We start from the raw sequence: 144,179 nt of genomic DNA, 5'->3' as shown, positions 1-144,179 counted from the left end.
TCATATCGGATTGGGACTCACCCTAAACCAGTTTGACCTCATCTTCATTAATAACATTTTCAAAGACCCTATTTCTAAATAGGGTCACATTCACAGGTCAAGGGGTTAGGATTTTGTTTTTTTTTTTTTTTTTGAGGGATACAATTCACCAAAGCAATTCATATACATTTATAATTTATGTTAATATGTTTGTTGATAAAATATTTGGAAAATAGGCAAAAAGAAAAATCACCTAAAATCTAATTATTCAAGTGTAAACACACATATTTTAGTGTCTAGCTTTTCAGCATGTATTTTTTAGACTATTTTCCCATTTGTGCCTCACAAATATAGTTTCTAGTCAATACTCCACATTATTGTGTAACCAGCCCTTACCATAGTATAAATATCTTTCCAAATTGATAAATGTACAAGTATATTATTTTTTAGAAATCCGCTTTATGAGGGTACCATAACTGACTTGAATCCTTCTTAATGCACAATTATAAACTTCCTACTATTATAAAAAAAGACTGTCTAAAACATCTTTAGATAAACATCTTAGTCCAATTCTTTCCCTTAGGATAAATTCCTCAAAATAGAATTGCTAGTCCAATCATATGCAGATTTTAGGACTTTTGCCAAATTGCCACCCAGAGTATAAACTCCCACCAGCAGAATATGAGTGGCTGTTTTCCTACGTCTTTGTCAACACTGAGGAATTTCATTCTTACAATTTTCGTCAGTGTGAAAACTAAAATATAATACCTCATCAATATTTTTGCATCCCTCTGATTACTAAAAAATTTAAACTTTCAAAATTATGTTATTTTTAAAAGGCATATCAAATAGAAAGTCTAAGAGTAAGGGGCAAAAGACTAAAGATATTGATAACATAGTTCTTAATGTTACTTAGTTATTTGACCCTTTCAGGGTCTGAGAAAACTTTTGGGTGGGGGACACATACTCAAAAAATGTTGACCGCAATCTCAGGGATTCATAAGTTTCCCAAAGTCTATCCCTGGGCTTACCAATGTGCACAAAGATGGCTTCCTTAAATAAGTGTCAAATAAGAACTATAAATCCATCATGCTTCCACCCCGCTTCACTGGAACACGCCCAGACAGTTTCTGTTTTTCAGAAGCAGTGCACAGAATTAGAACTAATCTTACAAGCAACTTCTCATGCCATACTATATTTAAACCATCATCATATGAGAAACCGAAGCAAACTGGAAAGCACCAGGTTTGGTAATGAATGATTTGGATAGACGACCATTTTTCTTCAAGGCACTCAACTCTGTGAGCTCAAAGGGGCTAGCCCAGGGCACCAGCAAAGGAGCACTACAGTTGAGTCATTAATCTTCAGATACCCATATAAGGCTCCAAGAGCTACTAACCCAAACAGAATTTATAAAACTTATGGGAAGGGAGAAATGAGTAAAGGCAATCTCCTTTGAGAAAATATGCTGCAAAACAGTCAGTCTCAAAGAAATACACTAGAGGCTAATTATTAACTTTTCTTACAGATTTTTCATTTGACAATAGGCTTTTTTATAAGTCTCTTCTAAACAGTACCTAAGAGAATTTGAAAATAATTCAATTTTTTAAAATGTGATTTACCACCTATTTATTGTGTAAAATGTCCTGTTTTCCTGAGACTGGAGGGGTTCTATGCCAATAAACTACTTTAATGCATCACATGTGGTTCCTTGGGAGACCACAATACTTGATAGATAGCAGGAGTAATCCACTGTGTTATTGCAGAGGCTGTACTCGGAAGGATAATCAATAGATTGGTGTCAATGTAAGGGGCGGAGTGGGAGCATCTCTCGTGGATTTCTTCTCGACTTTGAATTGAGCCTATTGGTATTCCATGTTTCCTCCCGTGATCTACAGGATGGGTTAGTTAGCACAACGTTAGGCTTTACAGATGACACAAATCTAGAGTGGCTGGCATTTTGAAGTGGAAGATTAAATGCCCCTGTGTATTGAAAGAATGTCTACAAATAAAGAGAACTGAATGTGAAAAGGATAAGTGAAGGAGAGTTTCATTGGTGAGAAGCAGCAAGAAGAACAATCAACTAAGAAACACAGAAGGAGAAAGGACCAGTCTTGAAAAGTGTAACAACCAAAAGGTATAAAGAATCTGATTTGAAGACATGATGACCTTGGACCAATAAGTGTGCTCTGATTTTAAAATAAACCATTCATTTATGAATTGTATGCTATTTATAAGCACCCACTCCAGGCCAGTCCCAGTGATGCTGAGATATGTAAATTTAGGTGCTATTACTCTATCTTTCCAATAAACCATGTTTTTATAATAGTGGAACAGGTTTTCCAAGGGACTAGAACCAGGAAGTTTCTCCTCAACTATGGAGGAAGTGTGAAAAGTTTGAAGAGTGTCAGGAGACAGGCACAGAACAAACAAGGTTAAAAGGTAAGACCTTAACTGAAAAGATAAAATAACTGGGATTTTTCTGACTAAAGAGCAATCTTATAGTGGTCTAATGGAGGTTGCCCACTATTTTTCATTTACTTAGAGTGGGACTTCCTTTAAAATGGGCTTTAATTCATATATATATGTGTGTGTGTGAAACAATGCCTGGGAAAAGTGAAAGTTAAAATAGGAAATGGGTACTAATATGGGAATCTCTTAAGTCTCTGAAAATGTAATAAATCCCTTCTGGCTAAGGGTTTCAGTACCCTCCCCCCAAGAATATGGTTCATGACCTCTCATATCCCTTCTGATTTATTCTAAGAGTTCTGATTCGGGAATGCTTTTCAGATTCTTCAGTTGGAAATTAGCCCATCACCTGGACAAGGATAAACATTCCCAGACTTGTTTGGCTCCCAGGCATTCATCTCCTTACTGCATTACAGTTTATCTCAACCACTGTCCACATGGCCCTAAAATTTTAATTGATATTTGGGGAAACCCTAAGTTGAAATATATATAACTATTACAGTTAGGATTTCATGATTATTTCCCATCACATAGGCAGTGTTCTGTTTTACAGCTGCCTCTTCTTAACCTTCAGCATTGATTTATTTCTAGTAACTCTTTTCTAATTTAAATAGTTATATGTACTTACTAAGGGTTTAGAAGATTTCAAAAACTCAGATAAGCCAAAGAAGAAAATTGCCCCAAACCCTATTGCTTGAAGAATGCAACCCTGCCTACTCCTTGGTTTTAGTCCAATGAATCATTTCAGACTTCTGACCTTTAGAACTAACATAATAAATCTGTGTCATTTTAAGCCATTCAGTATGCAGTAATTTGTTATAGCAGCAATAGGAAACTAATACAGGAGGTATCATAGTGTGGCAGAAGGAGTATAAATTTGGGGTACAGTAGAGCTGGGTTTATATTCACATAACCATGGGACTCTGGATAATTTTTTTAACTGCATTGTACCTCAGTTTCCTTGCCTATAAAATGTGAGGAAAGATGATTACATTGTGCAGTTGTTGTAATATTAAATTACAATTTTTTATATTTTTAATTTCTAAAATAGTGTGATTGGCACATAACAGACACTCAGTTAATCTTTAATTATTTCTTTATAATCTTTTCCTTTCCTTATGGCCTTTAACACATTAGTTCTTTAGTCACTGCTCTGTGAGAACTTGCCTTATCTTTGCTAGTAGACTGAAAGTTAATATATTTTTACCTTTTTATTGCAGGTTCTTAGCATACAGTGAACCAAGCTGAAGGAAGGGAGAAAAGAACAAAAGAAAGAAGGAAAGAAGGGAATTTAAACAAATTTATCAATTTTCATTTTTATATTTTCTGTTCATTCTAAAAGATGCTCCCAGCCTGGATATAAAAAGAAAAGAAATATCTCATAATATTCTTCTCAGGAGAAGAAAAATAAAAGTAAATATGTTTTGTCAGGTTGTATAATTAAATCTTAGATTTTATGAATGTTCTACATCAATCAAAGACACATTTTCTAATTGTGTATAGCTCAGGATGATCAAAACAAACAGCAAAAATAGACTACAAATTGATATAAATAATTTTCTCTCTAAGGTGTTGATTGAACAAAATGGAACCTCATTGAGATCCAATTAAGGACAACTCACTGGGAAGCCGTAAGTGACCCAATGCATCTTGTGGGTTCACTAAAATAGCTCATAGACTGGAAGAAGTTGTTTGTTGTTTTTACGTTAGCCTTTGCTCAAAGCATTGTTTTAAAAATTTATCTTCAAATCATTTTCAAAATCAGTTGCATATTGATGTAATTTCCACATCCAAGGAAGACAGGATGGAAACATGAAAATAAGGAAGGAGACTAACAGTTAATTAGCTCTGTTCTATCCAGACCGTGTTAAGTGTTTTCACATGCATCTCATTTAATTAAGGAAAATTTGAAGTTTCAATTCATGAACTCTAAAGTAATCTACCAGGTTGTGAGAGAAAGGATCAGGAGAAGGTGCTGACAAAACACTGATCTTATAATGCTGGAATATAGACTTAAGTCTCTAGGGAATTCAGTTCTTGCTGAATTAATGAAAAAGTTTGGGCTCAGTAGGGCTTGTTTTATAATTTTTATTCTGGAATGAACCATATCCAATTTCCTGAGGTGTGATGTTCCTGTTTAATCTTCAAGGAAATAATTTAAAAAACAGTAGTTCCCTCTTTTGTAAAGGAAATGGACCAGCCACTGCACATTGTGTACTTTGGAAGTGGCAAGTGGGGCTCCTCTCCCACCATCTGATTTGTCATGTGCAAAGGGACAACTTGTTCACCGTCATCACCAAGCATCCATCAGACACCTGATGCAGTGAACAGTTTTGCAAAGAGAATTCCACAGACACGGTGGAATTCCACAATTCCCCATCTTCTTAAAATCAAGCAAAATTAGCTCCTTTGACTATAGATTTTCAGAGGATTCTGCTGGTACCTGGTAAAGCTGTTTGTTGCTCTGAGAATAATGGGTCCAATCATAAATCATAAGAATAGCCTGTCAGGCTGTCAAAATTTGTAATCTGGGCCTTATTAACAATAATACTGTTGATGATGATGTTGTTACTATTATTAACCACTGTGCTTAAAGAAGAACTAATTTCTGCAATGTGAGTTTAACACAACTAAATACCAACAACACATTTCATCTCCCATTTCACCTCTCCTCTATAACTCAGGGTAAACATAGGCAAATTGAATGGAATGACCAGAAATGGCATCTTGAGAAGAAGCGTTACCAGTTATCTTCCCACAAATTTATATAAGTGTCAAGGTGCAGAATCCAATTGTATTTATTAAGTTCCAGATACTTGCTAATAGCCACTGTACCCTAGGGTACCTCACTAAGCCCTCAGAACAATTCTATTGAATAATTACTATTATTGCATATTATAGATGATGACATTCAGGTTCACGGAGGATAAGAAATACGCCTAGAGTTACACAGCTAGGTATACAGTAGTTAAGTCATGACTGGAACCCAGGTCTTCTCATTTAAGTCCGTTGCTCTTCTGTCATTGCTTAATGTTTTCTTAAACCACCCACAGGCTCCTATAAGAGAAGCAAAGCTGCTACAGCTCTCTTCACTCCCATTTCAAATCTTCTCTGCTAAGCTTTAAGCATCTGCTTTATCTGCAGATAAAATGGGCTGATTGGATAATTGAAATCCTACCTGACTTATTTAGAACTAATTTTCAAAGAATGAAAATATCACTTATCTCCAAAACATTCATTGGGGAGGTTGAAAATTTCAAAGCAGATAAACCCAATTATATAAAGGCTATAGATTTAAGTCACATCCCTGTATGGAGATGTGTGCTGATGATTCCTTTAGGTTGTTCAAGTTATTCAAAAAGAAAACAAGTCTCAAAGTAGAATAAGAAGAAACCAGGATAGAGAACCAATGGAAAAGGAAAACCCTGTATGTTCATTTCCTTAGTGTTTTACATTGGCCAGAGAAATAACTAACTGTTTACATTACGGGGAGTGGAGCTTCAAACTGTTTTAAAGACCTCATAGACTTTGGAAATCCAGGCTCCAATATTTAGTCGCTAAGAGACTTGGGTAAGTCAGGTTGTCTCTCTAAGTCTCAGTTTCCTCATCTCTAAAATGTTAATGATAATAGTAGTGACAATAGTTAATCGTAGTTAATAATAGCCAATAATAATAGTAAAACTCATAGAGTTGTTTGAGGCATGGATGAAATATCATCTGATAGAAGCTCAGCACAATGAGGGGGAAATGGCAAGCACTAAATAATTGGCTGCTTAAAAATATCATTTTATGGCTTTTCCCCCCCAGAATGTGATAGAAGATGCTAAACATCAGGTCATATCAACAGAATCAATTAATCAGTTTCAGCATTGTCCCTGATTCCTAAAAGTCATTTTTGGAGCTCTCTAACAAGTTATTCCCAGGCAAAGAAACCTGATCAACAAAATGTATGACAAATATTAAACATGCTTTCTGTTTCCAAGGAATCTGAGGGAAAAAAGGACCACCACAGATTCATGTTTTCCTAAGGGTTATTTTCAACCATTTGAATGGAAGATAGGAAATGGGAAATCTTTCTTTCCCATGGAAAAAAAGAAAAAGGAAATTCCATATAAATGGTTTATCTAGCTTCTCTAGCATAATGTGAGAAAGTTGTAACATAATATGAGATTTTTACATTCGAAGACAGAAAATTCCTTGATAAATGTAAATTTAAAAGAAAGAATTTCTTGGTTTCCATTATTGAGTCCCAATTGCCCAGTAGTAGCCACTGCAACAGATGGTATCTCATTCAGTTTTCCTAATAGTGTACCCACTGCGCCAGCATCACAGAAAATAAAGGAAGAATTCAATTACTGCAGCACCCACCTTAGCCACAAACACTTTAGTGGCTATAGGCAGGCATTTAGGAATAATGAAAAATCCTGAAGCTGGAATCAGAGCTTAGGAGATCATGATTTCCAGGTTCTAATGCAACACTTTTCCCCCCTAAAAATAACATTCTCTTTCTGCTAAGGCATGTGAAAATCCAGTTCAAATAACTTATTCACAAAGGCAGAGGGTGTGTAAACCATGTACACAGGACTCAGATGGCTTCATCACAGCCCCCCAAAACCAAACACACCTACTATTGAGCAATCTTAGTCCAATAATGGTTTTCCACATCTCTTATGGGAATCTAGAGGAAGTTTCTTTACAAAACTTATATTATTTTCTTTAAAACATGGAAATTTGGCAAGTCATATGATAGCGACTGAAACTAAGTTACCTAGCACCATTTACGCTAAATGCTCGAATTCCCTGATAAAATGAGTTTTTGGTTAAGGTGGGGAAGCTTCTATTCATGGAGCATCCCTGCTTCTTCCAAGGTGGTCAATCACCAGGCCTCCAAAAAGTGACACTTTGATGATGCTACAGATAAAAGGAACCGCATATTTTGTGGGACCCTCTATAGGAAGTACATTTGGAGTAAGATCACCTACCAAGGAAGAGAGTGAGCTTACCTGCATTTATAACACATTACATCAGCACAAAATGTATTTCATTAACCAAAATTCCCTCTGCCATTCCTTTCAATGTTCTTTAGAGCCAGACCGTCTGCTTTTTTATTTGTGGGGCTTCACTTGCTCTAAATGGTAAAGAATGCATTTTCATATGACCGGTTTGGGAATCAATCATATTCATGAAGTCTTTATTGATCTGTACTAGATCCACTTGGCCAAAAAGAAAATCTATGCTTCTGTAAAATTAATAAACAATAGAAAACAAATCAATCATAAAATTCCCATCTATCTTGATTATCCCCCCAACGAACGCATATACATCATAATCCCATAGAAAGAAGGAAAGAAGGAAGGTAGGAAGGAAGGTAGGAAGGAAGGAAGGAAGGTGAGAGGGAGGGAGGAGGGAGGGAGGGACGGAGGGAGGAAGGAGGGAAGGAAGGACGGAAGAGTTAAAATGGTAGGCAAAAATGTGTATTAAAATCTCAGCTCAATCAAAAAGCTATATATACTGTGGTCACTCAAAATATACTTAATGAATGAATGTGTAAGTGAATGAAAAGTTTCCAATTCTAATCAATTAATATTAGTAGTAGTGGTAGTAGTAATAGCAGTTATAGTAATGATAATAATAATAACCAACACATTGTTGTGGCTGCATTACTAGATAGGGACTATTCCATGCACTTTGCCTCTGTCAACTCATTTGATCCTCAGAGTAACCACATGAGGTAGGGTACTATTTACAAACATGGAAACTGAGACACAGAGAAGCTAAGTACCTTGCCAAAGGCCACAAGGCTAGTAAGTGACAGAGCTAAGATTTGAACCCAAGTGTCTGCTCCAGGATTCATGCACTCACCACTATGTTTTCAGAAAACCCACTTCCAACTGACGTAAGCAATGAAGAATTAGTTCACATGGTTGGAAGTCCAGAGGGAGAATAAATTCCAGGGGTGGAATGATCAGTGACCAATATAGTCACCTCAAATTGACCCAAGTTCTTTTTCTTTTTTTTTTAATTTTTATTTTGAAATAAATTCAAACAGGACAGTTGTAAAAATAATACAAACCCCCATACACAGAACTCCAGCCTACCCCAACCCCCCTCCACCAATATCCAGATCTACCAACTTTAATATTTTGTCATTTTACCATTTCTTTCTTTCCCTCCCTCCCTCCCTATCATCCATCATCTATTGCTCTGTCTTCTGAGCATATAAGGGCAAGTTGTGCACATCCGTAAACAAATAATATAATTCACATATACATTTCCTATGAACAAGAATATTCATTTATGTAATCACATTAAGTGTAGTTAAGAAATTCAATTATTTTAACATTGATATAAAACTTGCATTCTATAATTCATTTTTTCTTATGTCCCAATTGTGTCCTTTTGAGCCTTTTCTCCTCTATTCTTAGATCCCATCCAGGATCATCTATGGCATTTAATTGTCATTATTTATTTAGACTGTCTTTCTTTCTATTGTGGAAACATATATATAGCATAAGTCTTCCCATTCCAACCCCTCCCAAGCATTCCATTTAGTGGGATTAATCACATTCACCATGTTGCAATGCCATTACCTTCCCACCATCCATTACTAGAAATATTCCTTTACCCCAAACGGAAACCCTACACTCATTTCTTACTAACTCCCCATTGCCCCTTCCCCCACTTCTCATAACCCATACTCTACTTTTCATCTCAATGATCATATTCTCTGATATTTTCTTTGTGTTTACCGTGGGGCTTAAATTTAAGTCTGTAACAATCTTGTTTTCTTTTATTCCAACTTAACCTCAATAGGACACATAAACTATGTTCCTATACTCCTCCATTCCCCAACCTTTATGTAGTTCTTGTCAAAAATTACATATTTTACACTGAGTCCAAAACCACTGATTTATCATTATGCTTTATGTATTTTAGATCCTATAGAAAGTAAATAGTGGAGTTACAAATCAAAATTACAGTAATATTGGTATTTATATTTACCATGCGATCTATACTGGAAATCTTTATTTCTTCATGTGGTTTCAGTCAATTGTTTAGTGTCCCTTCCTTTCAGCCTGCAGAATTCCCTTTAGCATTTCTTATAGAACTGATCTACTGGTGATGAAGTCCCTCAGCTTTTGATTATCCAGGAATGTTTTCATCTCCCCGCCCCCCCCCCCATTATTAACCTCCAGGTGTTTGTGAATTTTCTAAGTCTCTAATGGTTATTGACTTCTAATTGTACTCCATTGTGGTCAGAGAATGTGCTTTGAATAACTTCAATTTTTTTTTTAATTTATTGAGGCTTGTTTTATGTTCCAGCCTATGGTCTATTCTGGAGAAAGTTCCATGATCACTAGAGAAGAATGTGTATCCTGGTGATTTAGGATGTAATGTTCTATATATGTCTGTTAAATCCAATTCATTATCAAATTGTTTAGGTTATCAATTAACCTCATTGGTCTTCTGTCTGGTTGATGGATCCATAGGATAGAGTGATGTGTTGATACCTCCCACAATCACCATGGAACCATCCATCACTTCCTTTAGTTTTGCAGATATATTTTTTCCTGTCTCACTTATTGTCCTTTAATGAACCAGTATTGAATCTCTTTAGTACTGAACCTTTCTATATATATATCTCTCTCCTTTCTTTGTTTCTCTGTCTGTAGGGCTCCCTTTAGTATCTGAAGTAGGGTAGGTCTTTTATTAGCAAAATCTCTCAGCATTTGTTTGTCTGTGAAAAATTTAAGCGCTCCCTCAAATTTGAAGGAGAGCTTTACTGGATAAAGTATTCTTGGTTGGAAATCTTTCTCTCTCGGATTTTTAAATATGTCATGCTACTGCCTTCTCACCTCCATGGTGGCCGCTGAGTAGTCACTACTTAGTCTTACATTGTTTTCTTTGTATGTGGTGAGTTGCTTTTCTCTTGCTGCTTTCAGAACTTGCTCCTTCTCTTCAGTATTTGACAGTCTGATCAGGATATGTCTTGGAGTGGGTTTATTTGGATTTATTCTATCTGGAGTTCACTGGGCATTTATGCTTTGTGTATTTATATTGTGTAGAAGGTTTGGGAAGTTTTCTCTAACAATTTCTTTGAATACTCTTTCTAGACCTTTACCCTTCTCTTCCCCTTCTGGGATACCAATGAGTCTTATATCTGGATGTTTTATTTTATCTACCATATCCCTGAGATCCATTTCAATTTTTTCAATATTTTTCCCCATTCTTTCTTTTGTTCTTTCATTTTCTGTTCTCTGGTCATTGAGATCGCTGAGTCATTGTTCAGCTTCCTCTAGTCTTGTACTATGAGTATCCAGAATCTTTTTAATTCATCAAGTTTCTTTTATTTCCATAAGATCATCTATTTTTTTATTTACTCTTGCAATTTCTTCTTTATGCTCTTCTACAGTTTCTTCATGTCCTTTATATCCTGTGCCTTGCTCTCATTGTTTGTCTTCAGTTCTTTGAATAATTGCTCCAAGTACTATGTCTTCTCTGATCTTTTGATTTGGGTGTTTGGGTTTGGGTTATCAATATGTCTGGCTTTTTCATATGCTTTAAAATTTTCTGTTCTTTTTGGATCTTGGCATTTGCTTTACTTGATAGGGTTCTTTTAGGATATGTAGAATTTTTCAAAGACCAATATCTAATTTGTCAGATGTACAGCTTGGTGGAGTACACTTTCTCTAACTAGCCAGCAGATGGCATCTGCGAGTCACCCATTCCCCTCAAGTCAGTTTTTCCCAACTTTGTCTTTGTGGCTTGTGGGGGTCTGATTCTTGTGGGGTCAAATTGGTGCATCAAGTTTGGGTGTGTTGTTGGTGCTGTCTGCCCTGAATGTGGGGCATGTGTCTGAGCTGTTAGAGATGCAGGGCAGCTTTAATAATCAAATCTCCCAGATGTTCCTGGAGATTTAAGTCTGTTGCAAGAGTATAAAACCTTCATTTCAGTCTTGCCACAGATTGTCTCTGCCGCTGACCCACAAGTCCTTGGTATTAGTGTATGGTCCCTGGGATTTCTGAGTAGGTCCCTCTTCCAAGCCGTGCCCTTCTAGGGCATCTGCTGAGGGAAGGTTGTGCTATATCACAAGTGTGTACCATCTCTCAAGGGAAGTTCTGGGCTGCCAGGCTGTGTAGGGGCATTCCCAGCCTGCTGTAATGATGGCTGAATGGGGAGTGTTAATTTTCCCCTTTTCACACAGCTCCGGGACAATTAGCTGTGGGTGCATGAAAGGCTATTGCCCATGCCTGATATCATGGCATGTGCATGTGTTGCTGGAAACACTTCCTGTCACACTGGGTTTTTGGCGCAGTGCTGGACTGTGGCGTCTGTGCCAGGCAGAAGAGTTCCCAGCCCTCCGGGAAGATGGCTGCAAGGGGCACGGTTTTTTCCCCTTTCGGCCCACCTCTGCCTTCCTCACTCCGAGACAATTAGCAGCAGGTGTGCAAAAGGCTACCTTCCATGGCAGATAATGAGGTGTTCATACAGCCCGTTCCTGACGCACTTCACTGTGAGGTTCTCACTGATGTATCTGCAGCCGCTCCTGGGTTTTTTAAAAAAGAACTAGTCCTCTTCCAAATGCCAACCCATGGTTTCCCCACACTGCAGTGTGGCTGAGGGATATTCAGCAGGCTTACTCACTTGTTTCAGAACACAGACTCCCGGTTTCACCAAGTGCATGATCCCTGTGGATTTAGCAGACCTTGTACAACTGGTACATTGCTGGAACTGGTGTTCTGGGTCACTTTCAGGCTTTTATCTAGCATTTTTCATGGAGGTGTTTTTTTTGCCCTGTCTCTCCTAGCAGCCATCTTACGTTCTCCACAAGTTCTTTTTATCTGACTCCTCTGCCACCTGCATTGTTGGTTTCCCCCTAAAATAGTTTCCCCTTGTGGATACAGTTGTCTCATTTGCATTAGAAGAAGAGAGAGGAAACTTGGTCCCCCAAATTCTTTGTAATATGTCTCCATTTAAGTCTGGATCAATTTCAGGCACATATCCAACCCTAGACTAATATGAGCTACCAGGAGAGTGACAAAAGTGGACTGGACCTGCTGAATTATCTAGGTAGAATGAGTTTAGGAGAGTCAACCAAATTGTCCACTATAGTCATTTTGATTTAGAAATGGCCATAGGTGAAACTTACAGAGAGGCCAATTCTTATTTTTTGCCTTCAGAGTAATCATAAGTCATAGTAACTTTATCACTGAGTTTATGAATTAAGATAACTCTAAGTTTACCTCCAATTCTGACATTCTATGATCTTATGAATTCTTTCCATTTTTAAAAAAACATTTCTCAGAGGAAAAAATGTGCTTAAGAAATATTTTTTGTACACATGAATTTTTCTAATAAAACACAATTAAGTATTCATTATTTGCAATATTGGTGACTTAGCAGGGAAAACATGATGAAATAAAGGGAAAGCATAAGGTTGTGCAATGCTATTTCTGGCACCAACTTTGACCCCCTTATCCATATTAGAAAGCAGACATTTTTCATCATATCATATGATCTGCCCTTTTTTGTCCCCGTAAGTGCAGAAACGGAACTGCTGATGTATGGGACTGCTGTGAGATGCTACTCCTGGGAAATTGATCTTCTATTTAGCTGGTCTTACAGTGAACACTGAAGAAAGTACCCCAATTGGTTTTGCATCATGAGCCAGCAGACAAGTCAGCCGAGTCTCTATGCCATGAGTGAGGGACATGAGAATATAGCTGCACCCTGAGAGTGGCAAAGGTGCACTTCTCATACATGCAGAAACTCTAACTCTGTGCCAGTGATAGCAACAGCCACTAAATGTTCCTATAGAGACATGGCGATCTGGGGAGCCTTCACCTTCATTTGGGAGCACACCTTATTGTCTCCTGATTTCTGTGACAATCATCCACTTTCTTGGCCCTTAAAGAAACATTGCATTCTATGACAGGGTCTATTGGCCTCTTAACCTTCTATCACATCACTGTCTCATGGAGACGCAGGTACAGTTACACAGGAAATTGAGCAATAACGGTTTGATAATGAATCATTTTTGGAGAAGACTCTAGGTATTAAACCTAAACATGGCTGAAAGACAATTTTTCTGGGGTGTCCTATATGGTTCTGCTGGCATTTGGGAACACCTTGAAATGATTGAACAGATCCACTTAAATTAAGAGTCCAGTGAAGAGAATCTCACTACTTCAGCAGTCAGATAATTCCCTCCTGAGTCAAGTTATTTGAACCTTGACATTCTGAAGAGTGGTCTGTAGACCAGAAGCATCTGCTGAAATCCAGCACCTGGTGTCCAATCCCAGACCTACTTATTCAAAACCTGCATTTTAACAAGATGCCTGAGTGCTTCATATGCACAATGAAGTTTGAGTAGTACTACTTTAAAGGACACCCTTCTTTGACTTACAGCAATTTACTCCTTCCCATCTCTTTACTGAATAAGAAAATCATGTCAGGTGAGGCAAATACCCATTTGGAGATACCAATCCCTAGAGCCATATCTTCGGAATAATGTAGTGAATGAAATCAACATATATAAATAATTCCATCATTATATGTGGTTACCTCTAAGTTTCCAGATATTCTCAGGGTTGGAACCACTGATATAATTATTATATGAATTAAAACATACCAGAATTAAAATCTAAAATGTTCTCAAAATATACATGAAACACAAATTGATCATTTTTAACAAAACAGAAATGTTTAGACAGAAATAAAGAGAATTGAGAAGCCATAACTGCCATCCTCAAACATGTAAAGACAGAAATAAGGCAAAAAAAAAAGATGTGACAGGGGGGCTTCACTGAAGGAAGAAATTCTTGACAGTTAGAAATATCCTTGGTATTGAATATGCTGCTTTGAAAATTATTATCCAAAATGCTTTGAGAATAAAATCATTCATCTTTCCATGGCCTGCATCAGGCCTCTGCATCCTCACTCACTACACCCCATCACATTAGCCTCCCACTGCCCTCCTCTCCCATGCACACCAAGCTTATTCCACCAAGGGGCTCTGCATGTCCTGCCCCATCAGTCTGAATGGTCACCCCAGCCATTTGCCCTATGGGCATCCCCATTCCAAGCACGTCTTTCTTTCTTCAATGAGGACATTGCTGACCCCTCTATTTAAATAATCCATCTCCCCCTCATCTCTATATTAATCAGCTATTCTGAGATAGCACGCAACCTTGATTTCTCAATTCTTACAAAAACTGAGAATTACTGCTTGCTCATGTATGTCGGCTCCTGATTGGCTGCGGGGTGGCTGTGGCTCTGCTTAAGGCTGTGGCTCTGGTCCATGGGTTTGTTCAAATGCACAGTGGAAGAGTAAGAGTCTGAGCTAAATCACATGATCATTTGTAAAGTTTCTGTCCAACACTGGAGAAATCTGAGTAAAAGCAGTGGATATCAGTGTCACTGTATGTGATATTATACTATAGTTTTGCAAGATGTTATCAGTGGGGAAAACTGGATAAAGAGCTCATGGGATCTCTCTATGCTATTTTTTTTTTAATTTTTATTTTGAAATAAATTCAAACTTACAGTAAGTTACAAAAATAATACAAACCCCATACACAGAACTCCAGCCTACCCCAACTCGCCTCCACCGATACCCCGATCTACCAACTTTAATATTTTGTCACTTTATCATTTCTTTCTTTCTCTCCCTCCTTCCCTCCCTCCCCGTCTATCATCCATCATCTATTGCTCTGTCTTCTGTGCATGTTAGAGCAAGTTGCACACATCCTTGAACAAATAATATAATTCACATATACATTTCCTATGAACAAGAATATTCATTTATGTAATCACATTAAGTGTAGTTAAGAAGTTCAAGAAATTTAACATTGATATAAAGCTTACATTCTATATTTTTTTTTTCTTATGTCCCAATTGTGCCCTTTTGAGCCTTTTCTCCTCTATTCTTAGATCTCATCCAGGATCACCTATGGCATTTAATTGTCATTATCTATTTAGACTGTCTTTCCTTTCTATTGTGGAAACATATATACAGCATAAATCTTCCCATTCTAACCCTTCCCAAGCATTCCATTTAGTGGGATTAATCACATTCACCATGTTGCAATGCCATCACCTTCCCATCATCCATTACTAGAAATTTCCCTTCACCCCAAACAGAAACCCTACAACTCATTTCTTATTAACTCCCTATTGCCCCTTCCCCCACTTCTTGTAACCCATACTCTGCTTTTCATCTCAATGATCATATTCTCTGATACTTTCTTTGTGTTTACCGTGGAGCTTAAATTTAAGTCTATAACAATCTTGTTTTCTTTGATTCCAACTTAACCTCAATAGGACACATAAACTATGTTTCTATACTCCTCCATTCCTCAACCTTTATGTAGTTCTTGTCAAAAATTACATATTTTACATTGAGTCCAAAACCACTGATTTATCATTACACTTTATGTATTTTAGATCCTATAGGAAGTAAATAGTGGAGTTACAAATCAAAAAATACAGTAGTATTGGTATTTATATTTACTGTGTGATCTTTACTGGAAATCTTTATTTCTTCATGTGGTTTCAGTCAATTTTTAGTGTCCCTTCCTTTCAGCCTGCACAATTCCCTTTAGCATTTCTTATAGGACTGATATACTTACTGGTGATGAAGTCCCTCAGCTTTTGATTATCTGGGAATATTTTCATCTCCCCCTCATTTTTAACCTCCAGGTGTTTGTGAATTTTCTAAGTCTCTGATGGTTATTGACTTCTAATTGTACTCCATTGTGGTCAGAGAATGTGCTTTGAATAGCTTCAATTTTCTTAAATTTATTGAGGCTTGTTTCATGTCCCAGCCTATGGTCTATTCTGGAGAAAGTTCCGTGATCACGAGAGAAGGATGTGTGTCCTGGTGATTTGGGATGTAATGTTCTATATATGTCTTTTAAATTTCTCTATGTCTCTCCCTCCTTTCTCTGTTTCTCTGTCAGTAGGGATCCCTTTAGTATCTGAAGTAGGGCAGGTCTTTTATTACCAAAATCTCTCAGCACTTATTTGTGAAAAATTTAAGCTCTCCTTCAAATTTAAAGGAGTTTTGCTGGATAAAGTATTCTTGGTTGGAAATTTTTCTCTCTCAGAATTTTAAATATGTCATGCCACTGCCTTCTCACCTCCATGATGGCCGCTGAGTAGTCACTACTTGTCTTATATTGTTTCCTTTGTATGTGGTGAGTTGCTTTTCTCTTGCTGCTTTCAGAACTTGTTCCTTCTCTTCAATATTTGACAGTCTGATCAGAATATGTCTTGGATTGGGTTTATTTGGATTTATTCTATTTGGAGTTCACTGGGCATTTATGCTTTGTGTATTTATATTGTGTAGAAGGTTTGGGAAGTTTTCCCAACAATTTCTTTGAATACTCTTTCTAGACCTTTACCCTTCTCTTCCCCTTCTGGGACACCAATGAGTCTTATATTTGGACATTTTATTTTATCTATCAAATCCCTAAGATCCATTTTGATTTTTTTCCCCATTCTTTCTTTTATTCTTTCATTTTCCATTCTGTGGTTCTTGAAGTCACTGAGTCATTTTTCAGCTTCCCCTAGTCTTATACTATGAGTATCCAGAATCTTTTTATTTGGCCAATAATTTCTTTTATTTCCATAAGATCATCTATTTTTTTTATTTATTCTTGCAATTTCTTCTTTATGCTCTTCTAGGGTCTTCTTCATGTCCTTTGTATCCTGTGCCATGCTCTTCTTCTTGTCCTTTATATCCTGTGCCATGCTCTCATTTGTCTTTAGTTCTTTGATTAATTGCTCCAAGTACTGTGTTTCCTCTGATCTTTTGATTTGGATGTTTGGGTTTGAGCTATCCATATTATCTGGTTTTTTCATATGCTTTAAAATTTTCTGTTGTTTTTGGCCTCTTGGCATTTGCTTTACTTGATAGGGTTCTTTTAGGATATGAAGGATTATTCAGACACCAATCTCTAATTTGTCAGATGTACAGTTTGGTGGCATACACTTTCTCTAACTAACCAGCAGATGGCATCTGCGAGTCACCTATTCCCCTCAAGTCAGTTCTCCCCAACTTTGTCTTTGTGGTGTGTGGGGGTCTGGTTCTTGTGGAGTCAAATTGGTGCACCAAGTTTGGGTGTGTTGTTGGTGCTGTCTGCCCTGAATGTGGGGCATGTGTCTGAGCAGTTAGGGAAGCAGGGCAGCTTTAATAATCAAATCTCCCAGGTGTTTCTGGAGATTTAAGGCTGTTGCAAGAGTATAAACCTTCATTTCAGCCTCACCACAGATTGTCTCTACCGCTGACCCACAAGTTCTTGGTATTGGCATAGGGTCCCTGGGATTTCCAGGTGGGTTCTCTTCCCAGCCGTGCCCTTGTAGGGCCTCTGCTGAGGGAACGTTTTGCTATGCCACAAATGCATGCCGTCCCTCAAGGGAAGCCCTGGGCCTCCGGGCAATGCAGGGGTTTTCCAGCCTGCTGAAAAGATGGCTGCATGGGGTGTGTTAATTTTCCCCTTTTCACACAGCTACACCTTCCCAGCTCTGGGACAATTAGCTGTGGGTGAGCAAAAGGTTATTGTCTACGCCTGATATTGTGGCGTGTGCGCGGTGTTGCCGGAAACACTTCCCGTCACACTGGGTCCCTTGGTGCAGCTCTGGGCTGTGGCTCTGGCACAGGGCAAGAGCGTTCCCAGCCCACCAGGAAGACGGCCACAGGTGGCGTGGTTTTTTTTCCCCTTTTGGCTCACCTCTGCCCTCCTCGCTCCAAGAAAACTAGCAGTGGCTGCATGAAAGGCTATCTTCTACGCCAGATACTGAGGCGTTCACACAGACCTTCTCCTGCCGCGCTTCACTGTGTGGTTCTTGCTGCCGTATCTGCAGCCGCTTTTGAGTTTTTTTTAAAAAAGAGCTAGTCCACTTCCAGACTCCAACCCATGGTTTCCCCACACCACAACGTGGATGCTGGACATTCAGCAGGCTTACTCACTTGTTTCAGAACACAGACTCCCACTTTCACCAAGTGCATGGTCACTGTGGATTTAGCAGACCTTGTCCAGCTGGAGCATTGCTGGAACTGGTGTTCTCGGTCACTTTCTGACTTCTGTCTAGTATTTTTCATGGACGTATTTTTTTGCCCTGTCTCTCCTAGCCACCATCTTAGGTTCTCTCTGTGCTATTTCTTACAACTGCTTGTGAACCTACCTATCTCCAAATAGAATGTTTAATTAATAAAAAGGTATCTGTCCTACTCAGATGTGGTATGTATCTCATCTACTCATGTTCCATTGGCCAACTAGAGTCACTTGGACAGGAAGGGAAATACACTCTACTCAAAGGAAGTGCTGTAAGACACATGGCTATGGATGAGGTTTTACAGTTCTTGTAACAGCCAGGATTCTGGATGGAAAACCACATTAGATTTGTCAACAGAGAGAATTTAACATGATGAATTGTTATATTGAAAGCATTCTCAGAGAGCGAAAACAGCGGAGAGAGAACATGGAGTTAACAAGAAATAGTAATTACACACAACAGCACTGGGACAGGAACACAGCAATGGCAACAGCAAAATCAGCTCTGGTAAATGGAAGCCCAGGCTTTTGAGCTTGTGTGTAGCCTCTATTTCTGCTCTCATGTCAGCTTTTGACATTTATCCATTGAGCAAGGTCATGGGTGGCCAGGGAAAATGGCTGATTTTTACCCCCAGAATACAATTATCTTATCTACCTGATTGAGAATCTCCCATGCAGTGGATGCCCTTTGGAGAGTCTTCACATGAAACAAAAATATCTTCACACTCTGTACCTATTCTAAGATACCCATCCACAGACCTTCTTTTCACCAGTTGTTTTGATCACGTTCTTTCCAAGTTCCTGAACAAGGCGATTCATTAGACAAGCCATTAGTGTATCAGTGAAGATTCATTCACCTGGCCGTCTTTAGATAGAAAGAAAATTTATAACCAAATGTACTCCTGTATGTTCTGCCTACTGTGAGAATGTCCCTTTACCCCTATCTCTCAGAGATGCTGCCAATAAGACTGTTACGCTGCACCTGTCCACTTCCATTGGAACCAACATATTGTTGATTCATTCATAACAAGATCCAGGTTTTTTCTCCTCCTCAGTGACTTGGTCATAAGGAACTCCTCATGAGTCCATAGCTGTGGATGGAAAGAAAAGGCATTGCAGCAAGTATGGATGTTGTAGTAGACCAAGCCACAGACTCTTGCAACTTACCTGTGCCTTCTGTGCCTGCTCCACTTTTAGCTCTTAGATAACATTTCTGCTTGATGATAGATTGCTGCTGCATGGGCCCAAATTTTTGGCTGGTAGATCATATAACACACAATTTATGTTGAACAGCTCAGGTCACTTAGTCACTTGATGTCTCATTCTGTCTCTGCAAGGACTCAGTAACAAGCCAGGAACTGTTCTCCAAAGGAGAATGGTTATCTTGAGAAAAGGGCATGGCTTCAATCCCAAACCAAGGGGTCTATCCCCCGATTCTCTTATTGGGGCTTATCAGAGGCTCCAAACAGCAACTCTATTTGTCATCGACGTTTCAAGTTGTCATTGGATCTGCTGGTCGTAGGGCCCAAGTGACAGGAGTTTGCACTCTAGCCTGGATATGCCGCAGAGTCTTCTCTTGCTATGGGCCGCACTCACAACAAGAATACTAATGAGTTACTCAGTATGTAGATCAGAGCAGCACATTCAAATTGGTGTAATTTGACTCCCAAATCCAAAATGCCAACCAGAGCCATGTCTCTTTTTTTTTCAGAGTAGGTGATATAATCTGTAATCGTTTGTCAGTTTTTGGGGGGAAAATATCCTGACATTCTCCAGAACATTGGATCTCCAGAAACTTTCTCAAGGGCAAGGCCTTGAATATTCATGGGATTTAGCTCCCACCCTCCAGCTTGCATGTGTCTTACTAACCATCTAATAAGGCACCCATTACTTTCTGTTCTTCAGATCCAATCAGCACTATATCTTCAATGTCATGGATCACTGCCAGGTTCTGTGAGTTGTCAAAATGGTCAAGGTCTCTGTTAAAATGGACAGTATTATGGAGAAAAGAAGGGTTGACATCTCCCCAGGGCAACACTATACTAACTGTCCTGCCTGGTAAAACAAACTACCTCTGGTGGTGCTTGCCAGTTGGTATAGAGGAGAAAAAAGTTGTCAAATGAATAGCAGCATACCAGGTGCCAATAGCAATATTAATTTGTTACAGTAATGATAAAACATTTGAAATGGCAGCTGCAATTGGGGTTAGCCTTTGATTGGGTTTACAGCAGTCCATAGTCATTCTCCAAGTTCATCTGTCTTCTTCCATTGTGAAATAGGTAAATTAAATGTAAATGTGATAGGTATCATTACCCTATGTCTTTCAAGTCTTTGTTGATGGAGCTAATCTCCTCAATTCCCCTTCCTTCCATAATGGATCTCACTCTCTGGGGACTGCAACCATGTGCCTGGGTATTTCTATTCCAAGTATATCTTTGGCAACTGGGGATATAGCCATAGTAGGGTCCATTGACCCACTGGTCCAATTGTGAGAGAGACTTGGGCCCAAATTCCATGTATTGCTTGGCCACCATAAGCCCTCAATTGACTCGTGGATCATAGAATTGTTTATTGTTTTGGGCCCCCAGGAATTAGCATCAGTGCAGTGTCCATTCATTGTCCATTGTCTGAATAGTTCCCTTTTTCAGTATTTCCCTCTCCCCTTTACCCTTCCGCATAGTCACCCTGGTCAATAGAAGCATTAAGTGAACATTTAAAAACAAAATTACAATTTACTAAACTCTCTGCCTCCCTTATTTTTCTTCACAGCACTTATCACCACCTGAAATTATATCAGACATTAATTTATTTTATTATCTTCTATCTTCTTGATTAAAATGTAAGCTCCATGAGGACTGGCTGTCCCATTCATCACTGTATCCCCAGTGCTTTCAGCAATTCCTGCCCCATAAATGCACTTCATAAATACTTTTGAATGAATGAACATTTCTGGAAGGCAGTTTGGCAATGTGAATTGAAAGTCTTAAAAATGTGAAAAGCCTATTGCCTAGAAATTTCACCTCTAGAAATTTATGCTTTGAAAGTAGGTCTATTTGAGTAAAAATTATCTGCAGAATAGTTCTTTCATAGCATAAAATGTGAAAAAAGGCAATAACAAATATACAATTAGAGACTATTCCTTCATTAATTCAACAAATATGTATTGTGTGCCCACTAAGCACCAGTCAGAGGGTAAGGTGGCAGGGACACTAGAGTGAACAAAACAGATCCAATCCTTCCAGGAACCCAGAGAGATAGATGTCGAAAGACTATTTTACTTTTAATTTTTGTCAGGCAGCAAATAAGTGAATGTTAGCTTATAGATACTCCACTAATAGCAATAATAATGATACTTTGCATTTGCATAGCACTTAAAACTTTTCAAAGTAATTCTCCAGCTATTATGTTTCTTCAAATTAGGTCATATTAAACTGCACTTGAACTTCATCAGTAGGTCTTTTCTGAGAAGAGAGTTGAGAGATTCTTGGCCCTTTTACATTAATTATGGACACATAAGATGAATTAATCAAATTCTGCTGTATTTCCTATTAGGGTCAACTGTGTGGGGAAAAAAAGTCATACTCTGCAGGGTTTGGAGGAGGATGCAGCAAAGAGGAATGTACAAGAAGAAAGAAAAGTACTTGAAGTGATTTTACTTTTTAATAAATCCTAAGCCTATTGTCTTGATGAAGTGTCACTAATAGTCTACAGGAATATCATCATTTTTCAGAATCAGGTTTATTGGCAGAGGTAGATTTATGGTGAAGCTAATGAAGCTTAAACTTCAGGGCCCTTCTCTTGTATGGGCCCCCATGTAAGGTGCTAGGAGGGGACTCACCAAGGTATTCAGTGGCTATATGGTTTTGTAAAATTGGCAAAAACATTTTTTGCCTTAATCAGTTGAGACTGATGTCTTTTTCCAACAAACATCTCCTCTTTCACATTTTTTTTTTTTTTTTTGGTCAACTGGTAATGGAGTGGCCACAGCCAGGGCCCCCAGCCCCCAATATGGCATGCAGTGTCCCCAGAAAATATTTTTTTGTGGGTCCCCTGTCTATATGAACAATCTTATTTAAAATATATAACAAAATTTGTGGGCCCAAATGAGGTATAGTGATTTATCAGTAAAGTTTTAGAATAACAGGAAAGAGGAATTTAGGCATTTGTTGGTTGTCAAATCCAGGCACATGAAAATTCTTTGCAGTATCCCGGCACCTTCTCTTACTTTTCAGGCCCATGAACAATCTCTTCATGTTCTTTAGAGTCAAATGTGTGATTCCTTCTAACTTCATGACTCCCATCAGGGGAAAAAAGTGGCAATGCTGCTATTGTACCCAATACAACGGCTTTTTGAAAACTGTTATATCAAAACAAAGTTCATCTCCTAGCCTCTGCAGTTCCCTAATAACCATTTATTTAGTGCTGTTTACAGGATTACTTGTAATACTGCGTCATCCGTGGGGCCTCCCAGGAATTCTGACTTCCAGTGACTCTCTCAAAAGTTGTTACTGTGTTGCACTGATAATGACTGAAAACTCAAGTCTTACCCTAAGAATGTAGGAAACTGTGCACAATAATTTGTTTTCGGGTCATGTGGAATTTATTGTTAATTTATAGCTTAAGTGCAAAACCACACACCTGCCAACTGTGTCTCCTTGTGAATTCCTTAGGCCATAGTCACAGCATTCCTAGCATATGATCGCTTGCCATTTTGACTGCACCCTGCCTTCCACATGCTGGGGAGGAGAGGAAGGGGTCTCCATAGGAAGAGGCAGAATAGATTCTATTTATTCAAGAAATGTCTGACCCTCATCTGGCATGGCTTAAAAATGACCTGGGATGGGATGCTATCACCATATCTCACCGTGCCACGTGCGTAGGAGAGAAGAAAAAATGTCAATTGGAAGAGCCCACTGACATTGTGGAGCAATGGTCTTGAAAGCCCTTGGAGGAGATAGGCATAGCTATACCTGGAACACCACCTGACGTGGTGTGGAGCTTACAGAGGGGTTAGAGGGACAGCACTAGGTGCAGACAGCAGGGGTCTCACAGCGTGAAATTGCCTGCTGCCTCCCACTGCCCTCAGGTGCTGTAGATGGGAGTCAGCACTGTGGTTAGAACAAGAACAAGAACTGGCAAAAGCTAATGCTTAGGCCCACACCCACAGCTCAAGCCCAAGGGTTCAGATCCCTGAACTGTGTTGCATGTTGGGTACGAGTAAGAGTCATCCCAAATCAGCCTGTCAGTGCCATTCTGGTGGCCCAGTGTCACGGGCCATCCTAAACCTGAGCCCCACAAAACCTTGAGGCCTCTGGTCAACTCCACACATGAGGTTAAAGGTCAGAAAGCATCCTAATGGTTGAAATAAGGACTAAGGCCTATGGAGGTCCAGGTGCAGTGTTGGGGTGTCCCATCCAGATAGGACTGTTGGCCCTGTCCAGTCGCAGGTACCAGAAGGAAGCAAGACAATTTGTAGGAAGTTATTCCAAAGTGCAAATCCCCTGAGCTACAAGGTCCAGAGTGGGGATCCTGCTTGCCAGAGTTTAAGGACCATACTAGCTGCATGCATTTTTAATATGCAGTTAGGGGATGTTGACTTGGAGGATACATTTAGTTAGGGTTTAGTGAACTATGATTATCTGGTTTGCAGTCACTTCCATGCATAATTAAGTTACCACTAGCCATCCCAATGTACAAATGTGTCCACTGTGTCAACTCACCCAGCACCATGATACAAAAGTGTGGGCCAGAGGCCTTGTGATGATATGACACTTACTCCAGAAGAATGCGGGTAGTGGAGGACAAATAAGGTTTGAAAACATGGAGCCAGAAGTTAGTCTGTAGAAAATTCTTTCAATCTTAACATCTCATTTACAAAAGACACATGATAGAAGTTTTCCCAAAGTTGACGACAATCTTTACAATTTGTATGAAATCATCACTAACAACATATGAAACCAAAGAAACTTCTATACACAATAAGAAATGAGTATAGAATAATCATGCTAAAGGAAAGACTGCAGTATCTTATTTTCTATACATAAAATATTACAAAATCACTGTCACACATTGAGCCAAAAGAGTATGCAATGAAAAATTCATATAAAGTATTAAAGAGGTATGTGAGTCAGTCCATTAATAAATCTATTACACGTTCTGGATTTGTGATGTTTATGGCATTTATCACCTTTTTCAATATGTAACTTACTGTGATTTCTCTTCTCATTCTAAGTGAATATTTACTTTCATGTCTAATTTTTAAAAAGAGGACCCTAAAAATGGCATATGCTTTAGAGCTCACAAAACCAAATCCATCCCTATTTATAAGGACATCTTACACACTTCGAAATAGCTGACTTGTCAGTTAAAGTATGTCATAGGCTATAAAAAAGACACGTGAATTTATGTGTTCCTCTGGGGTAGGAACTGCGATATTTACTCCCCAAAAGGAACCGTTCACACTCAGCATCAAATAAATATGTATATTCTTATCAAAAGAGACTTTCACCAGATGTAAACGTAACTCACAAATAATCCTTAACCTCTTCGTTCTGACTGTCAGAACACTGAATAACCACTCTATGCCTGGCAGAGTTCCTGTTCCTTGAGAATTCATTTAATTCCTCGGCAAGGTTTACATTAATTTCATCTTTGTCTTCCTACCAGGAATTCTCTGGGGAGAAGTTCCTAAAGTTTTCAGGGCTGCTGAGGCCAGCTGTGCAGGGCTGGGCTGAGGGCCAATGTGTGCAAATACGTGGAAGGTCGCTGGGTCAGCAGAATCCTGGCTGGATTTTGCTCAGGGCATGTCCTCTGAGGGGCAGGTCTACACTTCATCACTAGGGAAACCGCCTCCCACAGCCACAAAGAATAGAGAGGACCAGAAAAACACACCGCAGTGGGATTTGGGCTCTTGAGTTTAGAGTGGTCACTTCTTAGTGCAGCAGATGGAAGAGAAGAAGAGGATACCAAGGGGAGATATTAGAAAGCTGGAACACTTCAGAGCTAATCTTACATAATCCGATTTAAAGACAGATTTTTATGGGACGAGGCAGGAGCAAGACAAGGCGCATCCTGTTGCTATCAATATGAAAAGAATGAGTTACTAAGAGAAACTTACACTAGATTTAGCTTCCACAGCTAAATCCGCTCTTATTCTCTGAATTTGTGTTGGGCAAGATAATAAATGCTAACTGCACTCGCCAAAAAGCAAACTCTCAGTGGCTTAACAAAAGAGAAATGTATTTCTCACCTACATAAAGACCAGTATGAACGTTTGTGTGACTCTCCTCCAAGTAGTAACTCGGGAAACCAGGCAGCTTCAGTCATGTGGCTCCAGCATCTTGTATCCTTGGTGGCATTCAACACGTAGATGAGAGGGTTGAGAAAATGCAGGATCCTGCAGGACTTTCTGTGTTGGCCAGGACCGGAAGTGGGGTTCATCACGTCTGCCCACATTGCATGGCCAGATCACTTCATGTGACTCTACCTGCTGGAGGAGAGATCGGGAAATATTACTACGCACCCAGAAAGAAAAGGAATTGAGTTTGGTGCCACAAATAGTGTCACTGTAAACCACCTGCATATTGAGTTTCTGTGTCAGTTCCTCACATACCAAGAGAGACATTTATATGCTGGGGAAACTTTTAACATCTCCACTTACTGCTGACAATCATTTATTTGACCCTAAGCTTTAAATATAGAAAGGTTAGAATATGATGGGTGTGATTATTCTTTTGTTTAAGTCGATGGATTGAACATCTCGTCTCAATTTATTTTTAGGCTGATATTTGCTACGTGGATTGAAGTTGATAGGGTAAATATTTAAAATTCAGAAATGTTCTCTCTTTTATCAAATCTCTTCCAGGCCTCCTCTTTGGTGTCCTTGAGATCCTCTGGCCCCATCATATTTTATTTCAGTCCAGACTCTCCCACTGGACTTTTACAAGGCCCTTGACATTAGTTGGATAAGCTAATTTGAACTGAGGTTGGTATTATCACTTCCCATTAGACATGCATTTTAACCAGAATTTTTCAGTGCTTTGGTACAGCATTTCTCCAATAAAGTTTCATTGAGGACAGGCCCTATAGATGTTGGTGGGAGTTGAACGGGTAAGATCCCTTGTCTAGCTAATCTTGGGCCTACTTACCTGGTTACATAATGTACATGAGTCCATTAAAGTTCTCAGAAAATCTTACAAAAAAAAACTTCTATTTTCTTTCTTTATTTATTCCAGTTTTCCCACACTTTTTTGACCATGGAAGTCTGTTTGGTTCCCTTGCTTGTTTTTTCTGTTTGTTTGCTTTTGCTTTTATGGTTTCATTTTTGGTTTTGTTTGTTTTTTGCATAACTCATACCCAGATCAGGAAATATTTCTAGTGTAGGGTAATTAAAGTCCCATAGAGGGCCAGCAAGGGCAATAACTGAGGCAGGGTTTTTTCTCATAGTCTCATGAAACATCCTCACGCTGCTTGTGGGGCCTTTATTGGTTTCAGATTCTCCTGCCTTCCACGGCCTGGTCCTAAATGTATGTTCTTTGTGCTCCTCTCATGAGTGCTTATCCTGTCTCCTGGACTATGTATCAATTAAAAATCAGTTACCTCCCCAACGATAAATCAATAAATTTGTAAACGATCTATCACCTGTTGGAATTCCAACCTCTCTCCCAATTGAAAGAGAAGAAAATTCACAGGCAACATCACTGTTTCCTTTAGGCAGTTCCACATCAAAAAAATTAAATCAAAAATTTAAATTATCCTACTTTGGGCTTTGCAGTTAGAGAGAAAAAAAGAATATTTTCCTCTCAGAGGGAAGGACTTTTAGACAAAAATAAAGCAAATAAATTCAATAAGCCCCCTGCCAGAAGTCCCCTTTCTCCTCCAGCTTTTCCCTGCTGGGAAAAAAAAATAAACTTTCTCTTCTGCTCTCCCTTGCTGACAGTCTCTTCTAACTGCATCAGAAAATGAAATTTAAAGTAAATAAAGGAATAAAAACAGCTGCTATGGGTGGGAAATGCAGAAATGGGCGGGTAGGACTTTTATGAGGTAGGAAAGCTCAGCATCAGCTGATCCAAAAATACACATTCAGTGGTTCTGGCGTGACTCTAATGTAATTGAAAAAAATGAGGGGTTTTGTTTCAGCGATATTTGGTGAGGACCACATCATAATGAAAACTCAAAGCTTGGTATAGAAGATTTGCCAAAACTAGTTAGTGCAAAGAAATTTAGGATAACCTTGGTTGACTGTCTCCAGTGTCTTTCTCCTACTAAGAATACATGAGGAGAACAACCACTGGGCAAACAAAAGACAACAAAAACCTGATTGTTGGAATTGCTGAAATGACCTGAAGGGTTATCTGTCCTCTGATGAGAGGTAGCTCCTTACTTGTAAGTACATTTTCCCAGAAAGTTCCTTCATTCCTCTTTCCAGTCTATTCCTTTCCCCTTACATGTGCATACATTTGCCCTAGGCAATCATTGATCTGATTTCTATCAGCAAAGATTAGTTGTGCCTATTCTAGAGCTTCTTATAAATAGAATCACACACTATATGCTGTTTTTGTTTGTTTGCTTGTTTGTTTTTGTGTCTGGCTTCTTTCTCTCAGCATAATATCTCTGATACTCTTTCATGTTGTTGAGTATAATTGAAGTTAATTGTTTTCAATGCTGTATAGAGTTCCATTGTATGAATAAACCACAATTTGTTTATTCATTCACATGTTGATGGCCATTTGAGCTGTTTCCAGTTTGGAGTTATTATGAATAAAGCTGTTGTCCACAAGCATGCTCAAGTCCCTTGGTGGTCATATGTTTTCATTTCTCCTGGATAAATATATAGGAGTGGAAATGCTAGGTTATAGGGTAAGAACATGTTTAAAATTCATAAGAAACTGCCCACCAGTTCCCCAAAGTGGTTGTACCATTTTATATTCCCACCAGAGAAGTATGAGAATTCCTATTGTTCATATCCCCACCAGCTCTTGGTGTTGTCAGTATTTTTAATTTTAATAATTTTAATGGTTCAAAATATCTCATTGTGGTTTTAATTTGCATTTCCCTGATGTTACATACCTTTTCTTGTGCATAAAAGTCATTCTAATGTCTTCTTTTTTAGAGTGTTTTCTCAAGTTTTTTTTTTAACCAATTTTTAAAAATTGGTTTGTCTTTTTACCAGTTATTTTTAACGGTTCTTCTTATATTCTGAATGAGTCTTTATGAGATATATATATATTCTCCCTGTCTGTTGATTTTCACTTTCTTAATGATGTCTTTGAAGAACATAATGTTTTTAATTTTTATGGTTTTAAAGATATTCCCTTATATTTTCTTCTAGAAACTTTACAGGTTTAGATTTCAAATTTAGGTCTATGATAAGAAGTGGTATATTTTCATTAGTTTCTTATTTGATCATCAGTTAGATGAGTGAGTTTGAGAAATGCTATTTGGGCAACTTGACTTAAGACTTGGAATGTTACAATTAGTTATTTATTAAAGCTGTAAGAATCAATAGTGTCTAAGCCTAATCTCCCTTTGTTTGTCCACCTAGAAAGTTATAAAAGAGTTTGAGCTAGGACACTTTTGACAGTTAAAAGGGGCACTATCAACAATGATACCAAGACAGGTGGCATAAACCATAGAACTGTCCCTGCAAACTCAGATATATGGCTACTCTACATTCAGATCTCCTGTGTGATATCCTTAGATATTTTCCATTAGAAGTGACCTAGTCAACAAGGGTCAACTTCTGTAGCAATGCTTGTTTATTGCAATTACTAAAACAGTATCAAGGTATCAAAAACAGTTGAAGACTGAACTCTTCAATCTTCTTTCAAAAGTCACAGTCAAGGGGCATCAGGCATGGTTTGAAAACCAAAACTCGTTTCTTGTCCATCCTTGAACACTGTTGAGACTAAACAAAGACTTTTCAGTCCTGGTGTTCCATGACTCCTTTGGGGAGCTCTTCAAAAAAGATATATTGTTACTGCTCCAGTTTGCATCACCATTTGGTTTAATTATTATTCGTAATTGTGGAATAATTAGATAAAACAATGATGTAAACCCCAGCGGAAAATAGACATCTCTTAAGAACTCTAATGTTTTCTGTCACTTAAAAGGAAAGGAGTATGACTTACTGGAGGAAAAAACTAATTAGAAAAGCAGACACAGCTTCTCCCTCTCCTCATATTTCAGGCATGCTGGCAAGTGCTCAAAAATGATCAGAGAGTGGCCTATTTCTCAAGGACCCCAGGAGAGCATGATAATTTAAATCATCATCTCAGGAAAGTGCCTTGAGCACTTGTCTTTTCCGTTTTATGATCTTCAGTCAGGAGAGAGAGTGTGGCTCTCCAAACTGGCATGGACATGCACAATATTGGCTGAAGGAAAACCGAGGTCACCCCCACACCAAAGTGAATCCAAGCAAGTTAGGATTCCTGCCAAGAGAAACACACTTGAGGAAAGCCAGAAGACAGAAATGTTTAAAACAATGCTGTCCCCCAGCAAAATGAAAACAAGACCTTTATCCAGGGACACAAATCGGCTTTCAGAAAGGCTTGACAACACAAGGAGATGAGAAGGAAGTGATTTGGATGTTCCGATGTGGGTCTCACCACTTCAAAACTCTAAGTAAATCTCTCTAAAATCCTCTGACCAGAGTTAGATCATTTTCTTTTAAAAGATAAATTTAAAGCTACAGTGACAATAAAAATCAGGTAACTTCTAAAGAAAAAATAATTTAACCCAAAAGCAAATTTTAGGACAATGACATCTCATAGAAAACTTGATTTAAATATCCCACTTTGAAAATGTAAATGTTTATGAATAAATTATAATGTGGTTGTTTGAAGATTTAAAAAAAAACACAGGAAGGGGGAAAAGAAGGAACTAGGATTGCACATCCACTAAAATGCTCTTAACTCTTTCTCCCAGCTGAGCCAATTAAATTTTCAAACTCAACAACTCGACTAAAAACAAATTTGGCCTTCCACAACTCAATTCTTGACTATAAACCAGAGTTTGTTGATGATCTTAGACCCATACTCTCCATAGCAGAACATTAAAATTTAAACTCACCTAGGCATAAATATTAATCCCAAATTAATGAGTTCCAAGAACTTCAAGCACAATCTGCTCCTCAATAGATGTCCTTTCTCCTTTACTTTCCCCTCATACTTTCATTTATGGAAACCTTGAATCCCCAGACTTGCACCAAGTTTAATAGGAATGCTTGGCCATAGAAGGAGGTGTACACTTCGGACTACCATTCCAAATCGTTGAAAAATATTTAACAAATGTCCACTAAGTAAAGGGCCCTGTGCTTGGCAGTATGACATGTAAATCAGTGGGATGGGCTACTCTGGGGAAAGGTTTCTCTGAGAATGGGGACATCAATTGAGTCTTGAAGGACAAGAGAGATGTTGAAGAAGAAGGAGCATTCTTGGCAAAGACACTTACACAAGCACACACCCAGATGCACAAAACAGTGTGAGGGGTGTCTGATCAGAGCAAGGCACGAGTGTGGTGGAGTATTGGGGGTGGGAAGGGAAAGAGGCAAGGAGTTCAGGTTGTGGGATGTTTTAGGTATCACAGAGTCTATAAGATTTCATGGTGGTGATGACTCCTTGGAAAAGCAAAGGACTGCCAGAGCTCATTACAACAGAAATGCCAAGTTATAATGAGCACAGGGCCTCTCCTACAAAAGTGCCTTAGCAGACCATCTATTTCAATTGGGTTTCTGGAAGAAAAGATTAATGGGAGCATGTATGTGGAGGGGGTACTAAATCCATATGATTATTGAAAGTTTAATGTGAATAGTAAAAAGTCAAGTCAAAAGCACTGGACCAGATTCTCCCCATTTATTCAGGCTTATAGATCAGACAAGGGATCATTTTTAACAAGGACAATAAATATAAATCCTTGTCTCTACTTGACATGATCTAAGTGACTCCTATAGAAGTCACTGTACTGAATGTTGTGGCTTTCAAATCCATGATCCACTGTTCTTCCCACCAGTAGTGTGCTGGAAAACTGGCTCTCTGAACAAAATTCCCTGATTTGTAATATTTGCCAATTTCCATGGTATAAGTACTCCTGCTGCCAATTTGAAGCTTCCAACATGAGGTCACTGAAAGTAGAGCTGGAAAGAGATGCAGAAAATCATCTCTCACAAGCTGGTAAGAGCCAGCTCAGGCACACCATTGCACCAGCTCCTAATTTTTGTCCATCTTTGACATGTACGTATCTTATAACCTATCTCCTTAGGTTCGGACTCCTTGGATATCCCAACATGAATACAGTTTAATGGGATGAACTTTTCTGTTCCAAGAGATCTCTAGAGTTTTTCCTTTTCATCCCAGGAAACATCTGTAAATCTGGAGAAAAGAAGGGCACATTGACCTTCTCCTTCCCCATCCTCACTGGTCACAAAGAGGTTGGGAAATGAAACCATGAATCAATTTAAACCCATTTCCTCCTTCTAAAGTAACAACTGAAAGCCCTTGCCTAGCAAAGGGGAGGGGGGAAATATTATTAGTTTTGAACAGAAGATAGTGTGTTGTTTTTTCTATAGCACCCCTGATGTGAAAAATTGACTCCAAAAAGCCCATCCTGGAAATCCCCTTTATTCATAAAAATTCTGCTTACTGTTTTGTATGTTTTTCTGTTCAGTATGGAATGTTTGGAAACAAATAGTGCAGTATTTGTTTTCTTTTTCTCTTCAGTAGTTCTTTTGTAATTGGTGTCATGAATTCTTTCAAATTCAAGAGAAAAAATATTTTGAGTGTTTTTGTTCTCTTTTTGTTGAAACATGGTTTAATGTTTATTATCATAATTTTGATTGCTATTTCACCACCTCAAGTGCTGTATTTTTAACTCAGTGAGCTATTATTTGGCTTATACTCACAATTTGTGCATTAATACTATTCAAGGTTATGCAATAACAATCAGAAATTATGATAATAAACACTGAACCACATTTCAACAAAATATGATAAACTCATGTGAGTTTTTTTAATTGTTTCATTAACAAAGCATCTTATGCTTCAGTGACACTTTAATCACCAAGAAATTACCCTAGAAAATATGTAATTATGTCTAGTAATTGACAGTGATTCTATATGTAACACCTCTTTATGCTCAAATAATTGCTAAAATATGACCTTTTTAAGACATGTGGTTTTAATTGATTGTATTCTGTTATTCAAATAAAAAGGTAATAAAAATATCAGTGCTAAAGTACATAAGTAATTGCAGTTCAACTGAAGACTGTTTCAGTGACCTCAAAACAATTTTTGATAATGACCAGTATTAATGAAATTATCTTGATAAATTTAGGGTAATTATTTAGGTTCCTCATTCTACCCCAATATGCTAAAATACGCTCTTTCTCTGAATGTCTTTTATAATCATTCCAGAACCTCATGCACCCTGCAGAGAAGGACATTCCCTAAGAGGCTAGGCAAAAGATCAAAATCCTTTGTTTACCAATGACCAGCCATTAAAAGAAAAAAGGAAGAGCTCCTCTCTCAAAAGCAATGCCACTCTTGGGAGAAAAATCATTTCGATTCCTTGTAGCTTTAAACTTTCAATACTTTATGATTCTATAAAATCCATTCATAACTTAGACACATTCTTTAAACCAAAAACCAGTCATTTAAAAGGGTCCCTCTCCCTGCTTCCTACTTTTTCACCTGGTAGTTTAGGTGAGCAAGAGCCTTAACTCAAGAACAGATAGACAACTCCTTCCACAAAACTCTGATGTCGGTTATTTTCCCACAGCTCCTTTCCTTCCCTGAGTCAGGGTGGAATACTTATCAGATAAGTCTCTGTCATCACACACTGCCCGTTTTGAAACTGACCAACATAGTGAATTGCTTTAATTAGCCAAAAATATACAACCTTGACTCACACGCTAACATTTTATCAATACAGCGTAATTTGAACAAAAATCAATACAGTCTTCCCCACAATAGATTGGGACTGATTTTTTTTTAACGGCTGGATTTTGCAGAACCCTGATGTCCCCTTGTAAATTTCTAGCCTCTTTTTTAAAAATGCCTTTAGGGATCATACTTCTACTGAAATTTTAGGCAAAAGCACACAAATCTAAAAATGATGATTAGAAAAAGCCTGACATTTCTACGTGATCTCAAGGAGGATTAGCAAGGGAAGCTATTTTGGAAACCATGAATCCCTAAAGATTTGGTGACCATGAATCCTTAAAGATGTGGTGATGCCCCTCAAGGGATGGTGGGAAAGAGCAGAGGACATGGGTCTTTGAGTGCTCGGCTGTTATTCAGATTTTCTCCAGATTCATGTGTCGTCCATAACGGGTGTTCTGGTTGCTTTAATTTGAAGATGCTCTCATTTCCCCTCATTTTATAGATTAGAAACTGGAGTTTTTTGAGAGAGCAACTGACTTGCCCTGAGTCACATGCCTGCTGGATGGTAGCACTTGATCTAGAATCCAGCACGTGGGACTCCCAGTCCAGTGCTCCTCTGCCTGGCAGAGGCTCCATCCTGGGACAGAAAAGTACTGCAGTGTTGTCTCATAGTCTGTGGACTGCTCTTTGGAGTTATCACTGTGTTTCCTCAGAGGGAAAATCTCTGCCAGCGAGAGATCTGAGGCAACAAGTATCCCTGAACAAAAACATTGGCCCTGAATCAGGACCCAGCTTAGTGTAATATGCCGGCGCATGTAACATAATCCTCTCTCTCTTCATCCACGCTCCAGACAATTAGACAGCCAGGCCCTTGGGAAACTGTTACTCCATATATAGGATGTTTAGATCCAGAGTGGGGCTTACTGCTTGTTATGTAGATACTTCTTCAGTACAGTGGGCTTAACAAGGACAATAATGATGCCGTGTGCCTTAAATTTACATTCTGGTCCAATCTTCTCGTTCTACGTGCAAGGTTTGCTCCTTTCTTCCTTCCATAGCTGAAGGATTCATGGTCTCCTAACCCCTGCTGCAGGAGATCGTGCTTTTTTTCACAGCATGGGAAGCCTGAGTGTTAATGCTTTTGAAAAATTTTTCCTATGTTTGTTTTCCACTTGTCTCAATAGATCCTAAGTTTGACAGCAAGCAAGGGCTTTTTATTTTTCTATGAGCTAGAAAAGTTCTCATCACTCAACAAACCCCATGAGCTTTTACATTCTCGGCACTGTGTCCTTCTTCTGACCTTAAATTTTCTCGCTGCCTGGAAATAAAGCTTTTCATGAGAATTCACAAAGCCCTGCAAGTTCAGTTTGACAATGAGACAAGCAATGCACAGGGCCGACTATTGTGAGAGGAAACTGCAACTTCCTCATCAAAAATCATTTGTTTAACATAAAACCCCCAAGTCAACTGCAAGCTAACAGACCTGCTCCCATACCAACAGCAGCTTATATTTTCTTAGGAACTCAGAGCAACAGTGACACTTAGAGAACTAAATGACTATATTTCTCTATGTGTTAGACATCCTCTCACCCCACCCCCACCCCATTGCCCACCCCACCCCCATCTCAGGGACGGTCTGTTAGGTGCAGCAGAAACTTTGCATCCCTTCTGCTACTTCTGGTTGGAATTCCATTTTAAAAACCCTAAAAGGAACAAAAAAGGAAGGAAAGGGGTGGGGACCATCAAAAAGGAGGAGGAAACCACCCTCTCCTGAGTACCCACTGGCTGGTAGGTTCTCCTAACTCTTTAATTGAGTGTGTAGTAGCTGCCAATGACTCACTAAGTCACCACCAGAAAGGAGTTTCATCTGCCTGTCATTTTCTCATCTTTCAAATTGGACCCATAACTGCATCCCTCTGCGTGGAATTGTCGTGATCTTTAAGTGAGATGAGGAATGTGAAGTGATTGGCCCAGCACTGGCACACGCTTTGTGTTCAGTAAAAGTCACTGGTGAGCATTATCAGTGACCTTTAATCTTCTCCATAATCCTGTGAAGCAGGTGTTATTCCCATTTCCAAGATGAGCACAATGAGGCTCCAAAGATAAAGGAGCTTGTGCAAGATCACACGTGCTTTGGGAAGGCAGAGCACCAGCCCCGACCCCTGAGCTAGGTTCTGTAGCATCCTGGCTCCCTAGTATATTGAAGCCTCTATGGAGAGTTTTAGTCTCCTGTGGTTTTCTGATATACGAGCAGAGAAGTGGTGCAGTTAAATCTACCCTTGGGATGTGGAGTCCTAATCCTACCCTTGGCAGGAGGGGATAGCAGAGTCCAGTCATCAAAGAGAAACTTAATCCTGATAAGTCTTTGCCCAAACCATCTCCATAGGCCCTTCCCACCCAGGGATTTGGTAGAGCACACCCCCTCGCTCATCTGTGAGATTCAGAAGCCCACCATAAAGAGGAGTCCCCAGACTGTAAATAGTTTCTCATTCAGTTTTCCACCAAGTGTGAACAGAGCTAAGGTTCAAGCCAGTGTACTTCAAATAACACCCAAGTTATTGTTCCAGATATTGTGCTCAGATATTGAAGTGGCGCAAGGACAGGTTGCAATATTTAAGACCCAAGTTCACTGTAAACAAAGAAAATCCATCAAAAACAGAACATCTCAAGAGAAATCCTCTCCAAGCTTTCATTACTGACTGCAAGGGATTAAAATCTTTCAGCTTTTTGATGGCTTGCTGTCCTCATGCACATTTACAGTGAGGTGACTTTTTTTTCAGGTGAAGGCTTACACATCCTCTGAAGCAAGCCCATTGAAAGCACGGTTGTTAAATGTGTGTGGATCTATGAGCTCATCAGTGTCATGCAACTTAGCATCCAGACCCAGCACAGTGCCAGAGAGAGAAAATGTTGTTAAAATGCCACTCTCTCAGCTGTAGCATGGACATGTTATCAAGCAGCTGCCACCAATTTAAAAGCTTTGAGCTAGCAGGCCAGGGATTTTGTGTCCTTCTAGTCTCACAAATTTAGCAGGCCTTGGGTTAAATGCTTAATCTCTTTAGGCCTCTCTTTAGCCATCTGCAAAATGGGGATAGTAACTGTCTTTCTCTCTCAGGGTTATTTTTAATTTCACATCAGAGGCCATACATAAGAAAGGGCTTTCAAAGATAAACAGTGCATAAATATAAGTTATTTCATAAACATTGAGTTCCAATGTCACATGGGGCTTTAGGAATCATCAAGATGACTAAATCAAAAGACTTTCCCTCAAGGAGCTTACCATCTAATTGAGGTGCCAAGATTAAATTCATGGAAACTGGAGAGCTACTAAGCTGCCTGAGCAAGTGCTGAAGGGAGGTATGAAGACAGAGGAGCACATTGGTCAGAGAGTCGCTAAGGACTAGAGGATGTGATGGAGCCTCTTAGAAAGAAACTGCATCTCCAGAAAGGCCCATCCAGCCACTCAACCCACCCTCATCCAAATTCTGTCCTATCACTCTCTCTCAAGGCACTTTATTCTTTTATTCCTTTATAACACATATTTCAATACATAATTATTAACTTAGTTATGTCTCACTGTTTAATAATATTCTCACCTTAAAATTACATGAGATCGGGTGGAGGTCATATTTCTTGCGCTCACCATTGTCTCCCCAACATATAACACAGTGCTTTGCAAATAAAGAGTACACAAATCACAATTAGTGAACATTTGAATAACTACATACACATATATCACTGTTTTTGCTATGGAAAAGTTTAACCAACTCTAAGTTATGAAAAAGTCAAGCATACAGAAAATTTTTAAAATTGCACCATGAACCAACTCTTACTTATGAAAAATTAAAGCGTACAGAAAATTTTAAAAAATTGTGCCATGTACAACTATATATTCATTACCTAGATTTAACTATCTTTAATACTTTTTTCACTTTTGCCAAATCTTTCATTTTTTAATCTTTTTAGATTTTATTGCTAAATCATTTGAAAGTGGCTGATGACATGATACTTCCTTACTTAAATATTTCAACACAACTCCTAAAATTAAGATCAATGCCCTACATAACCACAATACCATCAGCCAGCCTAAGAAGATTAGCAACAATTCCCTCCCTTCCTCCCGTATCCAGACAATATTCAAGTTTCCCCAACTGATGTTTAAAGCTCTTTTATTTTCAAACCAGTATATAATCAAGATGCAAATTTTGTGTTTGTTATATATCTTTTAGACTCTCTACATCTAGAACTGCCTTCCCAACATACACACTTTTATTTAATGCACTGACTTTTGAAGAACCAAGTCAATTGCATTGCAGAATGTTCTATGTCCTGGATTCCTCTTATTTCAGTGTGGTGTCATTTAACTTGTTCCTCTAGCTCCTGTATGTCCTGGAAACCAAAAGTTAGGCATAAAGGCTTGATTAGATTCAGGTTCAATATGAGATTCCAAAATAACTGGTAGGCAATGCTTCTTACTTTGTATTGCATTATCTCAGGAGGTACATGATGCCAGCCTGTCAACTTTTCAGGATGCTAAGGTTAATCACATGATTAAGATGCTGACCACTTGATCTATCCAATGTATGGGTGCATTGTCCCCTTTGCATTAGGAAGTGATCATTCAGCACATTTTCAAAAAATGTATCTGTAACTAAAATCTAAGTTAAATTCCTTTCCCTAGAACTTAATACAATTAAAAAGTCTTAATTAATTAGTAGAATTTCTTTATCACTTTTCTTTTCTGGGAGGGGAATTCGATTACCTCTGGAGAAAATGTTACTGAGTTTAAACTCAAGTCTATGGATTTTAAAACAAAAGTAGCCCTCCTCCCATTTATTTAGCAGGACAGTATTTTCTACAAATCTTTGATTATAGCATTTCCCTCATATTAATTACATATACCAACTTTTCATCCTTCCAGTAAACAGATATTATTTATTAAACTTACAAGAAAAGATATGATCAATCTTTAAGATTCATTGTTTCTCCTACAAAGAACTAAAGCATACACAGAGTTGAGGGCTTTTTTGTTGTTGTTTTTGGGTTTCTTTTTTCCTACTGGAGCTGAATATTTGGGTTAAATTAGTGCTACTCAGACCAGGGTGCCGCTGGGAGTATGCAGCAGAGTGTTGTGGGAACTCCATAAACATGAAGCCTCTTTCTGAAGCATCAGTTTTTCTTAATGGTAAGTAATTTAAGACATTTTTATATACCCCCAAAAAAGATGCATTACAGAATAAAATGCAGTTTCACATGAATTTCAAGACAAAACATAAAGCTACTCTGAGTAAACCACCAGGAAGGACCCGCTGTACTCCCTGCTGCTCCCCAGGTCTGTACACACACACACACACACACACACACACACATACTACACACACCCAACCCACAGGTGATCACTCTTCTCTTGCTCTTTGAAGAACCTGGTTAATTTAAGCAGCTGGCTAAATCGTCAGCAAAAATTTAAATCAATAAATCAAACTTCTTTTGAAAAATTTACCTAAGGGCTCTTTCTTAGTTTGCAAGGCAGCTATGGCAACCACACAATAGGTTGGCTTAAACAACAGGAACTTCTTGTTTCATGGTTTTGGTGGCTAGAAGTCCAAAATCAAGGTGTGGGCAAGGCCAGGCTTTCTCCCCAAAGTCTGCAGTGTTCTGCTGGCTTGTCACAATCCTTCAGGTTCCTTGACTTGCATCTCTGCCTCCTGTCACATGGTGATTTCCCTTTCCTTGGATCCACTCTTCAGTTTCTTCTAACTTCTGACTTCTCCCTCTGTGGCCTTCTGAGATTCTCTGAATCCAAGTTTCTTCTGTTCATAAAGAACTCCAGTAATACAGATTAAGACTCACTTGATTCAGTTGGGCTATACTTTGACTAAAAAATAACCTCTTCAAAAGGCCCTATTTACAAATGAGCTCATGCCCTCAGGAATGCAGATTAAATTAAAAACAAGTCTTTGGATTAAATTAAAAACAAGTCTTCTTTAAAAAAAGATGGTGGCATAGGGAGGTGTGGAATTTTGTCCCCTAGAGCAACTAGTAAATAGCGAGGAACAACTAGAAAATAGTCTGTAACAAATGATGGGGGGACATCCATGATTGGACAGCATCATACACCAGTCAGGAATGGGTGGAACGGCCAAGACCGCAGTATGTAACTGTAAGTAAAGCTCCCCAAACTGTGGAGCTGGTGCCCCTCCCCCACCAGCATGGCAGGCTAAGTTACAAAACTTCACTATAAAAGAAGCAGCAGTCCCTTCCGGGAGCAAGGGAATGTAGTTCAACCAAGCTCCAACTGTGGTTTTAATAAACAAATTTGGACTCCTGAATACGTGCTACAAGCACAGATAAACCCAGAGCAAGCAGGAAAGGAACCCAGAGGTTTATCCTGGCAGAGAGGAGGCTGGGCTGATGGAAAAAAAATACATAAATAAATATAAACAGAGGCTTTTGGAGTCTGCTAAGTGCTGAATACTGGAAAAGGGCTGTGTCCCAAGAAAAGCGACACACAGAACTGGGTAACCAACTGTAATTCTTGCCTGGTGAACTGGAGGGCTAGGGACTGGCTCTGAAAAGGGGACTTCTTGCTCTCTTCCTTTTTTTTCTCTCTCATTATAAGTAGCTCATTAGAGAAAGCCTCAGAAATTTTCAGTTGTCATCACTGACTCACGCAAGGGTGGAGTAAAGATAGAGAATCAAAGGAAAAACTCAAGTGTAGGAGACAATTCCCTAAAAGGCTAATCTTCCCTAAGAAAAGAAAGGGGGCAGGGCCCAGCTCAAGTGGTGGCTGTCCCTCAGAGAACTCAGACCCCAGGGCCTTGGGGTGGGGGGAACAGAGACAGCGTAAGCTTGGCTTCTGAAACTCTTGGTCTCTGGTCCAGATGAGGTCCACTGAGAATTAAATACACTGCACCTCTTTATGCCAGTGGGGAGCTGCAGGATGACAGGCACCACCTGCTGGGCAGGATAGGAAAAGCACAGAGTCTAGAGGCCTCACAGGAAAGTCTGACATTCTGCTGGGTCACCCTCAGAGAAACCTGACACTGAATACAACCTCCTCCTGAGACCTGAACCCATCGGGTCTGGGAAAATCTGATTGCAGTAATCAAGGAAACAAGATGCCTAGACAACAGAAAATTACAGATCAGACTAGGAAGAGCAAAGATATGGTCCAGTCGAAGGAACAAATTTGCACTCCAACTGAGATACAGGAATTGAAACAACTAATTATTAATCAAACAAATCTCCTAAGTCAATTCAAAAATCAATCCAAAAATCAAATCAGTGAGTTGAGGGAAGATATGGCAGAAGAGTTGAAGGATAAAGAAGACATTGGGCAAGCATAAGGAAGAACTCTAAAGTTTGTAAAAACAATTGGCAGAACTTATGGGAATGAAAGTCACAGTAGAACAGATAAAAAACACAATGCAGGCATGCAACAGCAGATTTGAAGAGGCAGAAGAAAGGATTCATGAACTGGAGAACAGGACATCTGAAATCCTACACACCAATGAGCAGATAGGGAAAAGAATGAAAAAATATGAGCAGGGGCTCAGGGAACTGAATGACAACAAGAAGCAAATGAATATATGTGTCATGGGTGTCCCAGAAGGAGAAGAGAAGAGAAAAGGGGCAGAAAGAATAATGGGGGAATTAATCACTGAAAATCTTCCATCCATTATGAAAGACATAAAATTACAGATTCAAGAAGCACAGCCTACCCCAAACAGAATCGATCCAAGTAGACTGACTCCAAGACACTTAATAATCAGATTATCAAATGACAAAAGCAAAGAGAGAATTCTGAAAGCAGCAAGAGAAAAGTGATCCATCACATACAAAAGAAACTCAATAAGACTGTGTATATTTCTCAGGAGAAACCATGCAGGTGAGAAGGCAATGGTATGATATATTTAAGATACCGAAAGAGGAAAACTTCCAACCAAAAATTCTATATCTGGCAAAAATGCCCTTCAAAAATGAGGGAGAGCTTAAAATATATTCAGACAGACATTGAGCAAGTTTGTGAACAAGGCATCTGCTCTACAAAAAATACTAAAGGGAGTGCTATAGGCTGATAGGAAAAGACAGGAGAATAGTGTAGAAATGAAGACTATCAGTAAGGGTAAAAAGATAGAGAGGAAAAAATAAAATTAAAATAAGATATGATATATAAAATCCAAAAGACAAAATGGTAGACAGTAGACATAACACTGAGTGAAATTAGCCAGAAACAAAACAACGGATTCTCTGTGGTCTCACTAATTGGACTAACATTGATGAGCGAAATTTGAGAGTTGAAAACACAGGTTATCAGCAGATAGAAAGAGGTTAGAGATCACACATTTGATGCTGAAGGAGTCCAGATGGTTCAACAAGATTGATTGTATAGATCCAGAAATGGAATGGATAGCATAATAGTGTGTGATGGCAATACAATATTGTAAGTACTCTGAACAAAGATGAGTGTGAGTATGGTTGAAAGAGGAAGGCTAAGGGCATGTATGACACCAGAAGGGAAGATAGAAGATAAAGACTCAGATTGTATAACTTAGCAAAACCTAGAGTGTTCAATGATGGTGATTAAATGTACAAATATAAGAATGTTTTTAATAAGGGAGAACAAATGAACATCAACATTGCAAGGTGTTGAAAATTGGATGGTATAGGGGAAAAATACAATCAATGCAAACTAGAGTCTATAGTTACGGTAACATTGTAAGATGCTTCCATTAATTGTAACAAAGGCAATATATCAAAGCTAAATGTCTTTAAGAGGGGTATATAAGGGAGTGATATGGGATTCTTGGTGGTGGTGATATTATCTGACATTTTCATTGTATTTTATTTTTATTTTCGTTCTATCTTTTGTATTTTTATTCTTCATTTTATTTTCTCATTTTCCTCTTTCTTTAGGGAAGAGATGAAAATGTCCTCATGTAGATTCTGGTGGTGAATGCATGATTATATGATTATAGTGATTATACTGGGAATCATTGGTTGGTTTGCTTAGGGTGGATTGTATGGCGTGTGAATTAAAAATGTAAAAAAATAAACAGAGGGATACAAGTGCTGGCGAAAATGTGGAGAGAGGGATGTACTTATTCTCTGCTGGAAGTAGAATGGCACAGCCTAGCTGGAGGGCAATGTTGTGGTCCTATAGGAAGCTAACTATAGGGTTGCCATATGGTCCTGCAACCCCGTTATTGAGTATATACTGGGAAGAACTGAGAGCAGTGACATGAGTGGACATCACACACTGGTGTTTATGGCAGCCACATTCATGATTCACAATGGATGGAGGTAGCCTAAGGGTACATCGACTGATAAATGGAATAGCGAACTGTGGTGTATACATACAATGGAATACCAAGTGGTGGCAAGAAGAAATGAAGTTGTGAGGTATACACTTAGGTGAATGAACCTTGAGGACAGTATGTTGAGCGAAATAAGCCAAAATCAAAAAGACAAACATTATAACGTTTCACTAGTATGGATAACTATAATGTGCACACTCTGAGAATTGAATCTGAGAGCGTAGGTTATCAGAAGAAGACTTACAGTAAAATTCCTAGATTGTGAGATTTTACAGCAGTCATGTCTATTCATGAGCTGTAGTAGTCATCTCTAAATTCTGAGATGCTGAGCTGGTTATATAATCTGGTCTGTCCCTACAACTTTGGGTATCTGTGTGACACCCAAGACTCAGAGCCAGCAGCTATGAATGTCAGCATTAACCCATACAGCAAATGTTAAAAAAGCTGAAAAAGAGATCAGACTTCAATTAGAGATATAAATGAAATGGACTTGATTAGAACTAAGGTAAACCAGACTAAAGGAAAAGGATGATATTGATTGTGTTTTAAAACCTCAACTTCTGTGTGTGACCAAAGGAAGAGATGTTTCTTTGGTGAAAAATCTATACTGTCTGTAGCATGCTATGTAATTTAACTTGCATGATCAGTTTATTCAAATACCATAATTACATGGAACCTTGAGTAGGAGGTGAGAGCTGGTTGGTTTGTATAGGTTAGCATGAAACCCCAATACATCCCAGAGTAATTGGGGCAGAGAATAAGGCATATTTGCAGGGCCCCTTTGAGGGCCTGGGAGAAAATGTGGAAACATTAAACTTCCCCACCTGGGGAATTTCTGATAGTCTCACAAGCAGTGGGGACTACCACTGTAGTATGCCAAGTCCTCAGTCTTGGGGCTTGCCCTTACGAAGCTTGTTACTGCAAAGGAGAGGATAAGTCTACTTATAATGGTGCCCAAGAGTCACCCCCAGAACCTCCCATCTCTCTCTAAGCCCACTCAGCAGGTAAACTCACTGTCCTCGCCACCCCCACCCCACTAAGTGGGACCTGACTGCCAGGGATGTAAATCTCCCTGGCAATGTGAACATGATTCCCAGAGAGGAGCCTGGACCTGGCATCACTGGATTGAGAAATCCTCCCTGACTGAAAGGGGGAAGAGAAATTAAACGAAATAAAGTTTCAGTGGCTGAGAGATCTCAAATGGAGTTGAGAGATCATTCTGGAGGTTATTCTTATACATTATTTAGATATCCCTTTTTAGTTTTTAGTTTACTGGAATAACTAGAATGTATACCTGAAGCTGTTGAACTGCAATCCAGTATCCTTGATTCTTGAAGATGATTGTATAGCTATATAGCTTATATGGGATGACTGTGTGATTGTGAAAACCTTGTGGCTGACACCCACTTTATTCAGTGCATAGACAAATGAGTAGGAAAAGGAGGGACAAAAAGTAAATGAATAAGAGAGGGGGAAAAAGGAGTATGAGATGTTTTGGGTGTTCTTTTTTACTTTTATTTTTATTCTTATTATTCTTATTTTTTGGAGTAATTAAAATGTTCAAAAAAATTGTGGTGATGAATGCACAACTATGTGATGGTATTGTGAACAACTGATTGTACACTTTGGATGATTGTATGCTATGTGAATATATCTCAATAAAATTGCATTAAAAAAAAAAAAAAACAGGTCTTTATTGGGATACGGAATTCAATCCACCAGCCAATTCAATTCTAACAGCCAATCTCTCTAACCCCACTCAGTGTCAGATAAATGTAAGTATGAGAATGAAAGACTGGGTGTATGGAAGCCTACACATTTCTAATAATACAGTTCAGTAAATGTAATTTACCTTTCTTTGCGTCCACACTTTGACTCCTCTTGTTCTCGGTGTTCACATTCTCTACTCTCTCTATACCCTGACTTTCTTTTATAAACATTTAAAAAGGACTTCCTGTGAACCAGACACCTTTCCAAGCACTTTATTAGTGATAATTCATTTCACTTCAATCCTATAAAGTAGATAATGTTATCACCACTTTACAGATAAGGAAAGTAAAGCAGGAAGAGTCATATGATGTTCCAGTTTACTAAGGCTGCCTTTATGCAAAATACCAGAAATGGATTGGCTTTGATAAAGGGGTTTTATTTGGTTACAAAGTTATATTCCTAAAGCCATGAAAGTGTCCAAACCAAGGCAGAAACCTGAGTATACCTTCACTAGAGAAAGGTCATTGGCATCCGGAAAACTTCTATTAGCTCTGAAGTCACATGGCTGGCATCTGCTCTGGGGCTCTGGTTTCAAAATGGCTTTCTCCCAGGACGTTTCTCTCTAGACATCTGGGGGTATTCTCTTAGTTTCTCCCAGGCAAACTCTGGGCTAGCAAAAGTCTGCTTTTCAATGGCCATCTTCAAAATGTCTCTCTTAGCTGCAGCACTGAACTCCTTCTCTCTGAGCTCTTATAGGGCTCCAGTAAACTAATCACAACCTATGCTGAATGAGTGGAGCCACACCTCCATGGAAATAATCTAATCAGAGTTATCACCTACAGTTGGGTGGATCACATGTCCATGGAAACAACCTAATCCAAATATCCCACAAGATTGGATTAAAGACCATGGCTTTTTGTGGGGGGCATAATATATCCAAACCGGCACACATGCCTTGTCCACACTAGCAACCACTAGAGCTGGTATTTGAACCACCATGGCTTTTTGTGGGGGGCATAATATATCCAAACCAGCACACATGCCTTGTCCACACTAGCAACCACTAGAGCTGGTATTTGAACCCAAGACTATAGTCCCCAGACCAGGCCCTTGCAGTTAGTAAGATCTCAGATAATGTATTTGACAATTGTCTTGCTATAGCAAGGAAATCTGGATTCGTCTTTGATGTCTTTTTCTGCTTTGTATTCAAGCAATCACCAACTTCACTAATACTTTGAGCAGTTCATTTCACTTCTTCCAATGCCCACTGCTACTGCCTCAGGTCAGGTCTTCATCCTTTCTCAGGTGGACACTGCCAGAGCTTCTTACCTGCATTTCTGGATATCAATTCCTCCCATCTTCCGATCTTTCCTTCATATTTGTACTTGATTCCTAAAGGGCTGCCACAGCAAATTATCACAAACTCGGCAGCCTAAAACAACAGAAGTTCTCTCACAGTTCTGGAGGCTAGAAATCTGAAATGAAGGTGTGGGCAGGGCCATGCTCCCACTCGAGAGTCTAGGGAAGAATCCTTCCTTGCCACTTCCAGCTTCTGGCAGCCCCTGGCAATCCTTGGTCTCTGTTGGCTTGTAGCTACATCACTCCAGTCTCTGCCTCTGTCATCACTAGGACTTCTTCCCTGGATGACTCTCTGTGTCCTCTCCACTTCCTATAAGGACACTAGTCATTGGGTCCTGGCCCCATCCCAAATCCAGGATTATTTCTTCTTGAGATCCTCAACTTATTACTTCTGCATAGACCCTATTTCCAAATCAAATCACATGCTGAAGTTCTGGTGGACCTGAAACCCACTCCACTGCTCTTGCCAGGTTTGTCCTCTGAAGCACAATTCTGCTCATGCCAATCTCTTCCACAGAAATCTCGGGGGGCTCTTCTTTGCTTACAAAATAAAGTCTATATTCTGCTAATGGCATTCAAGACTTTTGTCTCAGGACCCCTTTTCACATATAAAAATTATCGAAGACCTCAAATTTGGGGTTTCCTCTGCAAAGTACAACATTCCGTGTTCTGCAGACTGTGCTATTTTAAGAAATAGCCAGCACATTACACTTCCCACAGTAGGTGTTTGAGAGGTTATATTTATCAGTATTTGCCATAATATATATTAAACTGAGAAAATTTTGAAATATTGAAGCACTAATTTTTAAATTACAATAAATCAATGACATATTAGCATAAATAACACTTACAAAAATAAGTATTTTTTCCAAAAAATTAAGTGGAAACAGAGGCATTGTTTTACATTTTTTTTTTACAAATTTCTCTAATGTGAGGCTTGATAGAGGATAGCTGGATTTTCATATCTTAGTCTGGGTTCAATCTCTTGCAATATCATATATCATGTTGCCTTCAGAACACTCCACTGTACACTTATGAACAATTGAGAATTAAAAAGGAAAATAACATCTTAGTATTATCAATGAAAAGGGTTTTGATCCCATAGAGCTGTGAAAAGCTCATCGGTATCCCCAGGGATCCCTGGACCATACTTTGAGAAGCTCTGCTTTAGATAAACTACTTTTTGCTTTTATACCAACTCATCCTAGGCTTGTGAATTTCCTCTCTCTGGAATGCCCTTCCCCACTGATTTCTTCCTATTAAAACCTAACCCATTCATCAATGCTCAGGGTACCATTTCTTTATCAAACTTCCCTCCATCTCCAGTAAGAATTCTTTGCTCCTATGAACTTCCATTGCACTTTTATTATATCTCTATCTACATTTGAAATATTCAATCACTTGGGCAGCGGTCATTGAGTGTCTACTATGTTCCAATTGTGAACAATCTCTACCCTTTGTCTACTGCCCTTTCCCTCCCTACTGCACCTACATTTTAAAATGTACCTTCAACCCTGTCCTCCTCAAAGTGACAACACAGCAATCTATTAGTGCTAGAAGTTTAGGAACATTGGCACACTGGTAAGGGAGATGTTTTGTAAACTCAAAGGACCTTTCCATTTCTCCCAAATTGCAATGCATAAATTATCTGATTCTGTCATTATTTAAGATCTCTACTACACTTAAACATACACTAAAATAGGTTCAATTCTCTTTAGTAAGCATAAAATTAAGAGATATTCATCAGAAGAAACTTATCAGCATAAATTTTCCAACCAGTATATCCCTTGCCCAATACTCCATGGATATTCCATTTGGCAAATATATATTGTAGCAGTTGTTGAATAGTTTGAACCCCAGATGGGTGAGAGGGCCCTCTTGCTCCCATGATAAGCTTCACATGAGCATCAAGTATTTGAGCAAGGAGACCCAAATCTGACCTGTCTTTTCAGTAATGAGGTATATAACTTTAGGCAAGTCACTTGACATTTCAGGAACTCAATTTCTTCTGCTGGTGTATAACCTCCTTGAAATCAGAAACTATGCCTTTTTCATCTCTGCACCACCACAGTGTGTAGCATGTAAGTGTTCAATAAATATTTGTTGAAAAAATGGTTCTATGGTGAAGAATTATGTTAAATAAACTCCAAAGTCCTTCTCAGTTAGGGGAATGTCTAACACAGAGCCTGCATGTCACAGCCATTCAGTAAATATTTGATGAATGCATAAATAAACAGCTGAAAAGTCTAGTTATCCCTGATTCTACTATGGGCAAGACATTTCCTTAAGAACCATGGGTTACAGTAATGACTAAAATATGGTCTCTACTTTCACAGAACTCAAACTTTAACCCAATGTTAGCTGTGATGACAAACAGCCATGGAGCAAAGTACCTAAATTCATGACCTGACTTGGAACGCCAGGATATTACAAATTCTACCTGTGACTGGCAAATTCACTTCTTATTTCTGCTTCTAATATACACATAACTAAAGGCAAGGGCTAATGGGATGTCAAAGCAATGTCATCACAGCCCCTTAATTGATTTGAAGGTGCTTGCATAACTATTCAAGGCAAAATGATGTTCTCACTGATGGGAGATATAGAATGTACAATTTGCATCTCATCAAGAAAAAAAATTCTTAGTTTCCTCTACAAAGCACTAATGTTCTCCATACTGCTGAGTGTGCTATTTTGAGAAATAGCCAGCATACCCTCACACAGTTAGAGAGTAAGAGGAAATATTACCTCCCCAGGTGTCAAATTTCCTTTCTATAATGGAAGGATGTGTGGAACAGCATTTCAAACACAGTCACGGAGGAAAAAAGAGCCTGACAAGTAAGATAGATGAATGAGAGGGAAAACATACGTTGAGAAGGAAGCTGTCAGTAGTAGATCCCATTTGTGCATCAGAAGTGTCCTAATTAAAAATGCCCATCATAAGAACCTTTAGATAGGAAAAAAAAAAAAAAAAAAAAAAAAGGAAGCCCACGTCTTTGTACTATGGGAGATCTCAGAGAAAATACAGGATTCTGGGTCTCTGTTGAACTGCTTTATTCACATTGCTGGCTGTATCCTGGCATCTGGAATATTAGCTGCTTCTATAACTCAACCCAGGAAATCTGCATCTTCATCAAGGATGCCTTTGCTTTTAAAGCTTGTCACGAATTTAGCTGAAGTATAGAAGCTAGGGACATTGGGGTCTCACTATGCAACTCAGGGCTTGGTTCTTCCAACTTCTCATCAATAACGATTTCCTTCTTTCCCATAATTGGAGTCCTAAGCCTTCTATGTTTACAGTGACATTAGTCAATTCGCTAGATGCACTGGGCCAAATTAAATAAAGGACTGCAGGGAAATTTATCTATAGAACATGAATCTTTAATAAGCCTTCATTCCTATAACTCTTATAGTAGAGACTTGCAGAAGCAGATTTTGTTTTTAGTCACCCATGAAAGCTGGTGGACTTGAACAGACAAATGAGCATCCTTAATGCTCTTTTGCTTCATGTGTAACGTAAGAGGTCTGGATTAGACCAAGGTCCCTTCCACTCTGGCCTTCTGGCTCTATCATTCTTCTCAAATTTCCTTCCTCCTTCCTGGAGGAGTGCTCAGGGGCCATTGCTAATGTGTGGTGGATTTACAGTGAGAGAGGAATGGTTAAGAGTATGAGCTCTAGTATCAGACCACCAAGGCTCAGTGTCTACCACTTAGCTGTGTGTCTCTGGTCAAGTTACTTAAGCTCTCTGTGCCTCAACCTTTTCATCTGTAAAATGGGGGTAATAATAGTACCTATATCTCATAGAGTTACTAAGATTAAGTACTCTATTGAAAGTACTTGTTATAATACCTGCTACATAGTAAACATGCAACAGATGATTCCCGATATGTGTATTGTGCATCTAGTAAAGGGAGAAGATATTTTCTCTGCAGAATCTACCACACATGTGGTCAGAGGCAGACCTGCCACAGTAGACTGATTTATGGAGTTATGGGGAAGGTCTTTTTGGTACAAAGCAAATATATGCCACTTGCTGATGTCAAAATCCCTTTTTTATATAAAAGGAGAGCAATAATGCACCTGTGTGAATCCATACTATATTATAAATAAATTTACTCATTAATCAGTTTATTGAAAATAGTTTTATTTTAAAAAGGTATTTGATGGAAAAAAGAGAGAGGACATGAAGATAAATAAAGATACAGCAAGGGGAAGATAGATGAATAAAAGACCAGCTTCCATTACCCCATAATAACATCTGGTTTCAATTCCACTTCTATGTCTATTTATGGTTCAGAGATCATTTATACCTATATAAGAAATACTTTCTTCAAAATGGTTCATAAGGAATCCAAATGCAGACTCAAGCTGGGGAGTCTATATGGAGCCTACACACCTGATTCGATCATGTCTGAAAAGTTGGGTTTATTAAGATAGACCCTGGGAAGAGTGTTTCTATTGGCAGCCACTTTTGGAGTTGAGTTTTTGTTTGTTTGTTTGTTTGTTTTTTAAATGGCCTAAGATGTGCCTGTTGCTATAAAAAACTGAGTTATTCATAGAATATCCTCAAAAGTTTGACTTCACCAGCAGTGAATTCAAATTGAACACTTGGAATATTGGGCCAAACCCTAAATCCCAAGAAGAACTTGAAACTGGCCAGAGTGCTACATCAGATACAGATGTCTCCAGAATAGGGCAATATCAACTCACATCCTCAGATCTCAGCCAGACTCAAGCCAGGATGCATCCAACACATTGAATGCTACGGCCCCCTGATTGCTGGTTTCCAATTGAAAATACCTGGATAAAATGCACCCATCAGGCGTGAAGTTCAGCAGAAAAAGACTGATAAAGATTATGAACTCATTAAATAAAAAATACACCTACATTAGACTTTTTGATTATCAGGATTAACCCATCAGTCACACTGAATTATAGTTGTCATATATGTATTTTACTGATGATCAAGAACATCATAATACAGCCTAGAATGATACAGAAAACAAGACAAAATGATGTAGGAAGAAAGATGGGAGAGAGGGAAGAAGTAACAAAAGAAGCTTGATTCTAAATTTAAACCTGCCCCCCTCTAAATAAAGTAAACAATCCAAGATATAGCTAAACCTATATATATGTATAATTTAGGGGAGTTTTTTGTATGCCTTTGTATGTCAGATTCATTGCAATGTATTTGTTGCCTTTTTTGTTGTCTTATTGACTAAGTTAGATCAACTGCACAGCCAAGCCAATCAATTGTTTAAGAATGAGCTGATGACCCCTTTCAGAGATAGAAATAGGTTCTGAAACACAGCAGTTTTAGGTATGCTACCTCAACACATGACATGATATCATCTACAAAGTAGTCATTCAATAACAATTTGTTGTTTGGTTTAGCTACTCTAATACTTAATAAAATTGGGCTAGTATTTGGGCCAGTTACCACTTTTTAAATCAAAAGCTGCCTAGGAAATTTGTCATTTAATGAACTTAAGCATTCTTAAAGAATATTAATTTCCAATAATTAATATTATTTAAGAGACAACCCATCATCTCTAAGAAAAAATTGAAACTTTTCTTTAAGTTCATTGTATGTACAAGAATAGGAAACATTAATATATCTGCTTTCAAAGGGAATGAGGCTTTTGTAAGTTCTATTAAATAATTTATAAGAACAATGGCAAGAAAAGACTTACCTCCCTCCCCATTATCTATTGAAGAGTAAATGAGAACCTGCACTGTTAAACTGGTCATTTTTAATCAATGTTTAATCATGTAGGATATAGAGACTGCACTGATGCTCTGTTAATGAATATTAAATGAGCAGAAATTGTTCTATATACTGGGATACAGAGAAAGGAGTTGGTCACTGGCATCACTTGGCTAGTTTTCATTAAACAGATGTTTAACACTTCCGTTAATATTCAGCAGATAGAAATTACACATCATGTCTACATGGAAAGCAGAGATAGTAGTAAATGAAGCAACTCTGGATGGAGGAACGAGCAAAGCCAAATATTTCAGGTGGTTTTTTTTCTCCTTCATAGATTTACATGATACTCAAATCTAGACACCAAAATGCAATTATTACTAGACACAAAAATGCAACGACTACTAAAAAAAAAAAGAGCCCACGCCCAAGAGGTTCTAAGAGCAAATCCCTTCAAACTTTCAAGGAATATTGCTAAAATGATCAAGGACATGGAGGAAAATCAATGAGGAAATGAGAAAAATCAAGTAAATGAAATGGAAAAGAAAATGGGATTAGACAGAAAATGATAAGTTCAGAAAACAGGCAAAAGATCAAACATATGCATATTTGGTACTTAAAGAGGATAGAAAATATGGAACTGAAACATCTATTGTCCAAAGACCAAAGAGAAGAAAATATACCTAAAATATAACAGGATGAAAATCTATAGATTCTGTAGATTAAAGGAGCATGTCAAGTTCCAAGGGGTTATGATATGAGTGATCAGTGCAGACTTGCGCACACACACACACGCACACGCACACATTGTATAGGCAAGGAAAGTTGTTAAGGTATGCAGAAGAAAGTGTTCAAGGTGATGCTTCCAAGTTGGAAGACTAGTGTTCTAGAGTTGAAGAATGGCTTACTTTTCTTTATATTTCCTTTTGTATATTTATTAATACTTTGACAAAAATAAAATCAGTAAGTTCAAGGAAAATATACACATAAGCATATACGTGTATACATATATACACATATAAATACATATTTCTTAACCGAGTCAAGTAGACATTTGTGCATATGTGAGTGTGTGTGCATAATTAAGGAAGTATCACAAACCAAAGTAGTAAATAATAAGTTAGCTAACGAATTTTGCTGGGAAAATTAGAAAACAAATCCAGCTAGATTTCTCACCTCATATCAAAATAAATTCCAGATAGATAAAGACATAAATGCAAAAACTAAAACAAAACTGTAAGAAACTATAAAGGAATATTTAACTGATAATCACTGGGGAAGGATTTTTGAAGTATGATAAAAAGGCAAGACGAAAACAAAACAAAATGAAAAACCATCTGCAACAAGAGGCAGTCAAGGGTTAATAAGTTTAATACATTTAAAAAAAAAAAAACCCATAAACCTGTAAGGAAAATATATGCTTATTTTTTTAATTGTCAAAGAATAAAAATAGGCAACTTGATAGATTTTTATTGAGCACCAACTCATGCTAGACTCTGGGGATTCAGAAGTGAGTGAAGAGCTCTCACATAACTTACAGTCTAGTAGAGAAGAACATCCCAGAATTAGAAGAGGTCTCATCTCAGGATCATTTGGTCAAGATTGACTGATGTCATAATTATAAAAGGATCCACAACTGGTTACTTTCTTCTATAATCACGTAAAGCATTTTCAAACCAGCCATTACCCATAACCAATTAGGATGCGTTCTACAATAGTCAAGTAGATAACATCCTTCAGTCTATGCCACATACCAGGCTGTAGAAATGTGTTGTCACATTTAGTCCTTACAACTGCAGGGGATTACTATTTTTATTTTCCCCATTTTGCAAATGGAGCAACTGAGGCTTTGAAAGATTAAGCAATTTGTCCAAACTCACACATTTGATAAAAGTTTAAGGCATGATTTAAGTTGCTTCAACCTAAAAATCCATGCAGTAAGACAACAATATTTGCAAAGGGCAAAATTAGTCAGAAACATGAATGCTAGGTCAGATAATGTGTTCAAGCTAGCTCTCTATAAAACATGAATGGCTGCTTTTACAGCACAGATTGAATTTATGTATTTCTTAATGTCCCATAATATATTTTCACTTAAAAATATATAAAGGGTGTTTTCATTTTTGTTGGTTTCATTTTGCCTCTGATGGTCATTACTGTTGCAGTTTGATTAAATGATATGACTGCCCTTGAACTCTCTCTGTATTCCAAGGCAGCAGAGCAGGAAGAAACATATGGCACCAGTGCCGTGGCAGCACAATTTCAGGCCTCCTCAGGAATTATGTGGCTATGGTTGTGATTTGCTATCGACAATTTTGTGACTTCTAATTCAGAGCAGTAGATTCGTGGCCTTAAATTGAGACCTGTCACTCAACCAGGCAGCCTTTCTGGTATTCAGAGCAGCCCAGGTTTTTGGCACATAGCCTCTGAATTTGTCTTCACACAACCACCAAACTTGGCAGGTTTTGGACCAACTCAGCATGTAAAGACAATGGGTTTGTTCTGCAAATAGCACCGAGCATGATTAGTAGAACAACCAACTTTGCATGAAGAGAAATGAAGAAGAGGGGGATTTTTTCATGTTTTCCATGGACTAGATAAACAGGAAACTATTTGTTTTATGATCAAGACCTAGCATCCAATGTTTGACTAAGTGATGATTATTTGCTTTTGCAAATGTGAGTTCGAAAAACGAAATTTCACCTTGTCCTCACACTGTTTGTGTTAGAATTTCTTCTCAGTTACAATCCACAGTGCCCACAATTCTCAGCACACAGGTGTGATATCTCTTTCTGGTTTTTAAATTTATTTATTTATTTTTTTGCTAGACAGCTTTGCTATAGTAATAGATTTTACCATATATTCTATCAAATTTGCAATTGATTATCCTAAGGTCACTCAGAATTAGTTTCTAGAGAGGATTTTATTACCTGGGGAGGCAACTATAGGACAATGACTTTTCTTTGCAAACTTACTAAACCTTTTAATACACTTGCATACAGAGAAAAAAAGGCACATTTAGGGATAAAAATCCACATTCTCTCATAAAAAAGATAAGGAACCCTACCTCAGATGATGTTATTAAACATGTGAATGGTTTCTGTCTTTCTTGAACATGCTGTACTCTACAGCCCTTAAATCCCAACAGAAAGTGTAAAGGTAGTATGTATTTTGGTTTTAGTGATGACCACTTATTTTCAATTCTGCTGTTAACCCCTTGTTGAATTTTATTGTGCCAATAGACGTGAGTACTTTGCTGTCACTAAAAAAGCTGACATTGCTGGTCATGATGGCGTAACTACAACCAAGCTTCCTCCTTTATGCCCGGCCCCATAACTCAACTCACTCTTCTCAATCATGCTGTTATTTTATAAGCAAATGTAGTGCTTTCCCACAGGCATGTTCTCATGAGCTGTGGCAAGAACAAAAGGCAGATGAATGCACATCTTTTGGAATAAGGAAGCAGGGGTGTGTCAATACTGATTGTATTAGTCAGGGTTCTCTAGGGAAACAGAACCAACAAGAGATATCTATAAATAATATGAGAGTTTATAAAAGTGTCTCACAAACTGTGGGGATGCACGGGTCCAAATTCCACAGGGCAGCTTGCAAGCTGGAAACTCCAATGAAGGTTTTTGATGAATTCCCCAGGAGAAGCTGGCTGGCTGAAGTAGAGATGAAAATTCTCTCTTCTGACTGCTTAAATCATCACTTCTCCTTCTAAAGATTTCGACTGATTGGGTGAAACATCCCTCATTGCTGAAGGCACTCTTCTCAGTTGACTGTAGATGTAATCAGCCCTAGATGCAATCATCTTACTGATGATTTAAGTAACATGCAATGTCCTCACAATAACAGTTAGGGCAGTGCTTGCTTGACCAAACAACTGGGCACCATTACCTGGCCAAGTTGACACATGAACAAACCATCACACTGATTTTATTCTAACATCACAGAACATGAGAAAAACAGATTGTTGAAGATGGCGGTAAGCAAATTCTAAATATTATCTCATGAGCTCAAGCTCTATAGCCCTTGACTTTGAACTCTGTGAAACCCACTGTGATGTCACCCCTGTTTAAAACCCTTCACACACAGGTTAAACGCCAAAGACCTTAACACAGCACACGGTGGCATCTGTGATCTGGGCTAAACTCTAACTTTATTACTTGTCACTCCTTGACCCTTTGTGCACTACAGCAAAAGTAAACTCCAGGGTGGGGCGGGGGAGGGGGGTGGGTACACACAAACCAAGCTGTTTCCGCTTCCAAGAGAGGACCTTGACTTAGGTTCTCTCATCTGCCTAGAATCCCTGGCCCCTCCTTCCCCTATATTCTAATGCTATAATACTAAGCCCTGGCAGCATTGCCTCCAGGAAGACTTCCTTCTCCTTCTCTTTGCTCCCATAATACCTTGCAAACAGACTCTCACTCCAGTTAACTTGATTTATTATCATTCCCTTCTTATGTGTATGTTCCCCTGCTGCACTGTGGGGTCTTTTAAGGTAGAGACTGTGTCTTATCCCTCTACGTATCCTAAGCCCTGCATGACCCCTGGCACATACTAGGAGCTTGCGCTGGTTTAGATGTATTATGTCCCCCAAAATGCCCTTGCCTTTGATGCAGTCTTGAGTGGGCAGGAAATGTGTTGGTGTTGATTGGGTTGGAGACATTTGATTGGATGTTTCTGTGGAGCTGTGATCGCTCAATTGTAGGTGAGATCTTTCATTGGATAATTTCCATGGAGGTGTGGCCCCACCCATTCAGCATGGGTCTTGATTAGTTTACTAGAGTACTGTATAAGCTCATACAGAAGGAACGAGCTTGCTACAGCCAAGAGGGACACTTTGAAGAAAGCACAGGAGCTGAAAGAGGAGCTGCAGTTTACAGAGACATTTTGGACATGGCCTTCGAAAGCAGACTTTTGCTCCGGAGAAGCTAAAAGAGAACAAATCCCCAAGAGCAATTGAGAGTGCCATTTTGGAGAGAAGCTAAAGCCTAGAGAGGAACGTCCTGGGAGAAAGACATTTTGAAACCAGAACTTAGAGCAGATGCCAGCCACGTGCCTTCCCAGCTAACAGAAGTTTTCCAGACACCATTGGCCATCCTCCAGTGAAGGTACCCAATTGTTGATACATTACCTTGGACACTTTATGCCTTAAGACTGTAACTGTGTAACCAAATAAACCCTCTTAATAAACACCAATCCATTTCTGGTGTTTTGCATTCTGGCAGCATTAGCAAACTAGAACAGAGCTTAACAAATATTAGTTGAATAAGTGAATTAACTTTAGAGGTTGCAATTCCTACTTATGATGACTATGTCTTCAAGTATCAGTCAAAGGGGAAAAAAAGAAATATATATAGAATTACCTAATTACTTCTCTTGTTCTGTTACCTTCTAACACTTAGTTTTCTCATCTATACAATGGGCCTAATACCACCCACCCTATAGAGACATTGTGACAATTAGAGAAGAAAATGCTTGGAAAGTGGTTAGCAGAGTTTCTGATATATAATAAGAATTAAATGAATGTTAGTTATTATCATTAACCAAATAATTAAAGCAAATTCAACCCTTTGACTTCTACATCCATATTTTTCAAGAGTTAACTTTTCAGGTTTTTTTGATGTTTGCTTATGGTAGGGATTTTGGTACCCTTTTGAGGGTTTGGTTGCGTTGTTTTACTCTTTTATCTGAATTATGCTGGTGCTTCCCCCAATTTTCATTCTCTCTGTGTGAGAAGAAGTAGCCAGTAATTCAGGTGCCCAGTAATTTCAGGCTGGGTAACTCACACATATGTTGAGTCAGCAGGGACTCCAATTTAGAACCACATCAGCAGACATCATCTTCTGTAAATATTTCAAAATTTGATGGACATGGCTGTTTCCACTATTCCAAATTACCATATGTGTCCATCACTCAAATCTGTTTCATTCACAAATAAGCTTCATGATGTTATTCTTGAAAAAAAGGAACCACAAATCCAAATTTCTATACACATCAGTGCTATTCACTCTCTCTCCAGTTAAGTTTTGACAAGGGAAGGGGAGGTTTATGTGTTCATGGAGGCAGTGAATTCAGAATAATCCCAAAGGTCGGCAATGCCTTAAAGCACTTTAAAAAACTGAAAGTCAAATCCCCAAAAGTCAAAAGCTGTTTACCAAGGGCAGTGATCTTATTTTACTTCTCCTAAGACCACAAGCAGGCCTATTTCCCTAATGGACCTGGAGATTTGCTTGTAGTGTAAGTAGAATTGGAAATAAAACTAACTTTAGCACTCTACTAATTGCAGACCACCCTGGTGCTAAAGTCAGGGCGGTCTCCTTGCACCACAAATATGCTATACCCATTTCCCTCTTCTTGCATTTACTCACACTTTCTCCATCCTCTATAATATCCTTCCACTCTCTTGGTCCAAATTCCAGCTCCACCATTTATTAGTTCTGCAACCTTGGAAAATTTACTTAATTCCCTCTAAACCTCAATTTCCTCATCTATAAAATGGGAATAAAAATAGCTTCTATCTCAGAGAGTTGTTAAAATGATTAAATTGGATAGTGATTTCATTTAGCCTAATGCCTGGCATTATCACTATTAAATGGCAAATAGATAGTGCTGCAGTTATTCTGTCTTTTTGTATTCCACACCAATAAAGGCCCATTTTACTCCTTCCCTTCCCCAGATTGTTTCTCTCTTCACTGGTCTGCTCCCATAGTATGTACTTCACAGTATACCCTATAGTATGCACTTCAGAGACTTCAAAAATCTGTACCATTGAACTCAACACTATATTATCTGTTAATCAACTAAATATATATGTAATGCTTCATAATTTTTGGCACGGAGGAGAATTTTACCTCCCCACCCCACCGCCTTGCAGCCTGGGTTGTGGAGGAGCCAACATGATTAGATCTGGCCAATGAGTTGAGGACAGAAGTGATGTATAACTTTCAGGCTACAGCATTTAATTGCTGATGAGAGACCTCTAGAGCCTTCTTGTCATAAATCATGGAAGCATTTTTTTGAGTTAGACCCCTGTCAGCTGAGTGACTACAATGAGTAGAGTGTCCTTGATGAGCCAGTCTGGATCTATAATTTAAGAAGAAACAAATCTTGTTATTTTCAGTTTCTGAGATTGGGGATAGGGGTTGTTTGTTACTACAACTGATCCTGACAAATACGCTTTGAGGATTTTATCTTCTTGACTAGACTGTAAACCCTCTTAGGAAAAGGAGATAAGTCTTATGCTTCTAGCACCTATTACAGGCCCACACACATAGTAAGAGCTTGATTTGTGCCAACCTAATAGTTTCAATATTGCATCTGAAGTCCAAGAGGTGAAATGTTCCCAGACACAAATTTTTAATCATTCAAGTGGAAATGTGTTAAACTAAATATTCAGGGGAAAAAATATTTGAGTAGGACCGAAGGCCAATATTCAGGTTTCTTTCAAAGCAGACCCTAAAGAGTATCTATGTCAAATCCCCAAAACCAGATATGGCCAAGCTGAAATAGCAGCTGATGTAGGTCATATGAGAAATGACTGAGGGAAGCATGGGCCTAAGATCTTAGTACTAGGAAAAAAAGGTTTTGAGTAGTGGCAGGGACACAAATGTTAAGACATCATTCTGTGAAATGAATTCTGATACCCTCAAAATAGCATGGCCCTCCTGGAGAAAATTGCAGAACAATTATGGGAAAAGTAGGGCAATTCAGATAACCTGGAGCACAGTCCACTTTGTTTTGCTGAATTATGTGCCAATGGTGAGCCTGGAAATGTTCAAACTATCAAATGTAAATCCTGAATGGGAATCAGAAATCATATACCAAGAGTTAGTGGGGGATTTCAGATATTTGCCAACAAAGTAAGAGAAGGTTGACAGCCAGATGGAAGGAGCCTGAGGATTGTCCAAGTATGTTTCAAATGAATAAAACCTCCAAAGGTTCCCATACTTTGTTGATTATCAGAATCAACAGGCACAATTTTAAGAATACGTATCAGCAGGCACCATCTCAGATTTACTCAGAATCTCCAAGGATAAGGTAGAGACGGGGAATATGTATTTTTAACAATATCACCAGATCATCACTTGGTTCTGGAGACCTTGGCTTTATTGTCCTAGAAAAGAATCATTCTTTCTGCAGCTCAGGATGTTCCAGTTCCTGGAGAGAAAATCAAGGTATTGCCTGTCCTAGATACAAAGACACCTGGACACCTGGGAAAATGAGAGGAGACAGTAAGAACTGATCCAACTTTCCTCCTGCTATTCCAGATCCACGAATGAAAAGGAAGTAGGGGCTCCAAGGAAACCCGGGTGGTCTCCAGCAAAGGTTTTAATTACATAACTCTGTTGCCAGGTGTTTTCCTGAGGGACAGAGCCTCTGTGTGGTTACTGACAAACCCAAGAGGCAACCCTGGGAATCTTTCAGCCTTCTGTGTTGTTCATTTTACCTGCATCAAGGGAAAATTCAAGACAATGTAAATAATGTATATATTTTCTTTAGAAATCAATGTAAATATTTCTTAGACTACACAGTAAATAGTAAATACATTTGGAAAAAAAACAATATAAATATTTGATAGTTTGCAGAGCAACTGTTAAGCCTGGAATTACATACAAATGTTCAAATACGGTCCAGTAAATACTAAGTTATATCAAATGGTTCAAAAGTGACCTGGACATAGTCATGGGTACAGTTTGTAAAATTGCTGTGTTTGTTTTTTAACTAGGGGAATGTTAAATCAAGATGTCACAGTCTGTAGCAGCCTGCCTGAAAATCATCTGAAATTTTGGTTAACTCCTAAGCTTCTATGTCTTCTGATAACACTTGGCTTGCAGTTTGAAATTATAAAACGCCCTCTGCCTATGAAAGAAATACAGGAATACCGTGCAGTGCAGCTGCTGCTTTTGATGCAAAGAGTTTTCCAGTCCTGCAATGAGTTGCTCCCAGAAAAAGACTAAATAATAAACATCAAATGCATCTTGCAACCTGGGCAAGAACCATTTTCTCACACCCAGCAGGGGGCCAGAGCTATGAGTAGGAAGTTTCAACCAGACCCGACAAATGCCTTTTCAGGTTATCAGGAACATGTATTATATTCATAAATTACTTAATCCTTGTCCTTAATCTGTTCCTGTTTCACATCTCTCTACTCTTCTAGAATTATATGGAATTCCAATCCATGCAGCCCACACAAGTTCATCTGTTTCCTTCTCCACTTCTACTAATTCCTGTCCTATATGCCCTTCAAGACTGTTCCAGCACTGCTCCCCTGGGAAATCGTTCTCACTGAACCCTGGATATGCTTCTATTGCAGCATCTGTCCCAGAGAATTGTGGGGACTTATTTATATGACTTATTCCCCACTGTTTCCTGGAACCTAGAAGAGTGCACGGCACATAGTTGACTCCATAAATATTTGTTGAATAAATGAATGAATGTCTCCCCTAGTGACCAGGGACAGTTTATAAATGATGTCCTCAGAGCCCAGTACAATGCTTCACACAGAGGATGAGATCAATAAAGATATTTTGAGGGCATAAAAAGACTTTATCAGGTAGTGGGTCTGCATGTAGTAAGGTGTACAGGTGTGTGAAAGAGAAAGGAGGAGAGAAGAGAGAAGAAATAGGGATATAAGGGAATACGGAGTTACTACTTCACCCTTCTCATTGAAACATATCCCTAGGAAAGATTGACAAGGGCATGCTTTAATGCAAATTTATGAAGGGAGTGAAGAGTATATTTCTTGAAAAAGAAATCCTCAGAAGATTAAAAAAAAAAAAAAAAGCCTATTCTTGGTTATACCCATATAGCCTTTGTATGGCCCCCTTGAAGTAAATCATATTTAGCACATGAAATTTCCCATCAAACCATCCCTGTGATAAATGCATAAGCAACATTTTTTAGCCTCATTTGCCCCTCGGAGAAAGCAAAGGCAAATTAAGGGAAAAGATCTAATGACTTACCCAAAGGCATACAAAAAAGATATAGTAATGGATCCAGTTTCCTCTCCATATCTCTTTAGAACACATTGCTTCCCTGACATAAGAAGAGTGAGAAGGGCAAGTCTGGCATTAAGAAACTCCAGCTGTCTATAATCCATCAATCAACAGAAGTTTACGAAGCCTGAGCAACACCTAGGAGTTTGACAGTGAGGGGTAGCCAAAGAACAATAAGATATGGTCCTGTCCTCACAGAGTGAAGAATCTAGTTGAGGATGTAAAACAAACAATCAAAAATGCACAGCATTAAATGACAAGTGCAATTGCATGGAAAAGATGATGTATCATTTAGAGTTCTTTTATTAGGTGCAACAGAGATGGGGCAGCTGACACACAAGGGCCTTCAGTGTAAGCATCTGTGGAGCAGAGAATAGGGAGGCTGCAATTGTCAGGCAGGCCCAGTGTCTTGTGAAAAAACAATTGCCAACCATTTTTTCTGTCTTTCGATGATTCTATTCAAGATTCAAAGTCCCAGTAGAGAGAGGTCAACTGGCTGAGCTCAGGACAAGGGCTGTCCCCTAGCTGTATTGGGGTAACAGTAGGAAGGATCTGGTGAGAAAAAGCCCCTACAGACCTGTCAGCCTGTGGGAAGGCAGAGTCCCTTGATTTATCATCCCACTGTGACTACATGTAATTCCCCAAAACACGCTGTGATGCTGTCAGGAAGGAAGAGTAGATGAAGGACCAATGAAAGATTGCAGATGCTCTCTACCAATTCCTATGAGGGGACTTCAGCAGAGAGTACTATGTGTTGTTTATTAATCAGGGAGGAATCAGGGAGGAGGTGGGACTTGGGGTTGGTCTAGGAGTGTTCACTGCTCTTAATTAGACAGAGCAGAGAAGAGAGGGTGTAAAAGACAAGATGAAAATCCAAGACTAATGCACCAAGAGTCGAGGCTAGGAAGCAGTAGATCACACTGTCAAAGAGTAAAACAAAGTCTACCAGAGCTAAATAATAATAATAATAACAATTTTTTTAAACATGAGTTTATTTAGCTGCCATGTAAGGGAACACACACCAGTAACGAAATGTACTGAATTAGCTGAGGTGCAAAAGTTGGGGGGTTGATAGTGGTTATGTCAAACTAGCTCTCTAGACAGTGTGGAATGAGTAAATAGGACTGTGCAGTGTGCATGATTGTTCAAAGACATCCTACTGTTCATGGATAAAGAAACAGTTTTCGGTTTGGTTCAGTAAGGACTGTTACGTGATAGTCACTCAGGTTCATTGCCATTTAACAGTCTTAGTGTGTCATAGTAAAAGACGGCATTCAGTTCTGATTTCTTTTTGGCAAGTGGAAAATTTTCCTTTTAGAGCCCTTGGCTCAGGTTTAAATCACATATTATAATAATAATGCTTTACATGTGCATAATACTGTCTATCAATTCTTTCACAAGTGTTAGGTCAATTGACCCCCACAAAACTTCTATACCATTTCTCCGACCTAAGTGTCTATTCTCATTTTACAGAAAAGAACCAAGTTCAGAGAAGTAAACAACCTGCCCAGGATGACACCGTCAGGGTCAGCCAGCTGACTTTATGCATTTATTTTTCCATGTCACATTTAATAAAAAGGCAGCAAAATTTTGCACCATGTATAAACTTCAGTAATCCATGCTCTCCTGACAGCCAGACTGAATTAAATTAATATGATAAATGTTTATATCAAAAAGATATAAGAATATTGATGAACTTCCTCTGGTTAAAAAATATCAATAACAGCTTTCGTTAATGGGAATGGAGTCATGGAAAGAATGCTTCATCGGTTAACAAATATTTACGCAGTGCTTTCCTTTAGTGAAATTCTCCTCCAGGACACACCAGGGCCCAAGGTAGGGAGAGAGATACCTAGAAGGGGCTGAGCAGGATCCCAGAGCTGGGTGAAAGGGAAACATACAAGAAGACCCAAGAAACAATCTCCCTCAAAGAGCTCATGATCAAGCTGGAAAGATAAGACATAAACCTATGAAGATGCAGTTAACAGCATAGGACAGGAAACCAATAAACTAAAAACGTTAACAGGAGATACAGAAGGTCAGGGAAGGAAGAAATCACCCCAGGCTAGGGCAGCCTCTGAAACTTCACCAAGGAGAAAGGAATGACATAGACTTCGAGAAATGTGCTCGTGGCCCATATTTCTTGCCAATTTCCTTTTAAATGCAATCCAGCCTTGTAATTCCCTTCTCAGTCTATCACTCTTGGGGAAGGTAACCCTTGATCCCTTTATTTATTTTCTCTACTCCTGCACTGGATGATTTCTCTGAAGGCCAGCCAAAGGATCAGATTGGCATGCCTTCATTTTATTTAATTTCAACAAACGTATGCTGAGGGCCTCTGCTCTGTGCTTGACACCGTATGATGCTTGGGACTTGCAGAAATTATTAAGACACACATTCCTGTCCACAAAAAACTCAGAGTCATTCAGGAAATACAGACACAAAACAAAGGCTATAACGCATGGTGACAAGGCTACAAAAGGAATCAGTACACAAACTAAGAGCAATTAGTACTACCACCAGAAAGAAAGAGTTTTCATATTTTGAGTGTTGGCCAAGTGCTCAGTAATGCTTACTAGGGTATATAGTCCAGCCTCTGAAAGAGTTTATGTTTTAAGTTGGGGAAGAAGTCCATCTGAGTGGGAATCAAGAGGTCACATTTTGGTCCTCCTGAGATGCCATCACCAAAAGGATAAAGAGTTGTTGCAGAGTGGATCTCACCTGGTACCATGATGATGGATGACTAAGGGACTGGTCCACCAGGTTTATACATGACCCTTTCCAAATCATATATGATCCTTCCTAAAACTCTTAGGGGTTTGCTGTAAACAAAAGTATTAATACCAAATACCTGTCACTTAAACAAGAATCTCTCTGTTACTCTTATCAAAAAGTACACACACTGCAGTAGGATCAGTCTCTACCAAGCAGAGATAGGACCCAATCAGGATGGCTTCAGCCGTGTCTTGTACTGATGTGTAGTAGAGTTCAGGTCAAAGGGGAGCTCAGGATCAGTGCCCTGACCATGGGATGACATGAGGGTCTTCTGCTCCCCATCCCAGAGATGGCCCCAAGTTCTTAGTCTGTGCCAGACTCACAGAGTTTCTGAAGAACTGAAAGATTCTCTGGCCACTTATTAGTGTCTACCCTGCAGTTGTGCTGGGAGGATTAAATGAGTTAACAAATTATCGGGTTTAGAACATCCTGCCATGGAAGTACCATGTAAGGAATAGCTATTACTATTATTTATTGTTGTTGTTGTTATTTAGTAGCCAGTCCAAATGTCAGGCAATTGCTTTTCAAATCACTAGCAAGCAAGAAAAGAATGGGGAAATCAGTTAATTGACTGGACTTGAGACATGGGGAAAGCATTCAATTGGCTGCAAATCCAAACTTTCAAAAAACTCAAAACCATGTTTATATACCTATTATAAAAACAGAGAGTTTTGCCCTCCTAGTTGTATAGAACGGCTGATGTCACATGTGTGTGCACACCAACTATTTGAAACAGGCCTATGAAAGCAGCCATCAAGCATCTTTTTTATTATGGACAGTTTCCTCCTGTTCTAGTTTGCTAATACTGCTGGAATGCAAAACACCAGAGATGGATTGGCTTTTATAAAAAGGGGGTTTATTTGGCTACACAGTTACAGTCTTAAGGCCATAAAGTGTCCAAGGTAAGGCATCAGCAATCGGGTACCTTCACTGGAGGATGGCCAATGGTGTTCGGAAAACCTCTGTTAGCTCGGAAAGCACATGGCTGGCATCTGCTCCAAAGTTTTGGTTTCAAAATGGCTTTCTCCCAGGACGCTCCTCTCTAGCAAGCTTGCTCCTCTTCAAAACGTCACTCACAGCTGCACTGAGTTCCTTCTCTTTGAGTCAGCTCATTTATATGGCTCCACTGATCAAGGCCCACCCTGAATGGGCGGGGCCATGCCTCCATGGGAGTATCCCACCACAGTCACCACCCACAGCTGGGTGGGGCACATTCCAAGCAAATCTGATCAGCACCAAAACGTCTGCCCCACAAGACTACATCAAAGATAATGGCGTTTGGGGGACACAATACATTCAAACCGGCACACCTCCAAATTGTATAAGGAAGATATTTATCTCTTCATTTCTCCCATCCATTCTCATCTTCATCAGGCTCTTCTGCATTCCCTTCTTAGTCTAAAACTCTAAAATGGGGGTGATATTTTGGACATGTCTTCTGATATATTTCCCTTTTCAATAATCTGATTCCTCCCCCTAGAGCTCCCTCATTATTATTGCCTACAGAAAGGGAATGCATAACCCCTAGGAAAAGGGAAGGTTCTGGCATAGGGACAGTTTCTGTCAGGTAAGAAGGGAAAATTTAATGCTCTTCCAACACCAAGGAGAAGAACCTGTAAGGAGGGAGAGAAAGGGAGACTTGAGAGGTGAGACCCAGGTGTTTTTTTTTTTGTTTTGTTTTGTTTTGTTTTAATTAAATTCAGTTTTATTGAAATACATTCACACACCATACAATCATCCATGATATACAATCCACTGTCCACAGTATGATAACATAGTTATGCGTTCATCACCACAATCTATCTCTGAACATTTTCCTTACATCAGAAAGAACCAGAACAAGAATAAAAAATAAAAGTAAAAAAAGAACACCCAAATCATCCCCCCATCCCACCCCATTTGTCCTTCAGTTTTTATCCCCATTCCTCCACTCATCCATACACTAGATAAAGGGGGTGTGATCCACAAGGTCTTCACAATCACACTGTCACCCCTTGCAATCTACATTATTATATAATTGTCTTCAGGAGTCCAGACTGCTGGGTTGGAGTTTGGTAGTTTCAGGTATTTACTTCTAGCTATTCCAATACATTAAAGCCTAAGAGGTGTTGTCTATATAGTGCATAAGAATGTCCACCAGAGTGACCTCTCGACTCCATTTGGAATCTCTCAGCCACTGAAACCATTTCGTCTCATTTTGCATCCCCCTTTTGGTCAAGAAGATACTCTCAGTCCCACGATGCCGGGTCCACATTCATCCCCGAGACCCAGGTGTTTTTGCTCTCCCTCCCACCTTGGTGTCAAACCTTGGGGTGAGGAGGAAGTAGTGGAAGCCCCCAGACTGGTCTGGATGATTCTGAAAGAGGAGGGAGACTGCTCGTTGCTTTTCTGAGCATGCACATTAAAGATCAGCCTCTTTGAGAAGAGATTTGGGCATGGAGCCAAATGGGCGAGGTGGGCACCAGGCTGTTCTCCGTAACCGGGTATGCCACCAAGGAGTCCAGAAATCTCAGGGGGCTTTGTTGAGGAGAAGTACTATGGCAACTGGTGGGCCAACAGAATCCCTAACATGGGATTACTGAGTTCTTAGGTAAACCACGAATGGCATGGAATGTGTGCTTCAACAATGGGGGTCAATGGGATGCCCCCAAACCAAGCGAGTCTCAGCAAACACTAGCATCAGTGACAAGAGGGAACCTCTAAGATGACTCCATCAAGGGCCCAACGAAGGTGCCCACCCCACCCCCAACCCATACAAACTTCCTCTCGCATGTAGATGCCATTGGAAAGAAGAGCGTAGGGGAGAGCTCTTAAAAAAGGGGAAAAATGGCTGTGATAGGAACTTTAAGCTTTCAAATAACTTTGAAATCACCAAGATTGAATCATCTTTAACTGATAAGATTAAGTTCCCCACTCCACCATGAGCAAAACAGAGGAGAGCAAGATGAGGCTAACTGCGGAAAATAAAATTACATATTTATTTAAAAGGCTACACTTAGATACCCCCGATCTTGACCCAGGGACCCAGATTTTCTAGAGCAGCCAGTATTCATTAGAAAGTCTACCCCATTTCTCCCATAATGCTGATTTTCAGTTGAAAGACAGATCTCATTACCATCAAAAGTATTGTCATTCCAGAAATTGTTAAATTTTTTAAAGGAAAAAATCATGCTGTTCTCAACTAAAAGGAAAGATTGGTCAATATGCAAAAAGCCTATAATGTTTGCTTCTCACAACAAATTTTTTTCTTCCAAAAAATGTTTACTCCTACCACTTGGAGAAAGGAAACTTTCCTTTTGGCCCTCTTTCAAATTAAAATTTTTTTAAAGAACTGCTATATTGCACGACACTATTTCCAACTAATGACAAGAAGGCAAGTTCCAATACAAATATTATAGCCAAAGAACACCCGAGAGAGAGAAAATTGCTACAGGATCAAAAATAGAAATGCCTACAAAGGTCAAGAGGGCAGAATAAGTCTTAAAATGCCAATTCTTGGTACCAAGAAGCATAGTAGAGGGGCCCCATACCTCTGCAAATCCAAGACTTCATCATCCACTGCCTTCCACTTCTCAAATAGTTCCCAATTCCAAAGGAGCCCAGCTTTTATCCAGCCTGGGAATAAGTTTTCTGTACCATAGTACATAAGACTAGAGATAGAGAAAAAAATAAATAACCTTCTGTTTACCATAGGTCAGCATGAAAAAACTGAAATCAGCATGCAAAAAAATAGCAAACATGAAAAAAGAAAATTTTCTCTTGTAATGGAAAAATTCCAAAATAAAGTAAAACAGAGGCGCTATTTTACAGTTTCAAAATCAATAATGTTTTTAATGATAATAAGCAATTCCAATGAGGTTTCACTGATTCTGGGACCCTACAACCGTTGGGTGAGTAACATGGTGATATATAACCCCAACTGTAAAGATGTTTCCAGTCTTTAAATAGCAACACTATTATCCAAGTTCTGAGAATTAACCTAAAACAAAAAAAATCAGGAAAAGCAAATCACTATACGCACAAAGATATTAGCTGCAATTTTGTCTATACCACCAAACTAAATGAAAAATTCAAAAATTGGAAACCATTAAATGTCCAAGATAGGTTTATGACACATTTACATAATATAATATTCTGCTTCCTTGGAAATACTTATAATGCAGATCATATGAAAACATGGGGCTTCATTAAATGGAACAATAGGATATTGATATATACCTACCCTCTGTTACATATGCATGAAAATGTTTGAATGCTATGTGAAAATAATATAGTTTATTTGGATAGTGGAGTTCAGTTTTTTTTTTTCCTTGTTTAAAACCTCCTTTTAAAAAAAAATGAAATGACACTTACAGTGACTATTTAGAAATAATCTGTAGCATGAACATTTGAAGCTCAGTTCTTTCACAAATGAAAATTTTTAACCTTTGCTCTTCATTTGGCAATTATTTATAGATCCAGGCCTTGTGCCAAGTAATGATTAGATGAGTAAAAAACAAGGTCCAGTTAACAGTAAAGACAGAAACATACCCCACTAATAAAATGCTAGATGAGACCCCCCATTAAATTCCACAATTCTGTGTTTTGTAAAATGGGAGAGTAAAGGATATTACTATTCCCATTTCTCAGATAAGAAAATTAAGGCTCAGAAACAGGTAACTTTACAAGGCCAAACAGTTGATGACTGGGCCACACCAGGCCTGGACTCCAGGTTTACTGATTCTAAGTCCAGTGCTTTTTCTTCTACTTTATTTTGCAATCTTTCTTAATGCTAGATGATGGCAGGTGAATAAAGTGAAAAATTTCGCCTAACTAATATCTATTCAGTATCAGCTATGTGCCAGGCATTGTTCTAGGTGTTGTGAATGCAGCTAGGAGGCAAAGATCCTGTTTTTATGGAACTCACATTTTCATGCGGAAGCAAGAATAAGCAAGTACGTTATTGTAATGATTATCATAAAGAAAAAAAGGCAAACTAAGGAAGAAGAGAGTGATGGTGGTGAGGAGAGGGGTGTGAAAGCTGCTTTAAATAAAGTGGTTAGGAGAGGCATAAAAAAAAAAAAACAACAACAAAAAAAAAACCTCCTTTTATTGTTTTTGTGATTTTAATAAACAAAGGAACTATTCAGTCTCTATAAATGTGTATTTTTTTAAGGAAGTCTTTTCAAGAGGCAATTGGCTATGATATGAATTCAGATGACAAACATACAATGTTCTTGAAGAATTCTCTCTCAAAGGAGAGAATTAAGGGCTATAAAGGCTATAGTGAAGAATAGTGTGTGAGAGAAACCCTTCTCACCAGTAACCATTTCTTCAACAAAGCAAAGAACAACATAGGGAAGCTAAGTGGTAGGATTTTGGGGGGCTTTGTTTTAGTTTTTCGTTTTCTGAAGGTGTCTCTCTTAAGTGTGGAAGGTGATAGTTTAAAAAAAAACAACAGGTCTCGTTGGTTAGCTCGTCTACGGAACATACTGCCAAATCTGAGCAGAAAACAGCAGCCTGGACAAGAGTTAACAACTAAATAAGATTGTCACACCTAAGAAACAAATGCCCCCACTGAAAGCACCCATGGGAGCTTTTAAAGTCAGAGCTAAAAGTGAGTTGTGGGTAGCCATGCATTGGACAGGGCCCAGTATTTGAAGGGCCCAGGATTTGAAGGTTAAAGTGCTTTCTTAGGACGGAATGGAAACCAAACTCAATTAACTAGAGATGGACAGTAAATTGAATTTAGTGCTCAAAGGTGCATTATATTTGGGAGTTGTACTTTAAATAGTCAGCATGGTAGAGCAGAAAAACATTAAACCAGGCAAAAGAAGATTGGGTGCTAATCAGGGCTCTGCCACTAACTACCTGATGGCTTTGGTAAAAGCCAAATAATATTTACTTGATTTTTCTCCCCTGAAAATTAAAGAAATTAGATTAGATTGCCCATCTCTTCATAGGATAGACCCGTTCCTGGTAGAGCTGCCCAGAAAGCTTGTACCCAGTGTTTGGAAGGTTTTAGATCACATCAGAAAGGGTTGTTGTCATTGAATGAGTATTTCATGGAGATGGAGTGTCCATTGGAGATACCCCCAGCCAAAGACCACCAGAAATACACCTACATTCCACAAAGTCAGGCTTTGTGGCTCATTGCAATTTGAAAGAGAGCTCACTAGAGAACAGTGGGACCAGTGTCTCAGTGAAAGGATTTTGGAATGGGCTTTTATTAGGATTTGGGCTTGTTAGGTAATTTTAAGGAAGGTTCAAAGAAACACCCTATTATTAACATCTTGCACTGGTTTAGTACACTCATTATAATTGATGAAAGCACATTTTTATAATTGTACTTTGAACGATAATTGTACACAGTTTAAACTAGGATTAACTATTTTGTTGTGCAGTTTCATGGATTTTTAAAAAAAATTATTCTGGTAACAAACATAAAACCTAAAATTTCCTCTTTTAACCACATTCAAATATATGATTCAGTGCTGTTAATTAAGTACACAATGTTGTGCTACTATCACCACCTCCATTACCAAAACTTTTCCATAGTCCCAAATAGAAACTCTGTACCTTTTTCAAGGAAGCATGGTTTTGTTCCTAATTTGGTGCTCTCAGCAAATGGGAGCAATTCTATCATTAGGTATCTTGATTTTTTTTTCTAATAGATGGGAAGAACAGAGTGGGGCTGAAGCTACATTAGTTAAGAAGCAATAATCACTCATGTTAGCCCAGAAACGGGAACATCTAGTCATTTCTGGACTGGGCAGCATTCTTGATTTTGACTGTGCTCAGACCTGTTTATAGAGTGGTTTTGCTTTGTTCTTGCTCCATCATGTCAGAGAGTGACATTGTCTGATATTGATGTTCTGTGAAAGTGTTTATGTTGTACAGAACTCCATGGCCTAGTTGTTAGAGCCAGACAGCTCCAAGTGGACAGCAGTTAGGGGTTGCCCTTTTCTTTCTCACCATGAAGAAAATAATTAACTCCAAGGGTAAGTAATTAGCTTAGAAGCCAGAAAAGGGACCCCAGGCTGGAAGCAACTGGAAGGTAGAGAGTCAATGTGTAAAGCTGGAGCTCTGAGAAAATGAGCCAGGAAACAAATAGAAAGCATTGGCACAAAAGAAATGATACATAAATGTATGAGCAGGTGACATGGGATAGCTGTGAAGCTAACTCCTGGACCATAGATCTCCCATAATTCTGCTTCATTTAGGCACAGGCTTAGAGAATTCATTGCCAGGGCAGATTTTTAAAGGAATTAAGCAAGTCAGATATAGGAATAGCTCTATAATTTTATGAAACCTTGTTTGAAATGGTATTTTATTTTAAGCAAAAGATTGATTTGTGTTTGAAATAACAAATATTGGTGTATTTTAATAATTTATATTTTTTTAAATGGAATTGAGCCATTCAATGACAGCTCTATTCAGTCTCTCAATTGTCCACCCACAGACCACCACGTGGGGACTGCCATTCACCTTTTGAACGCTATCAAAAGCATAGAAACAGTATTTAGGAAGAAACGAGTTTATACACATGGGAAGAATATGCATTTCAGATTGGAAGAAACTTCCTGGTTTCAGATAATCAGTCCCATTTCTCTAATAGTATATCTGCTCATATCAGAGCATGGGCTCTGATTTTTATGAAATATCTGTGTATTGAGAACACTTGTCTTGCAGATCTGTTTAGTGATGCTCAAAATCACACATCTGAATGGTTATTCGGTTACACATTCTGGTAAGCATCTGTAAGATAGGAGTTTGGATAACACTGAAAATGTTTAAACAGCACATGCTGAGGCACAAAGCTTCCCCACCCCACATCCCAGGATTGCCTGGGGTGTACACTTGGAATAAGATGAGTATCAGAGACCACACAGGGTTACCAGTATCCTAGGAAGACTCCAAAGAATTTTTGGAAGTTGGAACCGTATTCATGGCCCGCCGAATGACAGAATAGTGGTGGTGTTAGTTCCAGCAATTGACTTTGAACATCAGAGGCAGGGCACCCCCCACAGAGGGCATCAATAACTCGGTTCCTTGAGGGGATGCTGTGCTGGTGCCTGGGTGGATGGAGTAGTATTTGAATATAGCAAATCAGGAAAATAAAAACAATGAAAGGCAATTTGCTAAATGGAATCTACATGAAATGAACTGCCTGTAACAGTTCATCAGAACCCATGAGGATCACCCAGGAGGTTTTTAAGCACCTCCACAACTCCAGCAGATACCACCAGACCTCTTTATTTAATTTTTTTTTAACTTCTTTCTTAAAAATAGGTAGTACAAGTCTCAAATGAAAATGTACTTTCCCACCTCCTATATCAGGCCTTGTTTCCTGATCTCTGCTTTTGGATAGACAAATAGATAGATAGACTTATACACATACACATATACATAACACAAGAATATATACATGCATATATACAAATACATTTACATATACATATATTTGCATATATAATGCATATCTTTACAACCATTGTAATTTTTATCTGCTAACAAAAGGCTAAAGAATATTTTACCCCTCTGGGAAAACCTCCTTAAAGCCTTTCTTGAAAGAGTTTTAGTGGGAAAAATAAGTAATGGAATGATGGACATGCTTGGCAGTCACAGGCTCAGTTTCAGCTGCTGTTATCTATACCATAAAAAGGATGCTGTGAGCCAGTCTATCTCCTCAGTCTCCAGCGTTGGGAACATTGAACTTTGTAAAAACTGCTGATGTTTACAGAAGCACTTGGAGGGTTTATGTGGGGGTCTTGGAAGCTGGCTCCCAAGACCCCCACATAAACTAGACTGCATGCTCACACTCAAAGGCCTGTTTCCAAGGGTATATTTCCATTTAAATTAGGATGTGAGACCAAGACCACCTCCATTGAGAAACCCAGTGGGTCATGGTTTAAGGCAGTGGCTCTCAATTTTGCCCTAAGTTAGCATTACCAGAAGGTCTTTATAAACTCCTGATGCCAGGTCTCACCCCAGACCATTTAAGTCTGCTTATGCGACCCAGGTGTCAGTATTTTTTTAAAGCGCCCCTGGTAACGCAAATGTGCTGCCAAGTTTGAGAACTGCTTATTTGGAGTAAAGAAAAGGGGAAGAAAAAAAAAAATCTAAGTTCAGCTGTAACTTGGTTAGAATGGAACAAAGCTAACCCCCAATGACTCTTGAGTAAAATAGTCAGTTACCCCCAAAATTAGGGAGGAGATACGAGAACCCTCTACAGCTTGCATAGAAGCCCACTTACAGCTACAATTTGTCTTTGAAGGATAGCATACTCTGCTCTGTGGGTGGAACACAGTTGAGTGAGCCTTTCTTGCCAAGTCTAGAAAAGACACTGCATAGAGAGAAAATTCAAGCAGGGATCCCTCTGTGGTTCTCTGCACCCAAGTGGAAAACTATTCTCTTTAGGCTGCCATTGATCAAGGTCCGTGAAACCTCCTTTAGGGTATGAGACAAGAGTCCAAAGTTAGCATGGCCTTTTCCAGTTTTTCTAAGCCCTCCCAAGTGCTCACCCTCCATTGGTGCCCATTTCATGCTTTTTTGGGGGTACCAGGCATTTGGGAGCACGGTCATGGTGACAAACAAGCTTTTACTTCTGACCCCCAGGTATGTGTGTGAGGCCAAGATGCACAAATGGGTGGCTGCTATTTTCTCTGAAACTCAAATAAATACTCTGCCATATATTCCAGCCTGATGATAAGATTCAGTCTCAATATTAAACTTAACCACACAGTTAGAAGAAAATGATTAACAAATGTGCTTTAATGCCTTAGTATTTAATGACATTCCCAGGGTCTTTAGATTCCTATATACTACACGACCCTAGTTACTAGCTCTGAATCCACTCTTCAATTCTTCTGCCTCCTCCCTCCCTGTTTGGATGATGTACACAGTGTGTGTGGCTTATAGCACTTTATATTTGAAACTTCACAAACATTTGTTGAATAGATAAATAATAACCATAGCTATTATTAATATGGCATTTACTATGGGCCAGGAACTGTTCTAAGCACTTTGCATACATTAGCTCACTTAAGCCTCACAGCAACCCTACAAGATCAGTACTAAATTAGGCCCATTCTACAGATCAGGGCATTGGAGAACAGAGAGGTTAAATCATTTGCTCAGAGTCACAGAGGCAGAAAGTAGGAGAGTCAAGATTCCAAGCCAGGCTGGGTGGCTCCAGAGGTTGCTTCTTTACAAAGCATAAGGGAATGATGAGGCCTTAACCTTGCTGTCAAGTGTGTCTTCTCTCGATCCACATACTTCCCAATATGTTGCTTACTTTTCCACCCAGAATTATTTTTAAGACCTATCCATGTTGCTATATAGGGAAATATAGAATGCTGCTCCTGATCATTGGGTTCCATCATAAGCCTGGAGCATATTTTACAAAGCCATTCCGTCAGTGATGGACACCCAGATTGCTTCCAACTCTTGCATTTGTCTCTTGCTCTGACATTAGGGAACACCCTTGCATTTGTCCCTTGTGGAATTTCCAAAAGTTTCTGGGCTGTCTACCCAGGAGTGAAATTTCTGAGGTGTAAGGTAGAGGCACATTTTAGTTTATAATCCTTGCCAATTTACTCTGAAAAATCATTAGACCAGTTTACTGTCCTGCCAGTGGGACATGAGTATGAATAGCATGGCACAGGGTCTGTGACCCCGCAAAAATGAATAACTAAAAACAGTTTAGATTTTCTTACTCTTTCACTGCTATGGTTCTGTCTAAACCCTTTTTAGCTTAAGCCAACTTTCTTAAGAATTGCAATTATTGTTTTTATTCTCACTAAAAATAGTTTGATTATGTATTACACAGCCTAGTAAATACCACATCCTAAAATCCTAGTTATGACTTGAAATATGTCTTTGTTCTGTGAATAACTCATAATGTATAAAAGGTACCATGTGTATTTTTGTCTTTTATATAACAATAACTCAAAATTAATATGAAAGTTAAAATTTACCCATCCTACAAAATATGTCCAAATGTACTACTTGACAATAGTGTTCTGCTCAAGGAACCACCTGAAAATATCTTAGTTGCACTAAAAAGCAGGATGAAGTTTAAAATGATTCTGGAGACAGGGAGGAGAAGAAAGAATAAAAAGAAACTATACCCAACATTCAAACCACCAAGAATGTGCTGGCCAGATTCAGATTGTTGGCAAGGAAAGATTTTTGTAATTTCTTTTCCATAATTTAGCCTGGCTGGATAATTGCATTTAGAAAAATAAGAGAGTAACCACAGATGGATATGTAATGGAATTTTTTTTTAGGTAGATACATCCCTCATGGAAATAAAAGGGGCAATAGAAGCCTATCATTATCAACTTTAGAACAAAAGTTTTAATCAGTCCAAACAAAAGAACAATTAAAATCCACCAGGAAGACACCAAATGCCAATCTTATCTACTTGTCATATCAGAAAGCTGGCTTGATTGCTATATACCCACTCCCCTTGATAGTTAAATTCATTTCTAAAGAATAGATCAACTTCCACTGGAGTGGGTAGCAAAGTCTTTCTATCCAAACCAGTTGCACCCAAGGGAAGAGTGCAGAATTTTGTTTTAAGCAGCAGTTTTGGCTCAAATAACACCTATTCTGGGTGACAGTTGCACTAATCACAGGATCCTGTAAAAGTTACTTAAATTCTCGGAGCATTGGTTTCCCATTTGCAAAATTAGAATAATAATCTCTACCTGTGGGATCATTCATGAGTACTTGGGACTACAATATTTATAAAAGTATGTAAACAATCTAATTGTTTTACAGTAGGGTACTATTTTAATAAATTAAGCTACATTTGCTAAAAAGAAAATAATAAAGAAGAAGAAAAAGAAGAGACAATGAGAAGTAACACAAGAAAAAAGAGAAGGAAGACAACAAAAGCCACAAAAGTTGAATTGTGAACTGTGGGTGATTTTAATTTTCTTTTCCATTTGCTTAGCTTTATGTTCCAAATGTTCTACAATTTTCTACTTAGTAGTAAACCAAATCCAATCTTGTTAGTTTGTCTGTAGAGTTTGTTGGTTTTACATTACAACATGGAATGAGCAAGTTCAGTTAGGACCTGCCTGAACTAGGCTGTGGCCACACTTGAGCCAAAGTTAGTTCTAGAAATCGAGAGTCAAGCAAGAGATAAACTTTCCCGTTCTCAGGTGTCCATGGGCTACATTGGAGCTGAACATAGAAGCAAGCAAGAACCAGAGGAAGTCTAGAGAGGTCTTGGATAATCAAAAATACCAAAAAACAAAAAACAAAAATCATCTTGATTGTGCAGTCAGAACTTGATTGGTTGGGTAGAGGCATCTAAAAATAAATGGGTCTTTGGATAAAAGCCTTGGCTACCTGTTCTACATATTGCCATGGTTGATATTATCATTCATTCTCCGCACCTGTATTTACACATGTAAACCTGTACTTTTTGTTTCATTCAAAAGCATTGATCTGAGATTATGTTATTGCCCATTACTCATTATGTCAGGGAAGGTATGCAGGGATTCAGGAGATAAAGGAGAAAGAATTATCTGTTGTTACAGCCCAACAAAGGAGCTGCAAGTAACATGATCTTCCTCACGCTGCAGCTCAAATAAGTACACCTGTGCTCTAGACCCGATATTCCTTTAATTAACTGTGTGACCTTGAGCAGAACAATTATCCTCTCAGAATTTAATCCAGAGAAGATCAAATTGGAATCAACGGTTTTCTAACAATTCTTCATGGAATCAGGAGGATTGAGCAAGAGATGAATGGGGGGAAAAAACACACACCTGACACTCTTGCTTAAAACTAAAGCAATTCTAATTTTTGTCTTATTCATTTACACTTCCTCATAAGATTTTGTTTAAAGAAAGGGCTCTGCTGTCTTTAAGATATTGTTTGGAAATTCCTTGACTAGATGACTTCCAATGTATTTCCAAATTACTTTAGGCTATGGCCAAAAAGTCAGGAAACAAAGGATTCTGGGGCCAGATGCTCCAAGCTTAAAGATTAAGGTGTGGGCCATATAACAAAGGCTAAATGACGTGAATACCTGTAGGATGGCCAATTAGAAAGCTAGTGGGTCTGGTTCTGTGACCTGTCTTTCCACGCTGTTCCAGGTAAACTCCTGCTCTATACATTTCTTAAGTGCTTGATTTGCTTTATCGTGGTTATATAGGCCAGGGGTAAATATTAGGCTTATAACTGTATCATAACCCAAAGCTTTAGGTGGAATGAAAAGGAGCAGAGCACATACATATTTCAAGGCCACTATCACTTCTGGCTTAATTACCAAGCATATGGGAAACGAAGAGTCAAAGAAGGGCAGGAAAGGGTCTGCATTTGCTCAGCGTTAGCGATGAGAATAAAAGAAAAGCCGATACTCACTCTTTATTAACCTGCTCCGCCACCCCGACCCTCACTCCCATGGGAAACAGGTACACTGAACACCCCCTCCATCTGGGGATAATGAAAATGATGACTTGCACTCATTTAATACCACCAATGCATCAAGTGCAGTACTAGGTGCTTCCCATACATTTGATTCTTGCCATAATCGCACCAGGTCTGAGTGACTTATTTTAAAGATGATGAATCTGAGACTCAGAAAATGTAAATAAATTGGTCAGGGTCCCAGTACTAGTCAGAGAAGAATCCAGGACTCAAACCTAGACCTTTGGCTGCAAAATGCTTTTACAATGTGAATAGGCCATAGAGTTTATTATGCACCACAAGGTGCACGGTGAGAAACTAGAGAATTCACATACAAGTCAAGTAACTGGTAATTTGTTCCCACTAGCTAATTATTCTTTGGAACAAAACACATTTGGAGTAATAACAGAGCACATAATTTCTTTCTTCAAAATGTCTTCTAAGGGTCACGACCCTTAGCAGAGGTAACTATTTTCTATTTTGGTCTGGCTTTAATTTGGGTAGTAGTCTGATTGAACATAGATATTTATGACATTTATTAAAAGCTTTTACTACTAATTTTGCTCAGAAAAAAATTCTAATGGAGATGTATTGGAAAATTTCCATAAAATTAATGTCCGGACTTAATGGATATTTAAGGTAATCATTATTAACGGGAATGTCCCATATACTAGAATCCTTTGATTAGAGATTAGATACAGTTAGATCAGAACTTATTTAAAACTGGATGCATGCCAAAGTATCCAGAAATTCAATTTAAACACATTTTAGAGGCTAATGCTTTGTTTAGGTTGTGTCTTTATGATGTCAAATGAAAAGCTACAGTTATAAAAAAAATCAATTTACTTAGCCAGCTGCTGGATGATCTAAAGACCACATCATGCTCAGTTTGACTTCTGCTGATGCCAACTTAGAGCCAGTCATTTGAATGAAGATGGATTTTCCATCTGTAGGAACTGCCTGCCGCCCATCCAGAGGGAGTTCTTATTGGATCAGCAGCCCGGGTCTCCCAGAACCTCTGATTGGCTCAGTCTTGACCGAGGGACTCAGTGGGATTTCCTGTCTTTCCCAATACCTCTGACTCTACAACGGTGATTCTCACAATGTGGGGACATCCCAGGTCTCCTACTACAAAGGACCTATCAAAACCACCTGGGGGTGGGGGCTTCTTCATACCCTACCTTCCCCCCAACATAGAAATCCTGAGCAGTCCACCCCCTTCCCAGACTGAGAATCCCCTATTCAGAGGCAGCATTAAAATGCCCATGAAAAGTGTCACATTGGTATGTTAGCTTTGGTTCCCTCTAAGGAAACCTAGGTCCTTCTCCATTCCCTTAAGTAAGTACAAACAGCTTGAAAGTGGCTGGGAATATCACAGAACGAAGGACTTTGGCATTTCTGACCCAACTAGGATCAGAATTAAGTGATACTTCTCATTCTACCTACAGGTAATTTTCTGAGTTGGTGATCATAGGGCCACCCACTCCTAAAAACCTCCAGAAGCAAAGCAGAGGGCTGGCCACCACATCCCAAGGTCAGTAAGTAACTCTGCTTTTCTTAAAACTTTTCCTAAAGACTCTCGTCTTTCAGACCCTGGTTTCTTCTCCTCCTAGATGCACGAGAAGCAACAAAGCAATGGCACACACATGTATTTTGTCTGGCACACAAATGTATTTTGTAGTGGCCCAAACAATATTTAAAACAAATTAGCAAAAAACTGAATGAGTTTCTAGCCTTCAAAAATTGTGAGAATTCACGGAAAATGCAGATTGCCAACTTCTCTGACAAATGCAGACAATGACAGCACTCTGCCCACATTCCCCTCAGCAGCGTCAACAGCAGCTCTGGGTCTCTATCCTCCTCAATTGTCCCTGAATGCTGAGGTCAAGGGTCAGCTTTTCTTACATCTGGTTCACATGGCTTGTTAATATTACCTGGCACCTGTAGACATTTGGTTTTGCAACCCCAACCTAAACATAAAAGCTGGATGCAATCTCAGAGACCATCTTCTATAAATGAGGAATCTCAGGTGGGGAGAAGGGAACTGACTTGTTTCAAATTACCCATCTTCCTAGTGCACAGCTGGGAGTGGAATCCAGGTCTTCTCCTAATCTACTAATTTGATCTCCAAATAAATCAACTCCAACTATCACTCTAGCCATTAAAATTTAGAATAGCTAAAATGTATTGAACACATACTATAAACCTGGCACTGTGCTAATCTTATTTTATATGAGACTTCATTTCATTCTCATAACAATGCTATGCATTTGGTCTTCATATTTATCCATGAATCTCATTTTACAGATAAGGACACTGAGGCTTGAAGTGATAGGAAACCAGCCCAGTGTCACACGGTGAGGGGCAGGTCCATGATTCAAATTCCAGAGGCCAGTCTCTTAACCACCATCTCCTGCCTCATCTTCCTCTATGCTCTGATTCACTCATTCATTTTACAAATTTGTGAGCCCCCAGTATAAGCCTTGCACTGATCTGGGTGCTGAGGTTAGAGCAGTGAAGATTCAAAGTGGTTGTCCTCAGGGAGTCTAACTGGCCGCCTGTATCAGCATTAATCATTTGATTTTATACCATCTCACATTGCCTTCTAATTTTCATTCATGTTATGAATTTTCTGCCTGTAAAGTCTAGTAAGTTCATGAATTTTTCTTCTCTTACGTTCCCTGAAACATCATCCAGCACCTTGTAGGCGCTGTATGAATATCACCGATCCAAATAAAAATGAACACAGAACAGGAAGAACAGTAGAGGAAGAGAGACAAACTTCCATTCACTGGGGTATTTGGCTAGAGGCCAGATGCACCCATCTGCCTCCTGTCTGCTCCTCCATGGCAAGCACTTGCCTATCTGACTCACCATACCTGCTGAGATGTCTACACACTCCCAGGCCTCTCTCCTGCCTCCAACCAGCCAATCTTCCCCATGGCCTCAGAATCGCAAAATCTGATAGATGAAATTAAAAAAATGAAAACAGCTTCTATGTTTCCTAGAAGACAGTCCTGCTCCCTTCCATAGGAAATGCCAGCCCCTTCCCCTTGGAACTCTACCATTCAATGTGCTGGTGCATGCAGTGATACCAACCCAAAGCAACTGGGAGGACCCACATGAAATTTGGTTAAAAGAGGATGCCTGATTACTCCCAGACAAGAAGAGAGGTCTCCTTTGCCCAGGAAGTAGACAAAGTTCCAACCTCTCTTGGTGATGAAACCATCTGATCAGTGGTAGAGCAAAAGCCCCTAAACCCTCAGCTGAAAGCTTCTGTCAGCTACCCAAGCAAATGCTGAGCCCGCAAACTGCAGGTGCCCTGGCCGTTAGCACAGTCGGTGTGGGAGCCAAAGCAGGGCACACAGAAGGATGGCACAAAATCTTTCTTCAGTCAAGTCACAGTCACCTGTGCAAACCATGGGTGATCTCACAGAGCTGGAATGTCTCTGCAGTACTGATTGCATTCACATGAAAAGTACATGAGAAAAAGAAGTCAACCTGGCTGGTTACCTGGCTTGAGAAACACTCCAAGAAACAAAGTATCTTCTAAATCATTGACTTATTAGTCACTTCATTCATTTATCCATTCAAAATAAAAAAGGAGCGAGGACCTCATGTGTTGCAGTCACATGTATATTCCTTAACACCCCCAAGTTCTTTAATAAATCATCATGGATCTGTTATCCCTTCAGATCAAGTATTATAAGCTTTTCAAAAACATATTTACCTCAGTGAAAGACTTTGGGCTTTGGAATTATATAGAACTATGTTTTTTTATTTTAATTTCATTCCTTTAAACCATTCTCTAGTCCTGTGGTATTTGTGCACTGACAACCTCTATCATGTTCAGTTTCTTTAAGCAACCCTCTGAGATGGTATAATAATAACCGCACATCCTAGCATCATCCTGAGAATAAGTTAGATCATGGATGTTAAAAGGCCTATGAGACGTTTCATATCCAGAAAAGCACTCATTAAGTAGAGGCTTTGATTTTTAATGCATTTTTTATTGTGAACTTTAACATATATACATAACAGTGATAACTATCAAAGTATGATTTCACAAGCAGTTAGAGAGCAAATTTCAAAGAATATCATGGGTCACAGTTCTACAACTTCAACTATTTCCATTATTGTAAAATATAACATACATACAGAAAGGTGTTAACTTTCTATGTACAGCTCAACCAGCAGTTATATAGGTAATTTCAAAAACTGTTAAGGGTTGCAGTTTCATAGTTTCAGTTCTCTCCTTATTATGCAATATAGGGTATGTACAAAAAGGTGAAGACTTTCAAAGCACAATTCAACAAATAGCTACAGAGCAAGTTTCAAAGGATGTTATAGGTTCCACCATGTCATTTACCTCCTTCCAGCCATTCCAACACCCCAGCATCTAAATAAATAAATAAATATATAATAAATAAATAAATATATATATATATATATATATATATATATATATATATATATAGTTTCAGTATTCACAGACCTTTGTTAAATCTTATCTTGTTTGTTGCTACCCCTACCCCTTCCTCTCACCTAATCTCTTTCTCCATCTTCAGGGTTGTCTTGGCAGTGAGCACTCTAACTTGTTCATATTGAAAGAGGGTGTTGACAGTATGGGGAAGGGGACTGCAACTGATTTGTTCTTAAGGAGGCTATGGCCTCTGGGTTTTAGGACTTGTCTGGCATAGGAACACTCCGGTGGATTTAAGTTTCTGAGAGATGAAACTTAGTGAGTGAATATTTTATAGAATCCCCAAGTAGGGACCTAGGTATTTGGGGACTATGTTGGTAAGGGCATGGCATACTGTGGCCATTTGGGATGTCTATCTGGAGTTTGCAGAAGAGAAACCTCCAGGATAGCCTCTCAACTCTATTTGGAATCTCTCAGCCACTGGGACCTCAACTTGTTACCTTTTACCCCCTTTTGGTCAATCCCTCGCTGCCAGGGACCAGGCTCATTCCTGGGTGTCATCTCCCACATCACCAGGGAGATTCATTCCCCTGGGAGTCATGCCCCTCATGGGGGGCGAGATTAATGAATTTATTTGCTGAGTTGGGCTTAGAGAGAGAAAGGCCACATCTGAGCAACAAATAGGTTCCCTGGAGGTGGTACCTCTTAGGCATAATTATAGGAGGGCTCAGCCTTCCATTTACAACCGTTTCACAAGAGCAAGCTTCAAATTGAGGGCCTGATTTATTAACTAGTGGGTTCCTAATCTCACTTAATATGTATTCTATCCCAAGCTAAACAGTCAGTTTCTTACATCATCTTCACTTACTTGTACAATCCTCATCACTCTCAACTTTAAACAATTATCATAACATAATATATCCCAGAGCTCTTATCAGCTGCTAATTATTCATCCCTAGTATTAGTGTGTGTTGGTAAGATATTTCTATTAAACATAGTCTTTAATATGTAATGGGTAGTTTTTCCATATACCAGTCAGTTGTTAACCCTCTGCACTAGTGTCGTACCTTATAAGTATACCACGCTCACACTTATTTAGGTCTGTGGTGCTACTCTGTGGGTTACATGCCTTTAAACAACCATTTAAGAACATGTTCACCTTCAATGAGTCACTAATACTTATAATCCCATTAATGAACCATAGTCATACCTGACCATTCCCATACCATTAAGTTCACCTTCATGATCATATCTATATATATTAGATTATCATTCTTCCTTCACTAGCTTCTGTCTATCTCTAGGGCCCTATATTCTACATTATAAGACACTTATTTTACATTTTTCCCAGAGTTCATATTAGTGGTTTCATATTAGTGGTTTTGTGTTTGGCTTATTTCACTCAGCATTATGTCTTCAAGGTTCATCCATGTTTCACGACCTTGTTCCTTCTTACTGCTGCATAGTATTCCATGGTATGTATACACCACATTTTGTTTATCCACTCATCTGTGGAAAGACATTTGGATTTTTTCCATCTCTTGGCAAATGTGAACAATGCCCCTATGAATATCAGTGTGCAAATATCTGTTTGTATCACAGCTTTCAGATCTTCTGGGTATATACCAAGAAGTGAAATTGCTGGATCGTAACATAACTCGATTTTCTGAGGAAACATCAAACTGTTTTCCAGAGTGGCTGTACCGTTATACAGTCCCACCAGCAATGAATAAGAGTTCCAATTTCTCCACATTCTCTCCAGCATTTGGATTTTCCTGTTTATTGGGTGGCAGCCATTCTTATTGGTGTGAGATGTTATCTCATTGTGGTCTTGATTTGCATCTCCCTAATAGCTAGTGAAGATGAACATTTGTTCATGTGTTTTTTAGCCATTTGTATTTCCTCTTTGAAAAAATGTCTTTCCATGTCTTTCACCTAGTTTATAATTGTGCTGTTTGTACTATTGTGGTTGAGTTGTAAGATTTCTTTATATATGCAAGATATTGGTCTCTTTTCAAACATACGGTTTCCAAATATTTTCTCCCATTGCATTCGCTGCCTTTTCACCTTTTTGACAAATTCCTTTGAGATACAGAAGGTTTTATTTTGAGGAGTTCCCATTTATTTATTTTTTTCTTTCATTGCTTGTGCTTTGAGTATAAGGTCTAAGAAGTGACCTCTTAATACTAGGCCTTGGAGTTGTTCCCTACATTATCTTCTACAAGTTTTATTGTGCTCTCTCATATTGAGGCCTTTGATCTACTTTAATTTTTGTATAGGGTATGAGGTAGGGGTCCTCTTTCATTCTTTTAGATATGGCTATCCAGTTCTCCCATCCCCATTTTTTGACTGTTCTGTCCCAGTTTGGTGGTTTTGGGGGCCTTATCAAAAATCAGTTGACCATAGATCTGGGGGTCTATTTCCAAATTCTCAATTCAATTCCATTGATGAGTATGTCTATCTTTGTGCCAATACCATGCTGTTTTGACTGCTGTGGTTTTATAGTAGGCTTCAACATCAGGAAGTGTAAGTCCTCCCACTTCATTTTTCTTTTTTAGAATGTTTTTAACAATTTGAGGACCCTTCCCTTCCAAATAAATTTGATAACTAGCTTTTCCAAGTCTACAAAATGGATTGCTGGAATTTTGATTGGAATTGCATTGAATCTGTAGATCAGCTTGGGTAGGATTGACATCTTAACAATGTTTAGCCTTCATATCCATGAACACGGACTATCTTTTCATCTTTTTAGGTCCCCTTCTATTTCTTTTTGTAAAGTTATGTAATTTTCTGTGTAGAGGTCTTTTACATCCTTGGTTAAGTTTATTCCTACATACTTGATTTTTTTAGTTGCTGCTATGAATGGAATCTTTTTCTTGAGTGTCTCTTCAGTTAGGTCATTTCTAGTGTATAAGAACATTACTGACTTATGTGGATTAACCTTGTATCCCACCACTTTGCTGAATTTGTTCCTTAGCTCAGGGAGCTGTGTCATCTATTTTTCAGGATTTTCCAACTATAAGCTCATATCATCTGCAAATAATGACAGTTTTATTTCCTTTCCAATTTGGATACCTTTTATTTCTTTGTCTTGCCGTATTGCTCTGGCTAGAACTTCTAGCACAATGTTGAATAGCAGTGGTGACAGCGGGCATCCTTGTCTTGTTCCTGATCTTAGAGGGAAGGCTTTCAGTCTCTCACCATTGAGTCCTCTGCTGGCTGTGGTTTTTCATATATGCCCGTTATCATATTGAGGAAGTTTCCTTCAATTCCTACATTTTGAAGTGCTTTTAGCAAAAAAGGATGCTGAATTTTGTTGAATGCTTTTTCAACATCTATTGAGATGATCATTTGATTTTTCCCTTTTGATTTGTTTATGTATTCTATTACATTAATTTTCTTATGTTGAACCACCCTTGCATGCCTGGGATGAACCCGACTTGGTCATGTTGTATGATTTTTTTAATGTGTCTTTGGGTTTGATTTGCAAGGATTTTGTTAAGAATTTTTGCATCCGTATTCATTTGGGAGATTGACCTGTAGTGTTCCTTTCTTGTAGCATATTTATCTGGTTTTGGTATTAGAGTGATGTTGGCTTCATAAAATGAGTTAGGTAGGGTTCCATTTTCTTCAATTTTTTGAAAGAGTTTGAGTAGGAATGGTGTCAGTTCCTTTTGGAAAGTTTGGTAGAATTCCCCTGTGAAGCCATCTGGCCCTGGGTTTTTATTTGTAGGAAGCTTTTTGATGACTGATTGGATCTCTTTACTTGTGATTGGTTTACTGAGATCTTCTATCGCTTCTCTGGTCGGTCTAGGTTGTTCATGTGTTTCCAGGATATTATCCATTTCCTCTAAATTGTCTAGTTTGTTGGTGTTCAATTGTTTATAGTATCCTCTTATGATTTTTTAAATTTCTTCAGGATCCACTGTAATGTCCCCCTTCTCATTTATTATTTTGTTTATTTGGGTCTTCTCTCTTTTTGACTTTGTCAGTCTAGCTAAGGGTTTGTCAATCTTGTTGATCTCAAAGAAACAAGTTTTGGTTTTGTTTATTTTCTCTATTGTTTTGGGGTTTTGTTGTTGTTGTTGTTGTTGTTGTTCTCCATTTATTTCTGCCTTAATCCATGTTATTTCTTTTTTTCTACTTGCTTTAGGGTTAGTTTGCTGTTCATTTTCCAGCTTCTTCAGTTGGTCCATTAGTTGTTTGATTTTAGCTCTTTTGTCCTTTTTAATTTATGCATTCAGAGCTATAAATTTCACCCTCAATACTACCTTAGCTACATCCTATAAGTTTTAATATGTTGTGTTCTCATTTTCATTCATCTCTAGAAATTTAGCAATTTCTCTTGAAATTTCTTCTTTGACCCACTGATTGTTCAGGAGTATGTTGCTTAACCTCCAGATATTTGTGAATGTTCTAGATTTTTGATGGTTATTGACTTCTAGTTGCATTCCATTGTGGTCAGAGAATATGCTTTGAACAATTTCAATCTTTTTAAATTTACTGAGGCATGTTTTGTGCCCCAGTATATGATCTATGCTGGAAAACATTCCATGAGCACTAGAGAAGAACGTATATCCTGGTAATTTGGGATGTAATGTCCTGTTTATGTGAGTTAAGTATAGTTTGTTTATCACATTGTTTAAGTTCTCAGTTTCCTTATTGGTCCTCTGTCTGGTAGATCTACCTATAGGAGAGAGTGATGTATTGAAGTCTCTCACAATTATTGTGGAAACATCTATCACTTCTTTCAGTTTTTCCAATGTTTGTCTCATGTGCTTTGGAGCACCTTGATTGGGTGCATAAACATTTATGCTTGTTATTTCTTCTTGGTGCATTGTTCCTTTTATTTGTATATAGTCTCCCTGTTTGTCTCTCATGACACCCCTGCATTTAAAGTCTATTTTGTCCAATACCCTTGCTTTCTTTTGGCTGTAGCTTATATGGAATATATTTTTCCATCCTTTCACTTTCAATCTCTTTGTGTTGCTGATGAGTCTCTTGTAAACAGCCTATTGATGGTTCATATTTTTTAATCCATTCTGCCAATCTATAACTTTTAATTGGGGAGTTTAATCCATTCACATTCAATGTTATCATTCTGAAGGTAGTTCTTGAATCAACCATCTTATCCTTTGGTTTTTATTTGTCAGATCTATTTTTTCCCTCTCACTCTTTATTTCAAGTTACCCTTACTAATGCTCTTTAATTCTGTGCCCTTCTCCAGATGTCTCTCTCCTGTCTTTTTATCTCAGCAGAGAGAGCTCTCTTTAGTATTTCTTGTAGGGCAGGTCTCTTGTTAACAAATTCTCTCATCATTTGTTTGTCTGTAAAAATTTTAAGCACCCCTTCAATTTTGAAGGAAAGCTTTGCTGGATAGAGAATTCTTGGCTGGCAATTTTTCCCTTTCAGAATTTTAAATACGTCATACCACCGTCTTCTTGCCTCCATGGTGCCTGCTGAGTAGTCAGTGCTTACTTTTATGTTATTTCCCTTGCATGTGGTGAATTGCTTCTCTCTTGCTGCTTTCAGAATGTTCTCCTTCTCTTCAGTATTTGACAATCTGATCACGATATGTCTTGGAGTGGGTTTATTTGGATTTATTCTATTTGGGATTCATTGGGCATCTTTGATTTACATATTTATGTTGTTTAGAAGGGTTGGAAAGTTTTTCCCCAACAATGTCTTTGAATTCTCTTCCCAGCCCTTTTCTCCTCTCTTCACCTTCTGGAACACCAGTGATTCTTATATTTCTGCACTTCATGATATCCATCATTTCCCTGAGATCTTTCAAATTTTTCAGTTTGTTTCACCATTCGTTCTTTTGTGTATTCACATTCCATCCTCCTTTCTTTGAGTTCACTAATTCGTTCCTCTACCTCTTCAAATCTGGTGTTATGTGTCTCAAGAATATTTTAACTTCATTGACAGTATCTTTTATTTCCATAAGATCCTCTATTTTTTTTTTTTTACACTCGCAAATTCTTCTTTATGCTCTTCTAGGGTCTTTGTCATGTCCTTTATATCCTGAGCCACAAAACTGATGTTTGTATGTACTTTTCCGGTTAATTGCGCCAAGTTCTGTGTCTCCTCTGGCTTTTTAATTTGGACATTTGGGTTACCCATATCTTCTGGTTTCTTCATATGCTTTATACTTTCCTGTTGTTTTTAGCCTCTTGAAATTTGCTTATCCTGATGGCGTTCTTTAGGGATATGCAGGATTATTTGAACATTTGTCTATAATTTGACAGAGCTACAGCTTGGTGGACTGCACTTTCCCTGACCTACCGGCAGATGGTGCTCTTGAGCCACCGCTTCCCCTCAAGCCAGTTCTCCCCCAAAATTCATCAGCGCACTGAGTGTGGGTCCTCTAGGCTGTGCACACCACAGGCTTCCATGGAGGAAGAGTGGACACTGTCACAAGCCCACTGGATCCCAAATTCCCTCAAGGAAGCTCTTGGCACAGGGTTGTGAAGGGGCATCTCCCCAGCCAACTGCAACGATGGCTGTATGTGGCATGGAAAGCTGCCCCTTCCTGTGATTGTCTGTCTCCTCCAACTGCCAGTCCCTGGCACTGGGGCTCGTGGGCACAGGTCTCTGAGGGGTTATCACCCAAGCCAAGTGCTGAGGAGGATGCCTGGCTGCTCCCCTCTGTGCTCATCTGATCTCCAACCACCCATTCCCCAGCGGCATTCCAGGTTGAACTCTCACCAGTTTTAAACGCAGCCCCTTGGCTTCTCCAAGTACACACTCACTACAGGAGTGGAAGTCCCTGCCCAGCCAGTGGAACACTGGAACTGCTGGTCTGGAGGGCGCTCTGTATTTTATCTAGTGTTTTCATGGAGGAGGATTTTGCTCTGTCTCTCCGAATCCACCATCTTCCCTGAACTCTCAAGGCTTTGATTTTAACCTATCAGATTACTAAACATTACCTATAAAACTGGCCTCACCTCCAAAAAAACACAAGCTACATTTCTTGAAATGCGCTAATAAAGGATTGATGTTCATCTATTAGAATGAAGGTGGAATATTATGAAGCCCCCAAAACTAGGCATGCAGAGGAGAAATGTTTGATTCTACTTTCTATTTTATTATTGCTAATAATTATAGGTTAGAGAAAATAATACCATTGCAACATAAAGGAAACACTTGAAACTGAGAAATGCACAACTTAGAATCAAGAGTAATGGGAAGATCATCTAAAGATTTCAAGATGGATATCATCAAAATTACAAAAGCAGTGAAGAAAAGAATTAGAGATACAGATAAAATATCAGCTATCAGTTGTAAAAGATTCATCAAATCTAGGGGAATGACAACATAAAGAGAACTAGAGCTAGATCATCAAGAACCAGATTAATAAAGACCATAAAATAGTCCTAAATTCTACTATTAACAAAAGCAAAAACAAGAACATAATATACCAAATATCAGAAATAAAAATCTAATCCAAAACTCATAGCTTGAGTCCTATCAAAGAAAACATAAAGTAAATTTTCGAGGGAAAATATTCTTTAAAAATAAGTTTCTTAAAAGAAAACAACAGATCACATGCCAATTTCAGATTTGATTTGTTGGTATAATATTGCATGAGATGAAATGAGATGAGATGAAATCCTCTTTCTAATCCTCTATTCTCACTAGCTTTCAAATTTCTGCGCAAAATTAAATTCAGCTATAGATTCTATTACTTGTTCAGCATTTTGTGGGAGGGCTGATATGCATGTGTGAAATGCAAATGAAAATAGGCTCAGTATCTTTAACTTATTCAGACACAGATGTATTTTCCATTATTCAAAACAATTTCCTATTGCCTTTTCTATCACATGTAGCTTTAAATGTGGTATTCAGAATGTCTTCAGTTTGAATTAAAAAAACAGTACCTTCCTTTTTCCACACAAAAAGGAAGTGCTGATATGAAAACATATCTGATAATGAGTGTTGTGGCAACAAGTCCATGAGGTAATCTTCTGGGTTTTTAACAGGACAAACTTTCTTTAAAGCCTTTATTAGCAGATATTTTTGGTTTTCTTTATAGATTATTTTGGTTGCTAGAGGAGTTCAGGAATTTTCTCTCCAAGAACAAAAATTTATTAGGGGGGAAGGAGAATCTTACTTTTTCATATGTAAAGCAGAGATATATACAGATACATATATATGTGATATGAAAATTTCACATGGTGGATAGAGGGAGCAATTAAGGAATAAAGTGTCTTAAAAGGCTCCTTAATCAGGAGGCTTTCTCCTATAAGGCTAATTGCTGCAAGGGAGAGGCTAAGCCCACTTATAATTGTGCCTGAGAGTCCCCCCCAGAGAGCCTCTTTGTTGCTCAGATGTGGCCCCCTCTCTCACTAAGCTCGGCACGTGAACTCACTGCCCTCCCCCCTATGTGGAACGTAACTCCCAGGGGTGTAAATCCCCCTGGCAAGGCAGGAAATGACTCCTGGAGATGAGCCTGGATCCAGCAGTGTGAGATGGAGAGGATCTTCTTTACCAAAAGAGGGAAGAGAGATGAAACAAGATAAGGTTCCAGTGGCTGAGAGATCTCAAAGGAGTTGAGAGGTCACTCTGGAGGGTATTCTTTTGCACTACATAGATACCACCTTTTAGTCTTTAGTGTGTTGGAGTAGCTATATAGTGTCAAACTGCAACCCAGTGACCTTGATCCTTGAAGACGACTGTGTAACTATGTAGACTGCACAGTATGACTGTTTGACTGTGGAAACCTTGTGTCTCACACTCCCTTTATACAGTGTATGGACGGATGAGTGGAAAAATGGGGACAAAAATTAGATGAAGAATAGAGTGGGATGGAAGAGCTAGAAAGAGTTAGGGGTTCTTTTTTGCTTATATTTTTATTTTGGAGTAAGGAAAAGGTTCAAAAATTGATTCTGGTGATGAATGCACAACTGTATGATGGTGCTGTGAATGATTGTACACTGTGGATAACTGTAGGGTGTGTGAATATAGCTCAATAAAACTGTATTAAAAAAAAAGTAAATGAACAATGGGAGGAGGAGGGGAATGGGATGTTTTAGATGTTCTTTTTTATTTTAATTTTAGTTTTATTTTTTGGAGTAATGAAAATGATCAAAGTCTGATTGTGGTGATGAAAGCACAACAATATGACGATACTGTGAACAATTGATTGTACACTTTGAATGTATGTTATATGATTATATCTCAATAAAATTGCAAAAAAAAAAAAAAAGATTACAAGGAGTGTTAAAACAAACAAATAAATAAATAAAACAATTGAGCTTGGGTACAACTTTTTTTCCCCCCAACATTTTCACAGGGAGGTACGGAGCAGAAAGCAACATCAAAATAATTGCTGGGAATTAGTTTTGGAAATGAAAGAGCTTTAAAGTTCATCTAGTCAAATCCTTTTATTTAGCTGTGAAGAAATTCCAGAGTGGAGAGATTATGTCTCAGAGCTGGTAATGGAGTCTGCCCTAGAATTCAGGTCTTATAAAGCCAGCATGAGATAATGAAAGGAAATGATTAATTCTTAGGTGCACTCAATCACATCAGCCGAATGCTTACCCTACTTGGAACTTTGCACTCGTTCATCCTGCCATGGTTTGGTCCCTCCTCTCACTTGGTTTCTGCTCCAATGCCCCCTCCTCAGAGTGGCCCATGCTGATCACCCCACATAAAATAGCCCCACAGGAATACTCTATCATTTTTTTTCCTGATAGCACTTGCTACTATTTGTTAATGTTTTCTTATTGCCCATTGCTTACGATAGCTCATGAGCTCCAAGAGGGAGTTGGAGAAAAAATCTTACCATTTATATACCATTAATTCCCTAGCACCCAGAATACCTGGCACCTAGTAGGTGCTCAAGGATGAATCAGAAAGTGGACCACCAAGGAAGGGAATAGATGAATAAACAAAGAGGACAGGAAACCTTACTTTATAATGGGCTGTCGTATTGGTAGAACAATAAACACAGTAATGTCTTCACTGGCTTTTGTCAAAACATTGCAGCCTCTTCCTTATTGTGTTGGTTGTCCAGATACTGACAAACTTTCTACCTTGTCTAGAATCAGAATTCAGACGTGAGTTTGTCAGACTAAAAACCTCCCAAAATAACTAGGGTGTATATTTAAATCTAAGGTTAAGTTGAAAGTCAAATGACAACTGGCTTACAAACAGACTATACAGATTATGAATTATCTTCTTAATAATATTCTTAAGAAAATAAGATATATAAATATAATGTCTATTGCTCCTAAATTATAAAGCAAAACACTGACATGCTGCTGTTTTCTCTCATACTGGTTATTTGTTTTTGTTTGGAGTTAGTTGTTACGTGTTTAATCATGCCTTGAAGCAGAGTATGAAGGAGGGAAGGTTTTGTTCTTTCTGGTCAAGGATAAGCATGATGAAGATGTAAGGTTTGGAGTCTAGAGGCATGTCACAAAGGATCAGTGTATTTTATTAACTTATCCCAAAAGTATATCAGCAGAAGCATTCTCTGCCCAAATTTACAACATTCACTAAAAAATAATAAAGTCGTTTTGAACATATAAAAATAAAAGTCTCCTTAAAAGGTTGAGAAACACAACACTATTGAGACTCAGCTCAAGGATTTCCCATTTCTGTGATTTTCAGTTCTAAGTTCTTAAGACCCAGAGTGGGTCAGTCAGTCATGGGCAGAGGGGCAGAGTCCTGTGTTACGGTCATCATCATTGAGGGTCTCCTCCTGAGTCCCAAAGGCAATTCTGGGACCTGAGCAGCCACCCCCAAAAGCTGTCTCATATCAACTTTGGGTCCCCCATACTCCTTCTCCCTACCTCTGTCTTCATGATGCCAGCTCCAATCTTAATGCCCTCTCCCCTCTCCTCTTAACTAAAGCTTGCCTTTCCTTCAAGTCCGTGGCCAGGCTCCCTACCATTTATGAAGTCTTCTCCAGTGGAGTCTGCTGAACTCTTCTCTTTCAAATTCCCTGAGACTCGCAGTTGGTGTCACTCATTTGCTCTTCGGGCGTATATCCTTTATTATTTATTTTTAGAAATGATATATCCCCACCAAAATAACACTAGTAAATGTGTATTATAAAACTTATCCAGAAAGAATTCCTCCATGTTATAAACCCTTAATCTAGAGCTTGGGTTCCTGAAAGAGATTGTAACAATCACTACATATTTTGTATCTCCACTTCAAGTACCAGATTCTTTCATATCTACATAAATCAGATATTGACACATAGCCAAACCCAGAGAAAGTCTCTAACCCAGGACTTTAAAAGAATAAAAAATTTGAGGCCAATTTAAAATTGACCTAACCTTCCTATTGGAATGAACAATATGCAATGCATGATACGTAAAATTAAACATGACTAACTGCTATAATAATGAGGTTCGAATAGTAATTTCCATTTTTGCCCAGTTGTTGAAACCCTTAAAGTTGGTGCTGCTGAAACTGTCTTTGTACGGATTCATCTGGATCCCCTTTTTTGGGCCCTGTTCTGCTCATGTTCCACCCAGCTGTGGAGATGGGCCACTTTTGTGTTTCAAGGTCTTTATTATTAGTTGCCAAAACAAAAACTCAGTCTTAGTCCATACTGTTATTCAAAGTTTACTTAAGTACAGAATATTTATTGACTGGCTCCTTACTGCCAAGAAAATTGCTTCTTGCTCTATTTGCATGTCTCTGAAGTTTGCAGTCTTTCTCCAGTTCACTTTTCATTCTCTTGCCCTATCTTGCTTATTCTGCTTCTCCATAGGCATTGAAGAGTGGATTTTAATTCTGTACTTAAGCATAGGAGTAGCTTTTACAGTGAGAGCCAGGCAGAAAGTTTGACTACCTTATTATACAACAAAGCAATGCACTTCCAGGGAATATTTGTGATTTTCAGCCCTGGCATCTTGTTCCCCTTCCTCCTGAAATAGTCCTGATTTTGCTTTGGGGATCCTCCCCTTCCCTGCTCTACTTGATGTGGTCAGGACAGCGCCCACTGCTGGCCCAAGGGGTGGACCAAGACGCACAGACCTGTGCTAATATGCACATTGTTCTCCTGCCTCGGCGATTGGTTCAGGGATGATCACATGACCAAATTCTGTCCACTCAGAGAATTTTAGGACTATAGCACCTCAGAGCTTGTACTGTCTGACACACCAAGCCCACAGAAACTACAGGAAATCAGGGGCAACTGTGCCTGGCATGTAACAGATATTGAGAAGAGTTAGTTTTCCTTCTTTCCTACCCTTCTCAATGCTTAGGGAACAGGAAAAATTGATTTGCTTTTGCACATTTAAAAAAAATTGTACTGAAGCTTAACATGCATCAGTAAAGCACACAACCTTATCTGCATAGCTCAAGGAAATTTGTCAAAGTAAACATACCCACAGAGCTACCATCCGAGACATAGAACCTTACCAGAGCCTAGACACCTCCCTTGTGCCCCATCTCAGTCAATACCTCTTGCCAAGAAAGAGCACTAGTGTGACTTCTATAACCATAGAATGGATTTGTCTGATTTTAAATGTTATATAAATGGAGTCATTCCCACACCATGTGTTCTCTTTTATTCCTGACAGCTTTTACTCAATATTATGTCTGTCACGTTTAGCTGTAGTTCGCTTTTTCATTGCTGCATAATATTCCATTGTATAAACATACCACAATTCATTTATCTATTCTAGCGTTGATAGATATTTAAACATTCTTCCCCAAATCTTTTTTTTAAACTCAGTTTTATTGAGATATATTCACATACCATAAAATCATCCATGGTGTGCAATCAACTGTTCACAGTACCATCATATAGCTGTGCATTCATCACCCCAATCTATTTTTGAACATTTTCCTTACATCAGAAAGAATCAGAATAAGAATAAAAAATAAAAATAAAAAAGAACACCCAAATCACCCTCCCCATCCCAACCTATTTTTCATTTAGGTTTTGTCTTCATTTTTCAAATCACCCATTCATACACTGAATAAAGGGAATGCGATCCACAAGGTTTTCACGGTCATTCTGTTTGCCAGTTTGAATGTATTATGTCCCCCCAAATGCCATTATCTTTGATATAATCTTGTGTGGGCAGATGTTATCAGTGTTGATTAGACTGTAATTCTTTGAGTGTTTCTGTGGGAATGTGCCCCACCCAACTGTAAGTGATAACTCTGATGAGATATTCCCATGGAGGCATGGCCCCACCCATTCAGGGTGGGCCTTGATCAGTGGAGCCACATAAATGAGCTGACATAACAGAAGGAACTCAGTGCAGCTATGAGTGACATTTTGACGAGGAGCTACAGCCAAGGGGGACACTGAAGAAAGCACAGGACCTGAAGATGAGAGACAGTTTGAAGACAGATGTTGAAAGCAGACTCTTGCTCCAGAGAAGCTGAGAGAGGACAAATATCCCAAGTGCAACTAAGAGTGACATTTTTGAGGAACTGCAGCCTAGAGAGGAACATCCTAGGAGAAAGCCATTTTGAAACCAGAACTTTGGAGCAGACGCCAGCCACGTGCCTTCCCAGCTAACAGAGGTTTTCCAGACACCATTGGCCATCCTCCAGTGAAGGTACCCAATTGCTGATGTGTTACCTTGGACACTTTATGGCCTTAAGATTGTAACTGTGTAACCAAATATACTCCCTTTTATAAAAGCCAATCCATCCCTGGTGTTTTGCATTCTGGTAGCATTAGCAAACTAGAACAGATTTTGGTACCAGAGAAGTACAGTGCTTTTGTTGCTGAGTTTGCAAATACCAAACATGTTGTAACAGCTTTTTAAATGGATAAGGGGAAGATTCTGGAAGAATTGTGAGGAGCTTGATAGAAAAGGCCTACACTGCTTTGAAGAGACTGTTTGTGGAAATATGGACTCTAAAGATACTTCTGACGAGGCCTTGAACAGAAATGATGACTGTGTTCTTGTGAACTGGAAGAGAGGCGATCCTTGTTTTAAAGTGGCAGAGAACTTGGCAAAATTGAGTCCTGGTGTCAGATGGAAGGAAGAATTTGAAAGCGACAACCTGGAATACTTAGCTGAGGAGATCTCCAGACTACATGTGGAGGATGTACCCTGGCTTCTTCTTGCAGCTTATAGTAAAATGCGAGTGGAGAGAGAGAAACTTAGAACTGAACTCCTAGGTTCAAAGAAACCAGAAGCTGACGGCTTGGAAAATTACCGGCTTCCAGGGGGTGGAATCCCAGAAGCTACAGCCCAACATGAGGATGTAACCAAACATGGAACCCAGCCACCATTTCAGTACAAGCCAAGACTGGAAAAGTTGCTAAGCAGAAAGGATTTGTGGAAAGTCCTATTGTCTGACGGCTTTGACCTCTGTGTGCTTCATGCGAAGCCAACAGAATTTTTGCGAGATCTTTATAGACGAAGCCACTGCCAGTCTGGACTGGAGGGGACAGACAAGGAGCAAATTGAAGGAAAAATTTCTTCAAAGACAGAGTCATGGATGTTGAGGTCTGGAGTCAAGAAACCTTGGGCTGGGAGAGCGGAGCAGCCCACACACATGGAAAGGGTGAGTTTGCCCTGGAGGTCGAGGGTGGGCCTTCCACCTTGATGCTCCAGAAGAGTTTTGCCACCCCAGGATCCAAAGAGGGTGGAGCACATTCCCAGGGGAATGGGGAGAGCCTGGCTGCCACCCACTGTTCTGAAGGGGTTTAGCATGTGCCCTGGAAATGGAAGGGAATCCAGGAGCTGCCCTGATGTTTGAGGAGGGTGGGGCCGAGAAGGTGGTCTCCCCAATGTGTGGATATGTTGGAGCACTCACCTAAGCGTTTGGAGAGGAAAGGACTGCCACAAAGGCCCTCAGGAAGGGTTAGACTCCCACTCTCTCAAGCCCCAAGAATGCAACGTCATTCTGTAAATGACTCTCAGACTTTGAAATCTAATGGAGTTTGTCCTGCAGGTTTTAGGAACTGTTTTGGTCCTGTTAACCCTGTTTTCCTTACTGTTTCTCCTTATGGCAATGGGAATGTTTATCCTATGAATGTCCCTCCTTTGTATATTGGAAGCACATAAGTTGTTCTAAGTTCACAGATCCACAGTTAAAGGAATTATGCCTCAGGACTGACCATGCCTATAATTGATTTTGATGGAATTTTGAGCTTAACTATTGTTACTGAAATGATTTAAGTTTCTGTGATATTGTGGGATGAATGTATTTTGTATATGGAAAGATAATGTCATTTTGGGGTCCAGGGGGTGGTATGTGCCAGTTTGAATGTATTATGTCCCCCCAAACGCCACTATCTTTGATGTAATCTTGTGTGGGCAGATGTTATCAGCGTTGATTAGATTGTAATTCTTTGAGTGTTTCTATGGGAATGTGCCCCACCCAACTGTAGGTGATACTCTGATGAGATATTCCCATGGAGGCATGGCCCCACCCATTCAAGGGTGGGCCTTGATCAGTGGAGCCATATAAATGAGCTGACATAACAGAAGGAACTCAGTGCAGCTATGAGTGACATTTTGAAGAGGAGCTACAGCCAAGAGGGACACTTTGAAGAAAGCACAGGAGCTGAAGATGAGAGACAGTTTGAAGACAGCCATTGAAAGCAGACTCTTGCTCTGGAGAAGCTGAGAGAGGACAAATATCCCAAGTGCAACTAAGAGTGACATTTTTGAGGAACTGCAGCCTAGAGAGGAACATCCTAGGAGAAAGCCATTCTAAAACCAGAACTTTGGAGCAGACGCCAGCCACATGCCTTCCCAGCTAACAGAGGTTTTCCGGACACCATTGGCCATTCTCCAGTGAAGGTACCTGATTGCTGATGTGTTACCTTGGACACTTTGTGGTCTTAAGACCATAACTGCGTAACCAAATAAATCCCCTTTTATAAAAGCCAATCCATCTCTGGTGTTTTGCATTCCGGCAGCATTAGCAAACTAGAACACGCTGTCACCCCTTGTAATCTACATTGCTATGCAATCATCTTCAAGAGTCAAGGCTACTGGGTTGGAGTTTGATAGTTTCAGGTATTTACTTGTAGCTATTCCAATATATTAAAACCTAAAAAGTGTTAATCTACATAGTGCATAGGAATGTCCACCAGAGTGACCTCTCGACTCCATTTAAATCTCTCAGCCACTGAAACTTTATTTCATTTCGTTTCACATCCTTCTTCTGGTCAAGAAGATGTTCTCAATCCCACGATGTCAGGTCCAGATTCCCATCCCCGGGAGTTATATCCTGCATCTTCCCCAAGTCTCTTGATGAATATATCTACACCTCCCTGCTGGAGAGTGGATTGTGGGGTCATGTTTTAGTAGATACTGTCCATCAGTTTTGTCAATTTACACTCCAAACAGCACCATATGAGTGATCCTTTGCTCCACAAGTTCACAGCACTTGGTATTATTAGGATTTTATATGGGCTTTTGTCATTCTGGCAGATGTGTAATGATATCATGTTGTAGTTTTAATTTTAATTCTCTTGATGATCAGTGGTGGTGAGGACCTTTTCATATGTGTATTGGCCTTTTGGATATTCTTTTTGGCAAAGTGTCTGTTCACATCTTTTGCCCACATTTTTAACTATGTTGTATGGTCTTTTGAAAATAAATTTGAAGAGTTGTTTTGTTTGTTTGTTTAGTGCAGACATGAGTCCTTCCTTGGTTATTTATATTACAAATACCTTCTCCTCTTCACTTTAGTAGTGCCTTTGATGGGCAGAAGTGCTAATTTTTAATGTAATACAATTTATAAATCTTACATTTTATGATTAGCACTTTTTGTGTTCTGTTTGGGAAATTCTGCCCACCCCAAGATCATGAAGACATTCTCCAAAGTAATATTCTACAGACTATTGTTTGACCTTTCACATTTAAGTTTATGCTCCATCTGAATTTGATTTTTTGTGTGTATTATGTGAAGTATGAGTCAAGATTCATTTTCTTTCAAACAGCTGTCCAATTGAACTGATTTTTGAAAAGGCCTCCCTTTCCCCATTGCGAAGCTGTGACACCAATGTTATAAATCAGGTGACCATAAGTGTGTGAGTCTGTTCGGGCTCTATTCTGCTCCGTTGCTCTATCTGTGTGCCAACATCACACTATTTTAATTTATTCAAGCTTGTAATACAATTTGATATCTGCTATTATAATTCCTCTAGCTTTGTTATTCTTCAAGACTATTGGTTGTATTCTTGGCCCTTTGAATTTCCATATAAATTTTAGAAATAGCTTATTGATTTCCATAGAAATAAAAACCTCCTGGGATTTTTATTGGCATTGCATTGAATCCATCGATCAATTTGAGGAAAATTAAAACTGTTATAATTTTAAATCATTCAATCCATAAATTAAACCTATCCATCCATTTTTAGGATCTTTTATACTTCTTTCAGTAATCACCTATAGTTTCCTATGTTGAGGTCAGACATATTTTGCATTACTTTGTGTTTAGGTATTAGATGGTTTTCATGCTAGTGAAAATAGTACTATTTTTAAGTGATTTTCTGATCTTTGTTGCTAGTACATAAAAAATTAATTTTTATATTGATATTTTATTTAATGACTTTGCAAATTCCACCTATTGATTATAATGGCTTATATATAATTTTAAGTATTTTACAAACTGAATGAATCATAACATCTACAAATAACATTTTCGTCTCTTCCTAGCCAATCCTTACATCTTTCTTTCATTTCTTGACTTATTGCATTGGCTAGGAGCTCCAGTAAAATATCCAATAAGAATAGGAATTACCTTTATTTCATTCCCCATCTCAGGGAGAAAGCATTCAATATTTTACTTTTAAATATGATGTTCACTGTATATATTTTTTAGATAACCTTCAGATTAAGAAATCTTCCTTCTGCTATTTTGCTAAGTGTTGTTTTTTTAAAAAAATGAATGAGTTTTGATATTTTTACAAAATTTATCATATATTTATCAAGTTTTGGCATAAAAATCATGCCAGCTTCATAAAGTAAGTTGGAATGAATGCCTCTTTTTCTATCTTCTGGAAGAGTATGTAAGAGGTTATATAAATTCTTCCTTAAATTTTTAGAAAAATTGCCTTTCAAGCTATTAGGACCTGGAATTCCCTTTGTGTGAAGATTTTTAATCATGTCACTATTTTTAATCATGTCACTATTTTTTAAAATTAAAATAGGAAATTCAGAGTGCCTATATTTTTCTTTCAATTTTAAGTTTTTTCTAGGAATTCATTTTTTTTTAATTTTCAAATTTATTGGCATTAGGTTGTTTGTCATTCCCTCATGTTCAGCGTAATATCTGAAGGATCACTATAATGTCTCCTTTCTCATTCTTGATATTGGTAAATTGTGGTTGCTATTTTTTTTTTAAATTATTAGTTTCCTAGAAGGTTATCAATTTCATTAGTGTATTCAAAGAACCAGCTTTTGGTTTCTTGATTCTATTTTGTATTTGTTTTTATTCCATTGATTTATCATCTTATTTTTATTATTTTCTTCATTCTACTTTGCTTTTAATTTGCTCTTATTTTTCTAACTTCTTGTAATGTAATATAAGAGCTTTGATTTTCAGCCTTTTCTCTTTTCAAATTTGTTCATTTAAGACCATGCATTTCCCTCAGTGTACTTTAGTTTTATCCCACAAGTTTTGTCATGTCATATTATTACCATTCAGCAAAATTTGTTTCAATTTTAATTGTGATTTCTTCTTTGACTCTTGGGTTATTTAGAAGTACATTGTTTAATTTTCAAACATTTGATGGTTTTCTATTTATCTTTTTGGCACTTATTTCCAGCTAATTCCCAATATGATTAGATAATTTACTGAACATGATTTCAACCTTTTAAAATTTGTTGACTTACTTTATTCCCAGCATTTGATATACTAGTTGAATATAGTGAATGTAGTGTTTCATAAATGTATATTAAGATGGTAGATAATTATTCAAATGTTTATATCTTTAAATATTTTTGTCTGCATATTCTTACATAATCTAACAACATAATCTTGTTAGAATAACTGCTAAGTCTAACAATTTTGTCTGCTTATTCCAACAAATCAAATTATGACTGTAGATTTGTCAATATCTCCTTTTACTTTATAAGCAAAAGCTAGATTTTACATTATATATTTTGAGGCTATATTATTAGGTTCATAAAAATTTAGTATTGTTATTTTTTGTTGAATCGATCCTTCAACATTATAAAATGTCCCCATTTATCTCTGGTAATCCTCCTCTCCTTAACACTACTGTGCCAGTTTGAATGTATTATGTCCCCCAAATGCCATTATCTTTGATGCAATATTGTGGGGTAGACATTTTAGTGCTGATTAGATTGGAATTCTTTGAGTGTTTCTATGGAATGTGCCCCACCTAACTGTAGGTGATAACTCTGATTAGATATTTCCATGGAGGCGTGGCCCCACCCATTCAGGGTGGGCCTTGATCAGTGGAGCCACATAAATGAGCTGACAGGCAGAGGGAACTCAGTGCAGCTGTGAGTGACATTTTGAAGAGGAGCTACAGCCAAGAGGGACACTTTGAAGAAAGCACAGGAGCTGCAGAAGAGAGACAGTTTGAAGACGGCCGTTGAAAGCAGACTCTTGCTCCGGAGAAGCTAAGAGAGGACAAACACCCCAAGGGCAACTGAGAGTGACATTTTGAAGAGGAGCTGTGGCCTAGAGAGGAACGTCCTAGGAGAAAGCCATTTTGAAACCAGAACTTGGAGCAGACACCAGCCATGTGCCTTCCCAGCTAACAGAGGTTTTCCAGGCACTATTGGCCATCCTCCAGTGAAGGTACCTGATTGTTGATGCATTTCCTTGGACACTTTATGACCTAAGACTGTAACTGTGTAGCCAAATAAACCTCCTTTTATAAAAGCCAATCCATTTCTGGTGTTTTGCATTCCAGCAGCATTAGCAAACTAGAACTACTTTGTCTGATATCAGTATAAACGCAAGAGCTTATGTTTGGTTAGTGTTTGCACAGTGTATCTTTTTCCATTATTTTCATTTCAACTTTTCTCTGTCTTTATACTTAAAGTATGGCTATTGTGAGCAGGATATAATTTAGCCTGGCAGGATGGGTGCCAGGAGTTAAAATTAAGTTGATTTAAATAAAATAAAAAAGGTGTCATTTCCTGCACATCTGAGCTTATGAAATAAGATCCATACTCACGGTACCTACACACACGTGTGTGTGTGTGTGTGTGTGTGTGTGTGTGTGTGTGTGTGTGGTAAATACCTGGCCCAAGAACAAGGAGCTGAGAACTAATTGTAACAGCAAAGTGGGTTTGAGAACAGACTCTCTCCTGGCTCTTCCCAGCTTCTTCCCAGCAGTGACCAGGATGGCTGTTTCTCAATCTGTTTGCCAAAACCAGAGACTGTTGCAGCAATGATTAATGGGGACTGGAGGAGAGGGCAGTACTGAAACTAGAGAAACCTGTTTGTCTGAAGTAGTGAGCACATAGTAGCAAAGAACTACATCCAAAAGGAACAAGTGGCTCTGATAATTGCTTCCTGATGGAGAATGGTTATACCCCAGGTACGTGGAATATGTCATTTAAAAATCTCCAGATACTCAGGTTAGATTTTAAACTCAAGAGGGTTCCCTGTATAGCTATTACACTATGACTAGTGCTCCCTGAAATTAAACTCTGAACTTATCTTCCACATTCCATCACCATCGCCAGATTGACCAAACCTCTCAAAATAAATGACACAACAATGTTCAGAAAATGCTTCTTCCTCAAGGTGTGATTTGTTATAGAATCTGCCAGAATGTGGAAATTGTTCACAGTGTGGCAGGACCACACTCTTTATTTTTCTGCATGATAACAAAAAGACCGGGCCTATTCATATAAAGGATTTATTTTTCAAAATATTCCACCAAGACATATCTGCATGCAATAAGTATATCAATGCAGCTGTATGGTTAAATGTTATAACTTCTGAAGTCAAGAAATTCAAATTTATAGTTGCCACATTAAGCATAGATGTTAAAGCATTAAAGTTAGCACCATATACAGTCATATAAAATATTGCATGTGCAAACGGGCTAAGCTACATTCATACTGGGAACCATAATTTAGAATTTCCTGACTTCTGAACATGTAACACATCATAGTAATTGATCTAGCTCCTTGGAACTAATATAAAATATCTTGTTAACATATTTTCTATCCAATTCTTTCATCATTTACCTTTTGGCTCTTGAAGAAACAATTCATCATGTTCAAATGTTTTCACACAGCTGCACAAAGCTAATACAGCAATGGAAAGGCCCATGCAACCAGAATTCAGTGAAAAGATTTGTAAATCATGCAGGAATTTTGTTAGTATGGACATAATATGGATCATGCAAGATGGCACACTACCTTGGGATTAGAGTTTTATTTGCTGTCTCTTGTCACAATGACAGCCTCTGGATGGGGGTGCACAATAGGAAGGCAGCTTGTACATATGAACTACCTAAAGACCATTAGTTCATAAAGCTAAAGTAGAAGAGAAATAGAGGACGGCCCGCTCCATGATGGGACATGACATGTTAATTTCCTGACACTGCACGTCACGTTCTTTAAGGCAATTCTCTGACAACTGCTGCACCTATGTGTACTAATCCCTACTCAACTCCTGTCCTTATTTTCATTTGCCTGAGCCTTAAATTCACCTTACATTAACCCACTTCTCCTTAAGGCAAGGCCCCCTGCTGCCTTACTCCACGCCAGGCAAGGAAAACCAACAGCCAACTGTTCTAAAGAACTTACCATATTCCAGGCAATGCTTAGAGAACAATATAAACATTGGCTCATATAAACCAGTAGAGCAGGCCTTGACAAACTACGGTTATGGGCCAAATTGGATGCATCACTTGTTTTTTGTAAATAAAGTTTTATTGGATCACAGCCACAGTCATGCATTTGTATATTGTCTATGGCCGCTTTCATGTGTGATAATATCAGAGTTGAGTAATTACAACACAGAACTTACAGCTTGCAAAGTCAAAAATACCTGCTGTTTTAGAAAACATGTGCCAACCTGTGTAACAGAGGAATCCCCCCTGTCTGATCAGCAAATCTGACTCTCCGATACACATGTGAGAAAGTCAAAATCATTATTAGTATAATTATCAGTTTTCAGAAGAGGGGGACAATTTAAATAAGAGAACAATTGTCCATGTCTAAAGACCTTAAGGCCTTTTATTATTATATGGTTGAAACTGGAGAACCTTTTCAGTTCAAGTACTAGCAATCACTTTTACCCTTTTACATCCTGTTCCTCACTCACTTGACCTTGCTCTGACTTACTTTTTGCCATCTTCAACCACAGGGCCTACCAGAACCTTAATGGAAGAGGAAAATGGCATGCCAGGCATTGAGCTTGTGTATTGCAGCCTGTCTTCTAGCTAAAGCAGGGAGCTGTGTGTATTTCATCAATCTCCATGGACCTAAAGCTTGCATATGGAATTCTATTTCCCTCTTCCCAAAAGGGATCCTGTGTTTCCTTGGCATGGTAGGGAAGTGAGCCTCCTCTGGCCCCTCCCAGAATGTCCCCTTTGCCCAGAAGTTACTCCCTAGGATAGCCATAGGGCTTTCCCACAAGCACATACTGGCTATGTCTTCACACTGCCAAAACATCTGGAGTGAAAAATGCATTTAATCATTCAGATTATTTTCCCCTAAAGCAATGCCAAGCATCTCTCTAACTAAAAACAGCTGCATCTCCAGCATTAAGTAAGCTGGATCTTTTTTGTAAATGAGAAACCCACAGGCGTGGATTCAGTGAACCAGAGATCCAGACTACAAGCCCCTGGCTCATTCATAGTCCTCACTGCTGCTAACCCATCCTCCTATGAGCTTCTCTTTGTAGGGGCCACATCAGGGCTCTACCCATGCTAGTGCCACAGGCTCTATGCATTCAAGAAGAGAGCTTTCCCTGGGCTCAACATAAACCCAGACTGGCTGAACCAGGATAAATATGCATCAGATACTTCCTGCCATTCAGAATGCAGAGACTTGGGAAACACATAACTTGGAATTCCAGAGCAAAGTCAGGACCACAAAACTAGATGCCACTGGAGTTCTACCTGTCATCGCTGAATAAAAATCCACCTCAAAACTCAGTAGCTTAAAACTGTAAGCATTTATCATTGCTCAGTTGGGCGGTTCAGCCAACCCAAACACAGTCCCATTGTTTCCTGGCCTCCTAGACTGTTCTCTTTTCCACCACCAATGCTCCATGTGGGCCAGAGGTGGCTGGCCTCTGCTGGGCTTTGCTCATATGACTACGGTCCACTGGCAGGTGGGCCAAGGTGTGTCTGGTTGAGGACAGTCTCACCCACAGGTCTAGAAGTTCTCTAGCTGTCATCTGGTCCTTGCCAAACTACCACAGGCTAGCCCAGGTTTATTATCAAGGTGATGGCAAGTTTCTAAGACAGAACGGAAGCACACTGTGACTTTGACCGTTTTCTGTTAGTCAAAGCCAGTTACAAGACCAGCACAAATTCAAAGGGAGGGCAAATGGGCTCCACCACTTGGTGGGAGGAGCCTCAGTGCTGCATAATGAAGAGCATGGATACAGGGAGGAGTGAAGAAACATGGCGATTTTTGCAAACAATCTGCCACAGGATTGAAATCTGGGAAACAGTGGTCACTCAATAAATGGATGAGTTGCAAGTAATTGTTCTCTTCTTCCCCTCCATTCATTGCCTTTTCCTTACTAGGGAGTGAACACGGAGCATTGGTGGTAAAAAATACAACCAGAGTCTGGGAGGCTAGCAAACAATAGGACTGTGTTTGGGCTGGCACTCTGACATCACTAGCGGTGTCACCTTGAACCAAGCAGTTTCCTTCTTTGAGGCTGTGTTTTCTCCTCCTGAAAAGAAGCGGGATCAACTATGTACAGCCTACTCTTGTTATTTGCAGTAATGTTCTATAAAGTCACCGTGAAAACTGAATTAGCACATATTGCACCTTAGCTCCTGGGGGAAATATAGGGTTAGGCTCCTCCAAGCCAAGGATCACCACATTTTTATCAAGCAATCAATACATAAGCTTGTATTCTGTATATTTCTGTTTAAAGACACCTTATTTAACATATATCGTTGATTCACTAACATTGGACTTACAGCCAACAGCACTATAATCCAGGCCTGAATGAAGTGTGTCTAGTGCACATATGTTCTCCGCAAGGTACATCACAGCCCTCTTGCACTTAGGAACACGAGACAGCACTTCAGCACTGTGCTTGAGGGCTATGAAAACCAGCAAAATCACTAACAAAAAGCACAAAAATGCAAAAACCTGGCACTAAATATACCATGGAAAGGACACTCATTTACACTGTGAGAACTGAAACAAGAAGGCAAAGTGTCACCGTGTACAACCTCAGCTGGCAACACACGTGTCAGGTAAAACATTTTTTGCCATTCTATGCATGTCCACGAATGACCACGAAAGTATCACAATTATTGGTTTTAGAGTTACAAATACATTTTTTAAAGTGGGCAAATTTGTAAATGCAGAGGCCATGAATAACGAGGATGATCTGTAATCTTAAGGCCTCTTATCCCTTAGAGTTTCCATACTCAAATCAGATTACCTCCTCTAGACCTGTCCAGTTAGTCACCTACCTGAAACTTTGATTTGGAGACATTTGTATTCTCCAGCATCTGGAACCATGCCTTGTTCAGAATAGCTACTGAATAAGTACTTATGAACTGATTTTTCAGAGGTTGGCACCTGCCACTGAGATTGTGTGATTGAAATGATCAGACTTCAGAAGGTCAACCCCTAACTGAGAGACTGGGTGGGTACAATTTTTCTTTTGTCTCCTCAAGACTGGTCCACACCAGCAACACACGTGTCTTTTCCATTCTCCTAGCCCAGAGGATGCAGGGTGAGCTCCTGGGAAGGGGATGGCACATTCCTGTCCCACCCTCTTATGAGCTTACCCCTGCCAAGCTCCTTCTGTGTCTCCATGTGACATGTGAAGACATTTTGGTAGACAACTGATGTGTTATCCAGAATATAATTATTATTCTAAAATTGAAAATTAGGGGTGTGTGTGAGAAATACAACCTCCTTACATGAAAGTATGAGTATTCGCTGTAAAACATTTTGCCCCAAACAGCAAACGTATACTTACATTTATCCTTCATATAAATTGTAAACTTCTTCATATCAGCTCCTTAACTTTCTAAAGCATGTATTCTCTAATCTCTTCTACTGTCCCTGGAGCATTGTATATGTACATTAAATGCTTTATGAATTTAAGTTTTATTGGGAAAAAAAAGAAATTTACTTACTACATGAAAGTTGTGTTTGCATTTGCCAAAACAGCTGGTTGAAAAATGAAAACTCCTATCATTTAGATGCCAAATTATGCCACACATTCAGACATCTGGGAAACACTTGGGGCATTTTGCTTTCCACCTGAAGGTTTTGGTGCCCTATCGAGGCAAGCCTCAGGAAGTGGCTCTGGGCGTTTGTGGTGCGGGGAGTGTGCAATGTGGGAGGTAACATTCTGAAAGTGGCTTCTAGGGGTAGAAGACACACTGGTAAAATTAAATTGAAATCCTTTCACTCTTAACTGCTGATTGCCATGTAAAGTTATGCTAAACTTTTGTGCACAACAACACAATAAATACCAAGACTCACCGCAATATCCATCACCCTTTACTCAGCTATTCAACAGGACAAAAGTTTAAGAATCATCCTATAGCAACTGAATGGAACAGTAGTCATCTATTAAAAACATGAAACATGAAAGCTTTAAAGCTACATGGAAGGTGGTGGATACCTGAAACTATTAAACTACAACCCAGAACCCATGAATCTCGAAGACAGTTGTATAAAAATGTAGCTTATGAGGGGTGACAGTGGGATTGGGAATGCCATAAGGACCAAACTCCACTTTGTCTAGTTTATGGATGGATGTGTAGAAAAGTAGGGGAAGGAAACAAACAGACAAAGGTACCCAGTGTTCTTTTTTACTTCAATTGCTCTTTTTCACTCTAATTATTATTCTTGTTATTTTTGTGTGTGTGCTAATGAAGGTGTCAGGGATTGATTTAGGTGATGAATGTACAACTATGTAATGGTACTGTAAACAATCGAAAGTACAATTTGTTTTGTATGACTGCGTGGTATGTGAATATATCTCAATAAAATGATGATTAAAAAAAAAAAAAAGAAACATATTATTAAAACAAAAAAAAAAAAAAAAAAAAAAAAAGCTACATGGAAAGATATTTATAATAAATGATTAGCTAGAAAAAAACCCAGAAGGTAAAATATCCTATACCTTAACAATACAGATAGCTAAAATATATATGAGTGATGAGTGGCTTCCTATAGAGATACAACTTGTCTGCTCACCTGTACTGACCTCTCTTCAACCCCAAAGTTTCAACTTCATGTGTGGGCAGTTTCATCTGGTTTATGCATCTCTCCATTAAAAACAAGTAACTTCATTATTCATTATTGATTAAAAGCTTGCTCTGTGACAGACACCAAGACAATTGTCTGCTCTTGAAAGGCCCTCAATCTAGTGGTTTTGGGAGATAGGTCCCTAAATAGTCCTTAAGTATAAATTTAATACCGCCATCTTATTATTTTTGAATTTTTTAAAAATAATTTGACAAAAAATGTTGCAGATCTTTTAAGAAGTCTCTGGTGGCCTTCGATGAGGGAAGTGCCCAATTCTAATCTCCCTATGACAGGCAAGGGATAAGGGAACTTCTGAACTGAGGAAGCAGCAAAGAACTATAGAGATAGGAGTGCTTGTTTTCAAAGGGACAGTTTTTTCCAATACATGCATCCAGAAAACAGCTTCTTGCCACTCAAAACCATGACTCTTTTTCATATAGGAAAAAAAAATCCACTCTTCCCCTAGACTCATATCTAAATCCTTGCAGTTCTTTCATCTTCGTGTTCCAACACAACTTTTTTTTTTTAGTTTTGTAGTTTACATAAGAAAACTGAATTGGTGTATGTGCATGTTTTTTTTTCCACTGTCCAGATTGAAAAATATATGTTTTCCAAATTAAATTGATAAAAATTATTGAGACAACCTATCCCACCCTGAGAGTCCATCATCCTAACTGAAAATTATAGGGGATTCAGACACTGAGATTTACACTTAGGGAACCTATTGCATTTGGAGATTGCGAGGTTGCCATTGACTAAAGATGGCAAAAAATTAATGAGAATTTGCTCTAAAAATTTGCCATTAGGTGTTTAAGCTATGCAAAGGTATTAGATTCACATCTCTCACCAATTCCCCAAATGTGACTGATGACTGAGCTCATCCCTAGAAGTTGAAGAGTCAGGGCCAACAAATTAAAGATGTTCAGATTCTAGGGAAATCTCTCCATGGGGACCCTCTCCCCCACCTTATTTTTTGAATATTTTATCTAGTTAAATTGATTGTCAAAGGCCACCAAAGGGGGGATTAACTTGAAGAGTGTGTGTAAGACTGGAGCTGTAGGACATTGCAGGAATTGTTTTATTTGATTTAGTTTACACATGAGCCCAAATATATATTAGTGGTTGTCCAGGATTAACTCCTTCCCCACTTTCAGCTGCCAGGCTAAGTCAGTGCACAGGGGCCCTCAAAGACAGACCCAAGAAACCATCTCAATTCATCATATCCCAAGTTGACTTAGATGATAATTAAATGATAGTCTCTTTAATGAATTTCTCAACTGATAAAGTTTTTTTCCATTTTAGGCCATGGTAGAAAAACTACATCACAACAGTAAAACTGTTGAAGGAGTGGAAAAGTCATTTAAGGACAAAAAGAAAGTAAAAAGAACCTGTGAGCAATTGCTATATCATGGGCAAGAAAAAAAATTAGGCCCATTTCAAAATGGAAAACAAAATAGCATTGAAGAAAACTAGAATTTTCCAAAACTTCAATTGCACTTCATTTTCCAAATGTGTGCTCTTTTAAATTATTAAGGTTTTTAACAATCCAAAATGAAAGGAGAAAAGAGAAAAAGAAAATAAATCTTTCCATACATGAAATTTGCAATATTAAAACTAGCCAACAAAAACATGGCATTGCTTGGAACCAGCTCCTGGCCATAATTAAATTAGAATGTGTTTAAATTCTTAATAGCATGGTATTTTACCCTGAGTTTGAAATATACACCTAAACACTCAAGCCATCATGAGTTATTAATATAAAGTGCCCAATAACTGCAGAAGTATTACAGCATGTTATCACTCCTCCCTGGCTAATGAAACCAATCATCCTCTCTAGCATTTTAGCCACACAAATCAAAATCACTCTCCTTGTAGCTTGAAAGGTTTCAACAAGCATCGAAGCAGCTAAAAGGCAGCTTTTTTACCTGATGAAATGACCCTGGAATAAATGTTGGGTTGTTTTTACTCAAGAGTGTGTATGTATTTTCTTTTGAAGACTTCTACCTCTCTGCCTCTCTGCACAGAATAAAAATCTATTCAGGCCACAAGTGACCCAAACAACATGATCACGGTTTACTAATTGTTATCGAAAAGCCTCCATATAAGAAGATCACAGTTTAGAAAGCTAAGATTGCCTATTTACTTACTGAGTTTAATTTGGTAAGGTTTTACTGAAATGTGCATATTAAATAGCCCTTGATGATAGGTTATGGAAGTCTGTTGAATTCCACCTGGTAAGAAATTGTGTACGCATCAAGCAACTACACATCAAATACATCAAACCTGTGATTAAAATCAAAGCTAGCCAAACCTTTTAACTAACAGGACTCGTGGGCCAGCTCTGGGACTTGGGGCCTTGGCAAGAACTGAGGTCTCTGCTCTCTAGACATTTTGGTATTGACCCAGGGCAATTATGCTAAATATGTTTCAGTGGGCTCTACCCATTGGACTAATGAGTCGCCTAATCACTGGGCTAGGTCCTAAAGAGCAACTGTCATAAAAATAGGTGCCAGAGAGTATCAATGTCAGAATGGACAAAATATTGCTAGTCTTATTATTATATTTGTTTTGAAGAGAGCCAGCAGCTTTCTCACCATGAGGACAAGATGGCTTGAACTTAGAATCCTTTCTCAAGCCAGATAAACTAGAACAGAGGAAGGGATATCATCTAAGGAATGGAATTTAGGATTAAAACTAGAATTTAGTGCCCAATATACATTTTGAGATAATGAATAAGAAGGCAATTTGATTGATCAAGGACTTCCTGCTGACCAAACTCAGATCACAGACGGATTTTGCTCAAGTCCCCTTGGAGAGCCCAGAGCCCAGCAGAAGCCAGGGAAAAAGGAAGAAGTCAATAAGAAAGTCAATAATAAAAACAATAACAATAAGACCATCCATTAAATACTTACATGCACCTAGAACTGTACTAAGGACTTAAAATATACTTTTTTAAATTCAATCATCCAAAATCTCTGCAATGTTCTCATTTACTATTATTCTTATCTCACAGATGAGGAAACAAGATCAGAGAAGTTAAGGAACTTGACCAAGTTCACACAGCTTTGTAATAGCAGAGTCAGCATTTGAATAGAGTTTTTATCTGAATGCAAAGACCATGCTATTTCCAAGTGCTGAGTGATGGCATAGACAATGGGGAAGGAAAACTGATAGATATGATCTGGAATGTGTCAGTGACAACCTTTTAAGGGGAAGACCATAAGCTCAACAAATTTGAGGTTATAAAAGCAGCTACCCTTGTGCCCTTGTAACCATTTTCCAAATGACCTATTAACAGAATAACAACTTGGGAAATTATGATTGCAAATGATGATCATGATCAAGAAGAAGAAAGAGGAAGAGATAATGATTATGATGATGATGGTGGAAATTGCAATGATGCCAGTGATTATAGCAGCCAAACCCAAGTTTAGGCAGAGTTATATGGTCACCTGTGGGGTATACTTTGAGTGGAACCACCAGTACCTTCTTAACCTGAAAAATACCTTCTCCACCCACTTCCTACCTAATTATGCTTAAAATTCTTTGAAAGGGTCAGAGAACTTGCTTTCCATAATTAGAGACAATGTTTAAAGCCAGGCCTAAGACAGGTAATAGTGTCTTAAATTTATTCAAAAATATTGCAATAAAATAAATTTTTATAAAACATCTTTAAGAGATGCTTTTGATAAAGACAGAGATAAAGGGTATGAAGAAAAGAACAGAGGGATGATGATCTGAAGTGAGGAAGGAAGCAGTCATTCAATCCACAAGTAGTTATTGAAGCTTCTATGAACCAAGTCATTTAAGAGTTATTATTACTATTTTCAAGTGTGGAAACTGAGGCTCAGAGAGGTCACTCAATTAATAGTGACCCAGCCAACATCTAAGTCCAAAGCCAGTTCTCTTTCTGCTTAGTTGAGGGCAGTAGACACCAAAGGCCCAAGTTACTTATTTAAGCAGGTAAAAGTTCTCTGATGGAACGGCCAGATCTTGTTCATCTATGGATTTCCCCTAATGCCAAAGGCCATGGCTCAAGACCAATATTCAAAAAGCACTCTCTGGCACAGTGGTCATTCACATGAAGGGCAGTGAGCTTTACCAAAGTCTGCAATTCCGTATTGTGCAAGAGCTGGTCTACACACATGTACCTGGTTAGTCTCAAAGTCTTGTAACTAACTCATCCAAAATTTACATGAGACACTTTCATACCTGTTCTGGTTTGCTAATGCTGCCATTAAGCAAACTACCAGAAATGGACTGGCTTTTATAAAGGGGGTTTATTTGGTTACAAAGTTACAGTCTTAAGGCCATAAAAGTGTCCAACCTAAGGCGTCAACAATAGGATACCTTCACAGAAGAATGGCCAATGGCGTCTGGAACACCTCTGTTGTCTGAGAAGGCATGTGGCTGGCGTCTTCTTCCTTTGCTCCCAGGTTGTGTTTCAAAATGGCTTTCTCCCAGGACATTTCTCTCTAGGCATCTGGGGGTGTTCTCTTAGTTTATCCCAGGCAAACTCTGGAGTAGCAAAAGTCTACTTTCAATGGCTGTCTTCAAAATATCTCTCTTGGCTGCACCTTTTTATAGGACTGAGCTCTTATATAGGACTCCAATGATTAAATAAAGACCCATGCTGAATGGGGAAGGACACGCCTCCATGGAAATAATCTAACCGAAGGTATTACCCACAGTTGGATGGTTCACATCTCCATGGAAACATCCAATCAAGAGGTCACACCCTAATCAACATTAATACATCTGCTCCCACAAGACTGCATTAAAGAACATGGCATTTTGAGGGATATAATACATCCAAACTGGCACAATACCAAAAAGCCAATTACATTCTTTATATAATGATGAACCTGTCTCCCCAGCAAGGGAAAGAAAAGCCCAAACCGCTAAACTATGAGCAAGCATGTGAACGGTGGGCCAGGCAGGTGCCCACAGGGAAAGACTGCTGCGGCTTCCCTCCCCTTCACTGATCTGAGCCCCTTCTCTCAACAACCACCTCTTCCCCACAACTTCTTCCTTCTGTGTGCTCATGCTGTGCCCAGGGAGAAGTGCTAATCCCTCCTGAACAACTTGCGCCTCGGTCCCGGGTTGTTTCAGTCAAGGAGGCAGTGCATTCAACCATCACAGCTACGGAAAGTGCGTGGAAATTGACTCCCTCAATTAGACAGCATAGAGAAGGTGGGAAAAGAGAATGATTGCAAATGCAAAGTAACGCAATAGCTCATGTTTGTGTTTATTGCATTTTTCCCCAAAATTTACTTAGTTGAAGAGAAGTTAAATATTACTCTTAAAGAGAGCATAAGTAGCATGACTATTAACAAGAGGTATCCTGGAGGTCTAAAAAAGGCTTAGTGAATGTGCTAAATAATCCTTGGAGGATGCATTTAAGTCATCACAGTTGGCACTAATTATAAAAGGAAACCACGTCTTGTTCTTTAAGACTTGGGAGAAATGTAACTATTTCAGTACATGCCAGAAATAACTTAACTATATCCTGACTTTCACTAGCATGCCTGATTCCTCAAAAACAGATTTCATCTTAGTACCTCAAACTGTAAATGTTGGGCATGGATAAATCTACTGCAAGTTAATCAGAATAAATCTGCAATATGATTGCTTGCTTACCATGGTTATTCCAATTCACTTCTCAGAACCACTGACATAAAGGGCACTACAGTCCTGGAACTGGGTAAAATAATATCTCATCCTCCAAACCCTGAAACCCAGCAGATGAGATGCAGTCAGACAGATGAAGAGTTTATGTGTCCGCCCGAGTACCTAAGAAATTCTGCTAGTCACGTGTAAAGAAAGAGCCTCTCTCCCTGACTAAATGCAACAGCTTTCCTTATTTAGTTTCCCCACTTCCATTCTTGTCCCATCCATTCACAGAACACATGAAATTGCATAGCTAATAAACATTGAAAAGATATACAATTTTACTAACAAATCAATGCACATTTAAAGAGTATTTGCCTCAAGTATTTGTAAAAAGTTTAAAAACTGAAAACATCTCTGTAAGCAAAAGTGTTTGGGGATGTACATTGTTACTATCATTTTGGAGAGTAATTTTACAATATCCATTTAGTTTTTAAATGTGTATACCTTGTGATTTCCATTTCTAAGACTATATCTTCTTGAAGCACTAAGATAATTATATGCTTAGCATAACAGCCTGTTATTACATTTAACTACACTTTATATTCAATTCAACAAATAAATTCCATTTGCATCCGTGAATTTGGTCACAGTGGACAGGCGTTTTCATTTAGAAAAGACATTCAATAAAAATTGAGAAGAGGCTTAATAATAAATTCTGATTGAATGGGACTGAAAAGATAATTAAACTGACGAATCCATAAAGACATTCAGGGAAACCATTATCATCTTCCACAGGAGTACCATGCTCCCCTTGAAAGGAGGTAATGGAGAAGACCAATTATTTTGGAGTCAGTCCTGGATGAGCTCAAGTCTTTGCTAGCTATTGCAACTTTGGGATACTTCATCTTTCTAAGCCTCAGTTTCCGTATCCATAAAAGGCATCTAAATAATACATAGCTCAGCAGGCTGTTGGTTGTAATAAACAAGTAATAATTGTACATTGCCCAGCAAAATTCATGGCACACAATATGTGCTCAACAAATATTAATCCCTTACGCATTTGTGCTCATACAAACTGTAGAGCAAGCAACTAGGCAGCGAGGCAGGGAAAGTTGGGAACAGACAATCCTTCACTGCCCTAAGGTTCACTCATTAGTCCTTTTCCTACTTTCACCTGGCCCCTCCACTATGGGAGATATGGTACTTGGTTCTATAGGTGCAAATATACAATAGACAAGCTTGCCATTGAAGAACAATCCTGACATATACCTTGTCATTCAGAGTGGGGCAAAGGAAGTCCTCATAAACACCTAGAGGGAGAACAAATGGCTCTGTTTTAGCTAGGATAATAATTTAAAATAATAGTATTGATAAGAATAATAAAATTAAGAGCTTATTTTGTGCCAGGCTCTGTTCTATAACCTTATATGGATTATCCCACTTAATCCTTTTAAACCTGTGAGACAGTTTAATATTGCGGATCTTAATAGTCAGTGAGAAAGAAACCTGCCATTTCTGGGCACTAAATGAACCCAAACTTTTAGATGTTATTGACATGCACCAGGCTCCAGTTTAGAGCAAGCAGTTCTAAAATAGACTATAATGGGTCTATAATGATAAGATGTGAACCAGTGTGAGTAAGGAGAAAAGCTCGGTCGAGAAAAGCCAAAACTATCACCCTGATCAATGCCAATAATTTGAACGGTTCACCACATAATGGACAACCCCTGACAGATCAGAGCCTCCCCAGCTGGGTAGTAAGTGGACTCAGAATCTCTATGGAAGACACACTCAATTCTCACAGATTAATTGATATTAGGGTTTGGAATTCATCTTCCGTTCATTTAAAAAATCTTTGTGAGCAACTCGGATGTGCTGTATTCTCTTCTGAACACTGGGAATGCCAGATAAGAACAAAATATATTAAAAATAGGTGCCTTGGTAGAGATTACAGTTTTGCATGGATAGAGGGACAATAAGCAAAGAAATGAATAAAATACATGTATCAGTTGATGAAAAGTGCTATCCAGGAAAATAAAGCAAGGGCAGGGAACCCAGAACTCTTATTAGGATAGGGAAGAGTGGGACTAGGGTCTCAGCCTGTGTCCACAACCACAGTAGCTCTGGGAGCATCACTCTGAAGCTTCATGTAAGTCAAGGCACAAAATCATTCTTCCAAGAGGAAAAACACAGAAAAAGAATAAAGATCAAGAAGAAACAAACAGATTTATTTCCATTTTTTTTATACCAGGTTTTGGTGTAAGAGTCCTGATTAACACTAAGTGCATTAATATTGTATGAGCATTTTCTGCTTTCTAAAGTACTTAAAACATTTACAAGAATGTGATGCTAGAGTTATAATTCTAATCAAAACTTTAGAAATCTTAGATTTAACCAGTATTCACTGTTAACATGTTTGGGAAAATGTAATTTGTTAAATTCATGAGTTTTTATTTATTTGTTGTATAAATACTGTAATATATTAAGTGTTAAAGGAATGTTACACTTGTATATTTTTAAAATACTCACTGATTAATAAATTTATAAGATTAATACATTGGGTACTACACAAAGAAAACTGAGTGTTTCTCTCCACGAACAAAGGCACCTCACACATTTTACTTGAGAAACCTGACACCCAGGAAAGTTAAGTAACTTGTCCCTGGTTTAAACTCCCACAGCTTGTGAGTGGCAGAGCCACAAGGGATTTGAGTGTGACCACTACACTAATAGCCTCCCAATGATATATTAAATATTTCTGTGTGTGGCACAGAACATGGCACAGAGTAGGCACTTAATATTTCTTTCTTTCTCCCGGCCCCAACCTAAGCAAACTGCAGGGGTTATCAAGATAATCCAAAGTATCACCCAAACACTCACACATACACCCACATACAGGTCATACAGTGTGTTGTGGGTTGAATCGTGTCCACCAAAATAATCTATGTAAATCCTAACCCCCGGTACCTGTGAATGTGACCTTATTTGGAAATACGGTCTTTGAAGTTGTGATCAAGTTCAGATGAGTCCTGTTGGGTCAGAGTGGGTCCTCAATCCAAAGACTGGTGTCCTTATGAGGAGAGAGGGTCTGAAGACACACACAGAAATGCATAATGAAGTACACCATGAGAAGACAGAGGCAAAGACTGGAGTGATGCAGCTACAAGGCAAGGAAGGCTAAGGATCGCCGAAGCCTCCAAAAACTGGAATAGACAAAGAAAGATTCTTCACTGCAGCCTTTGGAGGGAGCATGACTCTGCTGACACCTTGTCTCCCTCCAGAACTGGGAGACAATAAATTTCTGTTGTCTTAAGCCTCCCAGTATATGGTACTTCATTACAGCAGCCCCAGAGAACTAATACACAGTATGAGGTTGCTCTAACAAAGAGCAGTCATCAGCTGCCTCCCACCTCCTACCAACTTCAAATTCATCCAGAATACAAACACTCAGCTGATTTGGTATGGTCATTTCACCCACTAAAATGACCTGAGTAAGCAAATTAATCAACTGCTTGATGATTGTGGGAAGCAGTTTGCAAAGACATCCCCAATGACCCGAACTTCCCTCTACTCATGACCTGGGGTAGTCCCTCCCCCCACCCTGGAACCTGGTCTGTCCCTGTGACTCACTTACTGCCAGCAGAATTGGGCAGAAATGACACTGCATGACTTTCAAAGCCAAGTCAGGGAAAGCCTTGTAGCTTCTCCCTTGGTCTCTTGGAGCATTCACTCTGGGTGAAAACTACCCACCACATATAAAGCCCAAACTAGCCAGGTTTTGAGACCACTGGAGAAAGAGATGCCTGACCATCCCCCAGCTGGTCCAGCCCAGGAGCCAAAAATGTGAATTATGAAGCCTTCAGATGGTGTCAATCTTGGCTGTTGTTATGGCTTGAATCAAGTCTCCTACAAAGACACATTCAGATCCCAACCCCTGGTCCTGTGGATGTGAATTCATTTGTAAAGAGGATCATGGAGGATGCTATTAATTAAGGTGAGGCCAACCTGAATCAAGCTGGGCCTTAATCCAATATGACTGGAGTCCTTATAAGAGACAAAAGGAGACACCTGCCCATGTGATGGAGGCAGAGACAAGTTATAGATTGCCCACAAGCCACCACCAGAACACTACAGATGTCAGGGAAAGCCTGATTCTTCTGCCTTCTTGATTTTGGACTTGTGGCCTTCAAAACTGTGAAACAATAAATTCCTGTTGTTTAAGCCAACTGGTCTATGATATTTGTAATAGCAGCCCTGGCAAACTAAGACAGCTTCCATTCAACTGCGAACACAGAGGGACTCTAACAAGAGAGAACTGCCCAGCTGAGCCCGTCAACAACCAGAACTGTGACAGATCATAGTAAATAATGGTTTAAACCACTACATTTTGGAGTGTTTTTTAAACTGCAATGGATAAATAGTGATCTCCCTGCAAACAGTTCATTTGGCATTTTCTCAGAGTGTTTTCTAGTTAGTAAATGCCATGTCTCCTTAGATATTAATTATCCACTCCTAAATGTCCAGTCAGCCATGCTCTTTTTCTACTCTATTTATACTCAGAATACTAATAACATATATTTTATCTAATATTTCAAAATTATCACCTATTATGATATCCATACAAAGAATGTTTTCTTTCTTCTTTTTCAGGAAATGGTTGAAAACTAAGTTAGTAACATTTTCCAAGCGACATCCTACTCATGAGAGTTATAAAATAACCCAAAACTAAGAGGGCGAAATGGCTCACCCTTTAAGTTTTTTATATCTTGAAGTCTTTGATTTAAATCATTATTTTTTAAAAAAATCAAATTACACAGTGTTCTTAATAAAGCAATCTTATATCAGGGAAAAGGATAAAACTTTCCAAATGCAAATATTTTGCCAGGGTAGACTTTTAAAAGATTCCAAGACATTAGTCAGGAGATGGATTGCTTTGCTATTACAAGTCTGGGTTACAATATCACTGGAACTAAATTCCTGTCAGATTAATCTTTACTCAAAATGAATGTTTGTAATTATGAAATGAAATAAGTTTTAATTTGAATTGCCTAGAAAGGGGAAACCAAATATTGTGTAATTACAGGAGAAGAAATTTGAGATGGAAAACAAGATAGTGTTATTTACAAGTAAAAAGGCTTTCATGGGATTATGGGGCTTTAATGTGCATATTTGTAGGATTTGGGGTGGCAGGATTTGGAACTAAAATGTTTTTCATCAGCCTTTATTTACAGTGTGCATGCAAGAAATGGAATCCCAGACACATCAGATATTGGGCTTATTTAAACCTTTTATATCCCTACTAAATCTGAAAAGACTCAAATGTTAGCCACACATTGTGGAAGTAATCGTGAAGTGTGATAAAATAAGTATTCGAAAACCACATGCAACTTTTGGGCTCAAATCCAGACCCATAAAATCTACCTAGAGACATAATGAGCCTGACTCTCCTTAGAGGAAGAAAAGCAGTGAGGGGGGATGCATGTCCTTATTCTCCTTCCACAGCCTGTGGCACCTGAGCAAGAGCCCCCAAATGGCTTATAAGCGTTTTACTGCAAAGGCTGCCCACAAGAACCATTTTGTTCCTCTGGAGGGCAGCCATTTCTTGCCCTCAGCAAAACTGTGACTTAGGTGACTTTCGTCTCTGCTCTACATTTCTCCCACCCTTTCCTAAAGCACTGCTTTGCTCACCCTGAGAGGGCCATAGGTCCATCCCAGTTATCTTTCTCAGAGCCTGAACTGCTCAGCTTTAGCGTCTCCAAACCTTTCTCCCTAGTCTTTTCTGGGATAAAACCTTCTTAGTGGGGATCTCCTTCCTCTGCTGGGGACAAACTAATTTATATTAAACCACCCTTCCCAGAAGTAGTGACTCCTAAAAGGTATGGCCAAGACTGTTTCTGGCTCACCAAGTGTTTACGTCCTTCTCGATGTATCATACAGTTGTTACTGGAAAGTGGTTACCCCCACCCTTGCGGTTGGCAGTGGCCATGTGAAGGATCCTGGCCAATGAAATGAGGACAGAAGGGATAAGCATCACTGTTAAGTCTGGCCCATAAAAACCTCCTCTGCAGCTTCTCCATGCTCTTTTTCCTCATTCTGCTGACTGGAAGGAGACAACCTCTGGTGTGATTTGGTAAACCTCCTTTAGCCTGGGTCCCTGAATGGCTAAATGGAAAAAGACCAACCCATGCATTTATTTTCTCTACTGATGTTGTTAAATATCAAGAAATACACAGGTGCATCTTTTTTTTTTTTAACTGCATTATACTACCCTTACACACTACTTAATCTAAAAGAATTATTCTCTAATGACAGAAACTTAGACAATCTGGGATAGTTTGGGGGATAAAAAGAATTTTCCCAATTTCCTACAAATCATCTAGTTCAAAAGCAACCTACATACAGAGACATTTCAGTAGACCTCTAACACAAGCTTCCCTTCAGTCGGAGACAGAAATATGTGTGTACAGATGCCCACATGGGTCAGTTAGCAACCTTACCCTCAGGCTGCTTTCCTTCTCAAGGACCTCCATTAATCTGGTTCCACACTGTTCACACTTAGCGGGCAATCTGAGCCTCTGAGATTCATAGAAAACTTCAATTTACAGATCCATTGATCATTTAAAAACTCCTGTAATCACCTCATCATTCATTCATTTGTTCATTTATTTATCCAAACATTTATTTAATATCCCAAATATCAAGCATTGTGCTCGCCACTGACTGAACTCAGAGTGTTCACCACCCACTGGGGCTGGCAGGCAAAGGAATGGCCATGGGAACACATGAGAACTAAAAAACAATGGGACCATATCAAGTAGCCACATCATTACCATTATAGCTAAATTTATTGAGCACATATTATGTGCCAGACACTGTGCCCAGGACTTAGAATTCCTTATTTTATTGAATCATCACAACAATCCTAACTCCATTTTACAGATAGGGAAATCAAGTCTTGATGACATGAAGCGACATGTTGAAATTGCACAAACGACTCCTCTCTGGCTTGGGATTTGAAACATGTTCTGTCCGATCCCAAAGCCATTTATTAACTGTGTGGCTTTGGCCATAAATCTCCATTTCTAATCTGAAATGCCATCTCAGTCACAAAGGAGGGGGCTTCTACTAAGAGTTAAGTTACAGGGCAGAGATGTTTATACTCTCACTGTCCAGAGTATATTTTATGTATACTATGTGTAAAAACCCGGCCTCTTGAACAATTTGCTTGCTTCTGAAATAGCAGCGAGGGTGGGGAAAGTGGAATGAGTGATGCTTAAATAAATATTTACAGTATTCAAATTATGAGAGAGGTTTCCAGATGGTGCTTCTGGAAATGTTGATTGCCTTCACACAAACTGAGTCCCCAGTGAAGGCATCCCCAAACATCTTTGCAACATAAAAGTGCTGTGATAAGGGGATCGTCGATTATCAGGTGACATCAGTGGCTCCTGTTCGCGGGGTGTGACTGTTCCCAGGATGTGACTGACGGCTCCAGAAAGACCCAAAGGAGACGTCTCCTGCCTAAGCTTCCGGAGTGAGAGATGTACAGTGTTCCACGCGAAGCCTGGCTTAGCAGCCAGATGCACACTCCATCAAATCCCTGCACTCCAAGAGCTTATTCAGGCTCAGCCATGACTGAGTACAGAGCATCCCCTGGTGAACACAGAAATACGCATTTGGAAGAGATTGGGAGACTGTGCTGAGAAGGAACCAAGGAGCAAGATCACTGGGCAATCAGTAAACAAAGCCGATCAGCACCTGCAGATTAAGGACTAAAGTGCACTTGGGATCTTCCTCTCCCAGGATGCAGCCTCAGAACTGGAGTCCGCTTCAGCTCACATGGAAGAGCTGAAGAAGTGCTTGTAAGAGAAGATAAAGGAGTATAACCAGAACCACAATGAAGATGTTTAAATAAACCTATAACACCCACTGCTTTCTAAGGAAAGTGGTGTATGTTCAAGGAAAGGAATATTTTTCTGTATTTTTTTTTCCTTTTTCAGCTGAGCTGGGTTGTGAAATTGTTAAGGATGAGATTTCTGGGGTCACCTGCCTAAATTAAAAGCTTTCCTATACTATTCCATAGCTGTGTGATGCTGGGAAAGTTTCTAAACCTCTCTAAACCTGTTTTCTTGACTATTAATGAGAATAACAATTGTACCTAGCACCCCGAGTTAACAATAATTATGTTTAATATAAAGCACTTAATAAAATGTTTAGAATTTAGTCAATTAAAATTTAAGCAACTTTTAAGCCAGTTTTATAATACATTTGAGATAGGAAACAAAGAGATGAATTGTTTTAAAGTAGTGGTTCTCAAAAGTTTTAGTCCCAGGACCCGCTTATGTTCTTAAAAATTATCAAGGACTCCAAAGAGCTTTTGTTTATGTGGGTTATATCTATCAATATTTACCTCATTAGAAATTAATTGAAAAAAGTTGAAAAATATTTATAAACTAATTCATTTTAAAATAACAATAAACCTGCTATATGTCTGCATAACATAATTTTAGGAAAAATAGCTATATTTTCAAAAACAAATAATTTAGTGAGGAGGGTGGCTTTGGTTTTACATGTTTGCAATGCTCTTTATTGTCTGCCTTAATAGAATCAGCTGGATCTGGATTTTCATATCTGTTTCAGCATCTGATCAGTTATAATATGTTGTTTTCATTAAAGTAGACGAAGAAAATCCAGCTTACACAGATGTGTAATTGGAGAAAGAGGAATACATTAGTAGTCTTTTCAGATAATTGTGGATAGTCTCTGATGCTACACCAAAACTCTATGAGTGGTAGTTTCTTAAAAGTCAGTTGCAATGAGGAATCTGGAACCTTAGAAATGACTTTGTAACATCCCATGTTGGTCATTTGGAAAATATTGGTTCAAATGAATTGTTGACACATTTCATTATAGAATGTCATCACACATCACATTATGAGAGAGGTTTGGAGCTCTTATACACCCCAGAAAAGAGGATTCTGCTAAACACCCATCAATGCACAGCTCAGGCCCTACAAATAAAGAATTTTCCATCCCAAAATGTCAACAGTGCCAAAGCTGAGAAGCCCTGTCCTGGGCCAATCACTCCCTGGGATGCTCAGGGTTGGGTCACTCTAACAGCTCCCCTTCCCTCCTACACAATGGGGGGAAGGTTTCAACAGCCTTTCAGAGGTCGGTGGGCTAAATAGGCCACATATAGAATGCCCACATGAGGGGCTAAAGGGCAAGAATTAGGGGAGGACAAGATAGAGAATGGATCATGGATCCTAAAGTTGCTTGTGCAAACATCCTCAAGTACCCTCGATCCTCTTCCTTTCTCCCTTTCCCCTTTGATCCCTATGCCTTTCCCCACCACACTGACATTCCAGGCTCCCAAAAGATGCATGATCTTCCTTCCTTGCTAACATGTTCCTGAGAAAAGGACCACTATTTGTCCTTTATAATGTAGGATGGAAGCAAACCAGAATGATACCTCTTTCAGGGATATTGGAATTTTAAGCCTCCTTGTCAACTGTGTAATCTGAGTCATTTGAGGAGAGGAATGGCACAGCTAACATAGAATATGAGGCAATGTCAAGTAATAGGGGAGACTCTAGGATTTAGGGCTAGGATGTAGCAGAGGGTTCCTTATCAATAGCCCTAAAATCACATCATGAAAGGGAACATAGTCATGACAACAATGACAACTGTCTACGTTGGCTGGGTACCTGCTGCAGGTAAAGCACTGCTCTAAATGCTTTACACATATCATCTCATTTCATCTTCACAACAGCTCTTTGAGATGGTTACTGCCACTAATTTATAAATGAAGGAAACTGGGGCACAGAGAGACCAGAAAATGTGTTGTAGGCCCACCTGCAAATGAAGATGTAGGATTCAAACCCAAAAGGTCAGACCCAGAGCAGAGCATGTGGTCTTAGCCACCTGCTAAGCCACCACTGCCCTCATCCTACAAAAAGAACTCTGACTGGAGGATTGGGCCGCTCACTGCACTAGAAGAACATTGGGGCAAGTCCAGCTCCCATCTGGGTTACAGTGTCTGTGCCAGTTTGAATGTATTGTGTCCCCCAACTGCCATTATCTTTGTGGTCTTGTGGGACAGACGTTTTGGTGCTGGTTAGATTTGCTTGCAATGTGCCCCACCCAGCTGTGGGCGGTGACTCTGGTGGGATACTCCCATGGAGGTGTGACCCCACCCATTCAGGGTGGGCCTTGATCAGTGGAGCCATATAAAACATGCTGACTCAAAGAGACAGAATGGCAGTGCAGCTGTGAGTGATGTTATTTGAAGAGGAGCAAGCTTGCTAGAGAGGAATGTCCTGGGAGAAGCCATTTTGAAACCAGAACTTTGGAGCAGACGCCAGCCATGTGCCTTCCCAGCTAACAGAGGTTTTCTGGACGCTATTTGCCATCCTCCAGTGAAGGTACCCGATTATTGATGTGTTACCTTGGACACTTTATGGCCTTAAGACTGTAATTGTGTAGTGAAATAAACCCCCGTTTTATAAAGGCCTATCCATCTCTGGTGTTTTGCATTCCGCAGCATTAGCAAACTAGAACAGTGTCCTACTATATGAAGTGATAGGATTGGACCAAAGGATCACAAAGTTCCCTGCAATCACTAGCATTCAATGATTCTTGGGGTCCAAATATAAAATTTCAAAGTAAGTAGACTCCATTTTATCTTGAGTGCCATTTGTACTGAGCAATATGGTTGCATATACGTTATCCTCCTATGGATATCTAGCAATAACAATTCCACCCTATACAGCTACCCCCTGCCCTCCCCAGAATTATCCTCTTGCTCTTGGATTAGCTCAGTTGGGAGAGCAAACATTCCCATTCCCTTATTCAGTGGGTCTCTTTCTGGTAAGAGAAAGGAAAGCAGAGTAAACGAATTCGCATTAAGGTACAAATGGATGACGGACCCCAGAACCTTCTCTTGTCTGACAATGTCACTAAATTAAAAAAAAAAAAAAACTGTCAAGTTAATAGGGAAGGAAAAAGATACATAGGGGTATGGCATGCCTTGGTAACACTCCTAAAATCATCAGCTCTCATTCCTCTCCAATCTAAAGGTGGTCCCACTGAAATAGTCCTATGTTTCTTTCCTGTGTCATAATATTCTGCCAAGAATGAGGCTCAAAACCAGTGCTTGATAAGTACTTGTTGATTGACTGACTAAAGCTGACTAAGGAGATAATGGCTCTGCGTGCTCCAAATTTATTTTATTAAGTTAATCTCTGTGGAAATAAAGTCAAGGTTTGGGTTTAGATCTTGAAAAAGACATCCCTACTACCCAACAAGTCAGAGATTATCAGAATGTTCCCATGAGCTCTGACCTGAAGTCTTCCTGGAAAGAACTAGTGACACAGGTCAGTATTTTGCCATACAAGGGGCTTATTAGGAAGTATCAGAGAGTTTATTAGGAATGAGAAGTCTCTGGCCCCACCCCAGACTTTTCGAATCAGAGTCTACTTTTTGACAAGATCTGCATGTGATTTGTTTAAACATTAAACTTTGTAAAGCCAAGTTGGAGACCTGCACCTTGATGCATACAAAGCATTTCCTGTTAAGTCCTGGAGATTACTTTGCATTTTTGAAGTTAATCTGGGCCTAGAGGCAGGAAATAAATACATACACACGGAGGCATGATCCAGCCCAGCAGGATTTAGAGTCTAGTGAAGGACAGATATGTAAAACGAGCAAAAACCAGCAAAAGCCACTCGCATCCAATGGGATGGTGCGGTAATTGTGGCAGATTCAGGTTGTGAGGGAAAAGTAGAAGAAATGTTTGGGTCTACCTGGGGGGCTCAGAGAAGGTTTGGCAAAGGAAGTAGAATAGTCAAGACCCTTTAGGTTTTCTGTTTCAAGACAGAAAACTGTATTTAAGAGGCTTAAACAAACAAACAAACAGGAATATTTTGGTTCGTGTAACTAAACTGAACAATACTGGGGAATTGGATTCAGGCATAGCTGTATCCAGATGCTGAAAAAGTGTCCTCAAAGATCCAATTTTCTTCATTGCTTATCTCTGCTTGGTTTCATTCTTAGACAAGTTTAGGAGTTTATCTCAACAGGTTCAGGTTTATATCCATTTTTCAGTATTCCCAGGAGAAAGCTTCTCTTTCTAGTTATTCCCCAAAATTTTAATTGCCCTGCCTAAAGTCATGTGACCATTGCTGAACCAATCACTGTGGTCAATGGATATGGACTTGAATCCCCGCTCTATTACTAACTTACTGAATTTGTCCCAATCTCAGTGTTCTCCATAAAATGTACATCATAATGCCCAGTTTTCACTAGTAAATGTTGTGGATGCTCATTACTTGGCAACTACTATTATCATCATTAGGAATTTGTATTCCTAAAGGAATTGACATAAGTTTTCAGATAGGGAACTTCTATTTTTGTTTTCTAAGCAAGTTTCCTCCCTTCGTAAATTTCAGAGGTCCAATAAACACCATATCTGCTCAATATCAGTCCTGCAAAGGAAGGGTCATTATCACAGCAGGTGGCCCAGTGTGAGTGACCAGAGCCACTGGATTTCAGATAGCAAAAGAAGCCCTCAGGACCCCAAAGATACACAACATCATTTGTCTGTGACTTGCACAGGTGCTTCACATTCTGATTTGGCTCCATTAACTTACACCATGGGAGAAGGTTTACAGAGACGTTTTCTGCTTTGAGGTCAGGATCTCGATTTCTATCACTCCCTCTAATTTCTGCACCTTGTTTTCATTTGTCCAGATGGACAATGGCAGTCACACTACATTGATGCTGTTTCCACATGGGTTTATACTAGACAAGCACATGACGAAGGACCTTCCTGGGCTCTATTGAATGAGGCCTGGGAAGAAATGGGGCCTCTGGTCAGGTGGAGTAGCAGAAAGAGGGACACAGTCCTTATAAATGTAAACAAAATCAGGATGCATCTTCTATGAATGAGGTAAGACAAGTGTTCAGGAGCCTGACTGGCAATTGATCCATCATCAATCTAGAAAGGGCAGGGTTCAAGCCAGCATCTCCACACACACAGAGAAGAGCCGAGGGCAAATTCTCTCGTTGTGCTTCTATTGTCAGCATTATCTGTTCATATGAATTTAAACCTCCTCTTCTTTTTACAGTCAGAAACAGCTGTCAATATGTGACAAGGTGTTTAGATTTATTTTTTAATTTTTTATTACTATAATTATATAATTTTTAAGATTTATTTTGAAATATTAATAATCAAATATTTTTATTATTTCTGATAAATTGATGGAGTCTTAACTAATATTTTCAAGGAAAAGCTGGGAAAAAACAGTTTATGCTAACAAAAGGTTATTTACAAAATAAGTATAAATGCATTGTCAAGAAAACAGAGAAGCTAAAATGATTAATACAGTTAGCCTGTTGGAGATAGATATCTGTTCTCAGAAAACATATGAGAGAAACAAATATATCAGTCAGGGTTCTCCAGAGAAATAGAACTGAGAGAGAGGGCTGGAGAGAGAAAGAGAGGTGTAAATCAATGATAGAGATACTGAGAGATTTATTGTAGGAATTGGCTAGCAAAACCGTGGGGGATTGGCAATTTCTTAGGGCAGGTCACAGGCTGGAAACTTCTAAAAAGGTGATTCTGAAATCTGGCACATCTGAACTCCAGAGAGCAGGCCTTAAACTGGAAACTCTGATGACAGAGAAGTTGTATTCCCCAGGAGAATCTAGCTGGCTAAAGAAGAGGCAGAAATTCCTTCTGACTTCTGAACTCCTCAGTCTGGCTATAAGACCTCCAACAGATCGGATGAGGAGACTCCCCTCATTGCTGAGGGCAATCTCCCTTGTTGATTGTAGATGCAACCAGCCACAGGTGTAATCAACTGACTATCCATGTTAATCCATCTACAAAACATTCTCACAGCAACAATCATGCCAGCATTTGCTTGACCAAACAACTGGACACCATAACCTAGTTGAACTGACACATGAAATTAACCATCACCTGAGAGGGAGAGGATAGGGAAAGAAGGAGGGGTGGGGGATGGGGGATGGGGGTGGCTGAAACCATAAACAGAGGGTTTTTATTTACCTATTTTTGACCCATTAGGACCATTTTCTCCTCCCAGGTTCCATCTTTCTACTTTCAAGGAAGGTACTTGCTCTAGGATTAGGCTGACTTTCTTATTTAATAGAAGAAAAAAGGAATAACAAAGGAGAAACACCAAATGAATAACAATGATGACCTTCAGACTGCTGAGCTTAGAGGTATGGCCTCAGCTCTGTGTTTGTAATCTCTCAGTAACTGATTAAAGGATTAACCACCCAATTTGTTCAAAGGAACACAAGATTTATATAGTTATAAGGCCCTGGAAAACATAGGCCTGAATTAGCATAACAATAACCTACACCAGAGGAGTCAGACAGAAAAATAATTCACATTCATAGTTTGAATGTTAAAACCATCTATAAAAGTAGAAAACAGGGTATATACTTTGCTACTAGCTCCAACATTATTGAGGTGTAGGTAGTGGTTTTATCTGTACCTCTTGAGCAAACAGAAATTAAATCAGTGCATCAATTGAATGTAGGTTAACAATTGACATATCTTCACACATCTTATCTGGGGATCTTAAAGGGATTCCATCTGACTCCAAACGGCATCCAAAAGAGATGAATTCCCAGCTGCAGCGAAGCAGAAAAGATGTTAACCCAACCCTGTATTCCAAAGAAGGTGGACTTGATTGGAAGCAGTGCGCTCACCCTAGGAAAGCAGATGCTAGAGAAAACAACATGATCCCAGGCATTTGTGTTTAAATTTGTGCCCCACCCTTTACTGTACAGAACTGTTTACTCAAAAGGGCAGGAATCACATTCCCTGTGTCAGTACAAATGAAACACGCCCTGGCAGGGAAAGTCAGATGACTTGGTTCAGGCATGGGAATCAGTTTGTTGGACACAAAGGAAATCTTCCAGAGCAAGTCAATGCAGGTAGCCGTGCCCCTGGGACAGGCAGTTGACTTCAGGCTCATCAGGGCTGTGTCTGATGGTCTGCGCATCGAGATGAGAGGGTTGTGGGAGAACCTGCCGCCACCACTCGTGGTCTGCCACCAACATCCACATAGCGAGAATGAGCCTCTGGCTGCTGGTTCCAGTCCCCAAGCAGGGCTTAGTAAAAGAAGTGAGGAAGGAAGAGAGGAATTAGTATTTTAGTATTGGAAAGTAGGACCTTACACTAAAATCCATACCCGGGAGGCAAGGAACAGAAAATGTGCCAATAGGAGCCCAATTTTATTAGGTTTATCTGGTTTTTCTCATGGCTGGGAGATATTTTTCCCATCTTCCCCTCCTTTCCTCCATCTTTTAGTCAAGAAAGTGATTCAGCAAGTTCTTAATTGATCATAGATTTCAGATCCTCAAGAATGTCTCCTTCACAAGGTTTCATAATCTTCCTCTACCCTTCCAAATCTTTCCTGAATGCCCTCACTTCTTTCAGAATGGATGCTCCCATTCTCCACCTAGGTACTCCAATCTGGCTGCTCCAGCCTGGGCTGTATCCCTTTCTTCTCTGCCTGACTTCCTGAAGCTACCCATGGATCTGCAATGCAGCCTTTCTTCTTCCAAAGCCTACCCCTAGTTCATCTCTAGGAAGAAGCCTTTCCAGAAAAAAATCCCATCACACTCTAACTGCAGTAACTCTACCCAGCTCCCCTGACTGGTTGCCCATTCATGGGGCTCTGAGTTGTGTTGTGATGTGTTGTTTGACCATCTTATTCGGAATTATCATGAGCCTCATCATGGGGTAACCCCACATACACCCCATCAAGGCAGAGTCACGTCTTTACTGTGCTGTAAGGTTCCTCAGCCTCCAACATTGCCTGTGGTTGGCTCATTGTAAACCCATAAATGCCCTGCCTGGTTGGCTGGGCCTAGGTGTTTAGATCAGAGACACACAGAAACAAGCTGATCCAATAAATAACAGGCTCAACAAACAATCAAGCTCACCATCTGATTTCAGCAACTAATCCAAACATAAGTGAAGCAAAGTGACTTGAGTTTTCATCATTGTTGATCTTGGTCTGTTTCTGATGGAGACACATAAACCATGTTGCTAGAGCTCACCACTTCTTGATTGTTTTTTTAAATTCCACCTGAAACTCTTTTCTGGGCTATTGGGACATCATTGCCCTATAGTTCCAGGGACCCCAAATTCTGAAACCAGAATCTAGTGATACAGTCTGAAAAAAGGAAATTTTCCTATTTGTAACCTAACGATATAAAATTAGGTCCTCTTTATTTTTACTTTGAGCAAATCATCTATCATCTTTCTGGATAAAAATAAAATTATATTAATTCAAAACTGAGGAAAATCAAGAACACGTACGTGATCACCAAAGGCACAGTCACTATATGTTCTAGCAAAGAAATCCTGCTTAATCCCTGTAATTTTTTTTTCAGGGATAGAAGTCCTGGCCAACTAGAAAATAAGCCTGTTGTATGGTAAATAGGATTCTGAGGCTAGTAAGAGACACACTCATAGATTTGTTTATTCTATGCCTCCTGACTTAACCCCTTTGCTCCAAAGAGAAACAAGAGAGTGTGTGAGTCTTTTGGAATGGATTCCTGGCACCCCATCAAAACCAGTCCAGACCCCAGTGAGGTTTGGGACTGACTGAGAGTGGATCAGAACCAGCTAGGGGGTTAACCAAATCAAACTCAGTGCTTCAGTGAAGGGAAATAAATATGGCACAGGTGGAAGGTTGGTGACAAAGATGGTGAGTATAACTCAGCCTGAGGAGTGTCCAGCTAGCAACCCTCATTCTCACAGATGCCAGAGCACCACTGGGGAATTTACGATGTATAGATTAGCCAAAAACTTATCCTTTTGTGTGTGTGCTGATCAGTGATTTCCCAGCAGGGCTGCTTTGGAAAGCAGCACAAAACTGAGAAAGGTTCTCAAGCTCACCAACCCTTCATCCTCCCAACCTCTTAGTAATGAGGGGAAGCAGGTGACTCACAAGGCAACCTCAATCTCAAGAGTTCACTTTATGGAAGAATTTCTTTTTATCACTTGTCTCAGGTACAAATGGATTTCGGCCACTTGGTGTTTATAGGCAGTGGAGGAGGGGTTCCAAGGAAACGTATTCATATTTATAAGAAGAAACCATTTTTTCTGATCATTCTCCACTAAAGGAGAGAGATGAATAGGCATGAAATGTTTTCCAAGGTCAGATCAATGACTTTTCACTGATGGGTGAACCATATTCCTAGGGTCATAGAATTTTAAAGCCAGACAGAACCTTAGAGATCATCTCACCAATTTCCAGATTTTCCAGACAAGCAACCAAAATCAGAGATAATCAGTAATTGTCACAAGGGTATATATAGTGTATTTGGCAAAGCCAGAATTAAAATAAAGGTCTTCAGACTCAACGTATATATTCAGTTATATCCTGTTGCCTTCTTCCTTTGTCAGCTGAGAACCCATCCTGGCATATCATCTGTAGGGGAAAGTACAATGGCTACTGAATACTGGCTGGCTGAAGGCTACCACCATTCTTGCAAAAGTCCCACCAACCCCAGTATTCTCAGTTGGATTAATGATTTGGCTGGTTCTATTCACGAAGGTACAAGAGGGTTATAATACCCAAAGTTATTCATCGGTGCCCAGAACATAGCCAATTCATTCCTATTCTAAGCATTGATATTCTGAGAACCCACAAATAGATCCCCCAAGGAACCCTCACAGACTTTAAGACAGCCATCAGCCAACATCATTTGTCTTCTGGGACCAAGAAGCTACTTGGAGAATGCATGCAAAATTAGGCATAATTTCATCATACATCAGTCAACTAAAAAAAAAAAACAAAAAACAAAAAAACACACATGCATGGACTGTCTTCAACTCATCATCTGCTCAATCAGGACTCCAATTGCAGCATTTTCAAAATACTTTCCCTGTCTTTAGATAGTTCAGTCTATTACAAAAGAACAATTTCATTATTCAAGTGGAAAAAAAAATGGAAAGCTGAAGAGCCATAGCTGTAAGGCATTCGGGCTCTTCAGTTTCCCAAACATTCCAGCTTTACTATGCTCACTGGCGCTGCCCTGCCCCTTGCACACACATTTCCTCACCAGCACAGGGAACAACTGCCACTTAACCCTGCATTAAAAGTTAGTGTCAAATTATGAAATTCCAGGCCTCTGCCTTTCATGTTGTCATTTGTGCAAAAAGACAGCTGCCTGCCATTTCGCTGCAGGTACCCTTCATCTATGGGACAATGTGGTGAAGCCATTCCCCTCTGGCTTCAGACGGACCCTTCGAGTCGCTGTCAGCCTGCAGAGGTGAAAGGGGGCTAGGATTCCACTCAGTGAACTGTGTTGAGGTCAACAGCCCTTTCTTTTCACACTACTTTTTCCCTCGTCTCTGGTTCCCTTTTCTCAGTCCCCTTTGCCCCTTAGTCCCTTCTTCCCCTCCATTTTCATTTCTTGAGAAAAGTGATGAAGAGGAAGTTACGAAGGAGAGCAGAGGATGCATGGGTACAGTGACCATGGCTGTTCAAGCCTTCCCCAGTACTTACCTAAGGGCATTGTGTAGCCTGGATCTTTTGTTGTTGTTGTGTGTGTGTGTGTGCATGCATGTGTGTATGTATGTGTGACATTCTTAGACTACCCCAAAGACCTGACACACAGAACATATCGGGCAAAAATGTATAACTACGTGGAATGCAATATGATTTACATTAGCTTGTTTTTGGTTCAGATGACCAGATTCATCATTTGAAATTATACCTATACTCCTCTGGACTTTTTTATGACTATCCCAAGAAATTATTTCCTATTTAGTCATATGCTGAAAACCCAGATTGTAGGATACAAGGATAAAGGAACATAAAATCAGAGAAAAAGGGGTAGGATGAGAGAAAAAAAGTGGGAAGAAACAAGCCATATAATAGAAAAAGAATGGACCAGAACTCAAGATGCCTGTTTTTAAAAGAAGATTCAATAACTCTTTGAAATTCCATTTCCTAAATGGAGAACATGGTATCTAAAGAATAGGTTTGTTATGAGGACAAATGGTATAGTCTATATAGAAGTGCTTTAAATACCACGAAACATCAAAAAAATGTCAAACCATGTGAGTGCATCTAATCCTAAATTTACCTCTTATTAGCTGTGTGACTTTGGATAAATTAGTTAATCTACCTGAACCTTAGTTTCCTTATTTATAAAACAGGAATAATAATAGTAGCTAATGTCATAAGGTTTTTTAAGAGTCAAATGAGATCATCCATATAAAAACTCAGCACAGTGCTTGGTGAATATAAAGTATCCAAAACTGTTAACTATTTTTATCCTTGTTACTATTTAAATAGCCTAATAATAATAAACATTTTCATAGTGCTTACCATGTGCCTGCCACTGTTCTAAATGCTTTACATAGATGAATTCATTTAATGGTGGCAAAGGACTATAATTGTCTCTTGGGTTTGAAATCATGGCACAGAGCTCTCCTCACCCTGGTGCTGCCAGCCTGAGCTCAGCCCTCTCATACTGATTCATGTGATTTAGGGCATATGATTTAGCCTCCGTATCACAAAACTTGCCCCCACTCCCACATCCATCAGTATCATGTTCCTACTTGTCCAGGTTAAGGAGAGAGTGAGGGCTGGAGAGAGGGTGTGGCTATGGAAGCGCTCTCTGCGTTCCAAGGGAAAACCATCTAAAATGCTGCCCAAACGCACAATCAGGCACTGAGCAGCATTATTCAAAGTGGATTCCACAGAACACCATCCCATGGGAGTGTGGGAGGTTCAGTTAAGTGCCCCAGTGAAAGACATGTTTTCAATCTTAATCCTCGTTCCTGTGGATGGGAGCTTGTGTAAAAAGGACCTTTTGACGATGCTATTTTTAGTTAAGTTGTAGCACAACCGAATCAGAGCTGGCCTTAGTTCATACTGCTAGAGTCCTTTATAAGGAGAAGAAGTTCAGACAGTCTGAGAAGACAGGAAGGAGCCAAAGGCCAGCAGAAACCAGAAGAGCAGTCAGGGGTGGAGACCGAGGACATCGCCACATGACGGGGGTGCAAGCCAAGAAACCCCAAGGATTGTGGTGAGGCAGCACCAGGGCACTACTGGATTTTGGGAGAAAGCATGGTCTTGTCAATGCCTTGATTCTGGACTTCTAGCTTCCAAAACCATGAGCCAATAAATGCTTGTTCTTTAAGCCCAATCTGTTGTGTGGTATTTGCCATAGCAGCCTGGGAAACTAAGACAGCGAGCTCCCTGAGAAAGAGATTCTGTGAAATCCTGCCCTCTGGAGTGGCCCACAGAGATTCGCATTAACATTCGAAAGGCTCTGAAAAATAAAGAAATTTGGATAACTTGGCTTACCCTGCATTTCCCAAACTCAGTTGACCATGGCCTTATTTCTATACTAACATCTCTTAAAAGAATGGTTTGGAAACTGCTAGACTGGAGGACTTCTCTGTCCTTCCAGGTAACCTGGACCCTTTTCTAAAAGTCTTTAGAAACACCGTTGACCCTAAAAGAGTCAATCTAATGAGGTTATTTCAGAACAGAGTAAAAGAAAAAGAGTAGTCACAGCAGATGGGTAGAGGAGCTATCTTAAGAGTACAGAGCCCTTAACAAAACACCACCATAAGGTGGTCATGAGTGTGGTTCACAAAATATTCCCAAGTACATGGTAGGATTGTACCTGTCTGCCCCCTCAATGTTAGGTTTAGCAATATGACTTGCTTTGGCCAATTAAATACGAGTGGGAGTGTCATGTGACTCTTCCAAGAAGAAGTTTTAAGAGCTGGGATGCAGTCGCCACCTTCTTTTCTTACTGGTGAGGTGACTGGAAGCCAATGTTGACATGTAGCCTCCATCAGCTTGATACCTCATACACTATGATAAGCAGAGTCCCTATTATGATCCATGATAGACACATACACAGAAAGGACTAAATCGTTGTCATTTTAAGCCACTAAGATTTGGGGGGAAGGGGGAGGGTTGCTATCACAATGGAAACTATTCTAACCCATGCCATCAATTTAACTGCCTACTCTACTCCACTTTTACCTGGTCTGACTCAGTGCCTAGCTCCCTCCATTCCCACTCAACATGACAAGCCATGACTACATGGACTCTAAAAAACCTGCTCTTTTCAATAATGTGCGTAAGGAAATCTTCCAATACTCAGAAACCTCCAAGTCCCCATTCAAGTCTTCTCCCACTGTGTGGGGAGAATCAACCTCAATAGTTTAGAAAGATCCATGCCTAATTTTATTGAAAAGGGAAATCAGTGCATTCCCTTTGTAGACAGTGTGACTGAATAATTCATTGAAAGCTTCATTATCTATAATTGTGATAACACACACTTTAAAATAAAGTATTGCACATATCAAATATCACTGATACATTTCCAAGCAAACATGTGCACATATGTAATCAGCTGCGGTAATCAACCTCACAGCAACAAAGAATCGGAGTGTTTCAGGGGCGTAAAGATGCCGTTGCAGGGAACAATTATTTGGCAGTGTGGCTTATTTTAATAGACACATCACTTTAAAATAAGTCTTCACCATCTGCTGCAGCCTCTAATTACAAATGCAACAAGAACATAATTCACAATTGCATCATTAAAAAGTAAGGCATAAGGGATTTAATGCATGCCTATGTCCTTTTTTAATGCAGCAGACGTCTGTTCATCTTTTCTTGTGTTTCAGGCACAAACTGGTGGTAAAACTTTTTTCCCTCCATGCTGAAATTTCCCAGAGAGTAGAATGCTTCGGGAGACAACAGGAAATCCATATAACGGTGCTTAGTAGTTATAAATATTCATAGACTATAATCCTGTGGATATTAGATTTACTTGTCAACATTGTTTTTCATATGCAAAAAACTATCTTTAAACAATTTTCAAATGAAGAAAAGAAAAGTTTATTCAGCAAGAAGTACAGATAAAGCCATTTCATCTGATCAGTGTAGATAGATTGGAAATTCATGACTGGTTTAGGTTTTTATTAAAAACCTTTTAGCAGCCCACTTTCCAAATGTAGTGCAAAACTAGCCTGATGATTCTGGCCTCTGCAAGGCCCGTAATTAATATAAGAACATACAATACTAAAGTATTTTAAGGTCAGTTCTCTATTTTTTCCTCAAAATTAAATGCTAGTTATTCGAAGAGTATAAGAAAAAGAGATGTTATGGCATAAATTGTAAATTTAGAATTTAGCTGTCCCTCCTAGATGCTTTGCCAGAAATAAGGGTCTCCACCAGATGAATAAGAGTCATGGTTATGGCCTTGAGGTCTAAATAGCAATGTTATTAAATAAAAGGTATAATTGATTCAATTGTGTATATTTTATACATTGCATATATACATCTATACATATATATACATTTGGTTCCTTCCTTTAGTAATTCCTAATCCTCAACTAATAGCTAATAGCTTAATCCAGCCCTACAGATTTCCTCATCTACCAGCATCATCCCCACAGTAATTGATATCCTTTTTAATGTGATATGTGACTATTTCCCAAGCTAAGCAAAGAGAGAAAAATTCATTGTCTTCATGGTATGGTACCATAATGTGTGCAAAGTTTTTTGATTTCCTCCAAGTAGTTTGTTTTATGAAACAGCAACAGGTGGCATATATTCTATTCTCCTGCACTCCCAGAGTAATTGAAATACCATAAAAATATTCTTACCACAAAGAAATATTAGCAAAATATGCTATATGATCTGTACCTAATATTAGCCCAGGAGATGGCCACAGAAGCTGAGAATTCCTGGAGCCTCAGTCTGAAAAATCCATTAACCTCACCCACAACCAATAATGGCTTCATACTTTTCCGAGAGGTTAGTTTGGGGTGCACTTGCTGCTATATTCAGTTTCCTAGCAATTCCCATGATTTCACTGAGCACAATTACATGGAAACAACTTAAAATTCCCTTTCATGCCCTCTTTACAATAACCTCTTTCTAAACACTAGATATCTTTGCTTCATTTTTCCTGGATGCTATATTCCCTTGGTATAAAATTCAGAGTCTCTCCTCCAGTCTTCAGAGAGATGGCTCCCTCAATCTATTACTGGGGGGCCACCATCTTATTTCATTAGAACTAATGACTTTTCCTGTCTTAATCAGAGTTACTTCCTGTTCTCTTGGGATGCTCCCTGGGGCCTCCCTTCCCACTCAGTCTGCCAATCCTCCTTGAAGTCACAACCCTTTATTTCCAACTCATAGCCCTGGCAGTCATAATCAATCAGATGAGTTTCTGCATCTTTCTTCCACCACATCCAAGGCTCACATCAAAGATTCTTTGTCTACATGACCTGCATATGATTTTCTCTTATAAAACCAATAATTATATTTTTGCTATCACAAGTAAAGATTACATTTTTACTTCTTCAATCCCTAGATCTTTACCTTTTAGGGTGAAAACTTCTGTTATCCCAAATTTAAACCAATAATCCGTACTGGCCATCACATTGACCATTATAGTCAAAGGATCCCACATACATAAAACTAATTCCTAAAAGATATTAGGAATGACAAAAACCAGCTTATAAGAACACAACATCTTTTAAAACATTTAAACAAAACCAAAAGCTTTGATACTGAGATACAAAGTGACTTCTCAACAAGTCTGTATCATTCTGTCTTCCACACAGCATGATTTCACTCTCCTACCAAAGAGCAAATTAGAATTCAAAATGTCATAGAATCATAAAAATAGGGGCCTAAGGAATACTTGAGAGGGCACTAACTACTAATGCATCATTGTCTCTTCAGTCAGAAAAGAATGCACTTAAACCACCTAGAATGAATCTTTACTACATTTTCTTGCAGAAACTTCTGAGGGGGGTCCCCAATGCCCTCCCTCCCCGCCCCCACGCTTCACCCCACACCCTCCCTCCCTCAGTGGTAATGCATTTCAAGGCCTCCCAACCCCTTTGGACAGGAAGTTCTTCCTAATCTCCCTGCTGTTTTCTCAGGCCTTTCTTTTTTATTGGCGGAAAAGGAGAACAACTGTCTGTTCTTCAGTACAATAAATAGCCTTTCTTGTACTTGAAGATTTATTGATCGAGTTTTCCCCAGTCTTATCTTGTCTTGATTAAATAATGTAAATGCTTTTCTCTTGTAATTATTTTAATTTTACTAATATTATTCAGTCGCATCAATCCTTTCCTAAAGAAATTTTATAAAAATACTCTTAAATCAGGTTTTCCTAGCCATATCAAATTTTAACAGTTATGACTTCTGCCATTTTGAGTTGTCTTTATTTCCACAAAGTTCAGTTTTCCCAGATCAAATTTTGCACGTCTAAATTTTGTCAAGAAGATTTAATTTCGCCATCAATTTTTTTAGCCAATAACAAATTCTACCATGAGCCATTTTAGTCGTTGTTAGTTTTATTTTGTTTCAATCATTTCTACTAGTAATAGCCAGTATGAATTCGATAAAGGGAAGATAGCTTTTATTTATTTCTTAGCTAACCCATGAGAAAATTGTCAGCTGTTTTTGTGAAACCAAGATGGAGGCAAAAAGCAGGATATAAAAAGACGGAGTCAGAGACGAGAGGCCCACAAGGAGAGAGAAACAAAGATGTTCCCATGGAGAGTGAAACCCAGAGAGAAGCTCTGATAGTTTTATTGTATTAGCAGCTAGGCTCCTAAACACATGGCATTGTCAAGACGTTCTCCAGCTAAACTGGTGTACTCTATGGATACAGTCTCACTATTGATGCATTTTTCAATCACTATTCAATTTCATAAAATCTATTTTAAATTCTAAGGACTGAACCTAAAGATCATACTCTCCTAATGGTGTGATCAGTGTTCTGTAGAAAGGGAAGTGTTGGCTGTGGTAGGTTCCTTCATCCATGTCTTCATTTATTCACTAAATAAATATGGGACCCTCACAATATGCCAGACACAATGATAATATATTATCAGATATATATACTGCAGATACTGGGGAAGGGAGTTCTCTTGCACAAAACAGAACATAAGTGTATGACCAATAGATAAATAATATAACATGCAAATTGCAACCAAGGATTTGAAGGCATAAAAAATGTGATAAAGCAGAGTCAATGGGAGGGAAAGTATCTGAGAGGAAGTGAAATTGGAGTTTAAACTCAAAGGGTAAGATACACAGAGCCGGGAAATGAGCATCCCAGCCAGATGGAACAGAGAGCGCAAACACCCTGAGGCAAGAAAGGGGCTTGGGCTGCTTGAGGAACAGGAAAGAGGTGGGTGGATTTGGAGAGGAGTGAGCAAGTGAAATGTTCCAGAATAAGATTCCTTCCTCTGACAAGTGCAAATTGATAAACAATGAAATGGTTTATTTTCAACAAAGTTAAAAATCTAAATACTTTCAAGATATAGATTGAAATATTGAGGTCAGGAATATCAATTCCACTATTCAGTTTTCTACCAAACTGGTTTTCAATTCATCGTAAGTTCTCTACCCCCCCCAAAAAAATAAAGTAAAATAAAGTAAAAATTATATAAGTATGCAAGTCATAGTTCATTAACAAGTATAATATAACATTTTTATATCTCCTTGAGGGATAATTGGAGGTCTACTCTTGCTCGAAGTTCCTTAAACATAATTTCCCCTATTGGTTTAAACCAGGATGCAAAGCTCTGAGGAATATTTCAGCAACAAAGACCTTCCCCCATCAAACACAGGAAGAAAACTAACTTCATTTCCTCCTGTTCCTTCCTGCCACAAATCTAGTTTCATATCAGAAGATAAACTGACCCCCAAACACAGGTGTAATTCAATATTCTATTTCAAATGACATCAGATTTGAAACCAAAGTAATTAACAGCTCACTAGGGACCTTACTAAAATAAAACCAACTTTGATCTCATTCCCAAATCTTTTACCAAATGGATGGGCAGCTTGAACCCCTCTGATTTCACAGTGATTGAAATAAATAACTATATCAGAAGAATGCTGTATGCAGGAGAGCAGCTTCGGGGGAGGGGGGCTGGGGAGTGAGTTTTTCAGCTTGATTATTAGAGGAGCTAATTTGATTGTTGGAAAAGAATAAATACTGGCATGCATTGTTCTTGGTCCTGAACTAAGTCAACAACTCTCTGGCATCTTGGAGGAACAGAGGCACATGAGTTGTGATGCATCTTAACTTCCAGTTACAAACTTCTGGTTCTTTTATTACACTCCAGAGAAGGACCATATTTCATTTCTAACATTTTAATAGAGAGAGAATGGCTGTCTGGTCCAGTGGGTGACTATACAAAACAAAGTATACAGTTTTCAACAATCTGTTCCTCTTTTGTTCAAGTGCTTTGATTTTTTCATAGCAGTCTAAATAGCTTGGCCTGAACAAAACATCAGCTTTATTTATAGAAGCCACTTTGACGAGGCCAAAGGATCTCTGACGGGTCACTTAGAAATAGACAAAAATAGTAGTATTCATACCTATAATATAATAATAGTGGCCCTGACTCCAGGCTGTTTTCCTCCTCCCTCTGCTCTTGACCACTGTGTGCCAGTTTGGATGTATTATCTCCCCCAAAATGCCATGTTCTTTGATGCAATCTTGTAGGGGCAGATGTATTAGTGTTGATTAGGTTGGAATCCTGTGATTGAGTGTTTCCATGGAGATATGACTCAATCAGCTGTGGGCAAGATCTTTCATTGGATAATTTCCATGGAAGTATTACCCCACCCACTCAGGGTGGGTCTTAATTGAATCACTGGAGTCCTATAAGAAAGTTCACAGACAGAAGAAGGTGCTGCAGCCACGAGAGAGACTTTGAAGAATGCATAGGAGCTGAGCATGGAGCTGAAATGCAACTTGGGAGCAGACTCCAGCCACATGCCTTCCCAGCTAACAGAGGTTTTCCAGATGCCAATGGCCTTTCTCCAGTGAAGGTACCCTATTATTGATGCCTTACCTTGGACACTTTATGGCCTTAAGACTGTAACTTTGTAACTAAATAAACTCCCTTTATAAAAGCCAATCCATTTCTGGTATTTTGCTTAATGGCAGCATTAGCAAACTGGAACACACTGGTTTAAGGCACCTCTCCAGTTATCACAACAGGACTAGAGTGGAAACCCAGGTTTAGTCCCAGCTCTGACACTTCCCAGTTTGTGACTTTGAGCCAACCTCAGTGCCGTCTCTGATTCTCACAATGGAGATAATAAAATCTACCCCAAAGGCCCTTGCAAGAGTCAATCCAAATTTAAAAGTATATAAAGTATTTTAAATAGTAAAGGTCTACATGTGTATAGTATATCACTACTGTTAATTATTGCTTATTAAAAATCTACAAATTGCTAAATACTGAGCTATATCCTTTCAAAACATTCTCTCCCATCCCCACAAAACCTAAAGAGAAGGATGATCTCCATTTTCCAGGAAAGGAAATGATGTGCAGAAAGGACAAATAACTTGCCCAAGGTGTAGCTGGAGTCAAAACGCTTGTCAATGATGGCAAAATATTCTCTGAGATGATACTGACAAAAAAAAAAAAAACAAAAAAAAAACAAGATCAGTTAGAAACACCTATGGTCTTCAAAATTTTTTTGAAATAAACGCTTATCTATAATAAATGTACTAGTTGCCAATCACACATAAACAAAGTAAACTGTGTGTGTAGGCAGTGAAAAGTCATTGAGTAAAGTGGGGACCCTCTATTCTCCATAGAGCCCAATTAAGTAAGATTAGCATGTGCCATGGTGGAAAAGGTGAAGATGAGCCATTGGGGTTGTAAATTTCCCCAAGGTATCAAAGGTGAAGCAACTCCTGGGTGAGATATGGTACCTTCCCATCTGCTGGGGATATTCATTATCTTCCAAATGGCCTTAGTCAGTTGTAGGCTAGGTAATAACTGCACAATTGACAATGTCAGCCCAGTTGTTCCCATAATCCCTGCAGAGTTTAACAACTTATTACACTCTCACTCTCTCAAGGTTTTGGTGAGGTTATATCAAGGAAGAAAATGGAAGGTATAAATAAATTATATCATTCTAGGAGACACATCTGTAGGGATGTGGAGTCTTCATGCAACTCCACAAATTACTGACTCTCTCCTTAGTCAGGAAAAATGAAGCTTTACTGGGCAAGCAACCATACCCTGAGTCTCAGTGGTTACATACAGCAAACATTTATTTCTTGCTTATGCAAAGTCCTCTAGTGGTTGGGGCAATTTTCCAGGGCAGCTGTCCTGTTTTCTTCTTGTGGTTCTGCCATCTCAACATGAGACCTCCACAGTCAACAAAGCAGGAAAGAAAAAGCTGGAGGGTCATGCAGGATCTTTTCACTGACTCAGACTAGAAGTGACACATGTCACTTCCACTCACATGACAATAGCTGGACCCAGTCACATGGCCCTGCTTACCTGCAAGGGACAGGGAAGTCCCTTCCACCATCCAAGGAGGAGGGGACAACCAAAGAGAGCATCCCCATCTCTACCACCACATCATTCCATATGCAAAAGGCTCCAGGCTGGGGGCTGGAATTTAAGGAGAAATTAGACTCAGTCCCTCCCGTGAAGGGCTCACATCCTTATAGAGGAGACAGGCATAGATACAGTTTCCTAAAAAACAAGGCACACTGTGACTTTTACTAGAATCCAGCAATAAATATGGAGCTTTGAGAGTGCAAAAAAAGGTGGGGCAGTTAATTACAAGAGGGGGCATAAAAGAAGATTTTGCAAAAGAAGTGGTATTTGAATGGAAATGAAACTAATTTTTACATCTGACTCAACAAAAGTATATTAGGACAATATCTGAGAACAGAATGCAGCTTGGGGTGATACAGAGGCTTCTCAAAACTATTCTGGAATGGTCCCTGTATCAGAGTTCCCCAGAGAAATAGAACCAATAGGAGATTTTGCATGTAAATATGGATAATAGATAGATGATAGAGAGATTATATATGTGTGTGTGTGCATATATATGTATGCATATATTGAATATGTGTTATATATAGGTATATAAAGGTTTTGTTTTGTTTCGTTTTTAAGAATTGGCTCACGTGATTGTGGGGACTGGCAAATCCAAAATCCATAGGGTGGGTCATCAGGCAGGAAACGCAGCAGGAGTTGACATCAAGGTCTTGAGACATTATTACTTCTTCTAGGAACCCTCAGTTTTTGCCCTTAAGGTCTTCAAACTGAATGAGGCCCACCCACATTATCAAGGGCAATCTTCTTTATTTAAAGTCTACTGATTGTAGATGTTCAGCACATCTACAAAACACCTTCACGGCAACATCTAGACTAGTGTTTGGCCAAACAACTAGGCACCACAGCCTGGGCAGCCATCAGAGTCCCCACAGCAGAGGGAAGTGAGTAGTAGACACCAGAAGAAAATCCTGAAACTGCCTGTTCCCACCTTACCCTCACAGTGAATTCCATTTTTATAACACCAACACGCTCATATTTTACATTCTATTCCATATAACAGCTGTTTTTGTTTCAATACAAAGAATGTCCTTTCCCCCATAATCTCCAATTAAAAGTAATGCTCAGCACAGGTACAAATCCCCAAAAAACAGACAGAGGCTTTGGGTGACGACTGACCTTGGAGAGCCGGAGGGTCACCTTGGAATAGGTCTGAAGGGGACTATCTGTTTCTTTTTTGGCTCAGTGGAGAAAGCCCCAGTCATTTTCAGTTTCCAGGGCTGTGACTCAGGGAAGGGTGGAGACAGCACAAGCAAAGAGAGAGACCATTGAAATGCTAATGACCTCCCCCTAGGGGGTCTATCTTCTCTAAGAGGAAAGGGGTGGGGCCCTTTCCATTCAGAACCAGATCCCAGAGCCTGGGGGAACACGGCCACACCTCCTCACACCAGTCAAGAATTATAGGCTAACAGGTATCACCTGCTGGGCAGAAAAGCACAGTGACCTGAGGCATCACAGGGTGGAGCAATTTTCTAAGACACACCCTCAGGGAAACCAGATACTGAATATTTCTTCCCTCTGGGACCTGAGCCTATTCTGGTCTGGGAAAACCTGATTTGGATAACCAAGGAAACCATGCCTAGACAACAGAAAATTACAACCTACACTAAGAAAAACAAAGTTACAGCCCAGTCAAAGGAACAAATGCACACTTCAACCGAGATACAGGAATTTAAACAACTAA

General features: G+C 39.1%; 1 long non-coding RNA gene across 2 annotated transcripts; it reads right to left on the bottom strand.

Annotated features, from left to right (window-relative positions):
- Positions 1 to 25,761: 25,761 nt before the first annotated feature.
- Positions 25,762 to 128,157, bottom strand: LOC119544689. 2 transcript variants are annotated; one of them, XR_005218902.1, is made up of 3 exons: positions 128,129 to 128,157; positions 36,979 to 37,053; positions 25,762 to 25,995 (listed from the first exon to the last, which is right to left on the bottom strand). It is a non-coding gene; the product is annotated as an uncharacterized LOC119544689 (long non-coding RNA). The 2 variants fall into 2 exon arrangements; XR_005218903.1 differs by lacking the exon at positions 128,129 to 128,157 and adding an exon at positions 38,883 to 38,917.
- Between the last annotated feature and the right edge of the window lie 16,022 nt (positions 128,158 to 144,179).

Source organism: Choloepus didactylus, chromosome 9, assembly GCF_015220235.1.
Source record: "Choloepus didactylus isolate mChoDid1 chromosome 9, mChoDid1.pri, whole genome shotgun sequence".
Lineage (NCBI taxonomy): Eukaryota > Metazoa > Chordata > Mammalia > Pilosa > Megalonychidae > Choloepus > Choloepus didactylus.
Note: the sequence above shows the minus strand (reverse complement) of the source record. Positions and strands in the feature narration are given on the sequence as shown.